Genomic DNA, 143,493 nt, shown 5'->3' with positions numbered 1-143,493 from the left:
ATTAATTGAAATTGAAAAGAAAAGAAAAGAAACATAAAGGGGAAAAAAATAAAACTTATATTAGTACAGCGGTGCACTACAAGAAATGTTACCTTCTATGACGGATTTCTCGTGACGTTTCCAGAGAACGTCATGAACACCACGATATTTATGACGTTTTTTTGTTTTCCGTCATGAATGTACATTGTGGATATTTAAGGCAAGAACTTAGTGACGTTTTATCAAAATTGTCATAGTTCGGCCCATATCTTAGTGACGTTTTTGCAAATTTGACACAATCAACAAATTCAAGTTTGTCAAAGTTTTTTATGGACCCACTTGTCATGTAGGAAACAATTGGGTTATTAAAATATAGAAAGGAAATGCTAGAGGGGGATCGAACCTTGTGCTCCAACAGATTTGTTGGATTAAATAAAAAGATTGGAGCAAGCATCACTGCGTTTACATGGAAGAGGGGTGGAAATGAGGCAAAGCACGATCGCCCCGAGTCGCCTAGGAAATCCTAGGCGCCGAGGAAAAAAAAAGACTAAGATCGTCTAGGAAACCCTAGGCTTCGATTTAACCTAATGCTCGGGGGCTAATCTATGTGGAGTGCGATTTTCATCGTACCTCATATAAATGAAGACTACTCAGGGCATGAGCACCTCATAGCCTCGAAGCAGCCAAGGGAAGACACATTCAAGATGAAGTTCGCAAGAACTCAAAGATGCCCTTAGAACGAGGTACTCAGAGTCTGCAGTACTTGATTACAAAGAGCTCGGGGGCCTTTCAGACAGAGGGCAGTAGAACTGCTCATAAGACATTGAGTGTTCTAGAATAAGCTAAGAGATAGGACATGTCTCATACTTTATGTTGTTGTAAGTACTCGGATACGAGTAGAACTAGTCGGAACAGAAGGAAGCTATATCCGAGTAGCACTCGGATAGGACTTCTAAGCCTAAACTATATAACAAGGACGGGCAAGGCCCTCATTTAAAATATATAAAGGAAATACAAACCACCACACACAACGTAGGGTCAGATTTAGGCGACACTCCACCTAAAACCTAGCACCTGGGGGGTATCCCTCGATGCTATGAAAGAGTTTCTTTTGTCAACATGAGAAGTTGGCACCGTAAATTCGTTGTACAATTGCACACCGACAAACTTGAAGACCTTATCAAAGCTAATATGTATATAGGTATGAACATGTACATTAACTGATTAAAATAAAATGCATGGTTCTAATCCATACGAAAAGAAAAACAATTAATACAATAAATTTTATCGACTGTTTGATGATGCATAGCATGATGTGTGCATTTTTTTTCTTTTGAGAGGAACATCACAGCATGCATGTAGTATGTATTATTACATATATGTACAGTCTGCTTATTAGATCCGCTGGAATCAACACCAAGTAGAGCTACAGGATCAAAGCTCTGCAGATTAATTCTTTGCTACAGGGGCTACAGCCGCGACCATGGTGACATGATGACAGTTCCTGGCCGGAAACAATGCAAGTAGTCGATCTCCTATCTATTAGCTAGTAGAACAGGAAGCCATCCCACTCAACGACATCCTGTTGTGCTCCGGCATCCATGTCGGCGATAGTAACCCCCATCGGAGCCAAGAACTCCGGTTGGGTCATCATCGGCTGATACGGGTTCTCGAGCTCTGCCATGCCGGCGGTTTCCTGGACCGTCGGCAGGGGCGGCACGAACTCCGGTTGATCCATCGGCGTCGTCATGCACTCCTGTAGCTTTGCAATGCCGGCGGTTCCCTGGACAATCGGCAGGGGCGCCATCAGCATGACGTGCTCGGGCACTTGTTGCTCTGTTGTTGGCGCCGCCGCCTGGGCGAACTCCCGGAAGAAGTAGTTTTGATCGACCGACGATGGGAAAGAGCTTTGCAGCAAGTCGTCGTTGGAAAGTACCCTACAAATCCACTCCAGAGAATGTTGCTTGGGTTCTTGGTGTTCTTCAGAACAGCGCTCGACGCTGGGGTAGTCTTGATCGACCGTCGTCGTCGTCGATCCAGAACCCGAACTACTCGCAGAACCGCCGGTGCCGGCGGCGGCGGCGACGCGCGCCCGCTTAGACGCGGGTTCCTCAGTCGTCTGGTCGTCGACATCGCCGCCGCCCGGCAGGCGCTTGCGGTTCTTGCCGTGTCCAGTGAAAGCCACGTGGCAGATCTTGAGGGGCGGGCACGACGGGTCGGTGAGGGCGTACTCGTGCATCACCCACCCCACGTTGCCGCCGCTCTCCCCACGGCCCATGTGCAGGTTGAGGTTGTGCCGGCTCCAGCACACCTTCTCGCCGGCGTCGTCGACGCGTGAGCCGCTGTCACAGCCCAGAAAAAAAAGGAAAGGAAAATAAAAATCCCACGCCGGGCCCGCTTGTCAGCCTCTCCCTCTCCCCCTCTCTCTGTTTTCCTCCGCGCGCCACGCGCACGCGTCGCCGCCGCCGGTCAACCCCGGCTTCCGTGCCACGTGCCGGCCATCCTCGCGAGCCGTGCCGCCCCTTCACTCTTCCCCTCGCCCTCTCCTTATCCGCGCTCGGCCGGCCTCGCTCCCCCTCAAACCCTAGCTCTTTCCTCCCTCCATTGACGCCGCCGGCTCGAGCTCCTGTCGCCGCCGCGATTCGCCGTCTCCGGTGAGCGCCGCCTCGATTCCTCGCGTTGGAAGCTTCCTCTCGTCGTCCTCCTTCGATTCCACCCCTAACCCAGCCTCTTCCCTCACTGCACAGGGCCACCGCCGCTCTCCTCCGCCGGCGGCCGTCCAACGCCGTCGTGCCGCCCCCTCGCTGCCGCTCCTCGCATGCGCCACCACCGGTGAGGCTCGCCGCCACCTCCTCGTCCCCATACGCGCCTTCCCCGGCCCGCTCTGGCCCTGCATCACCGCGCCGCTTCGCGCCGTGCTGCGCGCATGCCGTGGCCGCGCTCCCGGGCGGGTCAAGGCCTCTGCCTGGGTGGGGCGCCTGCCCGTGGGACCCACCTATCGGTCTCTGGCTGGCGGGTGTGGCCGGATCCGGGTGCACCTAGCGTTTTAGGGTTTTGTATTTGAGCAGCAATCTTGCAAAATTTGTAGAAATTTGTGTATAGCTCTAAAAATTATGAAACTTGTTTTGTTGAATTTCTCTAGCTGAGATCTATTTAGGAAAAATATTTTTTTGCATGTTACCTTGCTTAGTTATTTGTATACTGCTCGTTAAATGCCAAACCAAATTTTATTAGACTCCTTGTGAGGTGTAGTTTTCAGTGGTGCAACTTGTTCACATGATTCCTTGCTATTTATAAAAATTTTAGCTTGTTTTCTTATGCTTTATCTGAAAGTTGTTTAATATAGAACTTTTTACTGGAAAGTGAGAAAATAGTAAAACCAGTTTTTTTAGCTTTGTTTTCATGCCTAGTACCTAAGATAATTTTCTTGGATTTGTTTAGTTTAGTTTGCATCCCTTTTCTGATTTACCTTGTTTAGAGTGGCTGAAAACTATTTTATTTATGATTAATTATAGGAAAATGATTTTTCTACTAAACCAATTTTCTTGAGTTCCTTGTATTTTTCTCTGCATGCTCAAATTATTTCATGATTTATGCTTGTTGTTAAGTTCATTTCTTAATTCTTGCATCGCATTCATGCATTTTAGTGACCGAACCGTCGGAGGTCGAATCTGTGGAGCCCGCCGAGTCCGTTGAGCCTGAACCCGGAATCCCGTTCGTGGTCGAACCCGAAGTTAACCAAGGCAAGCAGCTAAGCATAATTCCTTGTACCTATCTAATTTGACTAGCTTAGTTATCTCATCCGGGTAAGGTTGGGTTATATATAGTATGTATGTATTGCATTCTTGTACCTACTTTGATGCACTAGCCTTCCTTGAATTGTTTAACCATGTCCTTGCCACATGTTAGTCAGTTAATAACTTAATTTGACTAGATGCTTAGTTTTGCTTAGAATATTCAACTGGCCTACTAGAAAGAACAGCTGGAGTATCACATTTACCGGTTACCCTTGATCGCACTGGTTCGGTTTAGTGGTAAGGGTTTGGTAGTATCGAGATTCGAGCGGAAAGGTAGGGCCTAGAGAATGAATTCACATGGGCATAATCCACTTGGATCGATTAAGGACCGAGTGGATGCCATCGGCCTTGAGCACCTTTCCGTGTTACCACATATCCAATATAATGGAACGGATGAGCCAATTACCTTCTTTGACTTGATCATTGATGTGCAGTCCTAGATACGTGGCTACGGGCTACGCAGAGAGGATTAGTGTGTCCCCAGGTGGACCTATGTGTAGGAATGTTTAGAGATGTCCCTGGTGGAACTAAGTCTCTACTCATAATCTAGGTGTGAGGTTCAATGATCGAGCCTTGTTGGGAACGGTTGACGTGAGTACCCCCTTGCCCGGTGTGATCGGTTGGGTGAGTCGCATGGTCCTCGCGTCGTGTGGATAAAGTAGTACACCATTACAAGGTTTTAATCAATTCGAGTTGCCGCGCTCTCGGATATGAGCAAGCTCTTGGTTCGCCGAATTCCTCTTAGAGAGTTCCGGTTTTGTTGGTTTTGGAATCATGTCTTGTCAATGATCTATTGATTATTATTACCCTCTTAATCAACTAAAAGTGTTTGGGGTGGGCAAGATTAATTAATTCTGATAGGTGATAGTATAGAGAGCTAATGCTTATGCAATAATTACTTAACCTTAAAGTTTTTACTTGAGCCAATGCATGATCCTTGCTTATTTAATCGCGTAAGTCTTGCGGAGTACCTTTGTACTCAGGGTGCTTTCTAAATCTAGTTGCAGGTGAGCCGGAAGTGGTGTTCGGCCACTTCTACCCCGCTGATCCGAACGCGGGGGAAGAGTAGGACGTGGTGGCTGTAATGATGTTCTTGAGCAAGGCGTCATTACTTTAGTAAGTCTTTATCGTAATCGAGTTTCGTGAGAGCATGTAAATGTAATAAACTTTATGTTTCTGTTTTTTATGACTTTCGTGAGCCCAAGGCTTGTAAGCGAAGTTTGAAACCTACCTATAGTGAACTTGTAATATTAAGTGTGTAAAATTGATCTTTGTGGATTTTGGCGATATATTTGATTGTAAACGGTATGTGTATATGCTGATTCTGGGCGTATGTTGGAGCACATACCGAGACTACCGGATTTGATATTATTTTAGATGAATGACGTGTCGGTCATTCGTGTCTCTAGATGTGGGATAACACGTGGCACGCTCTCCGGCAAGCATGTGTTAACTCTGATCTGGATGATAATGACCGGCGGTTCGGTTAAAATAGTATCAAATTGGGCGGTTCTCACAGCCGCCGTGGGCGAGGCGCTTCTGGGACTTCCACGTCCCGCCGCCGCCGCAGCCGCGCTCCTGGGTCCTGGCGGGCGCCGGGCTTTTCCTGCTGGCGGTCGCCGTCCCCGCTGCTACGCACCAAGAAGTAGGCCTCGTCGTCGGCGCCGCGGCCGTGGCGGTCGAGCAGCTCCCACGGCAGCGTGCTGCCCGCCGCGTCGTCATCGACGACGACCACACCAGCAGGGAACGGGGCTGGCTCGCCGCGGGCGCGCGGGAGGAGGTAGAACTCAACGAGCTCGTCGTCGTCGGGCCGGAAGTGGACGCCGGTCGGGAGCCCTAGCATCCCCGCCACCGACGACATGGTGCGCAGTACTTTCTGCTTGTTGTTCGTGGAGCCAAAGATCGAAAGGGGAGAGGAATCAGGGAGAGTGGATTGCTGGTTTGCACGGACGGTACGAAGGGAAGAAGAAAGCATCGATCGTGTGTGTTTTATTTATAGTGCCGACCATGCGATCATCGGATCATGCCCTGCCTTCCCACTCGGCCCCGGCCGGTTTCCGAACTCCTGAAACGATTTTATTCTCTCGGAGTCCGACAGTCTCTCTCTCTCTCTGTAACGACTTGTGCGCAGAAAACGGAGGGGATCGGAGCCGCGCCGATCACCAAGATGCGTGCATCCCAAGCTGTGCAAATATCATCTATGGAGTAGACGCAAATTAAACAGTAAGGTGGAAAACATCAGCTGAAAAAAGAATAATTTCGATAAACAAGTGAAATCTTTAAGACCAATTTCACATACTCACAACTGTCCTTAGACCTACGAGACAAACCACGCATGCATGACCACATGTGAGTCCACACATAAAAGAGGCGGCACAAGTAATTTAAAAAACTGATCCTAAGAATTGCTGTTCTTTGATAGTCATGCAAAATTAGTGTGGTTTTACAAATTTGTTAAAAATATACAATATGAATAGCGGCAGATCTAGCATGGGGAGGCGATGCAATCACGGATTGTCACCTAAAGGCACCAGTCCACGAGCGAGGGGCCCACGAATCGCAGCCACTACTACAAAAACGGTCGATTTGTAGGAACGCTCTGATTTTTTTCCAGAGATGGGTCAAAATATAACCCGGTCATACAAAAGGAGCGAGGTACAGTAGCCAAACACTGCTGGGTGTCGAGAGCTCGATGTGTGACTCCCCCACCCCCATTCATGGGCCACCAATTGTTCTCCACGTCCTGTGGCCCGCGGCATCCCGCCACCGGTACCTCACCATCTCCGCCTGGTACCCTAGCTACCACTGGCGACCTTCCTCTAGGGACGGCCACACCGGAGGCTATCCCACCCCGACAAACCTAGGTTCCCAAAACCCTAGCCTATGCAAACCGGCGGTGGCGGCCGCCACTAGGAGGAAGAAGCTAGGCCAATTGTTTAATTGGGCTGAAATCGTCTCAAATCTCCTTCAGGTGAAGCTCGTGCTATTATAGTGCGAGTGATATATAGCTCCCACCATCCAGCGCTCGAACAAAGCCTAAGAGAAACTTTCGAAGAGAACTTCCTTCTCTAAAAGAGGATTGTGGCCCCATTAGGTCATTGTTTGTAATTTTGGTGATTGTGTGATAACATGATCACGGGACCAACCAGTTGCGAATCTAGCCCATATATATAGAGGGGGCTCATATCCCCTTTCTTCTTCCTCCTCCCCTTCTCTTCGTCTTGCCCCCTGCCTCGTCATTCTTTCATCCCAAAAATTTAGGGGGGGGGGGGGGTTAGGGGGTATATATTGATGACCATTATTTCACATTCTGACCGTCAAGTTCACGGGAATAAATTGAACTTTACACTATGTTATATTCATATTTTATTTAATTCTAATAAATTTCATAAGTTTTGGATGAGTTTTGATTTCAGGTGAACACATGCCAAAAATGGGCGAAATTGGGCAAAATTCCAGGCCGACCGGCCTCTCCTAGGCCGGCCGGCCTAGCACCTCTACAAACCATGCCACGACTTCGATCCAGGGGCAATGTCATGCACTCAAGTGCCTTTGAGTCGTGGATTGGGTGTTGGTCAATTGAATGGACCGAAAGGCTACACAAGGATCAAATGTCCCACAATTCAGTGCAAAGACATGTCCAAGTCAGCAATCCACCTCCCAGGAAGATCACTAGTGTACACTTGCAACATCGGTGCAATGGAGGGCAGAGATGTACCATTGCTCTCTCTCTATCTTTTGATTGTTGCAGAGCAGTGTATGACCGGTTTCGATCTACCAAATAACTTCAACCCGAATCCAGAAAGAATTGGGAGAATTGTGAGACGCCGCGTCGTCCCACCTCAGAAAAGACTGACTTGGCCTATCAGTTCTCCATCCACTTTAGCCTCATCACCCATGGCCCAGAAGACTCTTCGTCACTTCTCGGCCCCGTCCAGTAGCCACATTCCTACTGGATTGAACCAAGACCAAGCCGGCAATGACGGCTTTGAGCTGAAAACTGGATTGGTGAACATGGTTCAAGCAAGTCCATTCTGTGGAAAGACATCTGAAGATGCCAATGCCCCATCTCCAAAACTTTATGGAGGTGAGTAACACTATCAATCCCAAAGGAACTACGATGGATATCGTCCGCCTTCGGCTATTCCCATTCTCACTGCTCGGAAAGGCCAAGATGTGGTTTTACTCCAACAAGGAGGCTTTCACGACATGGGAAGCCTGTTCAAATGCATTCCTGGCCAAATACTTCCCGGTGGGCAAGACTAATGCCCTCCGGAATAGAATATCTTGTATCCAGTAACTACCGAATGAGACAATCCCAATGGCCTGGGAGCGTCTGCAGGAGTACATACAAGCATGCCCACATCACGGCATGGAAGAATGGCTGATTATTCAGAACTTCTTCCATAGCCTGAATCAGCAAGCCAAGGACCATGTAGATGCAGCAGCGGGTGGTTCCTTTCTCTCTCTCTCGATGTTGCGGGAGTGAAGACGCTGATAGACAAGATAGCCTCCAATCAGAGTTGGAGAGGTGACAAGCAGCCGGCCTGTCCAAGGGGCGTGCACCAGATCGACAGTGTCGACATGCTGGCTGCCAAGATGGACCTTCTGATGAAGAAACTGGAATCTCCACACAAGGAGGTAAACCAGGTTTCAGAGTCTCGAATGACATGTGAAACATGTGGCGAGACTAGGCACTCAGGCACGTCGTGCCCCCTAACTCAAGAGGACGCGAACTTCGTTGGCACCAACAACAACAATCCCAACTCGGGATTCTGTCCTCAGCAAGGTTGGAACTCAAAGCCCAACCTCCCTTTCGGAAATCAGCAAGGTATGAATTTTAATAACAATTTTCAGCCAACCTTAAAGGACCTAGTGTACGGCCAGAAACAGATAAATGACAACAATAGTAAGAAGTTTCTTGCTAATGACAAGATTTTGGAGTCTTTTGTTGCACAGCTAGAGGGTTTTAATTCTATTATTAAAAACCAGTTGAGCTTTAACAAGATGATAGAAACTCAAGTAGCTCAGCTAGCCTCATCCTGTCCCAAGGCTAACACGAAGAAACTGCCCGGGCAACTGGAAGTTCCCTCGAAGGAGAACGTCAGTGCGGTGACTACGCGTGGTGGTAAGTCCACACGGGAGCCACCTTTCCCACAGGATGCAGGAACTCGGCGGAAAGCCGCATCCGCCAGCCATATCGACACTGAAGACGAAGAGCAGGAGGATACCATCGACTCCAACACAATTGTAGCCCAGGAAGACCCCATGGAACCCCCTAAAACTTCACGGGACTACCACGACACAACTGTCTTACCGTTTTCGGAGCGGATAAGGAAGCTGGTGGCCGACGAGCAATTTGGCAAGTTCGTTGAGGTAATAAAGAAGCTATATGTCAACATATCTCTTATTGATACTATGCAGGTGCCTACGTATGCCAAGTATATCAAAGATATTCTTGGAAACAAGAGAGCGCTGCCCACCACCGAGGTCGTACAGTTAACAGAAGAGTGTAGCGCTGCTATACGCAATCCTCTCCTGGTGAAGAAGAAGGACCTAGGCTGCCCAACCATCACATGCTCAATCGGAACTCAACATTTCTCAAACGCTCTATGCGACTTGGGAGCAAGTGTCAGCATCATGCCCGAGGTAGTTTATGACCGCCTTAACCATCATGCGCTTTCCCCTACTTCCACGTGTTTGTAGCTAGCGGACCAATCGGTTCGTTACCCCACGGGAGCAGCGGAGAACATTCCGGTGAAAATCCGGAATTTCCTGATTCCCGTCGACTTCGTCGTCCTCGACATGGAAGTTGACACCAAGACACCTCTCATCCTTGGGAGGCTGTTCTTGAGCACCGCAAACGCAAGTAGTCATGTGGGAGCCGGAGAAATCTAGCTCAACATCAATGGTCAGAAGGAGACGTTTGCCTTCAAACCAAAGATTGAACAATGTTCTCAAGTCAAGGCAATCAACCGAAAGAAGAAATCCGAGAAAGAGCCGGAGAAGCCGTCCATCCCACCTATTGAAGCCCTTATCGAGTACATAGAAAGTCTACGGATTCAAGAGGAGGCGAAGCAAATCAAGCTTCACAACTACAGAAATGCGAGACGATGGATCCAACGTAAGAAATTTCTGGAATCGGAAAAGAAAGAGGTCGAATCAACACCCACAACCAAGAAAGTGTGGCAGAAGAAAGGGTCGTCGTCAAGAACTCCATCCAGCGACGACTAACGAACCAAAGGTAAGGACAGTCCCGCTCCGGACTCAAAACCCGAGCCTGCGCCATGAGGTTCATGGTATGTATCCATCATCGCATTGCATATAGGATAGTTTAATTTCCCTTGCATAAACTTTATTTCATCTCTGCATAAGCATATTTGTTTTTGAACCAAAGCATGTTTGATTTCCGAAACTCTGCATTCAAAAGAACTTCATAAAAATTTGAAAAAAAATTCGGCCAAATGTTAGGCCGGCCGGCCCCACTTTGTCTTGTGTTGGCCATGAGCAGCAGGGGATAGGATGCTTGAGTGCGCATGGAGCAAGGTGCAAAAGACAAAAGGCAGAACGTGTAGGTGCAGGCCGACCGGCCCCATAGAGGCTGCTCGGCTCTTCTCCTCTGTTCCAGTCCCGTCACCACCGAAAGGGAGCACCACCACTTGCAGGGCTAAGGCCTAGACCTTCGTCGTGGCACGTTCGCCACCGTTGGAGGCCGGCCGGCCTGGCCACTGCGCGCGGCTATAAAATCCGACGACGGCGACGTTCCTCGACGCACCACATGCTCAGGTTTGCATGTCCCACCCTGATCACGAGCATCCCCTCTCCCTTTCTTGAACCTCTTTGCTTAATTAACCTCTTTTGAGCTAATCAAGTGGAGGACTCAAGTGCTCGATCAACCAAAAACAAATAAAATTCTATAGCACTTAGTGAAGTTCATAAATCTAAAAACACCAAAAATATTCCCCTTGAATAAAATCATGGAGCACTGAACGATGAACGTTTGTGTTGGTGGAGAGAGCCTCCGGGTCGGACGAACACTACAACAGTAAGGAAAACACGCGCCTAGCGAAGAAGATGACTCAAGATCAAGTACGAAGGCTTCGCACAACCGTGCGGGATTCTCTCTCAATTCAATGTGTCCCATCAATGTACAATGGTCCGGGTATTTATAGGTGACGGTTCACCTACCAATCCCCGTAATTTACACTGTAATGCCCTCCAACAACTATATTCCTAGAATATTCCAAGGACTAGACCATATTTTTACATCACACAGTGGATTATAGCTGGGCTCCTATTGCCCCGGGCCCACTTTGGGCGTCATCATTGACCTGCTTTGATCTTCGCTGCCTGCGATACAGCCGCCCGAGAAGCTTTGCTTCGCAATTCTTCGCATGGCTTCGCCATTGCCGCTTCCGTTCCGGAAGCGCCATTTTCGTGGGTCTTCGCGCGTCTTCATTGACGGGCTCAGGTCTTCGCATGAAGACCTCGCCTGCATGCTTCGGCTCTTCGCTCGACCCAGACCTTCACTCTAGCTCCGACAGTCCACGGGCCTTTGGTCGATTCCTGAAGGTGGCGTCCCCAACAGTTTGTGGTGGTGTAACGCCCCGCAAGAATGACTAACTTTTTTTCCTAACTACCATATCCTTCGGGTATTGTGTGCACTAACATTTTGCAGGAACCATGATCGGGAGAGCTAAAACGAGGATCAAGATGGCGCTCTCGAAGAGCTCGGGGAGCTCACGAAGTTCATCTTCCTCGCGGGATACTATGTCGGTCGACTCCGGTCGCCGTACAAATGTATCCCGGGATGAAGAAGAACCTCCAGTAGTCCTGAGACCCTCTCCGCATCAGGATCCTGATGATGGTCGAGCATATCACCATCAAGAACGACTATGAATGGGAGGCCCTTGAGCTACTAAAGAAGCAAAACTTCGGCCATGCCAAGAGGTTCGAAACTCGCTTCCTCATAAAAACAGGACTCAAGCAGGACATGAACAATGCCCTCACCGCCGTCGAATGGGAGGATTTCGCTGACATTGTTGAGCCAGGTTCGCAACTCTTAACCATGGAGTTTCTCATTTCTCTTGCCATTGAAGAAACCGGTGCCGAAACTAAAGTTTATTTCCGTCTCTTCAATGAACAATTTGTGATGAAACTAAAAGACTTTAGCATCGCGTTGGGTTTTCATAAAAGATGCATTCTTGACCCCAGCGAGCTTGCTAATAAACACTGTTATGACCGAAATTCCTGATGGAGTGCAATTTCAAATGAACTTGTGAGTCGCAAAAATAGCATAGTCTCCATCCATAATCCTACCCTGAGGTTCCTAGCCAAGTGGCTCGCCATGGTCGTGCACCCTCGTGCAGACCTCCGCCTCTGTAGCTTGCCCGAGCTGCAGTACCTGTACGCCATGGCAAAACAAATCCGCTGCTCTCCAGTCAGAACCATGCTCGCTCACTGGCAGAAGATGATTTTCGACAAAAGCCCCACCTATATGACCTCTCTTGTCACTCGCATTGCGAGGTACCTCGGTGTGTTGGAAAATGCGAGGTCACCTTTATGCCAGAGACTGAGGCATTTAGGTACTAGGTCGGCCTTGAGCACTTCATGCAAGGGCACATGATGCGCGAAGGGCCCAGCAACTCTATCTTTATGTGTTACCCCGGGTACGACAGGGAGATAAAGATAGAGCTTCCATGCCCAAGACTCTCTCTCTCTCTCTCTCTCTACTCGGTGAAAAGCCTAACCATGCAGATGGAGAAAAAGGAGCCCGCACGACAAAGTGTTGAAGGTCCACAGATGAGAAGCAGAACCCGGCAGGACCAACAAGCCGGAGCAGGACCATCACGACAAGTACCCCCGGCCCCCACTAATGCGCAATCCGGACCTTCTACTCAGAACATGAGCTTCGAGCAAGCATATGGTTACTACGCCTATGGCGACCCGAGCTCATTCCGGGCCGGCAGTAGTGGGTATGCCGGTGATCATGGTCCTTACTACCCCTCAGGTATGCATTCGTCTTATGGTCCACAGGTGGGCCCTTCGGCATCAGTACACTTCAATTATGAGGACCCAATCATGCGAAGCATCTCCGACCTCTCGAGCCAGATCACCACCCTTGGCACACAGCAACAGCAGATGCAGGACACCATAGCACATAACACCCAGTTGGCTCAGCAAAGCTGGGGGTTACCATCGGCCATGCATTACGACGTCTCCAACATTTTCCTCCACTTGGGGCTGGACCATCAACCGTCCCAACTGTACTATCAGCCCCAGCAGTACCAGCAGCCCGAACAAGAAGACAATGACGAGGAGGAGGAGGAAGAGGAGGACCCCGACGAGGAAGAGCAGGACTCCGATGAGGAGGACTGAGCTTCTTCGAAGCTTGGGGGGTCGTATCGCCAGGTAAGTCACCACATCCCGACCATTTTTTCAGCAGCCATGCCATAATTAAGTATCTAAAAAAACATCTCATGTTTGAATAAAAATATGAGGGGAAATCTGTGTAAGCTCTTGCTTTGGAAATGATGAATAGTTGCTCTGTTCATGCCCCGTATGTGCCTCTTTTATAGCTTTTTACTCTCCCAGTACATGAGCTAGTTGGCACATTTTAGTTCCACTGAATGGTTGTGTGGAGGCATGAGTTTAGTTTCCAAAGTCTAAGTTGTTGCGGGATTCGCGATAGCCCAAACTGGATTTAAAACTGTTTGCTCTAGTAGGGAACCTCTCGGAATCTTTAAAAAAATTAAAATTTTGATGAAGGTTTCCCACATGGTTATAATGACCCATCCAGAGCCTTTCATGTTACATAAACCAAAAGAGCTATCTTGTGTTATCATGAGCTTTGCCGAACGGTGTGTCCGTTGAGGAAATGGAACTTGCCATCTACTGATCTATCTCTTTCACGTACCCATCGTTTGCTAGCCTTAAATGTCTAGTCTGTCAATCATCCACTCCGGGTATTGACATCCACCGCCAGACACCATTCCCCCCGCAATCATACACCCAAGGTCTCCACATGAACCCAGTCATCCCATATAAGGTCTTCTCATCATGAAACTCCAAGGATGTTAGAATCCTATCAGCAAAAGAGAGTGGGGATTATTCTCTAAAAATGAGAGAAAAAAATCCCACTCTCCCAAAGAGTTACTAGCATGGAGTTCAAATGAAAAGACCAAATTTCCTTTTCAAGTGTTAGTCCATCTCCTTCCATCCCTCTGACATTCCACAAGATCAGAATTTGGTTGGGAGCTGAAGTACTTGCTTCACTGTAATTTTCTTTCTCAGATTGTAATTCATAACCCTCGGTCATGTAATCAGGTGGCTCACTCTCTAGTGGATTATGGAGCTAGACTTGGTTCGGGTATAGTCTCAGTTCGAGACAGTATTCCAGTTTGTACTCAGACTCTGTTGGCCAGGGATTTGGCCTCAGTTGCGTAATGGAAAGCTATTTCTATTTCCAAAAAAAGAATTTGGTTGAGTTCCAATCCTTCATGGATCACCATTCGGCTCGGCAATATAGGTAACCAATGTATGCAACACTCTCCCTACCCATAAACTCCACATATCAGCCTTAGAAGAGGGTCGAAACTCCGACCCCATGTGAGGATCATACACCTTGAGTGACTCGAGAGTACCATTGGGAAACCTGAATTTTTTTTGGAAAATCTTGCAAAACTCCGAGCTAGGAACCTGAACAGGAAGCAGAAAACATTCCGGAGAAGGTTGTTCAGTCCTTCAACTGCTTAAGACCGAGGGATGAAAACGAATACGCCCCATCTTCCAGAACCTTAGGTATGAGCCAACTTACTCATAGTACATACGGGACGAGTAATATGCTGTGCACAAGGCACCTGCAGGGTATGAACATTGATGCAACTCCTGATCCACCGAGCCTCAGTTTGAGCTTTGCTCGAGGACGAGCAAAAGTTTAAGCTTGGGGGGTGTTGACAGCCATTATTTCACATTCTGACCATCAACTTTTCGGGAATAAATTGAGCTTTATACTATGTTCTATTTATATTTTATTTAATTCTAATAAGTTCCACAAGTTTTGGATGAGTTTTGATTTCAGGTGAAGACATGCCAAAATGGGCGAAATTGGGCAAAATCCCAGGCCGGCCGGCCTGGCACCTATACAAACCATGCCACAACTTCGATCTAGGGGCAATGTCATGCACTCAAGTGCCTCTGAGTCGTGAATTGGGTGTCGGTTCAATCGAATGGACCGAAAGGCTGCACAAGGATCAAAGGTCCCACAATTCAGTGCAAAGACATGTCCAAGTCAGCAATCCTCCTCCCAGGAAGATCACAAGCGTACACTTGGAACGTCAGTGCAACGGAGGGCTGAGGAGAGCCAGAGGAAGGTCGGCTGGACTCCGGCCGGCCTAGCACGTGCAAGCTTTGCAACTACGCAACCGTTACCGACTCCAGGAGAAGATCACAGGCGTCCACGCAAAGGCGGTGGCCAGATGGCCACACCCCCAGGCCGGCCGGCCTAGGGGAGGCCGGCCGGCCCCACTTTGCAGCCCCTCAGGTCCCGGCTTCGCGTGGAAGTTAAGCTCAACTGCCATAACTGCCTTCAACCGACGCCACATGCTTCACCTGCTTAGAACCGACCCTGGAAGGCTATAAATAGAACACTCATCCCTCACTTGTAACACACACCATTGGATCTCATTCTCTCTTTCAGTTTCTAGAGTAGGTTAGTAGTTTGGGAGTTCGAGTCGAGTCGAGCTTGCTCGGGATTCCGGAGTCATCAGAAGTCTGGTATAGCTCTTGTATCTTTCTTTCAACTTTATTAATATAAGTTATCTTCTCTACTTTTTTGAGTCAGCTTCACTTTCCGCATTCTTTTATCTTCTCGAGTCTGAGTGTTTAGCTCGAGCACGGAAGTTGTATCCTTTAGTTTAGGCTAATTTATCTCTCTAATAGTCGGGATTCTATCTTATGGGTTTTCTCGCCTGGACTAGAGTATCTCAAGTTAGTGCTCTAGGTTGAGGGGGATTTCTCTCGAAGGCCTTGAGAGAAATCCTAACACCAAATGCAGACATGGTGTCTGAGTTTAGGGTTAGCTAGAAAGTGTGTTCCACCCCACGGAATCATTGTGGTAGGCGGCAAGTGGTGACAGCCCTGTCCGTCCCTCGTAGTCCACCATGTTCGGGTGCTTTCATAGCAGTAGTGCTGACTGCCGTTGGACTCCCTTCTCATCCCAGTCTGAGTCCTTCCCTGAGGCCGCCAAAGTAAGCTCTGCCTTCCCGAAGATTAGAGAGGCTAGCTCGGTAGTTCAGAAGTGTATCAGGTGTCTTATCTCGCTCGTTGTCCTCCCAGCTACTACCTATCTAAGGAGTTGAGTCTCCGTGTGTCACTCGGTCATAGACTGGCCATTTATCCTATCCTTATATCTGGCTTACCCCCATCTAGTTAGTCGGTTGATTAAGCTAGTACAGTTATCATTCGATTTACGACACTTTTTATCATAGTGCTTTCCTGAGGAAAAATATGATACCATAGAGTACTCCATGGTGAAGAGCTACAGCGGTGATTCTGTGCGCTTGCGGAATTAATATTCTATTGGGGCATAAGAAAGGCCAACAGTATCCATTGATCTAAAGGGGGGGCTTGATCCCTCTTGCCCCTTTTTAGATCCGCCCTTTGGACTAACAAATTTATCAACTGAATTATCTGATGTCTATACCCATTAGGAGTCGAAACTCTTATATATATTCCGTGTAAACAATACAACTCCTAACTTGAGTTAGGCTATTCTGACTGGTCTGACCAGTCCTCCAACCGGTCTCACCGCCCCTGGACCGATCTGAATGGTCTGCCTGAGGTGCAGGTCTTTCTGGAGCCATAATTTTCCCATATGAACTCCAAATTGGATGTTCCATATATGCATTTTGATCAAATCGATGAGATCTACGCAATGGTGAAGTCCAATTGACAATTTGACAATACTGTCCTGGCTGGTATGACTGGTTTACATGACTAGTCTGACTGGTTTGCCAAAATTATCAAGCAAACCTGAATTGTGACAATTTTGAGTGTCAACATATGTCCCCTATTTTTTGATAAAGCTTGCATATGATGAAACATTTCTCAAAGCCAAAATTGCAATAAAATAATGAGAAGCACCCATGCACCAGTCACATATTGTCTCAGACGATGAAGAAATCCAATTAACCACATATCTTGATTTGGCTCAACACAATGGATTCACCTTGCTGCCCAAGTTTCTGCATCTTCAATGAGATATGAGCCTGAGTACACACCACCTCGTCTGTGAGTATTTTATGCAATGGCTAGAACCACCTTCACACTCTTCCAATAATCATAGATGCCCAAAGCGACCAAATTATTATAAAAACAATTGGTCATTGCAAGGCTCCCCAAGCAACAATAATATAATTGGCCTTATAAATGAATATATCATAATCACGGTGCAAATGGTCAAGATTTAATTATTGTCAAGAATGAACCTTCGGTATCTTTATGGCATAACTCATCATCTAAATATAACTGAATGTGAAATGCCAAACCTTTATACAGCTTTCTATTGATAATTAATAAAATATTTTTCCCCACTAACCTCGGTTGCATTATGATTTTGGGCCACCATAGCCAACTTTGTGTTTTATATAGAAAAAGCGGTTAGATCTGTTTGACATGCGATCAGACCCATCCTGGAATCTGGTCAAAACGGTCATAAACCGGTTGGACAAGTTTGTCCATAGAGCACATTGTGGCATCAACAAACATCGGCCTTTTGATATGAAACTGACCTTTTTTAATCATATAGCCAGATGTTTGGTGTGTCAAAATATTGGCCCCGTTACTGATATGTCTATGTATATAACAAATGCACCAAAGCAAGATATCACATCTAAACATTCTCTTTAATAAGCATTTAGTGATCCAAGTAAGCATTAGTTTAGCATGGGTACTTGCTGCACCTATCAATATTGAACCACCAAATACTTTTGGACATTTCGCACCTATGGATCACAATATTTCTAGCTCAAATACAAAATTTCATTTTGTTGACACGGATTTTGGCCGTCCCCTGCATATGTGAAATGGTATATAAATAATACCAAAGATTGAATATTTAAATATAAAAATGAATGTTTGTGTACACTGATTCAAATGTGTATACACGGACGTAATGTTCTTCACGTTTAGCGTGATAGAGAAAATTATAGCCTTGGCTTGGCAAGGAAATTAAATAACGGGAAAGCACAATGAATCATGTTTGCGTATGCGTAAACATTGAAATATTTATTTGGTGTTTATACAAAGCAATCAAAATAGGAGTCATGTCCATGCAAATAAAATAACTGAAATATACATGGCTACTCGGTGCCTATGGGCTGATCAAAACTGACACGTATATTTGCCTCCGCGTGTGGTGGGAAAAGGAAATGCACAACCAGTTAAAGGTATGTGAACTCGATACATGCGCCGCACATCGCGTACGTTAATGAATTAACTAACCAAGTTGTTTACTTGGCGCACTTGTGAGCTAATGAATGCCACGGACCTCACAACCTTGCATCTAGCCTGGTAAATAGATACGTGCCCATGGAAATGCTGCCCCAGTAATTACACGTTAACCAAACTTGAGGCGTGTGGACCGGAATGCTGAGTTTAAGGTTGACTGTGAGTTTCCAACCTCACGGTGACCCCAGTCCGCCCGCCCGCACCCTGTCACCCTAAACTATCCGCGCGCCCCAGATCCCCTCCCCTTCCCCCTTCACTCCCCCTCCCCCACGCCCCCGGTCCGTCCGCCCCCAGATCCCCCTCCCCTTCCCCCTTCAACCCCCTCCCCCACGGTAACTCCATGGCGAGTCGGCGGCGGGGCGGGAGGCGCGGCGGGGACTGCGGGGCCGGCGGCGCGAGCGGCGGGTCCGGCGGCGCGAGACGGTCCGGCGGCGGGGAGCGGCGGATCCGGCGGCGGCGGGGCGCGGCGGGGAGCGGCGGGTCCGGCGGCGGCCCGGATCCAGTTTTTTTTGGTTCTTTGCATACAAATTTTTTTTGATGTACTTTTTTTTGTTTCTTCCATTTGATAAATTTCTTTCTGTCAAAATTTTTCTCGTAAATTTTTTTTATCTCACCAATTTGTTTCTTGAAATTTTTTCTACCCACTAAATTTTCACTTGAAATTTTTTTTGACTCATAAAAAAAATGTCTGAATTTATTTTTCTCAGAAAACGACAAAAAAATTTCTAAAAACGGGAAAAAAAGTGTGGTCGGAAAATCGACCGTACGGACGACTCCCGTACGGTTGACCGTAAATTAGCGGTACCCCGTGTGGACCTGTTGCATGCGGCTGGTCCCAATAATTAGATATTACCCACGTGAATGGATAAGTACATTAACCAATCAAGTTTATTTGTTTGGTCCACAAATCAGTCAGTAAAAGTGACCGGACCAAGTCTACGAGAATATCCAGGAGCTGCACGTCCCCGGCCTGTGCGCGCACGTCCGCAGCTCTGGCGCAGCTGCCGCTCGCAACCGCCTGTACTCTCTCAGCTCCATAAATACAAGGCCATCCCGAACAGGAGAAAGCCCGGCCATTCACCATCAAAGCACCCAGATCATTCATCAGTTCAATCGCCGAGAAGTACCGTCAGGCTGCTGAAAAAGCACCGGCGCACTTCCGCTGATCCACCATTCGCCGTTCCAAGCATCGTCAAGCTGCCCGGCGTGAAGGCCCTGCAATCAAGTTTCGTCAGCAAGCGGTGATCAAGAAGAGGGAAGGCCGGAAGGTTGCTGTGTGCTCCTCGCCGGCGGATCACTTCGCTCTTCATCGACGTCAAGAAACCACTGCTGCGCCAAACTTTGCTGCGTGAAGGTGAGAAGCTCCATCGGCTTCTTCTTGCCATTGGTTTGGTCATCGTGAGACAAGCCATGTAGTGCAATTCCCCTCCATCTATCTTTTGTTCATCAAGTTTTGCATGAGCTCTGCGGTTTGGTCTAGTTAGTGGATACAAGCCATTAATGTTGGCTTGGTCCCTACGATGGATACAAACTGAGGCTATGTGCACAATAATTTTACCATCTAGATTCGATCCTCTATGTTGGATACAAGTCTAGATAAATTAAACTTATTGTCATCACATTTGGCATGAGTATTGCGGTTTGGTCTAGTTGGTGGATACAGGCCATGGATGTTGGCTTGGTCCCTACTTTGATACAAACTGGGGCTCATGCATTAAATTCATCATCAACCATTCGTTGTTATATATTTTGCACAAGTTCTGCAGTTTGGTCTAGTTAGTGGATACAAGCCATTAATGTTGGCTTGGTCCCTACGACGGATACAAACTGAGACTATGCATAATGATTTTACTATCTAGGTTCGATCCTCGATGTTGGATACAAGCCTAGACAAATTAAATTCTTTTTCATTGCGTTTGTAATATTGATATCGTTATGCCCCTCAATTCGGTCTAGTTAGTGGATACAAGTCATAAATATTGTCTCGGTCCCTACGATGGATACAAATTGAGGTCGTGTATAACAGACATTGCATAAATCCTGAACTGTTCGCTCATGAATCGGACCAAATAGAATATATAAAATAAAATGAATCGGACCAAATAGAATATATAAACAAATTCTTGCAAAGCGCCGTCAAGTTATTTCCACAGGACGCCATACGTATCCTGTGGTAGTAATTTCAATTCCTTTCATATGCATAAGTCAAAATGCCATCCATGCATGTAATTAATGGGAGCACGGATATATGCTTCAAATAAAAATCACGCCAGCATGCACACATGTTGCTCAGTGTTGGCTCTAAAATTAAATATTAAAAAAAGAACATCCTATCTAGGAGCATGCTGCATTATCGCTCAATAGATATGTTCAATTTTAATCATATATATACCAATAAATATCTGAAATTCTATGGATTAAATAGGCTCCATGCATGATTGGAGTAATAATCTTGTTAGCAAAATAAATAAAGAAGTGATCAGATTTGATGTTCGCTATGATCAAAATAAATGTGGGTAACTAGATATTATTTATCCAAGGCATACTGTGCGCACACATGCTGTGGTGCTAGTGGCAAAATCATCACTGTGTTAGCATAACATTCGAATCGCTAATACATCTAAACATATATTCAATGGTCATGCCCAATGCACAGATGGTCATCATATCATATTATTTCATCATTCGGCAAGCGTTCATCACTACGGCGAGAAGATTGAAGACTTTTCTTTTTGTAGTCATGTAATAGGCAGCCATATGATGTAATCTTTCTTTTATGTACTCATGTCGGAATTCTTAATCAGGGGTGTTCTCCACGGAGATGTAATTAACATAATTTTTATGCAAATATAAGAATTATGGAAGTATGGACTCGCAATACCTGAATTTAATTATATTGTTCTATTTAAATTAACTAAAATTTAACTTGTCTCTGCTGATGTGGAGACGGGCCGTTTCGGCCGCCCGTTTTCCCGGCATCACATATTCGGCATAATTATTGGTGTAGGAGTATTTAAATCAGCTGTACGTCTCAAAATAGTATCACTTGATGAAATAAATAGCACCAATGCCTTGAGAACTCTTTCCAACTGATTCAATTAACTATAAAATCCATAGGACAAAATTACATATTTTATTAACATCCTGCTCCCCGAGCATCAAAGCAATTAAGTGATCTATTATTGGGAAGATTATCGCTTCTGGACAATGACCAAAGACATTCATTGGTCGTATATGTTGCCAAAGACAACATAAATTATCATCCATAAGAACATTTATAGCCGAAATAAACAACATGTATTTCCAAAGACGATGGTTGCAACTGGGGCCCGTCGCCTCAGGAAGCAGACCCAGTTTCTTTTTTCTTCTTCGAAGCAATGAGACTCGCCTTGGCAGCGCGCTAAGGGGCCTTCAATACTGAAAAAGCTGAAGACCCGGTTTGTTCGGGTCCCCCTGAGCTTCGCTAGCAGGAGATCATACTCATTGCCCGACATGAGGCACTCATGTTCTTTCCGGAGCTGAAAAGCTTAGGCGCACGGGAATGCCGTCGATCCACTTCTTCTCCGACAACCACGAAGGAATGGACCATCCTTCCCTCATGGGAAAACACCCGCATGCCACAAACTCATCGGTAACATCGCGCACTGCAAAGACCTTCGATACCTCTTGAAGAACGGAGAGGTACGCCTGGTGCTCGGGCTCGCGCTGCACCATGATGCTAGGAGTGTCGCCCCTAATCTCCGATGCTCTTAACAACAAGGGGGTGGCATTTCATCTCTGGTTCGTGGGGGACCTTGTGATAAAACTAGCATGAGGCCTAGTCGCCTGACCATTCGTTCTTTGATGCAGCGACGGGACTAGACGCAGTCGCCTAAAAGGCGAAGGTGTAGCATCTGTATTGGGGCTCCACCTCGGTCAACTCATCGTCGGAGCAGCAGATCATGATGGTTTTCGGCTGGCAGTGAACGCAGCTCACCCGACCGAAGTTCTCTATGGTGGCAGGAACATGGCATGTCTTTGCCAGCCACATGAAGAGATTCAGTCGGACGAAGGAGTTGGGGTCATGTGATAGAGATAAACCCCGTACATTTGGAATATGTCCACCACGGCAGGATCCAAAGGGAAACGAAGGTCGGCGGCGAAGAAGTCCTTGAAGACAACAACTTCGTCATCCTCGGGGTTGGCATAAACTTCCGCTGCAAGTGGAACCCGCACAGCACCACAGGGGTGTGCAGTGGGGCACAATGGTCTTTTCTACTTGATTCGCCTCGAGAGGAGACGCACCATTCTGTTTCCCAATTCCCTTACAATTTTCACTCTTTATTTCCCAATAAAAGCAATAATGAATAACGAAAATATCTTGAGTGTCCTCCACGCAGGCTTGATGTCGCATGAAGGCACGATCCTCGCCCGAAGATGTAGCAACGAGCCAAGGACCATAGGATGGCACTTCGGGCGCCGTCACACCAGTACGAGTCGAGGCTGAGGTCTTCCAAGGATGGACCACAGCCTCGAGGGGCTACTGTAGGGGACGCCACCTTCCGTCGAAGGGCAGCTGCTGAAGATGTATTGACTAAAGACCGCAGTAATCAGGGGCAGCGAGGACTGAGCGCTTTGCCAGGAGACAAAGACTTCAAAGGAAGAGGCCTTCAGCGTGGCAGGAAGGTCCCGGCGCCAAACCTGAGGACTGCGAGAAGTGGGCTGGAGGTCCAGGGCTTCGGCGAGATGCTTCGCGCCTCGCAGATGACGGATGAAGATGTTTACCGGACCCACAATGGGCCTAGGACTGTTGCTTAGCTGTAAAGCACTACCATAATGTAATATTACTTGTACACCCATGGAATATTCCACGAATCTAGTCATTAAGGGGCAGGACAGTGTAAATTGGCTGGTGGGTAGGTGGACCGTTGCCTATAAATACCGTGTAACTGTCATTGATGGGACAATGAATACATAGTTATTGCACCTCCGCATTAGTTGTGTGGTACTTGTTTGGGTACTTTTGGGTTTTCGTTCCCAGTTCTCATACTGTAGTGGTGCCTCTTCGCCCCGAAGAGTACTATCCACCAACACTTCACCTGAAGGAGATTTGAGACAATTTCGGCCCAATTAAACAATTGGTCTAGCTTCTTCCTCCTAGTCGCAGCAGCCGCCGCCGGTGTGCATAGGCTAGGGTTTTGGTAACCTAGGTTTGTCGGGGTGGGATAGCCTCTTGTGTGGCCGTCCCTAGAGGAAGGTCGCCAGTGGTAGCTAGGGTACCAGGCGGAGATGGTGAGGTACCGGTGGCGGGATGCCGCGGGCCACAGGACGTGGAGAACAATTGGTGGCCCATGAATGGGGGTGGGGGAGTCACACATCGAGCTCTCGACGCCCAGTGGTGTTTGGCTACTGTACCTCGCTCCTTTTGTATGACCGGGTTATATTTTGACCCATCTCTAGAAAAAAATCAGAGCGTTCCTACAAATCGACCGTTTTTGTAGTAGTGGCTGCGATTCGTGGGCCCCTCGCTCGTGGACTGGTGCCTTTAGGTGACAATCCGTGATTGCATCGCCTCCCCATGCTAGATCTGCCGCTATTCATATTGTATATTTTTAACAAATTTGTAAAACCACACTAATTTTGCATGACTATCAAAGAACAGCAATTCTTAGGATCAGTTTTTTAAATTACTTGTGCCGCCTCTTTTATGTGTGGACTCACATGTGGTCATGCATGCGTGGTTTGTCTCGTAGGTCTAAGGACAGTTGTGAGTATGTGAAATTGGTCTTAAAGATTTCACTTGTTTATCGAAATTATTCTTTTTTCAGCTGATGTTTTCCACCTTACTGTTTAATTTGCGTCTACTCCATAGATGATATTTGCACAGCTTGGGATGCACGCATCTTGGTGATCGGCGCGGCTCCGATCCCCTCCGTTTTCTGCGCACAAGTCGTTACAGAGAGAGAGAGAGACTGTCGGACTCCGAGAGAATAAAATCGTTTCAGGAGTTCGGAAACCGGCCGGGGCCGAGTGGGAAGGCAGGGCATGATCCGATGATCGCATGGTCGGCACTATAAATAAAACACACACGATCGATGCTTTCTTCTTCCCTTCGTACCGTCCGTGCAAACCAGCAATCCACTCTCCCTGATTCCTCTCCCCTTTCGATCTTTGGCTCCACGAACAACAAGCAGAAAGTACTGCGCACCATGTCGTCGGTGGCGGGGATGCTAGGGCTCCCGACCGGCGTCCACTTCCGGCCCGACGACGACGAGCTCGTTCGAGTTCTACCTCCTCCCGCGCGCCCGCGGCGAGCCAGCCCCGTTCCCTGCTGGTGTGGTCGTCGTCGATGACGACGCGGCGGGCAGCACGCTGCCGTGGGAGCTGCTCGACCGCCACGGCCGCGGCGCCGACGACGAGGCCTACTTCTTGGTGCGTAGCAGCGGGGACGGCGACCGCCAGCAGGAAAAGCCCGGCGCCCGCCAGGACCCAGGAGCGCGGCTGCGGCGGCGGCGGGACGTGGAAGTCCCAGAAGCGCCTCGCCCACGGCGGCTCACGCGTCGACGACGCCGGCGAGAAGGTGTGCTGGAGCCGGCACAACCTCAACCTGCACATGGGCCGTGGGGAGAGCGGCGGCAGCGTGGGGTGGGTGATGCACGAGTACGCCCTCACCGACCCGTCGTGCCCGCCCCTCAAGATCTGCCACGGCCCACGTGGCTTTCACTGGACACGGCAAGAACCGCAAGCGCCTGCCGGGCGGCGGCGATGTCGACGACCAGACGACTGAGGAACCCGCGTCTAAGCGGGCGCGCGTCGCCGCCGCCGCCGGCACGGGCTGTTCTGCGAGTAGTTCGGGTTCTGGATCGACGACGACGACGGTCGATCGAGACTACCCCAGCGTCGAGCGCTGTTCTGAAGAACACCAAGAACCCAAGCAACATTCTCTGGAGTGGATTAGTAGGGTACTTTCCAACGACGACTTGCTGCAAAGCTCTTTCCCATCGTCGGTCGATCAAAACTACTTCTTCCGGGAGTTCGCCCAGGCGGCGGCGCCAACAACAGAGCAACAAGTGCCCGAGTACGTCATGCTGATGGCGCCCCTGCCGATTATCCAGGAAACCGCCGGCATTGCAGAGCTACAGGAGTGCATGACGACGCCGATGGATCAACCGGAGTTCGTGCCGCCCCTGCCGACGGTCCAGGAAACCGCCGGCATGGCAGAGCTCGAGAACCCGTATCGGCCGATGATGACCCAACCGGAGTTCTTGGCTCCGATGGGGGTTACTATCGCCGACATGGAGGCCGGAGCACAACAGGATGTCGTTGAGTGGGATGGCTTCCTGTTCTACTAGCTAATAGATAGGAGATCGACTACTTGCATTAATGTTTCCGGCGAGGAACTGTCATCATGTGTCACCATGGTCGCGGCTGTAGCCTCTAGCAAAGAATTAATCTGCAGAGCTTCGACCCTCTAGCTCTGCTAGGTGTTCATTCCAGCGGATCTATGCTGAGTGTACATATATATAATAATTCATACTACATGCTGTGATGTTCCTCTCAAAAGAAAAAAAATGCACACATGATGCTATGCATCATCATACAGTCGATAAAATTTATTGTATTGTTTTCTTTTCGTATGGATTTGAAAGTGATCGGGTGCTCTAGTCTAAGAGGGGGAGGGGGTGAATTAGGCACTCTAAAAACTTAGACCTATGGCTCCAACTAGTTTACACAAAACTTAAACTAAAACATGCTATCTAGATGTGCAACTAGATTGTTCTAGTGTGAAACCCATATCCCAAAAGAGTTTAGCAACCTATAGCCTTTCCTATCAAGAAATTATTCTATGAAAGTAAAGGCACACAAATTGCTAGTATGAAATGCGGAAGCTTAAAGAGCGGGATAGGAGATAGCAAACTCTAGACGCGGGTGTTTATCCCGTGGTTCGGTTAGCCACAAAGACACACCTACATCCACGTTGTTGTAGCACTCATTAAGAGTATTGCTACTCGGCCACCAAGTCTCTTCCGTGAACACAATCACGGTCACCTTGGCCTCGGGTTCCACTAAGGAGCTTCTCCACAAAGGATTGGGGTCTCCACGTCCCCCGCACAAAGATATCGTCGCCGCTCCACACCAAGTCGGAGGGTCGATGACGTTGCCGGCGAGCTTCACGCTCCAAGGTGCCGGCGCACCAAGCTCTCGTTTTGGTTCGCTAATGAACCACAGCACAAAGGCTCGAAGTCTTGCAATCTCACTCACTAAGAGTTAATCCTTTACACAACACTCTCAAAGTGTGCTAAGGGCTAAGGATATGATCTTGATGCTTTTGTATGGCTTGGAGATGTTCTTGGGTGTGTGTGGGATGTCCAGCAACTCCAGCAAGCTTCAAATGGCCGGGGTGAAGTGTATATAGGCCACCAAGTCTTGTAGCCGTTGCTCCAACGGTCAGCAGAAAATCTGCGTATCATCGGATGAACCGATGCCTCTGGCTGGGGTAGTATCGGTTCATCCGGTCACTCATAACCCGAAGTAGTCGTTGAACTCCTGACAGCTGACGCAGTGATCACCGGTTGAACCGATGCTTTGTACCGATGCATCACCGGTTCATCTGGTGCTTAAAGATCTTCTCCTGGGCGCTGACGTCATTACACCGATGGTATGCACCGATGCTTCACCAGTTCAACCAGTGCTGAAGACTTGGCTCTTGCGCGACTTACATCGTCTCTGGAACACAGTACACCCAATGCACCGATGCCTCTTTTTGACCCATCGGTTCATCCGGTGCCTATAAGCTGACTTGGCTTCAATTCCCTTCTGCACTAAAGTACCATGGCGTCGGTTCTTCCGACAACCATCGGATGCACTGATGCTCATGCGTCGGTTCTTCCGGTGCTACCGACCGAATAGCTTTCAGGGCGCTGCCCTGAGACCCGCGAATAGCGGAACTCCCGTAGGGGCGGCCCTTCGGGCCTTGCTACGCATATCTTCTCTTTCTCATTGTCATCACTTGAACCTAAAAGCCTGAGAATGGTCATCTTAATAATCATATTAGTCCAAGTGTTGTGTTGTCATTTGATCACCAAAATCACTCGAAATGGCATAAATGGTGTCATATTCGTTTCAGGATTAGAACCATGCATTTTATTTTAACCAGTTAATGTACATCAGTACACGTTCATACCTATATACATAAAAGAATTGATAAGGTCTTCAAGTTTGTCGGTGTGCAATTGTACAACAAATTTCATGTTGACAAAAGAAACTATTTCATAGCATCAAGGGATACCCCGAGGTGCTAGGTTTTAGGTGGGGTGTCGCCGAAATCTGGAACTCTGGTGCAAGCAACACGAAATTTTAGAAAGATTCGGACCGTAGTATGCGTAATACCATACGTTATGTGTGGTGATTTGTATTACCTTTATATATTTTAAAGGGGGGCCTGCCCATCCTTATTATATAGTTTAGGGGGATAAGGTTACCACATAATCCTAGCCGAATACTAGCTTTTTTTATCAAACCGTACCTGTATGGAAGTTAAGGAGTGCGTACAAATATAGATACAGTAAGGTTGGATACAGAAAACAGCTGTACCACCGTACTTGCACAGAGGACCCTGATAAACAAAGAAATTACAAACAGAACCCTAGGACCTCCGCACACTAAAGCTTCTGGAATCCACCGCCAGCCGCCACTGCCGGTGCCCACCCGAAGCCATTGCCACCATCCCCAGGTCGGAAGGAGCTCCATTGCCGCGTGGCTTTGATAGGAACCGCAGAAGACACTAGCCATGAACGAGATGAAGGAAACACTGAAGATCCATCAGTCGGGGACACACCCCAAGCTCCGACGACCTTGGAACCAGACTCGCCGGCGATGAATGAAGCCGCCACGGGAAGGCCAAATCTGCTCCACTCTCCAATCTTGCACCAGATCCCAAGCTGGCTCTGCATCTACAGAACAAAAGCCCGGCGAACATACATCCCTCACAAGCCGATGAGCCGCCGTTGAGCACCTACACACCTCCTTCTCGGATCTCGCACTGGCACCAGAACAAGTGCCTCTGTAGCAGGGACGAGGCCGAAGGGATTTATTCCATAGCGCTGATGCCGCCGCCGCCACGCCATCACCACCTGGACAGACCAACCTCGGCTTCTCCGCGAAAGAGCCAGGCACCATCACAGCCCACACCGGCGCTGACTCCACCAGCAGGTAGGCAAAAGCTATATACACTGGCCGCCTCTCCCTCCGCTCGCCATCCTCTCCGACGGCACAAAAGCCATCGGAAGGGAGGGGGGACGGAGAAGATCAACGCTGCAAGCGAATTGCCTTCCTTTCACCCTCTCTCAACCGTAGCAGGAGAAGGCTCGAGAGGAAGCGAGAGACACTAGCTGAATACTAGCTTAGAAGTGCTACTCGATTGCTACTCGGATAGCTTCCTTCTGTTCCGACTAGATCTACTCGTATCCGAGTACTTACAACAACATAAAGTATGAGACATGTCCTGTCTCTTAGCTTATTCTAGAACACTCTATGTCATATGAGCAGTCCTACTGCCCTGTGTCTGACAGGCCCCCGAGCTCTTTTGTAATCAAGTACTGCAGGCTTTGAGTACTTCGTTCTGAGGGCATCTTTGAGTTCTTGCGAACTTCATCTTGTAGGTGTCTTCCTTGGCTGCTTCGAGACTATAAGGTGCTCATGCCCTGAGTAGTCTTCATTTATATGGGGTGCCATATCGCACTCCACATAGATTAGCCCCCAAGCATTAGATTGAATCAAAGAATCAGGTTAAAGGTCAAGTTAGTCTTGAATCTTCTAGTCTTCAGCTTCCAAAAATTTGAAAAATAAACCATCAATGACATGTGTCTTGGCAGAACCCCGAGCCTTTAATCCAAATCCTAAGTTTTGAAAAAACAAGGTCGAGAAAATCACGGCGTTCATTGTGGAAAAACAAAGAATTTGAATTGATGGTGTAAATAGGTAGATTGGTTAAGAAATTGGAAAACCTCTATTTTCGGGAGGAAGCCCTGAAAAAATGATTAAACGAATAACTTCCCCAAAATGATCCTAAATTACTGCTCAAATAAATCAGAGAAAAACTTTTTGTCTTCCGTATAGTGATTCTGAGCCCACCACTGGTTTTTTATCCGTGATGTGACTTAGCTTTATTTACCTATTCACTTGCCTTTTCACTACTCTAGTCCTTTCGTCTTCCTCTATCTTGCAGCCGCAGCCTAGATCTAGATATGCTCCTCATCTTCAGCTCCTTGTTCCCTTTGAGAAGTAGTCACTATGATCTCTGCCTTCTCCAGTTTTCTCCTCTACCACCTCACTCCTCATCCCCCCAAGCGCCTGTGAGTGAAGCATCTCGTGACTGCAAAGATGGCTAGCAAGAAGGGCGTCACCAAATCGAAACGCAAAGAAACCAAGGGTGCTGAGGCGTTCGAAGAATCATGGAGAAAAGTAAGGTCATGAAGCCAATATTCAGTCTTTGGTAGATGAGTGCCTTCTTCAGAATCAGGAAATTGCTCAATGTTATTCTATTGAAGAGGATGTGAGGAAGTATGAAGGTATTGGAGAAATCGTATTGTTTCAACATTTTGTTGAATGCGGCCTAGCAATTCCAATCTACAACTTCTTTCGCAGCTTGCTCTTCCATTATGGCATCCAGCTCCATCACCTTAACCCTAACTCTATTTTGCACATAGCCATCTTCATCCATTTCTTGTGTAGCTTTTCTAGGAATATAATAGAACCCCACTTCGACCTAGTTTGCTATTTTTTCCATTTGAAGCCATAGCCTAGTGAAGCAAATATTGCTAAAGTTGGTGGAGTAGGTCTCCAGCTGAGGCAGGGCATGTACCTTATCCTCTTGTAACTACCCAATTAGGCGTAAGACTAGTCGACTTATGAGGAAACTACTTCACCATGTTGGAGTAGGACTCTGCTAGTATTCGGCTAGGATTTCCATGTAACCCTGTCTCACCCTCTCCCCCCAAACTATATAAGGGCGAGCATGGACCCCTCCAAAACATACAATCCCTCATCAATCATCGAATGCAATATAAACCACCACACAGGACGTAGGGTATTACGCTCTCGGTGGCTCGAACCTGTGTAAAGCTTTGTGTTCCTTGCACTATTCTGGTATCAGTGAGTCCCTACCTACAATCAATCACCTCGGGGTACCCTCGGTGCGCTTGGAAGTTAAACACCGACACTACCCGCTCTCTTATATAGTTTGGGGAGACAGGGTTACATAAAAATCCTAGCCAAATACTACTACAGGAGTCCTACCCAAGCCCAATCGAGTAGTTTCCGTGTATGGTATGGTCTACATGCCATCCCTTATTCTAGAATGTTCTACGCTTGTGAGCAGTCCCGCTGCCTCGGGTCTAACAGATTAGCCACTTCTTCACTATTAAACGAGCCAGCACTGCCAAAATCAAGCAATATAAGCAGCTGTTGTTTCCCAACTAGGCCCTTGAACTAATAAACCTCATGGTCTTTCTTCAAGATAGAGCAGGGTCGACAACAGAAGACTAAACTGATAGAATCATTGTAGAATCCAGTTCCACCTCACTATCATTAGAATCAGAAGACATGTCCAGCTGAAACATTTCCATCAGTTCTTGAAGCACATGGATTGGAACTTGTGTAGGGCATTTGTGAGAGCATCCCAACCACTTCTCTCCACAGGAATAGCACAACCCATTTGTTTTGCGATATGCTAACAGAGCAGACCATTTCTCATTAAGAGAAGACTTCTCACTTATTTTAGGCTCCTCGTGCTTTGAGACTTGCTCTGGGCTTATCAGGGACAGAAATCGCATGGCCATTAGATCAGCCGTGCCCCTAACAAACTGCTAAAAACCCATCGGCTGGATTTGAGCTCCTCTTCATACAATAACACAAGAGCATTCGTAGTTGTTTACGTTTTGTAGCATCACGAATACAACTTCAAGCACGCGGATGCCATCATAGCTTTCACCCATGAGTATTCCAGAGTATCGTATCCACTGAGGTACGTGAGTATATTATATAAGGCTCGAATTCGTCTTAGGACACCACGCTACCGAAGAGGTAAAGGGTAGCGAGGATTTCTAAGGTTAAGAATCTAAGGTAAGATATCACTAACTAGTTGTTTACATCGGGCTATCAGCTTCCCCTGGATAAGACCATCTAGTTCTGGTAATACAGCTAGTGCGATATATACCCGGACGTGGAGGGTTTTGCTGACCAAAACTGGGCAGTCACCATCTGCAGGCTAACTCTACAAACCTTGGGGTTATACAACAACCAAAGATAGAATCTAATCTAGACACCACGTCTACACCGTCTTCTACTAACTCTAGAGTTGATCAGAGCATCCATCTCTAATAGGATACCTACTATAGAGGCATCCACTAAACTAGTGAACGATGGTCCCGTAAACATACTAAGATTGATAAGCATCCGTCGAGGAACAAGCTGGAGGAGCGTGCTGATAGCGCAAACCCGGCACCTCCTGGACTTCCCCTCACCCTCTCCATATTTCTCTAGCACTAGCTGGCCAGCACTAAACCTCTAAGGCAAACCCCTAACTCCAAAAGTGAGAGAGGAGTGAATGGTGAAGTGTGAGATGTGACTTCATTTGGAGCCCCCCTCTACTATATATAGCAGGGGTACATGGGTGTGCACTGCTAGGACTTGAAGCCCAAACACATCATGTGCAAGGGGAAAGGCAGTGGTGCCAGAACCTAGTCGGTCGAGCAGGGTGCTCAGCCGACCGGTTTTGGTGGTCGACCGACCTTAATTTTGGTCAGGCGGCTGGCATGTGGGCCCTCTTGATAGTTATTGGTGCCCAAGCCTGTCCTAAGTTGGTTTGCTTGCTCTAATCGGCCTATGGATCCTCGTGCTTGTGCCTGATTGGTCAAGAGGGTGTAACCTTGGATTGATGATGTGTTTCTCTTGCTCTCAAGATGTGTTTTCTTCTTATTTCCAAGGATAAGCAACCTGCACACAAATATTCACCAACACTTTGTGGATTTCATCACCACTAATGGTGATGCTCGTCATTTATGGGCTCATGCAGGAGCTGATGGCTTGGATTCGGCACATAGGAGCTATCAACAGTGGCTAGTGTGCTCTGATTGGTCAAGTTTTGTAGCTTAGAACCGGATCGTATTTTACCTCCATTTCTGGCTAAATTCCCCAATATATCAATATTTTCAACAAGAAACACGAAATTGGCCTTTTTTTGATAAAATATGCAGGTATGATATTTTTAATTCTCATGATTTTTAGCTCAAATTGATGCTTAAAATGAGTCATTATCAAGCGTCAACAAGCTCCACTACACTTAGTCCTTTGCTCATCCTTGAGTAAAGGCTAGGACTAAGGCGGACCCGTCTTCCTTTCGATATGACACCTGCATATTGATTTTTCTAATCTTCATAATGGTTTGGAGAAGTTGAAGAGTAGAATAGTGCTGACTTCAGTCTCCTCCGCTTTCCTACTATATGACTGGGGGGTTTCAAAAGATTTTTGAAAATACTAACCATAGTTTTACTTCTCCCAAGGATCTCTCATGTCACTTATTGTGTATGTGTCCTCACCAAAGCATTGCTTCTTTTCATCCTACTTCTAATGATAGCTTATGTGGAGCTCGTTGTAGGTGAAATGGAAGCATGCGCTTGTGTCACATATATTGCAAAATCAAACATTGGATCAATGGAGATGACAAGTCATACAAGTTCATCAAGATTGTGCAAATGTGTGGATAGCTAATGATGAAAATGAAATACTCCTTTTATGAAACTCTCTCTCTCCTTTATTTGGAAGACATGAGGACAAACATTTTTTTTCACACTTGGACCTTCATAGGGTCCTCTCTCTTTTTTCTTTTCTCTTTTTTTAGATATCACATGCCTCTTTTGATGGATACTAGAGAGAGAGTGCATCATCAATCATGGAGTTTTATTTTATGGATGGAATAGAATAGCTAACTTCTAGGGTAGAAGTTTATCTTCTAGTGTGTACATGATCTTGATCAAGCAAGTATGAAAGACATCTCACTAGGGTCACAAAATTTGATGAAGCCCAATGCAACAACACTGCACACATGTGTAAATTTCTATCATAAAGATTGACATATGACATTGGTAGGACAAACACAAGGAGTTGTAAAGCTACGTAGGGTTTCCTTTTTGAAATGAAAATTCCTAGACATAAAGAAAGATAAAGGCAGGATTCTCCCATCAAACCATATCTCACTTTTCAACAAATTAACAATTATGAGGTCCCTAACATATGATTCACAAGCTCAGGCTTAGCAAAGAATAAAATGAATGCAAGTAAATCATAAGAAGCACACGACGATATCCTTGAGTTTAATTTTAGTGATTAACAACGAGTTTCATTTAAACTCATATATTAGGGAGACTGAGGGGAACAAAGAGTGCACAAACAGTCGTGATGGAGAACGAGTTGGGCTAGTGCTGGCTGACCAAACCTAGGGTCCCCCCGACCAATGCTAGTGCAGAAGAGGACCTTGCGGTGGTTGTAGTCCTCGTGTGTGCATGGGGCACTAAGCGTGCCTGACTCTGGAGAAGCATTGAATGAGCATGGTTCTTGTGGTATTTCAAGACTAAAGCTCCCATGCTCATCTGTGTAATCCTTTTCCTCAGACTCCAGAGTTGGTGCCACATATAATTCCATGGCCCATTGATTCTTCGTCTCAAGAGATTCATCATGAAAGATCAATGTTGATTCTCGATCGTGGTCAAGAAAAACGTACTCTAGGCCAGCGGGAAGAGGCTCAAACTCGATCCTGGGTGATGATGATCATTCATCTTAAGAAAGATGACAGATTTCTTTCGAGTCGTACTCTTCGAAAGAGGCAGATTTTGCAGCCTCAAAGAAAATGGGTTCGGATGATACAAATAGAGATATATGCATCATCTGCTCGAGTAGGTTTTGCTCGGGATGAAACTTTGCCATTGTATTTTCTAAAAAAAGAGATAGCAGTGACTGAAGCGATTTCCCTAAGCTTTTCATCTGGGCTCCCATGAGATGCAAGGAGTTTGGGTTGGGGTGGGTAGCCTAAGAGAAGATCAAAATTGATGACGTCATAGATGTGGAAATCTAAACGCACATCTATTTTGTCTATGGTGATAGGTACATCCCTTGTGATCCCCCGACATTCAAAGAAAGGTCCTGAGGGACTTCTAAAATATTTGTCGGTTGGGTTTAGAGGCTTGTTACCCACAAGAGTATCCATGAGGTACTTGGATATGATGCAAGCCTCAATAGTAGGTTCACGAAGAGCTTCTATGATTTTTCCCTTCATCGAACAATGGATGGTTGTGAAAGTTGAGCTAATCCGAATTGCTTTGGAAGTAGACTTTGCCTCCTTTGACCAATCCATTGTGTGTGCATGGTGAAAATGTTCATCGAGGGTCTCATAAAGACATAACGATGTTGTAGGCTTCTCGCGCCTAAGATGATTTGAGTTACTTCTGATGTTTCCTGAAGGATCATCCTCGAATCAGGAAAAGAACTCTGATGGTTGAATTTCTTCTTCCTTTGATGTTCGTGGTTCGGGAGAGCGCTCAACGGACGAATATAGGGATGTGAAAGATGAAAGCTCAAATTCGGGTGCTAACGGACTCTCATGGATCGACGCGGATTCCTCACGGTGGGGTTCGTTGTGGTCCGTAGGGAAGAAAAAGTTTTCTAAGAGGCTATCCAAGATCTCTCTTCCTTCCACTGAATTTGTCTATTCAAACCATCATCTGGCTTTGACATCGAGGTCTAGGGCAGATTTCATGTCTAAATTTGATTAGAAGATAATGATACATCATTGGGTATAGACTGTCGGCGTAAGAATCTAGCCCATGTTGTACCTATGGACTCTTTCTCTAATTACTCAAAATTGAGGATGTCAATCGGCGGGAAGTCTATGCGTTCGATGAGAGAGAACGAGTAACAAAAGTCAGCTCAAAGTTCTTCCCAATCACCGCTCATACTCCCTATCGTGTAGGTATACCATTGCTCCTCTCTCCCTGTGAGAGAGAAAGGAAACAACTTCCACCACAAGGCTTCCTATATCATGCCTAGGACTACCAAGCTCAAACATAGTTCCTCAAATTCTTGCAAATGGTCAAGGGGATCTTCATTAGCGCTCTAGAGAATGGTCAATTCCGAACCATGGCTATAAAGATAGGGCCAAGTTCATAGCTAGATGAGGAAGAAGGTGATGGCTCATAGAACTCGCCCCTTGGGGTAGAGAGCTGTGGAAAGAATAGCTTCTCCATCATATCGGGGTAGAGGTAGAATCAAGGAAAATGAAAGAGATATCAGTACGAACTATGTCCTAAGATAATGTAGTTATCATTCCCCAGCAATGGTGCCAGAAAGCTTGTTGATATTTTGTAGCGTCAAGAATAAATCCATAAGCACACGGGTACCATCATAGCATTCACCTAGGAGTATTCCAGGGTATCGTATCCACCGAGGAATGTGAGTAATTTCATCTAAGGCTCAAATTTGTACAAGGATACCACAGTACCGAAGAGGTAGAGAGAATTTCTAAGGCTAAGAATCTAAGATAAGATAGAACTGACTAGTTGTTTACTTCGGGCTACCAGCTTCCCCTGGATAAGACCAATGAGTTCTGGTATTGCAGCTACTATGATAATACCCGAATGTGGAGGGTTTCGCTGACAAAAATAGGGCAGTCACCACCTGCTGTCTAATTCTACAAACCATGGGGTTGTACCACAACTAAAGGTAGAGTCTAGTATAAACACCACGTCTAGTTGATCAGAGCATTCATCTCTATCATGAGTCCTACTCTAGAGGCATCCACTAAACTAGTGAACGATGATTTCGTAAACAACTAGGGAACTAGCACTAACTTAACTAAGACACTAAAGTAGAAAGGGAATCACGAACACTTATTGCGATTGATAAGAATCCGTCGAGGTACAAGCTGGAGGAGTGTGCCGGTAGTGCAAACCTGGCACCTCCCCGACTTCCCCTCGCTCTCTCCCTATTTCACTAGCACTAGCTAGCCAGCACTAAACCTCTAAGGCAAGCCCCTAACTCCAAAAGTGAGAGAGAGGAGTGAATGGTTAAGTGTGAGATGTGTCTTCATTTGGAGCCCCCCTCTACTATTTATAGGAGGGATACATGGGTGTCCACAGCCGGGAGTTGAAGTCCAATCATCTGGAACCGACATCGTCATCCAATGAGGAGCTACTACATGCAAGGAGAAAAGGTGGTGGCACCAAAACCCGGTAGGCCTAGCAGGGTGGTCGGCTGACTGGTTTTGATGGCTGATCGACCTCAATTTTGGTCAGGAGGCTGGCATGTGGGCCCTCTTGAAAGCTATGGGTGAGCCGGTCTGTCCTAAGGCAGTTTGCATGCTCTCGTGGGCTCATGCATTCTTGTGCTTGTGCCTGATATTTTTTGGGTGGTGCTTGTGCCTGATTGGTCGAGAAGGTGTGACGTTGGATTGATGATGTGTTTCTCTTGCTCTCAAGGTGTGTTTCCTTCTTATTTCCAGGGATAATCGACCTGCGCATAAATATTCACCAACACTTTATGGAATTCATTAGTAATAAATCCCACCGTTAATGTTGATGCTTGTCTTTTATGCGCTCATGCAGGAGCACGTAGGAGCTGTCAATAGTGGCCACCAGTGTGCTCTGACTGGTTGGGTTTATAACTTGGATCCTAGAGCGTGTTTTACCTGCATTTCTGCCTAAACTCCAATATAGCAATATTTTCAAGAGGAAATGCGAAATTGACCTTTTTTGGATAAAATATGCATGCATGAAATTTAAATTCTCATATTTTTAGCTCAAATTGATGCTTAAAATGGGTCAATATCGACTATCAACAACACTATCGATAGATTTGGGATGATGTAATGCAACTGGTGCTCGAATTTTCTTCCTTTAGCACCCCCAGAAAACGGGTAACAAGATAGACATCATCGTAATTATCATTGTACATAAGGATGGTGGTGTGTTAACTACTGAAATTGAGCAAGGTATTCGGCGATAAACCCGGTTTGCCTGATACTGTTCTTTGTCGAACCGACCACAAATAAGGATGTGCAAAGCCTCCCAACTACTAACACGGCCGCAAAGCTCAAGGGTCTGCAGCCAGGCAGCAGTAGTGCCATCAAAATTAAAAGTAGCAAAGCGGGGTTTCAAGGCTTCACTAACTCCGTACACCTCAAAGTACAACTCGCACTTATCCTTCCATAGCATAGGGTTTTGGCCATCAAAACTGGGGAAATCCATCTTGGGTTTATGGGTAGAACAAGGGGCACTCAGGCTCGGATTAGGAAGAAACTCGTGTGTGCGAGGTGGAGGAGGGGGTGCGGCAAATGTACCCGTGAATGGGTGTGGCGGATAAGATCCAAGGATCCCACCACCAACATCCCGGTTGCTCGAATCGACACGGTGCCCGCTGGGCTGCTCGACTTAGATGTGCGCGCCACTTCTCCTAGAGCAAGGTTGAGGTTGAGCGAGGGGAGCCATGCCGGTGGGGGCGGAGAAGGCCCCGAACATGGTGGCGGGGGTAGGGCGGCGGCGGTGGCGGTGGTGGCGGCGGCGTTTCAAGCGTCGAAGACGAACAGTGGTGTCGGACGCCGTGGTCAATAGGGTGTCCATCGATGCCTCGGCGAACACCCGCCAGGATTCCGGGCCGGTTAGCTTGTCGAGGATCTTCGTGAGTGCTTAATCGACGCCCTCGAACTTCTGCGCGAGCTTATACATCAATGTCGTCATCTGCGGTCTACCACTTGGGGGGCTTCTTCGATGGTGCCAGAATGCAGCACACGCTCCAACTGGTGGTAAAAATTTGGAGAAAAGTGGGGGCGCAAACTCTAGATACCAATTGTTATGAACTCGCTCAAAATTTCAGAACAATCGCTAGAAGGAATGGGGAATTGGTAGAAAGGAGGAAGAACAGAGGTAGAAGAAGCAGAGGAGCGAGGCATACGGTCCAGTGCTTATTTCATTGCCAGAACAGAGTTCCTCCCTGGCGGCTTTAGGGTGTGTTTGGTTTGGGAGCCGAGTGGGATGGAGCGGTTCCCTCCTGTGTTTGGTTCACGAGCGTGGGAGCGGAGTCATCCCAAAGAGCGAATATTCGCTTCAGATGCGGGATGGCTGCGTCCGGCAAAATTGGGCGGACCAAGCGGCTCCAGTTGGATGACGTCTCTCGCCGTGAGCTCGTGATGCTCTAACATGACGAGGCACAACACGGGGGCGGAGCATGGCAGTCGACGCTCGACGCAGAGTAGGGGCGGCGCTCGAGCGGAGCCCAGGCGGTGCTCGCGCATGGAGCAGGGGTGGAGCTCCGGCGGTGCTCGGGCGGAAGCGGAGGGGGCGGAGCTCGGCGGGGCAGAGGTGGAGCTCAGGCAGATCTCGAAGCGGAGCTCGACCGGAGCTCGGAGGGGAGGGAGGGGTGGAGCTCGGGCGGGAGTGGTTGGAGCAGAGCTCCACCGGAGCTCAGGGCGGAGCGCGGGCGGATCGAGGGTGAACGACCTCCGCGGCGGCGGCGCGGCGGACTCAGGGCGCAAGATCTCGACGGCGGCGGTGCAGCGGACCGATGACGGCGACGCGCTTCTTCTCCCCGCGAACCTCTGCACCCCGCGAGCTCGGGCAGCACGGCCGGAGCTCGGGCCGGGCGAAACGAGGCCACCGGCGGAGCTCGGGCCTGGCGGAGCAAGGCCACCGGTGTCGGTGAAGCGTGGGCCAGGGCGCGGGGTCCGGCGGCGCTGGGTCTGGAGGCCGGTGGCGCGAGGGAGCAAGCACGGCGGCGCAGGGAATCGGCGAGAGAGGGAGTGAGGAAGAAGAGGGAATCAGGGGGAGAGAGGAAGAAGAGTATAGTGCGGCTGAGATGCGGGCCCCACATAACGGTAGTTAATGGGCCCCACAAGAAATGGAACCATTCCATCCCTCTAACCAAACATGTTGTATAGAGCCATCTCATCCCTGAAATCTGGAATAGAACCGTTCCATTCTACCTCGCTCTCCAACCAAACACACCCTTATACAGCAGAGCGTCAACAATACACGAGCCTAGCCCAGATACTGGCCCACGAAGGTTGAGCCCAACAAGACTGCATCTGGCCGCACACAGCTGGTCGCAGCTAGCCACGGCTGGCCATGAGCCCATGGCACAGCCCCTCGTACTGTCCCACATCCGCCGCCACCGTTGGTGTAGCCTTTCCCTGCAACTGCAATCTGCATTCATCTAAGCCCACCGCGTTTTAGCCTTTTAGGAACATGTAAACGGGATACATTTCAATTTCTCTCGTATAACGGAATTCTGCAAATGTTACATTCATATATTTCCCTTGATTGACCAAAACGGAGTTGCAGAGAGCGAATAATGATAGGGCATGTCATATTCCTGGATGACTCATGACTGTATGCGGTTATCGACTTGAAAACGGATACCTTTGAAATGGAACAATGATTTGAGAGTACACGGTCAAAACTGAACATTGGAAAGAAATGTACAAGAACTTAATTAAGTCAACTGTAAAAGAACTGAATATCAGAAAACAGACAAGACAGTTTTGGCTGATCTAGATAACGACAGGTTCCGTATTATTTAGGTGACGATCGTAACGATCCATACACTACCAACTTTAATTCATTCCTATCATGTTTATCCACTATATACAAGAACAGCTCCGTTGCTTCTGCTACCACTGGTTTGGAAATGCTTCCCTGTAGCTCATATCTTCATTATGAGAAGCCTCTCTTATTGTCACATCCGTGGCTCGCGTGTTCAGAAGCCTCTCTGCAATTCTATCCTTGGTGGTAATTTTCTTCTTCAGCATTGATGCCAGCGTTGGTGCCTTTGTTTTACCTCGGCGGCCTCGTCGACCCCGTGCTTCTGGAGGCTGCTCATAGGCTGCTGCAGAGTGGGAAGTTGAAGCAATAGCTGCCTCCCGCAGAATGTCTTCATTGTGCTGACGGATTCTTTGACGTTGTGCTCTTTCCATATCTCTTTTCCGGGCATTTCTAATTGCCTGTTTCGCCAACTGCTCTACAGTAATTTTACCAAGATCATGAGTTCTAACAGTACTGCCATAGTCATCATCATTACTTATATTTGTCATTCTTGAAGAAGACGCCTCCTCCATATAATCACCATCACTGTTCCCATTCAGCTCATTTGAATTTCCTGTTGTGTCACGGTGCTCAACAGGATCTACGTCGGCACCAGAACTACCAACATGCTGCTCAATTGGATTTCCTTCAGCATCACGTGGGACAATCGGCCCATGAAAAGGGCATACCTTAAGATCCCTTCTCTGGCAAAGTCCTCCTTTCTTTAGAGGGGCATGACATGGTAGGATCTCAACTGGAGCTTCTCTATAAACTGAGCTATGAAGATTCAACTCTGCAATCTTTGCTGCAGGTATAACAGCATCATTATCCACCCTTCCCCAATGACTCTCGAGCTCAAGCCCCCTCTGGTTTACATGTGCATCCCTGCTGGAGCCCCAACGGTCCAAGACAGAGCTCCATGGCACTACAGGGGCTTCAGCGAAGAGCTTTGATTTCTCCAGGTCAAGATTTCTTCTAGTTCCATTAGCAGCAACTGGTGACTTGCCAGTATCAGAATTCTCTCCACCCACCACCCTCTCTCCCTTTCCGGTGTCCCTACTGGTGCTTGCAACATCTACGCTGCTCTGGACTCTGGCAGGACTAGGGGCCTCTATGTTTCCCTCCACCCAAAACTCATCATCCTCTTCCTCTTGGTCACCCTTGCGCCTACGGACATTATCAAGGTTAAGGCCAAGCTCAGTGCACCGATCTCTCACTGCTCGTATCTCATTCTTAACATCAATGAACTCCTTCAATGCAGAATCTCTGAACCTGTTATCTGGAAGATCGACCCTTATAAGCACAGATATCCACTCCTTAACAGTGACCAGATGCTTTGACACAAGCAGTCGGTAAGCTTCCCTCAGTGCATCAAAAACTGCCTCGTTCTCCTGAGTCTCAGGCACCCACTCTCCGGCCATCAATGAAGCCATCCTAATACTCCGCATCGACAGGGATGCAATCTCCTCCTCTGCATCATCATCATTCACATAGCCCTCAAATTTTTCATATTCAGCACGGATGATCTCCAACCCGTTGCGAATCTCATCCATAGTCGACCGGATTTCATCCTTGACTGACGCGAGGTTTTCGCGCAGTTGCCCAACCTTGGCGGCCAGGATCTCCTGCGTGCGCGCCTCGCGGGCTGCTCGAGCCTCCACGGTGGCCCGTAGGCCAGGGAACTGGACGCGGGCGGACACCTTGAGGTACTCGACGGCCAGGCGGAGCTGGCGGTAGTGTGCCCCGAAGAGGTGGTGCCAGCGCTCGAGCGCCTGGACGGCGGCCTTCCGGAGCAGCGCCGCGGAGGCTGTCGGCGGCGGGAGCGGTTGCGCCCGGCGGAACCCGACGGCGAGCGGGAGGAAGCCGTCCAGCGCGTCGGCGAGGAGGGAGCGGAACAGCTTGGAGCGCATGAAGAGCTCGTCGGCGATGCTGAAGGCAAGGAGCCGCACCTGCGCGGGCCGAGGGGATCAGCGCGTTAGGGTTGGGGAGGAATTGGGGGCAGATTGGTGCGGCGGGGGAAGAGTCAGAGAGATGGGGAGAAGGCTTACGCACGTGGGAGTGGGGCTTGGACATGAGGGAGAGCAGGAGGTGGAAGGCGTCGCGGAGGGCGCCGTCGGAGGCGCGGGCCGATGACTTCATGGCGCGGAGGAGGGCGGGGTCGACGGCGGGCGCGGTGGTGGAGGTGGCGCGCTCGATGAGGGACGCCATAGAGGAATTCGCCGCCGCTGCGGAGGAAGAGGAGGGGTTCGAGCCCCGCTCTGCTTCGGCGGACGCCGCCGCCGGCGCGCGGCGGCCGGCGAAGGAGGAGGAGACCGTCGGGCGCGGCATGGCGGCGATTCGGGGGGACAGAAGGAAAGAAGACCCGTTCGTGCGGCGGTGAACGGGTGAGTGGAGTAGTTTAAAGAAAGGGTTAGTCCATGCCACTACAATTTCTTAAAATTGGATTTCATGTTGAAATCCATGCCACTTAATGGCATGGCATGGATTTCAACATGAAATCCAAATTCACGAAGTTGTGGTGGCATGAATCGAATTTTCCCTTAAAAAAAAACAGAAAGTGTTTTTAGAGATCATAGAATGTCTATTTTATTAGAAGGGTTAATTAGATCTGTGCCATTATAATTTCCACGTTTCTGAATGATGTCATTATTATTTGACTTACTATGCTAGTGATATTACAATTTTGCACTTGTTTGAAGCATGCCATTTTGCACGCCGACGCCGTCCGTGGCCCACCTGCAGGCGTACTGGAGGCCCTCGTATATTCGTATGGACGCTTATGCCCTCCCCTCCAAAGGATAAGACCGCCGACACCTTCCTGTCGTCGTCTTGCTCAGTCCTCTTGTTCCTCACTTCTCTCCCCAACCGTCGACGACCGCCGCCGGCTCTTCTCCCTTGCCCATCGCCGGCGCCCACTGGAGATGAAGAGCACCGCATCCTCAAGGTCGACCCAGATTGGTGACCTCCCAAGGATCGAGTGCCCTAGGTGCCACATCAAGGTGATTAGAACTAAGAGCAGGAAGGATGATGTGTACTACAAGTGCCCTAATCATTTCACGACGGTATGTTGCTTGTTGTGGTTTAGATTTATGTTGTGTTCATTATTGGGTTAATTTGTGGGTTACCCTTAATTTGTTGTTGGTTTGAAGCAGAACAAAAGCACTTGCCCATACTACTGGTATGAGCAACCCTATCTAGAGTACTTGCGCTCCAATCACCCTGAGTTGCTGAATCCGGCTAGTGCAGCAGAAGTGGAATCAGCTGCAGAAATCGTTGCAGAAGAGGTCAATGGCAACCTGAACCTCCAGATATATCAGTTGAAGCTTGAGTTGAATGAGATGAAGGGCAAGCTTGGTGAAGTGATGCTGGAGATCCAAGAAACAAAGAAGGAGATGAAGGAAACAAAGAACGAGATCAAGGAAGAGATTGCTAAAGGAAACAAGGCTGCACCAGTGTTTAGTTGTCAGATTAGTTAGGTCTAGGGAAGTGTCTGTTATCAGCATGTACTGAACCTATGTTAGCAGAATGGAAGTGAATGGAACCAGTGTTATAACAAGATGTGTTATTTAAGTAGCATTTCAGTTCATTTCAGTTCATTTCAGTACAATTTCAGTTCATTTCAGTACAATTCAGTGCAGAGAAACATTTGAACTTGAACCAACCATTTTCAGGACATTTCTGGATGCATAGTTTGATGCAACATCAGGTCACTTAAAGTACATCCCACACCAGAACTTTAGAGTACATAACAAACCAGCACTTAAGAGTAGGGTACATCATTCCTAACAAATTCACACACCAGGACTTAAGAGTAGCAAAAGCACATTGCACAGACAACCCATCAGGACACTGAGACCATCAAAAGTGGAGGGGGTACATCACATCATCTACTCCGCGCCGAGCCAGGTCTTGAGGCTTCTCACCACCCTTGCTTCAGGAGCACTTGCGGCCTTCTTTAACTTCTTCTTCAAATGAGTCTTTTTCTTCTTCTTTGACGCCTGTTTCTTTGCACTTGGAGCTTTCTTCTGCTTCTTCTTTGGTGTCTCACTTGGCTCTTCATCTTCTTCTCTCACCCTGCAACAGATGGTTGTTAGTTCATGTTACTTGACCAAGTGATGCAAATATAGAGGCAAATATAGAGTAAGAAATGTACCTTTTCAGTGATGCTTCTGTAGATGCCTCATCAACACCATCATCATCTTCAGTTGGTTCAGCTAGGTTACAGGTCTTGGCAAAGTTCCCAAAGCCTTTGCACCTTCTGCATCTAACTTTTTTCTGTTTGCCCTTTGTTCTACACTCCCTCTGATCCTGACCACTCTAGGTCTGCCTGCTGCCCTCTTCTGCTTAGGTGGCAAAAGTTTGTATTTAAGTTCCACTTGAGGCCAATCGGTCCTGTCAGGCATTGGAGGAACTATGTCTGCATATGCAGCTCTGAACCTCTTAACAGAGTAGTATTCATGCACAAAACCTTTGATTTGCAAGCCTCTATTGGATAAGATCCAAGCTAGTGCATGCCTACAAGGTTTTCGTGTAACCTGCCATGCCCTACAGCTGCATTTGTGGTTGATAAGGTCCACAGTGTGCCTCTTGGTGTTGTTCCAGTCATCAAGCAGGGTTACCTCAGCAAAATCATCATCACTAGCTGCAACTTTGACTACCTTCAAATGGGTGCTAATTAGGTTGAGCTCCTTGATGACACTTGGCAGGATGCCTTCAGGCATTTCCCTTCCTACTTTTCTCCTAAGAAACCTCTTCTCCATAATCAGCTCCCTGAGCCCATCAACTAACTCATGAACTAACTGTCCTTTCAAGTGTTTCACCTGACTGTTGAAGCTCTCTAATACATTGTTTGTCAGATAGTCACATTTGCTTTCCTCTGAGAAACCACACCTATACCAAATGCGGTTGTGGTTTTCCTGCAACCACTGAATTGCATCAGGAGCAAAATCATATATCTTCTGCATATGCCACTTAAATAGCCCTTCAGTGTAGCTCCTAGCAGCTGGGTACAGATGAGTTGTGAAGACATCTCCTGTGTAGTGCTTCATGAAGTTGCTATATAGATGTCTCATACACTCTCTGTACTCAGCCTCAGGAAACACAGTGCCTACAGCAGTCTCCAAGCCCTTACATGCATCTGTACATATCACTAGTCCTTGAGGGTTGCCAACAACCCTTTTCAACTGCTTCAGGAACCATGTCCAGTTGTCCTTATCTTCACTATCAAAAATTGCATATGCAATGTGATACAACCAGTTATGTCCATCAACTCCAGTAGCAGATGCCAGCTGTCTTGTGTATTTACCTGTTAGACTAGAGGCATCTACACCAATGAATGGTCTACAACCAGCAAGAAACTCATCCACACATGGTTTAAGAGCTACAAATATCCTCTTAAACCTTCTTTTCTTGCCACCTTTGCCAACATCTATCTCTATAATGCTACCAAGACAAGTAATGTCTATCTGAGCTTTCCAATTGAACAACAATTTGAATGACTCTTCATATTTACCATAAATATGCTGCAGTGCCAGCTGCATACCTGAGAATGCCTTGCTGTACTTGAGCTTTATTCCATAATCTCCCTCAACCTTCTCCTTTGCTGCCTTTGGCCCCTTGTTTGGATTCTTCTTCAACCAGTCTGTCAATCTATCTGCCACCCAGCTTTGAGAAGCCATTTTTCCTTCAACAAGCTTTATGGTTGGACAATTGTGAGCTGCTGATAGAACCTTAATCTGCACAAGACAGGCATGAATAAGTACTATGCACATCCAAACAGATCTAATCTGAGCAAGGCAAGCATGAAAAAGTATGTACCTGTATAGTTTTCTGATCATGAAGCCTTGAAGCATGAATCCTCCAAGGACAACTAGAGTGCTTACACTTTGCAATAAATCTGCTAGGGTCACTCTTGATGCCAGGAGCAAACTCAAAACCTATCTTCACAGCATAGTGCCTTATAGCTTTTCTGAATGTTGTTATGTCACGAAACAAAGCACCCTTCTCTATTATTGGGTTCTCAGGATCATGGAGGACCCTTATCTCCTCAGGATCTGCATCAGTAATCTGTGCCTCAGGAGAAATAGCTCCTTCAGCAGCAACATTTTCATTTGCATCATTAGTAGGTACAGATGAGTCAGTTTGTGCATTCACAGATGGTTGTGCAGGTGGAACTGGATTGTACATGTGCTCATCATCGACACCAACATACTCTTCTTCATTATCAAAGATGTCAACTGGATCAGGCTGCACTGGTGGATCAGGCTGCATAGGTGGATCAGGCTGCTTTGCTGGTTCAGGCTCAATTGGTGCTACGTCCATGTCGGGTGGAACGATACACAAGGGTTCTAGGTTATCAAACTCATACTCTTCCCACACAGATTCATTCACCACAACTAAGAGGAGTTCGCAATGCATCTCTGACTTATACATTTCAAACAAATTTTGGAACTGCACTTCATCTACAAGCATAACATCCTCACCCAGAGTCTTGTCAAAGAACCAAATTGTGGCATTCTGGTTAGAGCTCCAACTGACCACACTGGACAGGCTAGAATGCAACAAATCATATGTAATGGTGCCTACCTCCCAAGAAAAATTAACAACCTTGCCCTTACAGTAAGTTTTTTTCCCATCACTGTCCTTTGTCATAAAAGCCTGAACTTTGACCTCTAAGGAAAACATAGAAATCCTAGCACAAAACAAATGAGAATGAAAACAGTGAAAGCTGAATTGAAACACCATCCCAACAATGCAGAGACCTAACTAGGCAGGGTGCTCATATGGGTATACAACGAGCAAGGCCACAATGAGCAAGTCAACCACGTCTTAGCGTTCATCTACCAGTGAACATACCTGGAGTCGTTGGTGTCTTCAGGCACCGCGGCCGCTGCCGCAGCCGGGATGTCGTCGCCCTTCATGGCCGCTGCAACCCTCATCCACTACCGCCGCAGCGGTGCAGACCTTCATATTTCGCAGATCCCGACAAGCCGGACAACAAGAGCACCGCCAGCGACCACCTCGATGTCGTTGGTGAAGAAGAGAGGCGCCACCGGCAACGGGGATTAGTGTTCCGACGAGTCGGTGAGAGCGGGTGAGAGTGGGGAACGGGGAGGGCGAATGGACGGGAGGATAAGGTGTCGGCGGTCTTATCCTTTGGAGGGGAGGGCATAAGCGTCCATACGAATATACGAGGGCCTCCAGTATGCCTGCAGGTGGGCCACGGACGGCGTCGGGCGTACAAAATGGCATGCTTCAAACAAGTGCAAAATTGTAATGGCACTAGCATAGTAAGTCAAATAGTAATGGCATCCTTCAGAAACGTGGAAATTATAATGGCACATATCTAATTAACCCTTATTAGAAAGGGTCAGTTGGATCCATGCCACTATAATTTCACGAAGTTGGATTTCATGTTGAAATCCATGCAATTGAGTGGCATGATTTTCAACGTGAAACCCAATTTCACGGAGTTGTGGTGGCATGAATCGAATTTTCCCTATTAGAAATAGGTGAATCACTTCTAGAGATATTTTCTGGCAAGAGATTCGCATTAGAAATTCCGTTTGACACCATAGGAGGGAGAATCAAGCAAAATGCGTGTTTTTCTATTGAATGCAATTCACTTCCTTCACATTTCAATTACTTTAAAATAAGGTAATGAGTGTGTTACAGCCGGCCGTATTTTTCAAGCCCGTAAGACTGTCCACAGTGGAGGGAGCAAATGAAGGAGCAAATACACTGTTTGACACTGTAGATGCACTGTTTGGCACTGTATACAGAAAGGGCGTGGAAAACGAGGAGGGAGCAAATTTGATCTTGCTCCCTCCAGTATCAAACTAACGGCCGCCTTTGTCACCACGCAGTATCTACTCCGACCGAAATATCTGGTGCCCACTTGCCCACAGGCCACAAGGCAGGCCATTGACCACCGTTTCATTTCTCCTAGATCCCCTTTCTCTCTCTACGTTCTCTCTCCCCCGCGAGGATCCTCTGCAGCCTCCCTCTCGTTCTCCTCCTGCTCGATCAGCAGCCGCCCCAGCCTCCTCGTGCGTGCACCCGGAGCCCCCCTGTTCCTCTTGCTATGGCCGTCGGGGAGACCCGGTGAGGCAACCCTAGCGCAAGGGACCACGGGATGTGCGAGCAGTCCTTGCGAGGCTAGCGACGCCGATTCTCCAGCAGCTGGCGGCTCAGGCTCCGTCCGATGATGCGCGCTACCGCGAGCACGCCGGTGCAGGCAAACTACTTCGGATCGATGCAGATTGAGATGATGGGGATTTTTGCCCTTTTTTTTTGCTCCTGTCGTGCGATTCATTGATTTGGGGGGGGGGGGGGGGGGTCATTTTTCTATGGATTTGTGGGGGATACTGAAGCGCAAATCAGGAGGTGGGGTACCAATAGGGCATTTTTCTGTGGATTATTTTTTTTGGGATAATGCGCTAGCGCATTCTTCGCATGTTCTTATGAAAGTGTGCCGCTTAAGACATCAAACCTAATCAAATCATTAAATCGCCCACTACCATTGTAATTTGTGAATGCAGAATTCTGGCCAAATTGCCCCCTTAGATGAGATTGTCAGGTTGACGGAGAAATACAGGTTCCGTGTTATTCTAGAGGAGAGTCATTCTTTTGGGGGTGCTTGGTAAGTCTGGGCGCGTGGCCTTGCTGAACATTATGGAGTTCCTGTGAGTGTTCTGCTTTGGCTTTTTTTAACATGTTTCACTCTGACAATAAAATGGTGTAAAAGAAGAAACAAGTATTATAATCCAAAGCTTCCCTGGTAGCCACCAATTGATTCATTAACTGGATACTTATGCACATTCTCCCCTTTGTGTGAAACATGCTTGCACAGATTGAAAAAATTGATATCATCACTGCTGGATTGGGAAATGCATTAGCCACTTATTGTGGCTTCTGTACAGGAAGTATCAGAGTTGTTGATCATCAGGTAGGTGCAATACCAGACTGATGGAACATCGATTGTGCAGCGTCTAAGAAGCTCTGGATATGTTTTCTCTGCCTCGCTGCCACCTTATCTTGCCAGTGCTGCTATTTCTGCTGTCAACTACCTGGAGGAGAACCCATCAGTTCTTGCAAACTCAAGGAACAATAATTGCGTATAAAGGTAAAGTTGATTTTATTGCATAAACAATGGCCCGCCAGCAATGGAGGGGAAAATGGACCGCCGGCAATCGCTGAAGCAAGAGCCGCGACACGCAATCCATGGTACCCAAGGCTGGCCCCTCCATCGAGCACCACCGCATGTCCGGCGCCGTGACTTTTTCCAACGGCAAAGGCCGATGGGGGGCCACGACTCTTCATTTTCGAGTTAGGTGAAACCCTGTTTTATATGTAGACAATTTTATTTTCTCAGCTATAACATCATGTTTAACTATGGAAGATGATGGTAATTTACAATTATATCAAGCTGGATACTACAGATATGACACATTTACAAAACTCGAGTATGTTACTCCCTGTGTTTTCTTTCAAAAGCATGATGCATTGTTCTTTATTTTATTTCCTAGCAGCAGTTTATTATGATCATAATTGCTTAGTGAATGACCAAAACGGTTATTAACAAAGTTCTGTAAGTATTTGTTCTCTTTTCATTTAAAATTGAACTTGTTGCGAAGAATAGCTGATTCTAAGGGAGAATTTGGGCGAGAGTGAAGGATGTGAATCCCATCTTAGTAATAATATAGCTCTAAATTATGGTAATAACTTGAGAACGGCTGGCCGCGCGGAAGTGCTCACATAAGACACCCATGTGGACCATGGCGCGAGTTTCCCTGGTGGCTGCGGAGGCAGCTCCCTCCCCTGTGCGGGCTTCTTCCCCGCCGAGGGAGCCGAAAAGGGTGGGAGGGGATGGAGGCGGGGCGAGAGCTTCTACCTCCGATTCGACGATCGATGTGTCAAGAACAGGGGCAACTCAGTGCATTTATCCAGTCAATTCTTCAGAATTCATATGCGCAACTCAATACATTTTATCTAGGCAATAATGCGGAAGAATAAGGCAACTCAGTGCCTATATATGGGTATTTCTTCTGATTTTCATATAGTAACTCAATACATATATTCAGGCAATAATATGTTAATAACAAGGCAAAAATGTGTTATTAACAAGGTAGAATAATTCAAGTCCTTAGGTAATTATTTGTCATGCCTCACTGTTTTTCCACTGAACTGCAGGTATCCAGCAGGGAAAGGAAGGACTGAGGGGAGGGAAAAACTACCTGTGAACAGAGCTACGTCGTGGGGTCAATTTACTAAAAGTGGAAAGCTAGTGTATTTGCTTTGCCAAAATGGTGCAGCCACGGCAGCGTGCAGGCGGCGGCGGTAGGCGGCTTGCGCATCCAAACACAGTATGTCCTGAAAACCAAATCTGTTCCCTGTCATTCCCAATATGTTCATGCATTTTCATGTTGGTCTTTAGCAGAAGGCAAATTTATGTATTTTGTTAGGCAATAATACTTGTTAGCAGAGGCAAATTCATGCATCTGATTAGACAACTTTTATTGAACATTTTTTTTACATTTAAAGCATTTTACCATATCATGCTATTATGTGGTATCTGAATTAGGCAATAATTATTTCAGAAGGAAAATTCATGTATTACATTAGGCATCTTCATTGAATAATCCATTATTTTTGCCTGCTTATTTGTTTTATATTGCTGAGTTTATTATGATATGCCTACAAGCAAGAATGGTTTCATCAAAACATATAGTTGAGCAAAATGTTCTGTTCATTCATCATGAGAGTTTATCTATGCTAATACACCACTTTTGACTGTTCTCTACCCTGATACTATGAAATAATATGGATCATAGGCAAAATAGTGTACTTCATTAGGTAATCTTTTATCGAGCATTTCATAATTTTTTTTCTTTTATTGGCTACCTTAAGTTATGTAACATACAACTACTAGTATCTCTGCAGTTGACAAAGTGAGGAGAAGATGCAGCTTCATCGGTGAACAAGAACTGAAATAACGCTATACTTAGCTGCCGGTGTGTTTTGTAGGGGTAGCATCATCCTCCAGATTGATGCCAATTGGTCCAAAATTCCATAATGTTTCACTACAAAGATTCAAAAACCTGTATGGTTTTTGGGCTCTACAGGCCCTTCCTCATCACCTAGTAATGTAGCATCAGCGTGACACTATACATTCCTAAGAGAAATGCAACAGTTTTGAGGTTTGGCAAATAAATGTATTATCCGTGCAATTTTTGTTGCTTCCTTTAGTGTTCAGTATGTGTGCCATCATTTTCTTCCAGTAAGCAGCGGTATCCAGGAACGGGCACTTTTACTTCTTTTTTTATGCGAAGAAGAGGTTTCATTTCAGATTAGTAGAACTTGCATACTGTTTGATCAGAAAATTGTGTAGGCCATCTGCGAGCACGTGCACCGTCTAGTGCAACGTCATGCGTGGGCAAAAATATAGCGGCAACAGTTTTTTGCTAAAAGAGGAAAGTTAGCTTACGGCAGCAATTCCAAAAATAGGATGGCGGTACCGCTGGTCTATTTTATAGTTTTTTGCTAAAAGAGGAAAGTTAGCTTACGGCAGCAATTCCAAAAAGGAAAAAGTCTACATAACCCCCTCACCTTTGGAGGGTTGTCTACTTCACCCCCTCAACTTCAAAACCGGTTATTTAACCCCCTCAACTTTGCAAAACCGGACAAATAACCCCCCAAGCGGTTTTGGACGGTGGTTTGCTATAGTAATACGGTTTTATCTTTTTCTTTTATTATTTATTTTCGCTGAATCTTTGAAAAATCATAGTAAATCGTAGAAAAATCGAAAAATGGAAAATCCAATTTTGTTGGACTCCACATGATTAGATCTACATAATGAACATATAATATGGTATTCTTTAGTATAAAATTTTTATCATAGATTTAGATCTATGCTTTTTTATAATTAAATGAAATAATTCATATCTGCAGCTTCTATGGTCCAATTGTAGTGAAATTTTTACGGTTGGTAAATTATTGTATGCTTGAACTACAGTAAAAATTTCATACTCATTGGATCATGTATAACTTAGTTATAGATAAAGCATAAATTTAACAAGCATAAACTGCAATAAATCTATAACTAAGTTATACGTTATCAAATGAGTATGAAATTTTTACTATAGTTCAAACATACAACAGTTTGCCAACCGTAAAAATTTCACTACAATTGGACCATAGAAGCTGCAGATATGAATTATTTCATTTAATTATAGAAAAGTATAGATCTAAATCTATAATAAAAATTGTATACTAAAGAATACCATATTATATGTTCATTATGTAGATCTAATCATGTGGAGTTCAACAAAATTGGATTTTCCATTTTTTCGATTTTTCTACGATTTACTATGATTTTTCAAAGATTCATCGAAAATAAATAATAAAAGAAAAAGATAAAACCGCATTACTGTAGCAAAACCACCATCCAAAACCGCTTGGGGGGGTTATTTGTCCGATTTTGCAAAGTTGAGGGGGTTAAATAACCGGTTTTGAAGTTGAGGGGGTGAAGTAGACAACCCTCCAAAGGTGAGGGGGTTAGGTAGACTTTTTCCTTCCAAAAATAGGATGGCGGTACCGCTGGTCTATTTTATGGCGGGCCGTAAATTAGCCAAGTCTTTAAAATAAAAAGCTAGGCAAAAAAATTTCGCAAAAAATGATTCTGCTCCATTTATATAGAAACATGTCTAGGTACCAAGCAAATCTATCGACACATGTCTAAAAATAAAATTATGTGGTTGATTCTGCTAAAAAAATGTAGAAAATCTTCATATAGTTTTTTCAAGTATATTAAACTACCAAAAAAATCCATAAATATTTGTTTTCATGGGCTAACAGGCTCTAACTATATAAGAGGGCTTGTTCCTTATCAGTTCATACCTGACGTATAGCATATGCCTTTAATTAATTTATTAAGGGAAAATTGGTCTCATAGCACTGAAAGATCGCGACTTCCGTAAAATACCATTGAAAGCGTGAGCCCCCGGAAAATACCACTCAATATTGCAAACGTTACCGAAAATCGCACTCCGTCACATTTTCCGCTGCTTCTCCGTCACGAGCGTCTTCTTCCTCCGTTCCTTTCCCTTCCGCTCCTCCCTCCCGCACCGAGATCCCGTGCAGTGTCCCTCCCTCCCCTTGCCATCGCCACCACCATGTCCCTCCGCTCCCTCGCCGTGGCCAAGGCCGACGTCGCGCTCCCGCCAGCGCACAAGCTCCACCCCACCGTCTCCCTTCCTCTGCTCTCCTCCTCCACCCGCGTCGCGCCACGCCACCTCCGCGCCAACCGCCGCCTGCCGCTCGCACCGCTCGTCGCCCCCTCCGCCCGTCCCGCCGACGACCGAGCGCCCGCGCGCCTCGGTGGGCTCCAACTCCTCCGGCGCCGCCGCGGCCACTCTGCGGCCGCTCCCGCGCTCCACCAGCGGGCCGGCCGCGCCCACAACCTTCGCCGCCAGCTGCCCACGCTCCATGGGCCGAGCGCGGGCACCACGACGTCGGCGTCCACCACGCCGTCGTGCCCCTTCATCGCGACGCCGGCGGCGCAGCCGTCCCGCACCACCACGCGCTCCCCCCTAGCCGATGACGACCTTGGCGCCGGACGCAGCGCGCGGTGGCGCCCAGCACGCGCCCCTACTTGGCGCGGAGGTGGCGCTCCCACAGCGCGTCGGCGGAGCACCGGTCCCTGAGCGCGGCGCACACGCACGCCATCGCGGCGAGCGAGGCCAGCGAGAGCTCCTCCAACACACGGTCCAGCGTGAGCTCCGCAAGGTCGAGCAGCCCTCCGCCTCCCCCGGCGCTCCCGGCCCCGCAGCCTCCTCCCCGCGGCGGTGGCGTGGCGCAGCAGCTCCGTGGCGAGGAGCAGCGCCAGGAGGCCGAGCTCCCGCGCGAGCTTGCAACAGGGCTTGGTGGCGGGCGCGACGAGGAGCAGCGTGAAGGCCGGGACCATGGATATAAGCATCAGACATGGCTCCCTCGTAGCAACCCGAGCTCCCTCAAACATGGCTCTGCCACCGCGCGCCCGAGCTCCACCGGCGGCCGTGCTCCACCCGCGCCGCCGAGCGCGCGCCGGTTGGCTCAGCCCGCACCACCGAGCTCCGCGTGTGCCGGAGCTCCAGCCCGCCCGTGCCACTCAGAGCTCCGCCTGGCTTGATGCCCCGCTCCGCCGAGCTCCAATCCGTCCGCATCCCCCGGGCCGCGCCACGCGCGAAGGCGTCGGCGCTGCCGAGGTCGACGGTGAGGCGGCGATGGAGCGCGTAGGAGGCCCGTGGTGGTGGTGCTGTGGAGAAAGAAGACACTCGTGACGGAGAAGCAACGGAAAATGTGACGGAGTGCGATTTTCGGTAACGTTTGCAACATTGAGTGGTATTTTCCGGGGGCTCACGCTTTCGGTGGTATTTTACGGAAGTCGCGATCTTTCAGTGCTATGAGACCAATTTTCCCATTTATTAATGTACCTAAATATTCATCCCCATCTCCCCAGACAACATCATCATCCATTATTATCTCCTCGCTCTATTATATTCTAATAATCTTAGTTTAGTTAATACTCGCTCTATTCTGCTGGCAACCAGCCGCATCACTTTTCTCTCATAGCAAATCAATATTACTCATTAGCCACAAGCCAGCCAGCAGTATTTTTTTCTCACAGCAAACTAGCACCAACCACTAGCCACAACTAATTGAATATAGGGGCTGTTTGGTTGGGTGGACAACCCCCAACCAGGCTCCCCGTAACCACCTAAGACTGACTCCAACAAGGAGAGCCATTTTCCAGATGCAAATCCACCTTTGCCTCGCATACACAGTGCTTTGCGTTTCCCCCTCATTGCGATGTCTCCAACAGCAAGCGCATTTCCCCGTCCCAGCCGCTCCTCAACCTCCTCGCCTCCCCGTCCCAGCCGACCCGCTCCACACCGCGCCGCCACCGCCACCGCCACCGCGCCCTCCCCTCCCCTCCCCGCCCGCTCGAGCTCCGGCGCAGCTGGCCACCTCCTCTGCGGATCCACGTGCCGACGTGGAGGCGCCGTCCACGGCTCCGTCCCTCTGCGGATCCACGCGCCGCCGCGGGCGGGCGAGCTCCGCGCCACCGCGGGCTGGTCGGGCTCCGCGCCTCCGCGAGGGGCCGGCGGTCCATGGTGCCGGCGGCGGCCGAATCTCGGCGGCCCTCCTCCCTCCCCTTCCCCCACCGTGCCGACCCTCCTCCTTCTAGCTCCGGCGCTCGCTGCCGCTGCTTGGCTCCGCCTCCGCCCAGCCACACGCTGCTGCAGCTCCTCTGCGCGCCGCCGCTCGGATTTGCCTGCGAGGAGAGAGGGAATCCATTTTTAGCTCACCTCTCTCCTCGCGATGGAAAATACCTTCTCATTTGCCTCATCCGTTGGAGACGGATTTCGTCATGCACAGTGTAAATGGAGGTGCAAATATAGCTTTGCCTTTTGTTGTTGGAGTCAGTCTAACTCGTGTTTGGATACCTGTACAAGCCCTTGCCTGTCCCCAGCTGTGCAGCGGGAGGTCGCTCGCCTAGCTCTGTGGAAACGCGAGAATCGGCCGTTTCCATGGAGCCAGGCTTAGGCCGTGTTTGGTTGCAAGCTGTAAATTTTTTGAAAAGGCATCTTTCTACATTTGAAGTACTAAACATAGATTAATCACAAAAATAATTACAGAACTCGTCTGTAAATCGTGAGACGAATCTAATGAGCCTAATTAATCTGTCATTAGAGGTTATTCACTGTAGCATTACTGTAGCAATTTAGCATCTAATTACAGCATAATTAGGTTCATTATATTCGTCTCGCCATTTACAGACAGCAGTCGGAATGCGTTTTTTATTTCGTCTAGATTTAAGTCTCCATGCAGGTGTCGGAAATTTTTTTTGGAATTTGGAATTTTGCATCCAAACACGGCTTTAGCCAAGCCGTAGGTTTTCAACTTTGCGTATCAAATCACCTCCCGTGCTTCCACCACCTCCTTCTCCCGCTTGCTGCAGCGGAGCAGCGTCCTCTAGCTTGCACGGTGGCGAGGCGTGTTGGCACAACATTTTGGCGCAGTCGGGCAGCATCCACGCGGCCGCCGGAGCAGCCACGTGCGACGGCGGAGCGGCTGGGCCGGGCGGCTTCCCTGCGAGGCGGCGGCACACCCCCGCGGCCGGGGCACCTCCCCAGCGGGCCGGCGGAGCAGAGCAGCCACGCACGGCTAGGGCAGCTGCAGCACCCCCAGGTCGTGCACTCCGCATATTCTCAAACCGCCATTGCAGGTCGAGGTGATTGGTGGTGGATTTTGTTGTGGTGTGCTGCTCTGCTCGTGCTCGTGCTCAAGCAAGGAGCCAATGAAGGGCCAGATAGAAGATTTTGAAGCTCTCATGCTTGGATTGGTGGGGGAGTAGCACAGGTTTGAGAAAGAGAGGGGGGAGGAGCGCAAGCTGCTTGGATTGGGGGAAATTCAGAGCAGGGAAAAAGCTGTTTTTGACGATTGGAGGTTGAGCAAAGGGAAAGAGAGAAGCAGAGACGAGATGCAGGCGCTGGGGGCTGCTCTAATTGCTATCTTGCTCGGTAAGTGCTGCTGCACGGCGAGAGCTGCTGCCTGTCCCCAAGCTCCCGGAGCTCAATTTGCCATGTATAGGGAGGTTCGAGATCTAGACAAGAAAGGGCTTCGATGGTGGCGGAGCTCGATTCGGCCGCACCGTGCCCCAATTAGCGGAGGCGGAGTTGTGTTTTGCGTTTCGCTGCTCCTCTGCTTCTTGCCCAACTCCGATGGACTCTCGGACGACGACGACCCCCGCTTGGCGGGAGGCCAATTGGAGCTCCTCCAGTCCATGCCGAATGTGGCCTTCGTGATGTGTTCGCCGCCGTACCTCTCCACACCATATCCCCTGCGCCACCGGCAGTCACCTTGGATGGGAGGAAGAGAGACGGTAACTTCACCAATATCCAATACATGGTCATCCTATCAATTTCTACAGGCAATCAAACACATGCTAGACTATGCAGGCTATCGGTAGCCACTCAAACCAAACACGGATGAATGTACTAGTTAAGCCTGGTGAAGTCTAGTTTGATTTAGTTTTTTAGCCATACTAGAACTAGCCAACTAATCAAACAGACCCATAATAATGACTAATATTAGTACACTACTACTTGTCAATCGTCATGCTTGTCAAAGTCAAACGGCTGCATTGCCCATTGCCCATTGCCCAAGCCGCCCCCGGAAAGGGATAGGAACCACCTGCCCCACGAGAAAGAAACACCGGCGCCCCACTACACTCAAGCACTCCTCGAACGTGGGCTTCGCGACCCAAAAATCCACTATTTCCCCTTCCGTTTCCTTCCATTCCGTTCCATTCCACCCCTCCGCCCGCACCCCATGTCAGCCGCCGTCCGCTCCCGCACCGCGGCGGTGGCGCTCTCCGCCGCGCGCCGAATCCATGCGGGCCGCGCCGCGGGGCAGAAGCAGCAGGGCGGCGGCGGCGACGGCCCCGGCGCGCTCCGCCGCCCGTGGACCCTCTTCCGGCGCCAGCAGCAGCAGGAGCACGGCCGCCTCGCCCGCGCTGCCGCCGCCGCCGACCGCGGGGCCGGCGGCCAGGACGACGGGGAGCCGCCGGAGATCTGGCGCCAGCCAGGGGAGGCCCCCGGGGAGCGCGCGGCCGCGGGCGCCGTGGGGAGGATCGACGTGGTTAGGGTTGCGGTTCCCGGGGCCGGGGACGGGTCTGGCGGGAAGGACGGGGCCGGGGAGACCGCGGGGTGGGGTGGGTCTAACCTCGGCCGGCGGTTCCCCACGCCCAAGGAGATTTGCCGTGGCCTCGATAAGTTTGTCATCGGCCAGCAGCGGGCCAAGAAGGTGAAGCTTTGTCATGATAAAAAAAACCTTCAGGAAACTTTGCACATGATTTTATCTGATTGATTGGAGCTACCTACTACACTCCATCAGTTTTTATTTATTGCTTTGGGAAAATAGACACAGGTCCAATCAGTGGCGGAGGACGACTGAAAATTTAGGTGTGGCGATGTATTTATAGACTATAGTCATATATTGTACGGAAATAAAAGTTCACAACAAGAACATCGTTCAGAAGTACCTTAAATGAAGAGTAACATGTAGAGTACTTGTCAAATCAACAATTGGACCAAAACAAGCTGTGAAACAACGAGAAAACATCAATTAGTAGTGAAACATTAGAGTAAAAATATTAAATGTAATACGAGATATACAATTAGAGTATAGAGAGTTATACCGATAAATTTATTAGTTGCGTCTAGGATACTTCAGCAATTTCATATTCCTATCTTTCTTCTTTTGAAATGCCTTTTTGATGTAGTGCACACAAGTATTTAAACGAAAAGAATTGCAGTGCAAGAAATATTCATATTCATGTAACAGCAAATTACGACTAAGCCAATCGCGAGTTCCACATCCACGGAAAATTAGAAAGATTTGGCAATAATAATAGTGGCAGTTTGCTTGACTTGCAATTACAACAAAGTTTAATGCATGCCCTTCTCATCTAGTAACCGCACCCGTATGACAATTGGGGGTATTGCAAATGTGTAAATACGGGCCAGCTAAGATGGGAAACCCTCATCATAAAAGCTGCTGCTTCAGCTGAATTAGAAGTTCATTACACCGAACACTAAGAATTCATGATTTAAAGCATACCCCAACTTCAGGATCTGTGATGTTCAAATCGTCACATAGCGTCCTCACAAATTCCTCAGGGTCACTATCAAGGTTGCCAATATCCTGACCACCAAAAATGCAGGTGAATTATAGCAAATCTTCTGGACATGAGGGCTCCTAGAATCTACAAATACACACATACATACCCAAAAGAACTGGTCTCTGATTACAGTGTTGTTCACTCGGAGGTCAATCTGCAGATTCAACATTCATAAGCTGTCACTTGAATATTTAAACTCCATTCATGTGAGTATAAAAATACAAGAGGCCCAGAAACAGTCTGCTGATGTGCAGCAATTGGACAGAGAAAAGCTAACCAAACCTTGAGAGGCACAATCTTCTCCTTGATCCGCATCTCCTGCCCCTCGTAGAAGCGGAACTCCGCAAGTTGCCCCTGCGCGGCCCGTGCGCCTGTCGGCGGTCGGCCTGTGGCCCTGTGCCTGCGCCTGTCGCTGTCGGCCCTGTGGCCTGCGCGGATGTGCGCCTGGGGGCGCAAGGCGGGCTGCTCCTGTCGGCGGCCGGTCGGCCTGTACCTACGCCGCTGCGCTGCGCGGCTGTGCGCTTGGGGAAGCAAGGCGGCTGCGGCATGCGGCTGTGCCTGCTCGCGCCCTGCGCGGCTGTGCCCTGCGCGGCCGAGCACTGGGGGCGCAAGCGGCTGCCGGCGGGACGCGGGAGTCGGGAGCACGGCCGGCGGGCGGCAGCTAGGGTTCGGTTTCGGGGGCGGCGGCCACGGGCGAATCTAGGAGCGACGGCTTTGGGGGCGACGGCCACGGGTGCCTGCTTCCTTCCTCTAATCCTCTTGCCTCTTGCCTTGTTGGGCTGTTGGGCTGGGCTGAAATACAGGGTATAAAAAAATTTCTTGGACTTTAGGTATGGCGGGCGCCATAGTGGGCCATAACAGGCCCTCCGCCCCTGGGTCCAATGCATGTGTTTGACCATTACTATCTCTGAAAGATGTTGTTATAATTTGCTAAATATGTAGTCATTAAAGTATTTGTCATGATTAATCTACCAACACCATTTCTACATAACAAATGTTAGTACTTCTGTGCATATTAATCGCACAGTTTTACTGCATCTATCCCTAAGCGTTATCAATTTGAGAACGGAGAGAGTATTATGCAATATGGATCACCAAATAGGTAGCGGGTGTTAATCAATATTTTCTCTAACCTTGTTTGTTCTTTTACCATTTTACTGGCCCTCGGGTAGTTTTTAAAACAGTTCTGTAAGCCTGTTTTTCCCCCTCTCTAAATGCAGGTGTTGTCTGTAGCAGTTTATAATCACTATAAAAGGATATATTGTGAATCAATCTCCAGCAGGTATGCATTGTGTAAGCATTAGTTTTTCAAGAGTTGTTGTTGTGTACCATCAGGTGGTAAGTTGGACAGAACATGTGGGCTGCAGGTCTGCTGGAGATTGTAGCGAGAGTGATTCTTGCACAAGCGACACTGACATGGTAGAGCTTGAGAAAAGCAACATCCTTGTCATGGGTCCTACGGGCTCGGGTACATGCTCTGACCCTTGAGTAACTTAATGTTGTATTTTGCAATCGTCTAAAACTGTCCATAAATAGCATATGCATTGAAATTAGTCATCTTGAGTAACTTGACCATTTTTTCTCTCTCTGTTTCTGCCAAGTGTTAATGTTGCAAAGCTAACACTGTTTTACTGAAAAATGTTGTAGGCTTGTAGCTTTGTAGAAACATGCATTGTTATGTCTAAACTGAGCAACTACTGGGTGGTTATTATAACACTGCCTATTAGCCATGCAATCACCTTATGTAAAGTGATATGCTATGTCTGATAGGATTTCTGAGCATATCAATCAGGAGTTGTATATTTGAGATTTTTTCTGAACACAGTATATTATGAATCATTTATTTGAATTTGAAACTGAGTTTTCATCTTTATCTTTTCTGTTACAATTGGTACGTTCTGGTTGGCTGAAACTATATATGCAGTAGTATCCCTGTTGAGCTTATCTTTACCTTTCGTGTTATTTATTTTATGCAATCATAGTTTTTTGGTCCTTATGAATGCTGTACTTATTATTCTAAAATCTTTCCCAAAGTCAGGGAAAACATTGCTGGCAAAAACACTAGCAAGATTTGTGAACGTGCCCTTTGTTATAGCTGATGCAACAACCCTCACTCAGGTATGCATAGTTTTTTTTGTTTATTAATTCATTTGCTTTGATCTTGCCCTTACTTTTGGACACATTTCGATCCTGCTAAAAATTAAAGAGCACATTATTAGAGTTTTACTATTTTTCAAGTTTGTTATCCCATTTTAGCTGACAGTGAGTCTAATATCCTGATATTCCAAACCATTTTGTATGCTCCTTTGAAGGATTCTTCCATTCAATCCATATTTTTATGATTTTCTGTCTACTTCTTTTTCCATGGCATCAATTGCTTGTTGTGTTGTTGATACAATTTGCTTGATGTACTCCTACAGTTGCCCTTTTTTTTTTACTTTGACAGCTGCTATTTTCATGGAGTGGATATTATGACACTAACATAGATTTCTTTTACTTCCTTTTCTTGCATAAAGTTCTTGATCATGATCTGTAATGAAGCTAACAGTTGTAGTGCTTTTCACTAAGAGAGTTGGTGTTGCAGAAGCTTGATAGAACTGCTTGAGTTGGTGCTCAGAAGTTCACCCTAGTTTGACTGTATCTTTTCATTTTTGTAGGCTGGATATGTTGGTGAGGATGTTGAATCTATTTTGTATAAGCTCCTAGCGGTACCATTCAACTCTCTGTTTATATGGTTCTTTCATTATATTTCCTTGCATTGTGATTGCTAACCTGGAGAACAATATATTCTTCTTATTTTTCTCCTGAAATCATTTTTATATGATTATAATAATTGAATTATAGAGGATTTAAGTATCTACCAGAAGTTCAGAACTACAAGATGTGTTCTCATGGCATCTTATTTAGGTTACTTATAGCCACCACAGGTCATTGCAAAGCTGAGCTCATATGCTGTTATGGGCTTTTGGACTAGCCCTAGATGTGGGGGGTTAATATGGCCAATTCCCTTCCTCATGTGAACACAGGATTGAGAAAGTTAGGGATTGTTATCTTCTACGTATGCTATGCAAACCACCTTCATATGCAAACTATGGAAACTCCAATCTGAACCACCGGATCAAGATCTGGGTGGGGGGGGGGGGGCACAGGGGGAGTGGGAGGGGGGATTTGCAAAAGTGTGATTACCTAATCTAAGGGCGGGCGGTTAATTGTAAAATTACACCCCCTCCTCATGCCCCTTGGATCTTGATCCGGTGGTCCAGATTGGAGTTTCCATAGTTTGCATATGAAGGTGGTTTGCATAGCATACGCTGCCTTGTTAGATAGATTAGATCCCTTACTTAGGAGTTAAGTAAACCTATAGATTAGATCCCTTACTTACGAGTTAAGTAAACCTTTCTATATAAAGAGAGGTGATGTAATCAGTAAAAGGCATGCACAAGAATCAATGATCCTGTTCTGCTTCTATTGTCATCCCTCTCAGCTATAATCTAGTTTTTCAGCCGCACTAGCACCAACCGCATGACCATCTTGATGTTGTTTATCCCATCATGGAATTAGAACAACATATATGCAGTATGTGAAGATCTTTAAAATATATGAACTTCAGATTTGTCTCCAAGCCAGGACTTGAGGATACAAACAAAAATAAAACAGAAGTGAAGCATGCCTCATTTTTGCTAACCTAAGCTCGCTCTAATAGCTTGATTAACTTTAGCGACATTGGCTCAATGAAGTTTATAACAAGTTGCCTAGACGTATTGGGAATGGACTAAATAGTTTACTAATTACTCCCTCCATCCACCTTTGATCAACGTATTTGGGATGGGCACCAAGAGCAAGGAGAGCTAGAACTCTCCCATTATCCCTCCGTAATAGATATCTACCAGCTGCCAGACCTTGCATGCGAATGGAGTCGAGCACCAGGTCTTGTATGTGAACCAATCAGGAGCTTGTTAGCTGGGATATGATAAATGTGCATGAAAATTGAAGAGGGGTTTTCATACTACTCGAGGATAGGTGGCAGCAGGTTTACACGCTGATCAGAATTGGATTTCGTTTTTTTGCTTATGCACTGAGCAATGATCAAAGATGGACAGAGGGAGTATGTTAGGCACAGTAGGACAAAAGTTCATATTTTGGTTTCCAGCACTGCTGCTAGCTGTTTTACCTTTTTCTTTTGCACCTTAGGCTGCTGATTTTGACGTAGCTGCTGCTCAGCAAGGGATCGTCTACATTGATGAAGTTGATAAAATAACGAAGAAGGTTTGTTCTTAGAATTACTATTTCACTAATGCATTCATCATATATCATTGTATAGATATACACTTTTTTCTTCTAGGCTTTTACATTTCTGATTGCAATTGTTTGCAGGCTGAAAGCATCAATCTTAGCAGAGATGTTTCAGGTGAAGGTGTTCAACAAGCACTGTTAAAAATGCTTGAAGGAACGGTAAGTTTGTCGTCCTTTGAAGCTATACATCTGTAGTTATACTCGAGCCGGGGGGGGGGGGGTGAGGGTGAGGGCAAGTTCAGTGATTATTTATTATTTTGCACGTCACTAGCCATATTAACATCATTCTATGCACAAACTGTGATATCGGTCTAGGCTGTGCTGTTCCATTGCAAAAATAATTGACCACTTTTGACCCTATGTTGAGCATCAAGCTATCGATAACTCATTGACTTCAGCATGTATGTAAGGTTTCTGGTTATGACTTTGTAATTTGGACAAAACACCGTGTTTCCAGCAAGCAACTATATTTGTTTCTGAGCAGTGCAAAATGAACTGCAAAGGTTGGAGTGTTATTAATATTAGCTGATTAAAAGAATAACAGACCTTTTTAGTAGATGACGGCTCCATTCAGTTCCATGTTTCAGTGCTGAAATAAGCTGCTCAAAACTTCAAACCTTTTTATTCCTTTCCAATAATTATTAAGTTTATAAGATTTCATGCTTGGGTCCACTGTGTGAGATATTGTCTTCTATTTTTCAACAGAACATATAAGATACATGACAAAATAATTTCTTAGTTACCTTCTTATAAGTTATGTTTGTACTGTCAAGATAGGTTGTTAGTGTTCCTGAGAAAGGGGCCAGAAGGCATCCAAGGGGTGACAATATCCAGGTATCCTTTTATACAATTTCATTGTTTTGCTACTGTTTGGAATATTGGAAATCAGAGCAATTCTAGTATAATCTTTATGTTTCCTTCATCTACTAGGAGGATGAGTACTGGATCAAAATAGGTGTTATCATTATTGTGATGCAATAATATTTTGGATGTTCTGAATCTTATCACATGTTTCGCCTTGTGATCCAAACCAGGGCATGACTGATTTTTATGATTACTTTTCGTGTTAGAATTTGAATTGGTATTTAGTGTGATCATAAAAATGTGATGGGGAAGAGGATGAAACATTTGAAAACAAGTAAGCACGGGAAATTGTCAATTAGTAGTATTGCCGTTATGTCTTTTGATATTGATAATACCTATCTGTCGAAATTTTTGTTTAGTCATCTACAACAATAATTATGATCACTCATCAACTTCAGAAAAGAACAGAAGATTTTGAAGACTGGTTTTTTTTTCCAATGTCCATTCTACTTGTAACATTAAACACAACCTTTTTTATCCTAACTTACATTACATACCTGTCATGGTCGGACTTAGTACAAGAGGCGCAACAAATCAGGACTCAAGGTGGCGTGATCTATTTGGATTAGTTGTTAGTTTGTTTCCCGGTTTGTTACCAGGCTTGGCATTATATAAGTCAAGACCTGCGGTAGTTTAGGTTTTATGCTAATTGTATCTTAGATTGGTTTGTGTTCCTGCCTTCCTGCCGCGCCGTGGAGCTTCAGCCATTGCTCCGGCGTGCCGGCGAGGTCCAGGGCCACGGCCTGCTACTTCCTTCGAATACAATTTGCGTCACGCTCCTCCCACCAACTCCAATCCTTCCACTGCCCATAACACCTTGGTATCAGATAGCCTTGGTTCCGTGTCCATGGCGGCAAACGACGAGAAAACCGCCTTGGAAACGACCGTCGACGACATGCTCACCACTCTCACCGACCTCGCCGCCAAGGTTTCCGAGCTCGCTACGCAAACCGCCGCCCTCAAACTCTTGCTCCCGCTCGCCAAACAACTTGACGGCCTGCCGGACAAGGTCACCACCCTCCAGGCAGCGGCGTTCGAGGGCACAAATCAAATCGCCGCCCTCAGCCTCGCCGTGACGCGCTTGGAGAAGGCGCAGCGTGGTGACTGCGATCACCCCACGGACGACGTCACGGGGGGAAGACGCGTCAGCGTCGGGCCCCCTCCCGTTCCGTGAGACGCAGCACCTCCCTCACTGGGACGCCGAGGACGACGACGGCGACCCACGCTTCCACCCGCACGCACGCATCGAGTTCCCGACCTTCGATGGAAAGGAGGACCCCCTGCCGTGGCTGAATCGCTGTGAGACCTTCTTCCGGTGCTAGAACACACCGGAACGCCGGCGCGTTCCATACGCGTCCCTCCATCTCACGGGGTCAGCCCAACTCTGGTTTTCTCGGCTAGGGTTGACGTCGGGTACCCCGTCGTGGCGCCGGTTCGCACAACTCGTGCAACAACGCTTCGGGCCGCCCATGACGGATAGCCCCATTGGCGAGATCATGATACTTCGCCGGGACGGGACCGTGAACGACTACACCGACAAGTTCCTCGCCCTCGCCTGCCGTGACGCCGATCTGACGGAGTCCCAGTTGATCCAGATGTACACGGCCGGCCTCGTCAACCCGCTCAAGACCGACGTCGCTTTACGCCGCCTGACGTCCCTTGATGATGCCATCATGCTCGCTAGAGCCTACGAGCAGCGCATGTCCCTGTCCTCTACCGACCCGGTGCCTGCGCGGGGCGCGCGCTCCTCGTTCCGAGCTCCGGCCGCCTCCACAACAACAGCACCACTGGCCGCCTCGTCTGCAACACCCCACGACGCGGCGTCCTCGGCTCCAGCAGGGTCGGGCCGAACCACCTCGCTCGCGTCCACCCTGCCACGCCGTCGTCTCTCTCCAGCCGAGATGACCCAACGCCGGGCGGACGGCTTATGCTACAACTGTGATGAGAAGTTCGCCGTCGGTCATCGGTGCAAGAAGCTCTTCGTCATCGAGGTTGTGGGGTTCGACGACACGGAGGAACCCGCGGCGGCGGCCGCCATCTCGGCCACTGATGATGCGCCAGGCATCTCTCTGCACGCGATCTCAGGTGTGCGCGTGCGGGGCTGCCAAACCATGAAGGTGCGCATCTCCGTCGCCGGCGTCACCGGGGTCGCCCTCCTCGACTCTGGCTCGTCCCACAACTTCATCGACGTCAACATGGCGCAGCGGGTGGGCGTTTGTCTCCTTCCATGCCTCAACCTCTCGGTGACCGTCGCCAATGGTGACCGGGTGGCGTCCCCGGGCAAGGCACTTGCACAGAGCGTCCACATCGGCAACGAGGCGTTCAACATCGACTTTTATGCGCTTCCTCTCGGTGCATACGACATGGTGCTGGGCGCGCAGTGGTTGAGCTCGTTGGGCCCGATCCTGTGGGACTTCGCCAAACATACAATGTGTTTCACGTGGCGCTTCTGCATCGACTACTGGGCGCTCAACGACGCCACCGTTAAGGACAAGTTCCCTATTCCCGTGGTGGAGCTGCTGGACGAACTGCGCGGAGCCAAGTTCTTCACCATGTTGGACATGCGCTCGGGGTACCATCAGGTACTCATGCACCCGGACGACATCGAGAAGACGGCGTTCAGGACACATCAGGGCCTGTTCGAGTTTCTCGTGATGCCGTTCGGGCTCACTAATGCTCCGGCGACGTTTCAAGCCATGATGAACGACATCCTCCTACTGTACCTTCGCCGGTTCGTGCTTGTCTTCTTCGATGATATATTAATTTACAGCTCATCGTGGTCGGAACATCTCCGCCACGTTCGCACGGTGCTTCGCACGTTGCAGGACCACCAGTTTTTTCTCAAGAAGTCCAAGTGCGAATTCGGCCGCTCGTCCGTGGCATATCTGGGCCATGTGATATCGGAGCGTGGTGTCGAGGTTGACAAGCAGAAGGTGGAGGCCGTCCTCTCGTGGCCTCTTCCTGCATCGGCACGCGCTGTCTGTGGCTTCCTCGGCTTGGCGGGCTACTATCGCCGATTCATCCGCGATTATGGCGCCATCGCTGCGCCTCTCACCGCGCTGCTCAAGAAGGGTTCTTCTGGAATCCGGATGCGGAACAGGCGTTCCGGACGCTACAACACGCCCTGACGGAGGCGCCTGTCCTACAGCTTCCCGCGTTCGACCGCGACTTCGTCGTCGAGAGTGATGCGTCGGGCTCTGGCTTCGGCGCTGTTCTCCATCAAGGCGGCGGGCCAGTCGCGTTTTTCAGCAAGCAAATCGCTCCTTGCCACACCAAGCTAGCGGCGTATGAGCGAGAACTGATTGGCTTGGTCCAAGCCGTTCGGCACTGGCGACCGTATCTTTGGGGTCACCGTTTCATCATGCGTACTGACCATCACAGTCTGCGTTTCCTCTTGGATCAACGCTTGACAACTATTCCGCAACACCAGTGGGCAAGCAAGCTTCTTGGGTTCGACTTTGTTGTGGAGTACAAGCCGGGCTCTTTGAGCGTCGTCGCTGACGCTCTATCTCGCAGGGGCGAGCACTCTGGTGAGCTAGCCGCCTTGTCGTTGCCCACGTTCAGCTTGTTTGAGGAAGTTCATCAGGAGATCAATGGAGATTCAGACCTGTCCCAGATGCGTGATGCCATTAGAGGTGGTGCCAAGCCAGAACAATGGTTGGTGAAGGACGGCTTGATATTGTTCAGGGGTCGGATTTTCATTGCACCGTCCTCGGGGCTCTTGCCTACAATTTTGGAGTCTGTCCATGGTGCCGGACATGAAGGGGTTCATAAGTCGTTACATCGCCTGCGTGCTGACTTCCATGTGCCAAATGATCGCAGGGTTGTCCAGGATTTCGTCCGTGCATGCTCAGTTTGTCAGCGCAACAAGACTGAACACTTGCAACCATGGGGCTTGCTGCAACCGTTGGAGGTTCCTTCATCGATCTGGTCTGATCTTGCTATGGATTTCATTGAGGCTTTGCCCAAAGTGAATGGGAAATCAGTCATCATGACAGTGGTGGATCGTTTCTCCAAGGCAGCTCACTTCATCGCCTTAGCTCATCCATACACGGCAGTTTCGGTGGCTCGTGCTTCCTTTGCTGAGGTTGTGCAGCTGCACGGCATACCGGCGACCATAGTCAGTGACAGAGATCCGGTATTTACAAGCTCTTTTTGGCGTGAGTTGTTTCATCTGGCCGGTGTCAAACTTCAGTTTACATCAGCGTTCCATCCTCAATCGGACGGCCAGTCGGAAGCAACAAACAAGATCATCACCATGTACTTGCGGTGCCTCACAGGAGATCGCCCACGCAATTGGTTAGAATGGCTTCCTTGGGCAGAATTTTGTTATAATTCTTCCTATCAACAATCGCTGAAGACTTCTCCGTTTGAGGTGGTTTATGGTCGCCCACCTCCTTCTATTCGGTCTTATGACCATGGCGACGCTCGACTGCCAGCAGTGGTAAAGGCGATGTTGGACCGTGATGAGTTTTTAGCAGAAGTTAGAGATCGGTTGGAGCAAGCACAGCAACACTACAAAGCTGTGTATGATCGCCGTCATCGACCAGTGCACTATGCTCCAGGACAGTGGGTGTGGCTTCGTTTGTTGCACAGACCAGCGGCGTCACTTGATGTTCGTGGCCGCGGGAAGTTGGGTCCTCGGTTCTTTGGTCCTTTCCAAGTCCTGGAGAAGATCGGTGATGTGGCTTACAAGCTGCGCCTGCCTGCCGGGCGCGTATTCATGATGTGTTTCATGTGGGTCTTCTCAAGCCTTTCCATGGTGAGCCTCCAACACAGGTGCAACCATTGCCTGCTGTGCGTCATGGCCGTGTGTTAGTAGAACCTGAAGAAGTTCTTCGGAGCCGACTTGCTCGAGGTCATCGTGAACTTCTGGTGCGGTGGAAGGGCGCGCCAGCAACTGAGACGTCTTGGGTTTCTTTGGTGGAATTTCAGCAGCTGTTTCCCAAGTTTCAGCTCGAGGACGAGCTGCTTGTCCAGGGGGGGAGAGATGTCATGGTCGGACTTCAGTACAAGAGGCGCAACAAATCAGGACTCAAGGAGGCGTGATATATTTGGATTAGTTGTTAGTTTGTTTCCCGGTTTGTTACCAGGCTTGGCATTACATAAGTCAAGACCTGCGGTAGTTTAGGTTTTATGCTAATTGTATCTTAGATTGGTTTGTGTTCCTGCCTTCCTGCCGCACCGTGGAGCTTCAGCCATTGCTCCGGCGCGCCGGCGAGGTCCAGGGCCACGGCCTGCTACTTCCTTCGAATACAATTTGCGTCACGCTCCTCCCACCAACTCCAATCCTTCCACTGCCCATAACAATACCAGTGAGCCAAGGAAACAGTTCAGATTGTGATGTTAATTTGTCTTTCCTTGCAGATTGATACAAAAAACATTCTATTCATTTGCGGTGGTGCTTTTGTAGACTTGGAGAAAACTATTTCGGAAAGGTTGTAGACATGGTCTTTTGGTTTGCACAAGTGATTTTGCAAGCTTTGAATACTCAAGGTTCCTCTGAAACTTTTTCTAGGAGACACGATTCTTCGATTGGTTTCCGAGCGCAGGTTCGTTCAAATATGCGAACTGGTGGTGTCATCAATGCTGAGATCACATCTTCTCTACTGGAATCAGTGAGTAAAAATATGAAAATGATTCCATTTAGTATGCTCCCCTGGCCATTAGCCCCTATCCAAATAGTATAACTATAATTTTCTTTATTTTTCTTTCATGCTAGAGTCTTTGTAGTTTTTAACATTTTTTGGACGCCATTTCTGCAGGTTGAAAGTGGTGATCTCATTGCATATGGATTAATTCCAGAGTTTGTTGGTAGATTTCCAATTCTTGTTAGTCTGTCCTCTCTCAGCGAGGACCAACTCGTTGAGGTAATTTTGCCATGCCTTTATCACTTGCCTGTAACAGTCTCAGCTCCGTTTTGAGTATGGTTCTTAAGATATAGGCCCTATGTTTTGTTTGTTGCCCCAATTAGAGTGCATCTGCATTCCATTTTGCCTTTAGCCCTTTATCCCCGAGCATTTTTAATGAAGTTATTTGTGCAAAGTTGGTCTGTTGCACACTTGCACTGCTGAATTTTCTTAGATTTGTGTCATATGTACCATAATCTGGAACGGAAACCAGGTACTATGCTGACTTGCTGAGGCATGCAGTGCTTACAGGGTAGTGTTAGCAATTATACATTGATTACTGTACTTACGGTACATCTGTACAGGATGTCCAAATGAGTACTTTATACTTCGTTAGTTAGAGCCTGGAAACATATGGAGATCCTTTTTGCTAAAATAAAAATTTTGTACAACCATAATCCATTACAAAAAAAAAAACTCAAGACCCCTAGGGGAATGACCTCCCCCGAGGTTTGACTGGAAAGAAAGAAGTTTTCTCTTCCACAGGGTCGAGAAAAGGCCACGAACCCCCGCTATCTAGGACATGCCACTGACGGCGAGGGCGCGCCTGCGGACGCGTATTACGCTGCAACTGTCAGTGGACCATGCATTTCCTGTTAGTAGCACAACGAGTGGCCTTTTTTCACCCCAGTGCGATACCAGCGGAACCTGGGGTTCGAACGCTGATGGATGGCCTCCCAACCGGAGGACTAACCATCGAGCTAATAGCTCATTTGCAACCATAATCCATTATTACGCACTATCATCTTCAAGGCTCGCTTCTGCATATCCTGAAGTTTGCAAAATGCAAATGTTATCTTCATATATTTGCCGAACACTCTTCTGTTCCTAGGTAGAAGACATTAAATTGTTAATTCCATAGCTAATACACCTGAGCTCCTCTCTGCAGGTTCTCACAGAGCCCAAGAATGCCCTTGGAAGGCAGTATACAAAGTTGTTTGAAATGAATGATGTGAGAATTTGTTTGAAACTCTGTTGCCTTGTATTCTGTAAGCTTACCCCTTAATGTTTACATATTTATCTTGTGTTGTTACTTCAGGTCAAATTGCATTTCACGGAGAAGGCTTTACGGCTTATTGCCAAAAGAGCAATAGCAAAGAATACTGGGGCTCGAGGTTTAAGGTCCATATTAGAAAGTATATTGACTGAAGCAATGTATGAGGTATATATACTCCTCTTCCGGTGGGGGCGGTCATTCCCCTGCCAGTAGAGAATTTTTTTTTTTAACTCTCTTCCCGCCACCACAATACTGAATCTGAAGTCCATTAATTGGATTGGTACGGCCTTTTAATAGTAGATTTGTCTCTAGCAGGCATGCAAAACTGGTGTTCTGAGTAGATATAATTTTGTTTAATCTTTAGTGAAACTTTTGGTCTCTTGAGATTGCACATTAAGGAAAGGGAAAAAAACCAAGAGCCAGAAACAATGCTTTGTGGATCATACAGAGCCATAAATATTGCTGTGACAACTAAAATCAATTAGTGTCATGTCTGTACATGTTTCTTGTGGCAATTGCAAAATATTATTTCATCTAGGTTATCCTAGGATGAAGTCAAATATGAAACCTGGTTTGGATGTAAATTGCTGCCTTCCAACAGTATTTCTCTCTCACACAAAACCAGCACCAGCCACCAGCACCAGCCAGCCAACATTACTTTTCTCTCACAAAAAATCAGCACCAGCCACCAGCACCAGCCAGCCGAACACAGTGCAATTAGGCTTGTAGGCCTTAGTGGTAGACCATCAAATTAGACACAACATTTTCACTGTATAGGAAAATTGATGTTAGTATCCATTGCATTGAATTATATTTGTGCTGGTTGATTTGTATCATTGTGATGTTCAATTAGCTGAGAATGTGTTGACTCATTGTGCTCCAAAAAATAATTTTCTAACAGATTCCAGAGACACGAACTGGAAAAGACAAAATAGATGCTGTGATTGTTGAGGAGTCTGTTGGATCAGCAAATCAACATGGGATTGGAGCTAAGATTCTTTGTGGCGAAGGAGCATTGGATCTCTATCTGGCCAAGCATGATAATAAAGAATTAATGGTACATATCATTTTCATTTTAATTTCATGGCAATTGACTGCATCGTATAGTTAAATGAAACTGAAAGCCTGGCCATTTTACTAATTGGTTGTTAGACATATAGTGTTTTACCGCTGAGTTCAGAGATTTGGCATAAGTTTGTGTCTTACTATTCTGAAGGATAGTCTGGAGGCCTGGTGAACATTGTTTTGCAGACAGAGCATATCCACAATCAGTTCAAATATTAAGAAATACCTATATCCATGTTTCGTTAGTCATGAAATTCCTTATGCATAGGTGTAGGAATGCGCATCAATACATGTCAAGAACAAAGCGATTAATTTGCACAACCAATTAGCGAGTGACATGGTATTGAATGGATGGTTAGCATGAATTCATTTCTATTAGGAAATGTATAGAACCTGACATATATAGCTGATTGTAGTTGCTATGTATAGCTGATTGATTTGTACCAGGATAGTTTCCTTGTAACACAAGCCACATTGGCTATATATATGAAAGCTCACCCCCCTGATTGGGTGTGGTGTTCCTCCCATTCTACCTCTCTACATGGTATCAAGAGTCCGGGCCCTTCCTGGCTCCTCTCCCTTCCGCTAAACCCCCGTCGCCGCCACCAGGCCGCGACCCAACCACCATCGCGCCGAGCCCTTGCCTCGGCGCCTACCCACGCCGCCGCCTCCTCTGGCCGCCGCGTCTCCTTCCTCTGCTGCCGTCTTCTCTTCCAGGCTGCAGCACCTTCTCTTTTCTCTGATCCGATCTGCTATTGACGGCCGCCGCCATGACGTCCGCCAATTCCGGATCAACCATCCTCTCGTCTGGTTCATCTCCAGGGACACAGGGCGACTCCGTCGGCCCTCTGTTCGTCCACCCCTTCGCCTCTGTCAACGTGAAGCATCACGTGCCGATGACGCTGGAACTCCAGGGCGGCAATTTCGCCCGCTGGTCGGCGAGCTTCCTTGCCATGTGCGGCAAGTTCGGCGTCATCTCCCACATCGACGGCACTGCTCCACCCTCCCCCGCTGACTCCTCTTGGCAGCAGGCGGATTGCTGTGTCCGGAGTTGGATCTTCGGCTCCGTTGCCGAGGCCGTCCTCGACATGGCCACCACCGGCACCACCCAGACCGCTCGTCAGCTCTGGGTCGCCATCGACGGTCTCTTCCAGGCGAACAAGGCGCAGAGGGCCATCTTCCTGAGCCATGAGTTCCACTCGATGACTCAAGGGGATTCCTCCATCGACGACTACTGCCTCCGCGTCAAGACCACCGCCAACAAGCTCCGCGACGTCGGTCATCCCGTCGACGAGCCGCAACTCGTCCTCAATCTCCTCCGCGGGTTGAACGAAGAGTTTGCCGGCACCGCCGACCACATCGCCGCCACCAGCCTCACCCTCACCTACGCGCGCGACCAACTCTCCCTCAAGGAGCTGCGCCTCGCGAATGGGAAGAAGGTCGCCGCCGCCACGGCGCTCATCGCCGGCTCTGCTTCCTCCTGCGGCGGCGCTGGCTGCCGTGGTCAGCAGCAGGCGCCGCAGCAGCAGCCCCGAGGCGACGGCCAGAGGCGCAACTCCGGCAAGAAGGGCGGGCGCAAGAACGGCGGCGGATCTGGCGGAGGGAACGGCGCGCACGGCGGTGGGTACGGCGCGCACGGCGGCGGCTTTGGCGCTTCGCAACGCCCATCGCCCGCTGGGCCCTGGTTCTGTATGAACCCGGGCGGCCAGTACTGGGCCGGCGTTGGTGGGCCGCCTGCTGGGCAGCCGTGGCGCCCTTCGCCAGGCCTGCTGGGTTCTGGGCCGCAGCAGGCCCACACGGCGTTTGCTCCTCTCCAGTACTCGCCAGGCCCGTTCGCTGCTCCTCCGGCCCAAGCTGCGACGTGGGATCAAGCTGGGCTGATTGCAGCCCTCCAGCAGATGTCTGTCCAGGGGTCCTCCCCCTGGGTGATGGATTCCGGCGCTTCATCCCACATGACGTCCTCGGATGGTATACTCCTCAAACGTTTGCCCACTTCCATCTCTTCAATTTTAGTAGGCAATGGTACTAGTATCCCAGTCACGTCTCACGGTCATTCCGTTCTCGCCACCACAGCGTCCACCTTTGCACTCAATAACGTTCTTGTCGTTCCCTCGATTGTTCAGAATTTACTTTCTGTTCGTCAGTTTACCCGCGACAACCACTGTTCCATTGAGTTTGACGCTTTCGGGTTTTCTGTTAAGGACATCCCGACGGCGCGCGTGATTCTTCGCTGCAATAGCGACGGGGATCTATACACCTTGAAGCCCTCCACCACGTCTGCACTTGTCGCCGCCTCCAGCACCTTGTGGCACCAGCGCCTCGGCCACCCCGCTCCAGCAGCAGTAGCTAGATTGAATAAAAACAATTTATTATCTTGTAATAATTCAGGCCGTTCGCTTTGCCACTCTTGTCAGCTTGGCAAACACGCTCGCCTACCATTTACTTCATCCACTTCGCATACTGCTGCACCCTTTGAGCTTGTTCATTGTGATGTTTGGACGTCACCAGTATCTAGCATTTCTGGCTATTCTTATTACTTGGTGATTTTGGACGATTTTTCTCATTTCTGCTGGACATTCCCCCTCAGACGCAAGTCTGACGTCCACCAGACCATAGTTGATTTCGTTGCTTATGTTCGCACTCAGTTTGGTCTGCCCGTTAAGTGTTTTCAGGCCGACAATGGCACAGAGTTTGTCAACACTGCCACGTCCACCTTCCTGGCGGCCCATGGCATCCTGCTACGTCTCTCGTGTCCGTACACCTCCGCACAGAACGGCAAGGCTGAGCGTGTTCTTCGCACGCTCAATAACTCCGTGCGCACTCTCCTACTTCATGCGTCCATGCCAGCATCCTACTGGGCTGAGGCACTTGCAGTCGCCTGCTATTTGCTTAATAGGCGCCCCTCGTCCTCTATTCACAGCGAGATCCCCTACACACGGCTCTACAGCGCGCCGCCTAGCTATGATCACCTGCGAGTTTTTGGGTGCCTGTGCTATCCCAATCTCCAGGCGACTTCTGCACACAAGCTAGCCCCGCGCTCCGCAGCCTGTGTGTTCCTCGGGTACCCTACAGCTCATAAGGGGTACCGCTGTCTCGACTTGTCCACCAGGCGCATCATCATCTCGCGTCATGTTGTCTTCGACGAGTCACACTTCCCTTTTGCAGACGTCTCCCCTGTTACACCCCCATCGTCCCTTGATTTTTTGGCCGACGATACTGTGGATACTATGCCTTGCTATACTAACCGTGCAGCTCGTCCTCCGCGTTCGGCGCCCGCGGTCGCTCCGTTCTCCTCGAACGTTGAGCAGCCGCCTCCCTCCTCCGAGCATGCCGGTCCCGGCGGGCGTGGTCCAGTGCCCCCGTCAGGACCTGCACTTCCGGGCGGGTCTGGCCCTGTGCTTCCGACCAGACCCCCCCCAGCGCCCCCAGCACCGCCGCTGCTGGTCTACACTCGCCGACCGCGCGCACCGGCACCTCCGCCTATGCCTGCCCCTGTGCCTGCTGCCCCGGAATCCTCTGGACCTGTGACTCGTACACAGTCTGGTGTTATTCCGCGCGTACAGTACAAGGGGTTGGCCGCCATCGTCCCGTCCCCGCTCCCGGCGAACTACCGTAGCGGGCTCGCCGATCCGAATTGGCGAGCTGCCATGGCTGACGAGTTCCAGGCCCTGATTGACAACGGCACCTGGCGTCTCGTTCCCCGACCGCCTGGTGCCAACGTCGTCTCCGGGAAGTGGATCTTCAAGCATAAGTACCATTCCGACGGTACTCTTGCTCGGCACAAGGCGCGCTGGGTCGTCCGCGGCTTCTCCCAGCAGCACGGCATAGACTACGACGAGACATTCAGCCCGGTGGTCAAACCGGCAACCATCCGGGCTGTTCTCAGCATCGCCGCTTCTCGTGCCTGGCCCATCCACCAGCTCTGTGAAGAACGCCTTTCTTCACGGCCACCTCGACGAGACGGTCTACTGCCAGCAGCCGCCTGGATTCGTCGACCCCGCCGCTCCTGATCACGTCTGCCACCTGCAGAAGTCCTTGTACGGGCTCAAGCAGGCGCCGCGAGCGTGGTACCAGCGGTTCGCCTCCTTCATTCGACAGCTCGGCTTCGTCGCCTCGGCCTCCGACACTTCCCTCTTTGTGCTCAAAGAGGGCGCGAGCATCGCCTACTTGCTGCTCTACGTCGATGACATCATCCTCACCGCTTCGTCCTCAACACTTCTTCAGCAGATCATGGCCAAACTCACCTCTGAGTTCGCCATGACTGACCTCGGCGACCTGCACCACTTCCTCGGCATCTCCGTCACGCGCTCGTCTGACGGCTTGTTCCTGTCCCAGCGACAGTACGCCATGGATCTTCTCCAGCGTGCCGGCATGACTGAGTGTCACTCTACGGCAACCCCTGTTGACACTCAGGCCAAGCTCTCAGCCTCGGATGGTGCCCCGCTGTCTGCCTCTGACAGCTCCGACTACAGGAGTCTCGTGGGTGCTCTTCAGTACCTCACCTTGACTCGTCCTGACTTGGCGTACGCTGTCCAGCAAGTGTGCCTCTTCATGCACGACCCTCGCGAGCCTCATCTCGCTTTGGTCAAGCGCATTCTGCGCTACGTGAAGGGCACGCTCTCCTACGGCCTCCACATCGGCACCGGCCCCGTCGACAGTCTGACTGCCTACTCCGACGCTGATTGGGCTGGCTGTCCAGACTCCCGGCGCTCGACTTCAGGCTTCTGCGTGTTCCTCGGCGACAACCTGATTTCGTGGTCTTCGAAGCGTCAGACCACGGTGTCCAGGTCCAGCGCCGAGGCCGAGTACCGTGCGGTCGCCCATGCCGTCGCTGAGTGCTGCTGGATCCGCCAGTTGCTTCAGGAGCTCCATGTTCCCCTCGCTTCCGCCACCGTTGTCTATTGTGACAACGTGAGTGCCGTCTACATGACAGCCAACCCTGTCCACCACCGGCGCACGAAGCACATCGAGATCGACATTCACTTCGTCCGCGAGAAGGTGGCGCTTGGACAGGTCCGGGTTCTTCATGTTCCCTCCGCTCATCAGTTCGCTGACATCATGACCAAGGGCCTCCCTGTGCAGCTCTTCACAGAGTTTCGGTCCAGTCTTTGCGTCCGTACTCCTCCCGTTGCGACTGCGGGCGGGTATTAGGAAATGTATAGAACCTGACATATATAGCTGATTGTAGTTGCTATGTATAGCTGATTGATTTGTACCAGGATAGTTTCCTTGTAACACAAGCCACATTGGCTATATATATGAAAGCTCACCCCCCTGATTGGGTGTGGTGTTCCTCCCATTCTACCTCTCTACAATTTCTATCGATAAATCTTGCACAGGTTTTAGCACTACATGACCAATTGTTGCTTGATTGGTTTGCTATGCTTATGCTGCTTTTTTTCCCCCAGTTCCAACAGCCGGAGAAAGCAAACGGGGAATCTGAGATTGATACAGAAGCCCCCTCTAGAGTGGCCAGCATGTAGGGTTCTTTGCAACAGTAATTATGTATATAAATAACTTGGCGGCCTTGTAACTGTAGCCAATTCAAATGTAAAGCCATGCCCTTGAATTCATCATGTATAAAGTCGGCTCTGGGGTTGTAATTTATTATGTCGAAATGGTAATTGGAGCTTGACCCTTCAGACTTCACGTTCAAGAAAAGTAAAGGGCTGGTCGGTGGTCCTGCGTATCCACTAAGTATGAAGGTCTTCTAGACTGGACAAGCCAGGCTGCCCCTGCCCAGTGTCCACTGAGTTTTACAGTTCATTTTACACGCAAAAGACAACAACACAGCCTGCTCTGATTTTTAAGTTGGTGTTTTATGGCGTCCGTACCTCTATGGTTCGCGTGCCGCCTGCTCTTCGACAGTGGCGGAGCTTAAAAACTTCTTGAAATTGGATTTCATGTTGAAATTCATGCCATGGAGTGGCATGATTTTGAACATGAAACCCAATTTCACGGAGTTGTGGTGGCATGAATCGAATTTTCCCTAAAATTCAATGAACAGTAGCTGATTTACTGTTCATTTAGTGGTAATTTTTCCCTGAACTCCACTAAGCTCCGCCAGTGAGTGGCCTGCGGCCTATTTTGCTTGCCTTTCAATCACAATTCCTTATATTTTGCTTCGGCCTAATCCGCAAACCAAACAGCCTGGATCTGAGTTGACCCAATGATCTGATAATATGTTGACTGGCTACTAGTTGGTCACATCCCGAGGTTAACCCAGTCACAGTGGCGGAGCCAGACCAAAGATTCAGGGGTCAGTCTTTTGTAATTGAGGTGCTAAACCAATAAACAGTGTCAAAATTATTTTTCATCTAATGAAATTTTTACATGGCAAGGAGGGGCCATGGCCCATTTTAGCCGATACATAGCTCCGCCAGTACTCTTCAAGTATTGTATATACTATACACCCAGGAGGAGGGGCGCTGAGAGTTACCGGTTGCCCACGGAGCGCCGCGTGTCCTTGCTGGGTGAGAGGCGCCTGACGCGGGCCGTGCGTTCGGTGTGCCCACCCGCCGCGGCTGCACCGCCTTGGACCCGGTGGTCCCTAGCGGAAAAAATGGGAGGGCGCCTGCGCCGGCGTGCCGCACCGCCTTGCCGCTCCCCCCTTGGGTCCCAGCGGGCTCGCCTTGACCCCGCTGCTTCCACGGGTCGCCGCAGCCCAGTTCGGCTTCTTGCTGCTCTTGTGGAGGTGGCGTAGGGTTTGGGGAGCGAGGGTAGCTTCGTTGGAGGAGAGGAAGCCACTGCAGGAGCCGCCTCCGCCCTCCGCAAGCCACGCCTCCGCCGCGCACTGCCGCTCCTGTGCGCCACCGCCCTCCTCGCCATGGCCCGCCTCGCCTCGCGACGCCGCTCCGCGGCCCGGCTCGCCGCACGCCACTGCCGCGCGCCGGTCTGCTACCGCCGCGGGAGCGCCATGCCACTCCCTGCCGCTCCAGACCACGCGGACCCGCGCCCGCCCACCCGCCATGGCCGTCGCGCCTGCTCTGCTCTGCTTCCAAGCCGCCGGCTCCCGCTGGCCAAATTTGTCCACTAATCCTCCATGGATTTCAAATCGCCCGCAATGGAAGCTCTCCTGCCATCCTAGCTTCCTCCACCACCGCTCAGACCCAAGCCCCGATCCCCACCTCGCCGGGAATCCGAGATTTTCTGGCCGCCGGCCATCGGTGAGGCCCACGATCCACCTCCACGTCGCCGGCTAACTTCAGCTTCCCTCCGCTCGAGGTAGGTACAAAATCCGAAGCCCCATAGCTCCCTGATGCTCATGCTCGCTTTGCATCCGCACGTTCGCCAGTGTACTCGCCGGAACGCCGCCATGCCGCCGCTCCGATCCGCCTGTGCCGCCGCGGGAGCGCTGTGCGCCGCCCTGCGCAGCGCCGTTGGGTGCACTGCCCTCCTCCAAGGCCGTTGGCCGTGGGCCCGCCCAGTCGAACCACCAACCGGCCGAGTGCTGGAGAAAATGGCGGCGCCGCCATAGTGCCGGCGATGGCCAATGACCTGGGCACCGCATGTAGATGGGCCACTTCCAGATGGGCGTGGCGTAGCGCGCTGCTGACCTAGTTCTTTCTAGTTGCACGGTCCTAACGAGATCCTGAGCAAGTGTCCAAATTTTAAGTTGTGCTGAACCAGAGTTTGTTCTAGAGTGATTAAGAATGTGTTAGCACAGGCAGGAAAGATTGAACAGACCCATCATTAAATTAATTATCTATTGTTCTAGAGTAATTAAGAATGTGTTAGCACAGGCAGGAAAGATTGAACCAGAGTTTCTCTACTGACATTTTTTGTCGGAGCAAGTCCTTGATGCTCGTGCTTTGCTGGTCTCATGTGCATACGAGATGGATTAAGATCCATAATCACCCTGTTCTGCTCCAGCACCGGCCAACAGTATTTTCCTCTCACACAACTCCAGCAGCAGCCTCCAGCCACCAGCCAGCCAGCAATGTTTTTCTCTCATACCACTCCAGCAGCAGCCTCCAGCACCAGCACAACGAACATGGTGAATAGGGATCTTGCGCACATCCCGCGCGTCACAGAATCACGAGGCCCACGAGGGATGCACTCCTTCGGTCCTAAAAAATAAGTCATTCTAGGATTCAAAATTTGTCCCAAAAAAATAAGTCATTCTATCCTATTGAGAAAGTACATATGCATGCAAGGATTAATTAGTGTCAAATATGAATAGTAAATAGAGACAAAAATAGTCATTTTACCTTCTTATTAATTTGTCTTAGAATTTCTAAGATGATTTGCTTTTTTTTTGGACTGAGAGAGTAGCATCATCGGATGTTTCTTTCTTCTTTTATTTTTCTTCACTGGATTTGATGGATAGCTGTGGCAGTTTTGCAGCCTGCCGTACGTCCTGTCCATGTCCATGTCACGTAGATTCCGTACTACATATTCAAGGAAAGAATTTATAGATTGCAAATTTATTATTCAAATCAAATTCTATTTACACCATTACATTCTATTTCTTCCTCCTGTTTTATTTTCTATTTCTTCATAGTGCTCGTCCTTTTGTATTTTCCATGCTCTCTTTTTATCTCTTCCACTTCTAATCTTCATGTATTCTACACCCTCCATTTCAAATTATAGGTTATTTGATTTTTTTATCTCAAATTTGACCACTCGTCTTATTTAAAAATTTATACAAAATATCACTTTTGTTGTGAGTTGCTTTATTAGTACAAATTCTTCCAGAATGACTTAAACTTATCTATATTTGCATAAATTGTTTGAATAAGATGAGTGGTCAAATTTGGAGTTAAAAAAGTCAAAAAACATGTACTTTAAAATGGAGGGAGTATTTTTCCCTCTTAGTTAGTGTCCTATATATTTTTTTCATACTTTTCATCTCTTTTTTCTTTCATATGTTTATCCTTACCCTATCTAATGTTTTAAATTCTTATTCTCTTATTTTTTTATTCCATTATAACAGAGGCGGGCTTTTTATAAACAACTGCCTCAAAAAATGGAGACATCTATGCTGAAGGACCTCTTATAAAGCCTGTCTCCAAAAATAGATTTTGCGAGATGATTTTTTTAACCGCCTCAGTTAATGAAAAGTGACCGTCTCAGTTAATCGCAGGCATTAACCGTATGACCAAGGCCCAAGCAAAGATAGAGTTCAAAGCCCAATCCACATTGAAGTCCGATTTATTCGCGAGTCCGGTTCGGACTGCAGGAGCAGGCCTCACGAAAACGGACGCCCAGGCCACATACGGGTTCCGTTTTGGGCGTTCTATATATCGCTGGAAAGCTAAGGAGATACGCTTTCCAACCCAACTGATCCCATATCAAAATACACTCGGAGTCAATGGGAATTGTCGAAATAACGTGACGACCAGAATCTGCCGGATGCAGCGACGCCAGTTTTTGGGCCCGAAGGCCTTGTACTCCCTAGGGTTGCCCGGCCACCCCCTTGGCCCCCCTAGCCTCTCTCTTCTATATACACAGCAGCCGCCATTAGGTTACTGGGGTTTTGCTTAGATTATTCTGTCGAGAACAGTTTCGCCGCCGTGTCGGTTTGTGAGACCCCAACTTTGAGATTAATCTTTCATCTGCAGAGTCACTTCAATTGAGCTGCGTTCTTTCGAGTTCTTGCTTGTGTTCTTCGTTGCGCTTGCAGGGATTAGCCTTCTTGGCGAGGTCAACCGGATTGTGACACGGTTGATAACCAGAGGAGTTGTGGTGCTAAGATTGCTGGATTCGGGTCTTAGGATCTGTAGAATGCAGTTGACCTCTGGTTATCAACTGCATTCTACAGATCCTAAGACCCGAATCCAGCAATCTTAGCACCACAACTCCTCTGGTTATCAACCGTGTCACAACCTGGTTGACCTCGCCAAGAAGGCTAATCCCTGCAAGCGCAACGAAGAACACAAGCAAGAACTCGAAAGAACACAGCTCAATTGAAGTGACTCTGCAGATGAAAGATTAATCTCAAAGTTGGGGTCTCACAAACCGACACGGCGGCGAAACTGTTCTCGACAAAATAATCTAAGCAAAACCCCAGTAACCTAATGGCGGCTGCTGTGTATATAGAAGAGAGAGGCTAGGGGGGCGGCCAAGGGGGTGGCCGGGCAACCCTAGGGAGTACAAGGCCTTCGGGCCCAAAAACTGGCGTCGCTGCATCCAGGCAGATTCTGGTCGTCATGTTGTTTCGACGATTCCCATCGACTCTGAGCATATTTTGATATGGGATCAGTTGGGTTGGAAAGTTTATCTCCTTAGCTTTCCAGCGATATATAGAACGCCCAAACGGAGCCCGTATGTGGCCTGGGCGTCCGTTTTCGTGAGGCCTGCTCCTGCAGTCCGAACCGGACTTGCGAATAAATCGGATTTCAATGTGGATTGGGCTTTGAACTCTATCTTCGCTTGGGCCTTGGTCATATGCGTATTGGCCATGTCCTCATCAACCCGCCTCTGAGGGTTTTTTTTAAAAGTCACAGTTAATGTTTTTTTAATATTGTGAACCCGTTATTTTAAGATGACTTAATAGACAATCTCTATAATAAATTATCTTTTTTAACACTTAGTATTATAATATTTCTTAGTTTGTGAAATAAAAAAGTGTATAGCAATAACATTCCGTACAATGGTGAGAAAGCGGTATCATAGTACTCAATTTTAATTTATGAGATGTTTGTTTCACGAAGCAATCACCTCGTTCTCTCTCCTCCCTCACTCTCATCCACGTCATCAAAAATTCTACATGGAACTTCAGGAGACAACTTATGACTATGAGACCATTGAGGTACAACAATATACTACTTGCTCTTATATAATAAACACAAAGATACTCTCTCTCCCCCAAAATAAGTGTCCATCTAAAAAATTTCAGACATATTTACCAGTAGTGACAAATGACTATTACCTCTAATAAATTATTGTTGTTGTGGTTGAAAACTGTATTGTTTATTTAATTATTTATATTCTCAATAAATGCAAATATATTGAAACTAGAAAAATAGCATCTACCAGGTGGACCCAAGGTTCGGTGACCCTAAACGCTGGCTCGGGCTCTTATGCAGTGGCACAATGGTTGCAAGAGACTCTCACCGTGTTCGGCAGGCTGGAGCTGGAGGCTGGAGCTGGAGTGATGTGAGAGAAAAATACTATTATATGGCTGGTGGTTGGAGTTGTAGTGATGTGAGAGAGAAATACTATAGGGGTTGGAGGTTGGAGACCAGCCGAACGTAGTGTGTATGGTCAATGGCTTTTCAAACAGAAGATATAGAGAGAGTGTTGTTTTGAGTTTTGCCCATGCTCTCGTCAAGCATCAGGTCCCCGAGCCCAAGCCGCATGTGCCCCGCCGGTTTGTCCCCGGCGGCGGCGGGCGGCGCCCAGCCCAGCCCCGCTGTCCTCCTCCGTCCGCCGGCCGACAGGTTCAAATTTGAACGTGCGCCGCACCCACCTGCTCCTCCTCTGTCAGCCATAAATGATACTCCGATAAAACCAATCCCCCACGAAAAAAAAGGGCCGGCGTGTACTGCCCCACCCGCAGCCAGTGCCATCAGCCCATCACGCCACCCGCGCCGACCCCACCACACACATCCCCCTCTCCTCTCTTCTCCTCGCCCCTCACCATTCTCCCCCAATTCCCTTCGCCGCCCGCCCGCTCCCTTCCCCTCCCCCTCGCAGCCCGCGCCCGCTGAGTTCCAAGCCCTAGGCGGGCGGAGCGGCCTGTTCGGGGACCCGCCGAGCCCGCGGGGGGGAGAGGCGGGAGAGCGAGATTCGGCCCGATCTGCGGCGGGCCGCCATGGAGCTGGACAGCATCGAGTGCGTGTCCTACTCCGACGGCATGGAGGACGACGACGACGCCGCGGCCGTCTCCTCCGCGCAGCTCCTGCGCCCCTTCCTCAAGTCCGCCTCCTCCGCCGGCAGCGCCGCCGCCGCCGCGGCCGTCAACGTGGTCGTCGTCTCCGACCGCGCCGGGGCCGCGGGGCCGCCCGGGGCCGGCCCGCTGGTCATATCGCCGGCCACGGGCGTGCACGAGCTGCTCGAGTGCCCCGTCTGCACCAACTCCATGTACCCGCCCATCCACCAGGTCCCGCCTTTTGCCCTTCGTTTTCGGGATCTTGGCTTGCTAGTCTTCCGGGTCTGCAGTTGCGTGATCCGGCGGTGCTGGTCTCGAGGTAGGGCCCTAGTTGCTTGCGCGCTGGGTTCTTCGTCGGCCGGGTACTTGCCCGCTTTGTCCGGAAAAATCTTTCTTCCATAACGCGCGGCGTGATTGATACATTTGAACCTAGGGAATAACTTTTGCTTCGTCAACTAGTACACATGCTTGGCCATGCGCCCTGCTGATGCTCCGCTTCCTGCAGATTGTCTGATTGTGCAGATTACTCTGCAAATGCAGTTTAGATGCTGGGAATCATGTGCTGTGTCTGTAATTGCAGTTGTCATAATACACAAGTGTACTTTTCTTCCCTATTTGTCAATGGACTGTTTTTAGCTGTTGCTCCATAGTATAGTCTTTGAATAAAATCAGGTACCACATCGAGCAGCAATGTTCAAAAAGGCGCTAGGCGGTTTCTAGGGGGTGACCCACCGCCTAGAGCCTAGGTGAGCCTAAGCGAGCCTAGGTGTTTCAAGGCGGTTTGCTAGGCAGTGCCATATACATACGTATACCTTGTCATATACATCATATACCTCTAAAAAAAAAGAAAAAACAGAGGACAATTAAGCCTTGAGTTAAAAAACAAGCCAATCAAAGCAGCCCAACAACCCAGCAGCCCAACAGCCCACCTTATCCCCTCCCCTCTCCTCCGGCCCATCCGGCCCAGCAGCCCAACAGCCCACCTTATCCCCTCCCCTCTCCTCCTCTCGTTCCCCTTCTGGTCTTCCCGACGCCCCTGCCTCCGCTCGTTCCCGCCGCCGCCGCTGCCTCCTCCGCGCCTACGCGCCTGCCCCCCTCCTCTTCCTCCGCGCCTGCCCCTACCTCCTCCTCCTCCGCTGCCGCCGCCCGTCCCCTGCTTTCTCCTCCTCCGCCGGCGCTCGTCCCTGCCTCCTTCTCCTCCCTCTGCCTCCTCCCTCGCCGGCGCCGACGAGCTGGCGCCGCCTAGGGGTCCGCCTACCCCCATAGGCTAGGCGGGAACCCCTCGCCTAGAGCCTAGTCGCGCCTAGGCGCCCGCCTAATTCCGCCTTTTTGAACCGTGTTGAGCAGTATCTCGTTAGAGTGAATTTTTCCTCGAGTCTGTAATCAGAATGTGTGGCAGAGCATTAACAGATGAGGATTGATTTAGCCTTGGTCTTGCTCCATGCCTTTCTTAATATCATGATTTTTAGGACCTGATTCATGGCATTAGATGCTTGGTAATGGACTCTCGAGGCTGATTCATGGCATGATTTTGGCAGTCTATTTTTATGACTTCCATTCCAAAGTAGTGAAAGCAAAAATCTTTATGTACTTGCTGAAAATAGTCTCCCTACTGGCCTATATCAAGTATTAGACTGCTGCAGTATTATGCCTTTTCCTTTTGTCTAGCTACCTTCTTGATTTCCTTTTCCTCCTTTTCATTTTCTGTACTCATTTTTTGGGTGCAGTTTCTTATTAGTTTATCTTACTCTCATAGGTCATTTTGTTTTCTTTTTTGGCTCAAAATGACCATGGTAAGATATTCTGCTAATTTTCCAATTGGGTGATAACATGCCAGATGACACACAGGGTTTCTTATATCAGGATATCAGGACAAAAAGGGTTTCCATTCCTAGTATAGTATTGTAATTTATTGTATGAAACTTTGATTTGTCTAGGTGTAGCATTTGGAAGTCGTGATTCAATAATCAACGACAACATAAGAGTAGCTTGTATTAGACTGATATTTTCCCTATGTTACAGTGCCAAAATGGTCATACTCTATGTTCCACCTGCAAAACTCGGGTGCACAACCGCTGTCCAACCTGTCGACAGGAGCTTGGTGACATCAGGTGTCTGGCATTAGAAAAAGTGGCTGAATCACTTGAGCTGCCCTGCAAATACTACTCTCTTGGTTGTCCAGAGGTCTTCCCATACTACAGCAAACTCAAGCATGAATCACAATGCAATTTTAGGCCATACAACTGCCCATATGCAGGTTCTGAATGCTCAGTTGTAGGGGATATTCCCTTTCTTGTCACTCATCTACGGGATGATCATAAAGTGGATATGCACTCTGGATGTACATTTAATCACCGCTATGTCAAGTCCAACCCAAGAGAGGTTGAAAATGCAACCTGGATGCTAACTGTAAGTATCCACATGTTTTATCAACACTACGGCACTCTGCAAAGTGGACATTGCCTTGTTTTATCAGTTCCATTCCATAGATTTCATGTTAGAGATGTTTACTTATCACACCATCAGTGATCTCCGACATCCCTTATTTCTTAAGTCAAAAACAGATGTTCTATGCATGAAGCTAATAAATCAAAAAATTTAAATCACATTCCACTAACATGGTATAAGAAAATTTTGCTTTATTTTATTGACACATTCGACTAACATGGTATAAGAAAGTTGTGCTTTATTTTATGTATGTTTGAATCAAGTGACAGTCTGATACAATCTTCTATGTTTCTAGGTTTTTCATTGTTTCGGGCAGTACTTTTGCTTGCACTTCGAGGCCTTCCAGCTTGGAATGGCACCAGTATACATGGCTTTCCTCCGGTTTATGGGCGATGAAAATGATGCTAGGAACTACAGCTATAGCCTTGAGGTTGGGGCAAATGGAAGGAAGATGATATGGGAGGGCACTCCCCGCAGCATTCGAGACAGTCACAGGAAGGTCAGGGACAGCCATGATGGTCTGATAATTCAGCGAAACATGTCTCTCTTCTTCTCAGGTGGAGACAGGAAAGAGTTGAAACTGCGAGTCACAGGTCGTATCTGGAAGGAACAGCAGAATCCTGACTCAGGAGCCTGCATTCCCAATCTATTCAGCTGAATCCAGTAACAAGAATGGATCCAGGTGTATATTGATAACGGCGGATGTGCTTGTGTGTCTCTATGATTTGTGTTTTGTTATTTTCGTTGTCCTGCCAAGCTGCCATTGCGGCCTGCCCTAAATTAGTTAGGGCATATTGTTACGATCATGAAAATACTGAGTGCCTTCTGTAAGGTCTCATGAATCACATGTTTAGCATTTTTCTCGATGCATTGGTGTATCCCGTGTCATTTTGAGATGAAGGATACAGCTTCTGCTGCTATGTTTGTTTTGCTGTATTCTGTCTGGAAATAAACTGTTGAACATTAACTGGTAGTATCTCATAATCTTTTTGTTACCTTTTCCCCTGCCTATTAAGATCTGCATGTTAGTTGGTGCCGGGACATATCAGGTCAAGAAACCATGTGCCCCAAGAAACCATTGCTATTGCAGTAGAGGATGAGGGAGGGGCAGCGACTGACAAGTAAGAGAAAGAAGGGTGTAGAAGGAGAAGTGCTTGATTTGAGGGCCCAATTTTGGTGTTAAAAGGAGAAATGTTTGATTCGAGAGGAAATTCTGTCTGCAGGGTTAATGCAGGGCGACACATGATCCTTCAGTTTCCTAATACTTCTACGACCTTAGTAGCAATGTCAACTTTTGGGAAGGTCTGATTCTATTTCCCTTGCCTTCCCTATTATGATCAGGTTATTTCTTTATTTTGGTCTGGCACGGTGGATTAGAGAAGATGTTCTCCACCCTGATGTAATGTATCAGGGTTGTTGGGGGGGGGGGTCTCCCCTACAGTTTAATTTTAAAAAAAGTATCGGGGTTATAATAGTAGCAATTGGAGTAGCTTTCCTAAGGGCTGGGTGATTTTAGATGTCACATATTTCATTGTTCACTTTGCACAGGATGTTGCTCATGTGAGAACAGTCATAGTAATTTGGATCTATGTGTGGGATGATTCTTATCCCCATTGTTTTAGAAAGGGTGAAATTTTGTTACGAAGATGGAAGTGTACGCTGTTCATTTTTAATATGAATTTGGCATATCTCTATTATTGCACTATCGATCTATAAACTATAATGCTTATCATGTGTTCAGGACCTGGATTTTTCAATGATTAATCTGTGGTTGTTTGGAAGATGTTAAGTACCTGTTTACTATAATTCCTCAGGTTCATTGTATGTACAACTGTTATGCACCCTTAATTCTATTATCCAGCTTATTTGATTGATCAATCATTCAGTTGAATGAGAATAACATTATTGAACATAGTAATTTTCTTGTTGCATCGTGTAAAGCTGAACATTGGTCCTGCATAACCTGGTGATGAACATTCAATCAGAGACTACTTAGCAATGGTCATTCATGTATTGTATACTAAATACATGTTGAATGTACTTAACTTTGAACCATTGCTTACTGGTGAACTGTATAATCCTCTGTAATAACCATGGTGATTCAATGCTACATCTGTTGCTTGTTTTATGCATAATGTAATTCTGTTAACCTCTTGCTTTAAATGATTAGTTGTGTTTTCTGAAATCTGCTTCAAATGTTGGGATGTTTGATAGGGAAGTGTTACAAATAGCATTGTATGGTTATGTGTGGACACTAAAGTAAATTAGTTTTGCATGTCTTTGCCTGAATTTGGATCATTATCATTCATTCAAGCTAGTTGAGGACAGACTGAATTTCAAGCAAGCAATTTTTATAGTGGGAGTAAGGTAGTAAACCCTGATTTAATAATACGACCCTTAATAATATAACAATTTAAAAGGCTTTGTGGGAGTTCACTATTCCCGGTGGGGAAACTTGGCAAGCTAGGCTGCACTAGTTGTATTATGTATTGCTGAACAGTTTGGTGGATGTGCACACTGGATTGATTGTGTTCAGCACGGTAAGGAAAGAATCTCACATTTCCCCAGTTCTAACTCAGCGTTTAGTAGACACTCATATTGCTTGATGTGTAAACCTGTATTATTACATGCCTTTCTAAAGTTATTACATATTTGTCAGTTTTGAAGCTGCCTAGTCCTAGTAGAAGATATGTATTGTTGCATCTTGCACAACTTTTTCTCATACTATCTGAAAGAACTTTCTAAAGTGAATAATACTGAACGAACCTTAATGTTCTGCACCAAGGATATCTTGCTTCATATATAAGCTGATGTAGTGCATACATGATAACTAAGTTGTGTTATCCCTGTTAAACTATCCTTTCGAAAAGGATCCACTGTTCTAAAGTTGCTATGTTTCTTGAAATATGTAGCAATGTCTGATTTGTTACATGGGAACTCTTGCGAAGGGTCAGATCATTTGCATTTATGGCTGCTTCTGTATAGCTTTGAAATGTTTTTCATATTGCTCCTAAAATAGTCCCTGATTTGGTTTTGCTAGGATCTTGTATGTTGTTAATAGGTTGATGTTTTCAAGTGCCAATTTCATGTAAGTTACCAACTTACCATGACATCCATACAATGGCCTTGCAAGCAATACTGATTTTAATTTCTGATTAGATAACTGGTCATGTACTCTATATGTGAAATCTTATCATAAGTAGGTCGATGAATCACATATTGATGGTCTCCTGGACAGAAACAACCTGACCTGAATTTCTCAGTACTTGTCAATTGAATTCAATAGTCCAGAAATGCTTATTTAAAGAATACTTAAAATTATCGGAAGTGTAAGGTAGATTAGGTGTGATGCTAAGATGACCAACTTGGATTTGTTATTAAATAAACAGATATAATTTCTTTTTATAGGATGTAATAAACAGTCCCCTCAGTGGTTCGAAAACTATTTTGAACGGTTCTTGCTTGGCTTGTCATATATAAAGTTTTTGATTGGAAACAGTTTGGTATAAGCTTCTGGTGCTCATCTTCTGTATTGACGAAGTGGCTTAATGTTTCTATTTTCATTCGCTTAAAGTTTCTATTTTCTAGTTGGTTAACTTTAATTAAATCTATAGCAACAACTATACTACCTAAGATATGCACTATCAACATATATTTCATGGTGGATTCAATGAAATAAATTTGGTATTGTGAATGTTATTATTTACTTCTATAAATTTGGTAAAAGTTGCCCAAATTTGACTTAGAACAAATCTAATACGACATGTAAATAGAAATGGAAGGAGTAGTAGGCTGCTAGGACGATGGTCAATAGGGATGAAAGCGGGAACGTGAAAATCCCGTACCGACCGACACCGTATTTCGTTTTTACCGATCGAATACCGCATTTTCGGGAAAAAACGGAAACAGGGAAAAATTCGGTAAAATTTGGCGAAATCGGGATCGAAATCGGTTGGGGCTTTTCCTGACCGAATTCGCGGATCCCGTTTTTAATCCGGTTTTTCCTCGTATGTTTTCCCGAATTAGCAGTAGCCCATCCAGCACCCATGCCCCAAGCGCCATTGCACCCCACGGCCCAAGGCCCAGAGGCCACTCGCGTAGCGCTCCAAAGTCCAAACCCTAGAAAACTCCCCAGTCCGCTCCCACCTCCCAGGCAGGCAGGCAGCCGCCGCACCCCATCGAGGCATCAGGCAAAGGCATCGATCCTTCCCCTCCCTGGCCCTGGCCGCACTGCATCGATCCCGTTCGCCGTCCGGCCGTGCCGCAGCCGTGCTGCAGCGCCGGCGAGCTGCAGCCCGCCCCGGCGCCCCTCCCTCCTGTTAGGCCGCCCCACGGGGCCGGCGCGCCTCCCTCACGCGCGGCCGCGCCGGCGCACTGCTGCCCGCCCCGGAGCACCTCCCTCCCGCCGCAGTAGCCGCACCAGCACGACAGGTCGGCAGCACCCCTCCTCCAGGGTCCAGGCTCACTCCTCTGCCAAGAGACAGATCATCCGTCGTCGCGCCCTGGATCTGTGAGTGGTGACCAGCAACTCAGCTCCTCGCCAAGCGAGTCGCCGCCGAGGAGGCCCTGACCGTTTGCTTCCCTGCAGCCTGCCCCTAGCGCTTGGGATGTTCAAGTTAAATGGTGTGTCCAGTGTGTCTCGGTGTGTGATTGTCTGTGGATAGTGGACTTGATATTTGTATGAGTGTGCACGTCTTGTTACTTGTATGATAGTATGAGAGTGTGGACTTCTATTGTCGGTTATGGTGACATGTTATTGGTTATTATGACAGTGTGAGACTATGGCATGCTATTGTTATGTTAATGACTTAATGTTATGTCGTGGTGCTATTTACTTATCTATGGACTATAGTTTTATTTTCTTATGTATTATGTATGCATGGTTGAATCTATTGTGTTGAGTTGAACGTTTGAAGTGGTTACATGTGTTGATGTTCCCACTTTTAAATACCGTTTCCCGACAGTTATCGACATGATTCCGATCGAATTGTTTCGATTTCGATTTCCCGTGTATCTGATTTCGTTTTCCCGATCGAGCTCTCCCGTTTCCGTACCCGTTCCCGCATAAAAATATGAAAACGAAAATGATTAGGGTATTTTCCCGACCGTTCCCGACCGCTTTCACCCCTAATGGTCAACACACTGTTGGCTGCTAGGCTGCAACAAGATAGTGTATGAAGAACGCTTATTTGAGTGTGTCTAATTTTCAAATATCTCAGCTTGTCTATTGGACAGTTCATGTATAGAACGAATACTGAAATGATAGTGCTCGGCTTTAGTTAATTTCTTATGAGTGAACTTTGTTTTCACTGGTTGCTTGAAATTTTTCTTGAGAAATATGGCCCCATTAAGGCAATAATTGTGATTTTACTGATTGAACGACAACATAGTCATTGGGTCTAATAAAGTTTATGAGATCATATTTATAGAATTTCTAGTTCCCATTGATGAAGTCCAATCCATAGTCAAGCTATCCAAATCAGAGCCAAGGTGTCCAAATGACAACTTAGGTGAGTTGGACAAGTGTATGGAAAAATCACTTGACCATATGATTTGAAGGTACAAAAAATGAACGGGTCGGACCAATGCAGAATTTATATGAAGAGAGAAGTTAAGTAGTACTGAATGATCTGACACCCTGGAAAAAGACGTCGGTGCAATTCAAAATTGCTAACTATTTCCATGGAACATCTAGAAGGTTTTAGGCAATGGTGCCATCAACACCGGATGATCCACCAGATGACCCGATACTGTTGAAGAGGAAGTCGGTGCAATCCAGACAGCAATTTGGGCTCTAGAAGGTTTACTCATCAAAGTCTTCAGCACGGATAAACCGACACATGTCGGTGCAGTGCGTCAGAGCAATGATGCCAACGAAAGGGATATGATTCAACAGCTAGCATGCGGGCATAGTGCGATCGGATGAACCAACGGTGGCGATTGATCATCCAACGGTTTAAACTTTTTGGCAGAATGGCAGGTAACGGCTATGAGTGCATCTCTAGCCTATATAAGGAGTTCCCCCAAGTTGTTTAAGGTTGCTGGAGTTCAGGAAGCATATAGACACCAAATACACACCAAGGAAGACCACCAAGTCATCCTTAATGCTAATTGATCACAATCCAAAGGGTAAAGAACCTCCTTTCCAACCACCAAGTCTTTTAAGCATTTTTTCATCCAATGGGAGCCGGTCCATAACATGCAACTTTGCTTCAAAGACTAGGACCCCTAGATTTTTTTAGATAACACAAAAGATTATCCGGCTTCAACCTCCTCATCGAGGGCCAATATTATTACATACAGTAGCGACCACAACACGTTCTCACAAAGCGTTTAAAGTATAAAGCATGCTTATTGATCCTCACTGCATTGCAACTGCACCTAATGACCTACCCAATACGTTCCCCTGAATAAAACCTGCATAAAAGTTTTGGTTGACATTTGTTAAAAATAACATCATTTCTAGAGACCCAAATAACCCAACACAAATCTGATGTCTATCAATAAGTGTAGTTTTGGTTTATGCCCCCCGTGTTTTAATCAATGATTAAATAAATCATCTACCTCCTTTAGTGGTGCTAAAACAAAAACTAAGTGAATTGTACGCCAAAGAAATTTAGCGTAAGCGCAATTGAAAAAAAGGATTTGGATACTTCCCAATCAGAAGCTGCAAATTTTGCTTCCCAGCCAATTTTGCCTACCTAAATTATCTTTTGTAAGTAACACACCGTACCCCTTTTCACTACCAAATAAAAATCATAATCTTTAAAGTTATCTTCACATGCTAAATCTCTTGTGTAACCTTTATACAACTATTGACAATTTCTTATGTATCTTTAAAGGTACCGTAAAGAAGCAAGCTTGTAAGGACTATGTGAAGGTGTGCCTCCTCTCATGTATATTAACATTTAACAACTTATTCACCAAACAGAGCCAGCCATGTATTTTGTCCCCCACTAAAGCTCTCCTAAAGGAGATATTTAGTGGTGTGGTGCTAAATACTTCTGCTACAGTAGCCCAAACATATGTCCTCTCAAAATCTTATTTGTGAACCATATTTAAGCAAAAAACTCCTAAGCTAAGAAACTTGACCTTCACCAAGGCTAGTCCAAAAATATGAATCTCGTGGCTTCTCGTTGACTTGCCCTAGAGTTTATTCTTTAGATATTTATTCCTCAGAAACTCTTGCTAAATATCTTCTTCATTGCATATAAACAACCATTTAGTAAGCAAGCATTTATTTTGGATATCCAGATTTGTATTCCCAAATTAAACCACCTTGTGCTTTTGGTTGGCACATCAAAGGCCACTTCTGTACTTTTTCTCAAAGACTCCTCTTGGGACTAAAAAAATAGCATAAACATAATTAATACCGATCTGCCATCTACAGATAAAAGCTTTTCTTTCCAACCACTCAGCGTCTCGATCCTATCTTTAGTTACTTTCCAGTCCTTGTTGCTAAGCTATCTAAAATGCATCGGAATCCCTATGTGGGGAATGGGACCATATATATGTATGTATGTATGTATATATGTATGTATGTATGTATATATATATATACATATATATACATATATATACATATATATATATATATATATATATATATATACATATATATATATATATATATATATATATATATATATATATATATATATGCTCGTGCTGCATCTGAAGGATCAGCCAAGAAGAAGCATCGTACCAATACGGCGGCTGTAAGCTCACACTGCTCGTGATGAGCGGATAGAAATTAGTAGGGGTGCAAATTGGTATCCCTAGGTGCATCTCCAATCCTCTTTAGTTTAAAATTTTGTACTATTTTTTCAAAGTGATATTTTATTTTGAAAAAAACAGTATAAAATTTTGAACTAAAGAGGGTTGGAGGTGCACCTAAGGGTCACCTCCTTACACCCTTAGAAATTAGACCAAAATGAAGAATACATGTAGCAGGATAGCTAGAGCGATAAATCTTATGAAACTGATTTCTGAATCCCTGGTCAAGACGAGAAAGATGAACTTAGGGCAGCTCCAGTGCTGCAGTCGAATTGAACTAGCAGAGGTTGATGATCTGGCTACGGTTCGGAGGCTGTAGTGCAAAATCGTTTTCAAAGGGCCCACAACAATAATAAAGTACATAAGAAAATGCAGCGCTTTATTCCCCTCCCCCTCCGTCCCCTCTATCTTTTAACTTTGTGGGACCCGCTTTCATGCCTCACGGTTCGAACCACAAACTCGACTCGATTTGCTTTTAGTTTCTGACACCACGAGTCGAATCTCACTATGTGCTCTGTTCGGTTCATGTGACCGACGATTCGATTTTCAACCACACTGGAGGTGGCCTTAGGTTATTATTCTTCTCAGTCAATTACTAGCCATTCTGCTTGCTCGATCAATTCAGAGGAGAAAGCAACAAATTAAAGCACTAAGTATATATAGCACACAGACAGGAAGGCCATTCAACTTATATACTACCGGACATGGATGGCATGAGGAAAGCAAAACGGGTGTCATTTTCTCTGGACCAACTTCTTAAAGTTGATGGGGACGGTGAACCGTGCCGGGCCATCGTAGAATGCAGCAGCGGCTAGCTTGGCGGCCTTCTCCGTCGGGTACGAGTAGTCCCAGAACCAGTACTGCGAACGGTTCTCACATGGCCCTCCGAAACCATCAGGCATGCAGGGGTTTGGGCAGCATTGGGTGTTGGTGTTCACAAATCCTACAAATCACAACAAAATATTTTATCTGGGCTGCTCCCAATTTTTGCTAATAATACTAGTGCATGGAGTAGTACATGGATATGATCTACTCTCCATTTCAAATTATGGATTGTTTGACTTTTTTAACGCAAAGTTTGACCAGTCGTCTTATTCAAAAAATTTGTGCGATAAATATAGTTAAGTTTACATTATTCGTGGAGAACTTGTATTGATAAGCAAGTCATAACAAACTAAGTGATATTTTGTATAAATTGTTGAATAAGATGAGTAGCCAACTTTGGGATAAAAAAGCCAAACAATCTATAATTTGAAACGGAGGGAACGGAGAGAGTACTTACCAGCAGCTAATGGGTTCGCAAAGGTAGCGTTTGCCAAGCCGTAGTGGTCGGCAACCGAGTACCGGAACCCATGGAGCTTAGAGCTGAAGGTTGCCAGGAGGTGCTTGAGCCCGTTGTTGAACTCCATGGCGAGCTTGTTCTTGCTCTCGTCACACCTTCCACGGACATACCCACGGCGACGCCATGGCATCTGACCTACCGGCGCGCAACCGATGGGTGGGACGTTGATGACTGCAAACTTCCTCGCGCCCGCCTCGAAGAGGGCCTTGATGCCGACGCCGTAGGAGGAGAGGAGGTACTGGACATTGGTCTGGTTGTTCTTGAACATTAGGTTCTGCAAGTACCACACGTGGAAGAGGTCCGTTGTGCCGAAGCTGAGCAGGAAGATGGAGTTGGATAGCAACTTCTTCAGCTCACTGCGGCCAAGCTTGGGCTCCATCTGAGCTTTCGTGGCCACAAATTTGTCCACTTGCTCCAGCAGTGGTATGGTCACCTGTGTGCTGTCATCCTGAAAAGAACCATATGGGAGTGAACATACATGCTTGATGGCTCAGTAAACGTGCATGCATCTTTTTCACATACGGCATAAAAATTGTCCCAAATTCTGGCCCCTTCTGAAGCATAGTTCACTCCAGTAAAATCCACCATGCTGATTGGCACCGGCAGTGAAAGGTAAGCCGCAGGACTGATCCGGAGTCCAAGAGTCTTTGCTGCAAAAGATAATTAACCATGTATATATACTTCATCCCATGCCTTAAAAAAATTCAATCTCAACCAACTTCGAAGGACTAATTGGCCCATATCAACTTCATGTGTGATTGGTAATTTGGTACTAACAGAACACACTGTAGTGTGGATGGCATTGCATTTATAAGAGCTCTACATGTAAGAAACTGCATCAATGAGTGTCTATAACACGGTCTGTTACCGATGAAGTCAGCGATATTGTATCCATTGCTGAACCTTCCGGTGGCCTCAGAGTTGGGGAAGTCAATGCCATAGTAAGAGTGGTTGGCCCGAAGAGGGTCCCCAAACTCCTCTGTAGAATTCAAGTAGTTATTGTTGCCGACATCCAGCATGCCGTCGCCGAACACGAAGATGGCCGGCGGCTTCTGCAGCTGTACCTTGCAGTTGGCAGCTGCACCAAGCACCTGAAAAGAAACTACTATCCAAGCTAGCCATAGAGCACCACAAGTACTACTGCCCTTCATGACTAAGTGGTCGAGCATCACGAGGATAAGAGTTGATGGGTAAAGGGTGACGCACCAAGCTACTTATAAGCATGTGGGAGCTAATTTCTATCCTGAAGTATCAAGAAGCAGGAAAAAAAAGGGACCATATGGTCTATTACACTAATGCAACTTAACGCTACAAGTAATCCTAGATTACTTCCTCCCTAACATGGCTTTTGCTTGAATTTTGAATCACGCTAGTCAACGCCAATTGTTATTCATGATATGCACATCGAGAATAGCCGATCGATCTAGCAAGTTCCTACCGAAAGAGCTGGTAGCCCACAGTTTAATCTGGGGAACTTCGAAACCTTATACTCTCTCTATTTTCTAAAAGGTGTATTTGTTTCATTAGGACAAAGCTTTGACCGATAATTACTCCTTTTGTATAATGTGATATATATTGTATTTTTAAATATGAATCTAACAATAGTAATGTATTTTTAAATATCAATCTAACAATATCAATTATGTATAAAAAAAATATATACTCATAGAGTAAATAGTCAAATACTTGTTCTAGTAAAATGAAATGGGCACTATCATTTCAAACATAAGGAGTTTGCTGCTTGGTAAATTGAGCCACCGTTTTGCTCCTCAGTGAATCTAGCCACAGTATGATTGGGTTTAATTAGTTCGTGGCACACCACCACGCTATAAATGGATGGCCGGATGGGCCGGCCCATTGAGCACCACACGCTCTCAATTTATCTCATTCTTGTCGCTCAACTAGGAGCGAGCTAGCATCATTTCTTAAAAAAAAAGAGCGAGCTAGCATCAATATAGCACACACATCTATAAAACCTATATAGTTGGTCCCCATTACAAACCATTAATTTTTATTTCTCTCAACTCATATTGTGCCACATCATCAACAAAATTATGTCCATTCGATCTTAAGCTCAAGTTTAATGATGACCGTCGATTCATCATTCTAGTTTATATTTTTCATCTTCTGTTCTCTGCTCAAAATAAATGCTTACTTTGCTTTAATTCTCATGTCTATTCCTTCCCCTACAGCAAGTGCTCTACTCAAAATAAATGATCACAAAATTCATGTACTTTATTTTTTCCACCCGGCAATCAATATATATAATCAAGCTTGAAAGTTGCACGTCGATTATTCACAGTTACACATGTATCGTCATGCATGCATGTAGGAAGCAAAGCAACCGAAACAAAACCTTAATTAGCTTACACATGAACATCGTGTCACACTATCCTTTATACTAATTTTGTTTGTGCACATAGTACACACATCTTTCTATGCTCCACTCAAAATAAATAATCACTTTAATTTAATTTTCTATGTCTTTCTTATCTCCTTCTCCTACAACAAATGCTCCACTCAAAATAAATTGATTCTTATGTCTTTCTTTTTCCTTACCCAACATCAAGTGCTCCACTCAAAATAAATGATCACAAAGGCAACAAAGTGGGCCGTCGGGATCAAGAACCATCTGCCTTTCCAGCTTTTATAAAACGTCTGCATTGCTAGAGGAGGATCGGAAACCATCCGCCCCCGAACCATTCTACTCTGTCTCCAATTTTCTCGCGTTGTGCCTCGCCAGGCAGCACTGATCTACGAGATGCTGTTAGTGGCTTTTGCGGCCTTCCTCACCTTCCCCATTGTTGTGCTCTTCTTTGACACAGCTATGCATGCGGAGGCAGAGATAGGGAGCGGAGACATGGGGCGGGGAGGGGCCTGGCCCCCTAATCAAGGTGATTTTACACTACAAATTTCCAAATTGAAAAAAACTATACCAGCTTTTCTTTATTAGAAAAGTCTGTCATTTTTTTACTTTTTAGCAAACTCGATCTAATCGTTTATTTGTCTTAATGCATACTCTCCATAGCATTTTATTTAAAGAATTATTTATTTTTTATCATAGTTTATCAAAAAGCTCTCTTAAATCTCGCAGCAATGTGCGGGGAATCACCTAGTATATACAGTACCAGCAGTCACAAGGGCCTCAAATAATGCAAACCAGGCATCACAAGATGAAACTGAAATGTAAATAATTTTCTCTGCACCAACTTTCTTGATGATCGAGGCACACATAGGTATACACAGTGGCGGAAGCAGATTTTCAACTTAGGGGGGGCTGGGTTCTTCTTCCTCTCTATCTCCACTCATTTCTTCATCTTTTTTTCTTTTTTCTCTCATATTTTTCCTTTGATTTCAATGGAAGTTTGGGCAGTAGGGGGCCTAGAGCCCCCCTAGCCCCCCCTGTAAATCCGCCCCTGGGTATACATGGTGAATGGATGCGGTTATGTTAAAAGGCCCGCCTCAGTTAAATGATTAATCGAGATGGTTGGACGACAGCTGCGGTAAATGCCTCGATTAATTGTGACCTCATGTCCGAGACGGTTGGTCTGCCGGCCTTGGTACAACTATTTTGCCCTGCCTCCATTAAATTTACTGGAGTAGTGTGTGTTGGGCCGTTGTAAAATGGAGCACCGGCCAGCTAGCTTGGCGGCCTTTCTCTGCTGGGTAAGAGTCCAATACTGCCCGTGGTTTTTGTAATTCTTGAGCTAATGGTATATTAATTTCGTGGTCATACAAAAAATGTACCATAGTTGTGCTGTCCTATTTATGAATTATGACTAGATGCCACATTATTAAGGATTGACCCCAAATCTACTAGACTATTCTAGCTAGTATATATCATTCAAATGTGAAGCAAGCTTAACTTATAATAATCACTAGGACAGTTTCACAGCTGCCCAAATAATTGAATTTGGGCATCGATCATATCCTAATGTAGCAATGATAGTCAAATGGTAAGATGTCGCCTCCTCACATATCTTTATAAGCACGCACGTAGGAGAATACAGTTTCAGCTATCCTAGAATATTAAGTCCATGGTCCTATTCTGACGATGTAAAATCAAATTTAAGTTTTATCATGCCACCTTGCCACATGGCTCTTCCTTGAATGTCAGTGGTAGGTAATCTCAATGTCAAGTCTTAGAACTTACTTAGAAGCAAGTGTGTCAACTCAAGCTTTCCATTGTTCTACGTTTATTAGTTCATGTAAAGCATACGGGAAAGACAATGTGCATTGACTAGGAGTTGGACCCAATTATGTCAACTCAAGATTTCCATTGTTCTCCTACGTTTTGTTGCACTTGGTCGTGTGGTCCCCTTCATGCACTGGATAGAGGATAGATCTCCCTGTATTGCTTAGAGCAAATTTATTTAAACATTATGTTTACAAATGTAAGCCTAACTATATGCAATTTCTCTTTTCATAAACTTGCAAATTCTTGTAAGCTAGTCAAGTATTTATAACTGAAGTCCTAGCAGTATTTTCTCGAATAAAAAGGTGATGTTGAATCTATAATGATGCCCAATTGTGTATGGATGTGACCTTCTCGGCGATCATCAAAATAACTGTTAATTCTATTCAACAAAAAACTTTGGAAGTTTGGGATAGTGGTGATTGTATATAATAGAGCGGAGATAGTCTGTCAATCGTATTTGTTGAGAACTTTCTGATGGTTTCTCATTACTAATACGTGATTTCTTACTTTCTATTTTCATAACTTATGCAGTACATTATAATTGTAAAATTAGCTAATGCTGTACATTATAAAGGTTTGTGAGAAAACCATTATTTATTTTTATTCAAAAGATCGAGATGAATCTGATTCAAGATTGTCGTAAATAATTACATCCTTAATGCTACCAAATTTATTTTCTTGTCTACCTGTTAATTAATAAGATTGGACAATGTGCCAATTTCTCATTCATTTTGTCGCACCTTAATTATGCACCAACGGTGACTGCCAATGCTACCGCATGAACTCCACCGATCCCCTAACTCAAAACCTTTCCAGTAGATTGCCCACCTCCCTTTGTGGCAGGTAGTTGGCTTTGCTATAATTGAGCATGCCATTGTGTTCTTTTAGAAGAGCCATTGCGGGGGAGAATCTAAGACAATGGCGGGAGCTGGTTGGAAAAGTGTTGTTGGTCCAGCTAATGGATGGGAAAGTGTTGACACAGAATCTAGCCAAACACACTTGAATGTGCTAGAACGCACAGTGGATTGTCAAAGCGATAGTCACAAACGGCTCCCTACACCGACCGGTCAGACCGGTTATGGCAACCGATCAGACCAGTTCTTCAGAGAGATCCACGAAGACCTAAAACCTCGAGCTCGGACCGGAAGGACCCTGTCAGAGCTCGTGGATCTATGGTTGCTCTTAGATCGGCAGGCCACTCAAAACGCCCTCGAACGCCGTAGAGAAGTAAGAAAAACAGTAGATGGGGTTGGAAAAGTTAGGGTTGGAGGATAAAAAGTAGAGGTACTAGTTGTTGAATTAATTGGAATTAACCTCAATCGGCCTTAACCTTTATAAATATAGCTGGAGAAGACGTACCCCTTCACGAGTCGGTTTACAAAAGGAATCTTAAACACAAATCTAAATCTACTCGGATTACAACAGACCCGGCTGGGTCAGACCGGCCGGCCTTGGTATTTGCCAAATTTGGCTATCAAGATATGCCCCCTGCCGTTTTGGTGTGCTTTGCAAGCCAAAAATCAAGTACATAAACGTGGCCTAATATATATGTATTACACAGAATGTATTGACGTAAAAATAGTGCTAAAGGTGATATTAATATATCAGTTATCTCCGTCTTCATGCATCTTGCCATATGCTGGGGCAGTATTTATTCAAGTATCTTCCATTGATAGCCCTGGGTAGACGTTCACCTTGCAACGTCTCCACCATATTTGAGTTCCCAAAGATAACCTTAATGATTTTGTATGGTCCCTCCTAACTTGGTGACCATTTGCCAAATATATTACTTTTTATCATCCCAAGAGTCAAAATTATCTTCCACTACGTAAGAAACGACCTATAGTGACACGCATAAAGGTGACCTGCAGTTATCGCCCGTCACCCCTCAAGTAAAGGTGACAGGCTTCATCTCCGCTCGTCACCTTGAACCAGTTTGGGGCCTCGTTAGAAACGTGAAGTTTGTCACCTTTTACGTACATAGGTGACGGGCGGACGACCGTCACCTTTCTGTTCTAAATAGTGACGCCAAAGGAGTGACTGGCGCGATGGCCGTCACCTTAGGGAGATGATGCCCATCACTGTAGGCCTTTTCTTACGTAGTGTTCCGATCCAAACCAGTTCACCAACCTGAAAAGATTTACCTTTTACCTTCTCGTTGTATGCTCTAGCCACCCGAAGTTTATCTTTCTCAATCTCCTTTCAAGCCTTTAATCACTTGTCGGTCACCTCATCAATATTATCCATCATCAAATCATGCTAACCAACAACAGAAAGGTCATTTTACTTAGCCAATCTATAACGTCCAGATTTACCTCAAAGGGCAAAACGACCTCTTGACCATACGCAAGCTCAAAAGAAGTAACCTTAGTAGCACTATATACGATGAGCCCACAATGCTTCGAATAAAGACTCATGACACCTTCTAGGATTTTTTTTCCTATTCTCTTCTTGATAAGCTTGATCAAAATCTTACTACTTGACTAGGCCGGACTATTGGCTTGAGCATAGTATGGAGATAAATATCTTATTAGTTGACTTAGCTTGACTATTGTCCTGAGCATCATATGAAGATGAATTGAGCAATTTAATCTTTTAAGATTTGGTAAATTCATGCACCTCTTTCAATATAAACCAAGAACCTTAATCCGTTGTCAAAGTCTTGGAATACAAAATCTATGAATAATATATATGCTCTGTAATGATCTCAATCACCTCTCTATTTTTCATGTTCTTTAAAGGAACCACTTCGGTCCATTTAGTAAAGAATCTGTAGCAACCAACATGAAGCGATGCCCCTTTAAAGATAGAGGATTAATTTGATCAATGAGATCCAACCCCTAATCTCGGAACGACCATGGCTTGATAATAGAATGCGTCAATGCAGCGGGTACTAAGGGCAAGGCCAATGTTGCTGGCAAAAATGGCAGTAAATGTAGGACCAAGTGTAGAGGGCAATAACTAAAGCAAATTCTACAATGGCTATGTCTATAGAAGACATTAGTGTGGGTCCCATTGGATCTTAAAAAAATTTCAGTCACAGCCATCCGTGAGACCAGGTAGGACAGCACAACAGTGAAAAAGGCAAAAAGTATTTGTAGTTTATTTGCTTGTGGTGCACTCTAAGCTTAAGGTGAATTTTTGGTGCATAGAACTTAAGGTTCAAGTCCACAATGGTAAAGGTGCATTCTGCAATAGCATTGAATGTTGATGGTCACCTTTTTCTCACCATTGTGGCTGCCCTAACTGTATATCACCAAACCACTGACATTCCTTACACCTTTTATAATATTTGAAATACATGGTAGGCCAATAAAAATTGGCTCTTCTAAGCAACCACTTTATCTTGGGAGCTAATTGATGTATACCACAGATGCCTTCATGAACTTCTCCCATGGCAACTCTAGCCTAATTCGAGTTCAATCACTTGAGAAGCAAATTTTTGACAGTTCCACGATAGAGTTCATCATCAATCAAAATATATTTGAATGATAAATGCTGAATATTTCTCTCTGCACCACGACCAGGATCTTTCAAAATAAGATACAATAGGTGCTCTCCAATCCTCAAGTTTAGCTTTGATGTTTTCATCACATTTTGTAGCTAAATCGTCACTTTCAGCAGATGTGCCGGTTAGAACGGTCTGGACAGTCAGATAGGTTTCTCCGATCGGTTGGACGAGTGTGTCCAGAACCTGCAATTCGGTATTCACTCACATCGGTTTTTGAATGTGAAAATACTTCTTCATGACTGCATAACTAGCTAGATGCTTGTCGTGCCATAACAAACTCATCAAAGGAAGAAATAATATCAATGCATTTATCAAGATATGCATTTAGAAATCCATCATAACATTGGCATACCTTCGATACTTGCTGTACCACCAGAAGCGAATCACCAAAGACTTCAACATGTTTCATGTCAATCGATTGCAAATTTCCAAGTCAAATAGAAGTGCTTTATATTCAACTTGATTATTAGTGCAACTCTCCATCAATTGTTTCGTGAACTCTATTGGGTATTTTAGCGTCATGAATAAATCTGTAAGCGCACGAATACCGTTGTATCTTTCACCTCAGAGTATTCTAAGGGTTATCGAATCCACAGGGAATGTGTGTGCACTATCTTCTAATCTAATCGGTCCAAGGACACACCAAGATAGGTAGAAGGGTAGAGAGGATTCCTAAGATAGTGCTATTACTGAGTTAAATGTTGATCTCTCGGGCACAATACTCGCTTCAGGCACCGGCTTACAACTGGTCTGCCAGTCGACTCTGGCCAACAACTCTATGCTATATCCGAACGTGGAGGATTACGAAGGACCAATAGGGCTGTCACCACCTACGACCTACCTCAAACAAACCGTGGGATATAAGGCAAACGAAGGATAACCCTTAGCCTATACACCATGCCTACGCTACTGATTACTAGTGTAGTCTAACTACGTATGATGTCCCGTAGCAAACTACAGCACTCTGTATGAATACAGAGCGACGAACCCGCGAGTAAGAGAACTGATCTCACTCAACTACCAGCACTACTAGCATCTACTATACCAATTAAAATACTGGAGATAGAAACCACGAATACTTACTAAACATTGAAGAATGTAGCAGCATCCGTAGAGGTACAAGCTGGGAGCAGAGTGCCGACACCCCGGCACTTCTCCCAAACTACTCTCTCACTCTCGTAGAGGTACAAAATGGAGAAGAGTGCCGAAGACCGGCGCGCCCTCCTGAGTACCTCTACCCTCTCCCTACTCTAAGACAACTCTAAACTAAGAGAAGGCTTGAAGTGAGCACTTGATGGATGTCTTCATTTGTCCCCCCTCCTCTACTATTTATAATAGGGAGCCAAGGGGTGTTCAGCCGAGAACCAGCAGCTCTATCCCCTGGAACCGACCTTGGGAGCCAGTGAAGTGCTGCCACGCATCAAAGATGAGGCAGTGGGGCCCAGTCTTGATCTGTGGTATGTGTTTCCTTGCTCTTGTGGTGTGTTTTCTCCCATAATTCATCTGCATACAATTATTTACCAACACTCATGGAAATGGTAAGTATTAAACCCCTACCACTAGGTTGATGTTCATATTTTATATATTTATGCAGGAGTTGACAGCCTAATATTGATACTTAAGAGCCGTCAACAACACCCCCACACTTAGCCTTTGCTCATCCTCGAGTAAAGTTTAAAGGACTAAGGTAGAACATGAATTCCTAAAGTATGAAACGAGCATAAGAGATATTCCAACTCATACCTTTTACTTGTGAACTCTGAAGTGTCTATCATGCCATCTTGGGTAGTTGAGGCATGGAACGGTGTTGAGTCAAATCACTCCTACTCCTCATGTCAAGTATCTTGGGATTTTTCAATAAGTTAAAATAAACATTGCTTAGCTCCTCATTTGACTCTCTCAGATCGCTCAATGTGTATACGTCCTCACAAGGCATTTGACTTGCCTTTTCTTCATCCTACTTATAGTGATGGCTATATGTGGAGCTCAAGGTAGGGTAAGGAAGATAAGGCATACTTGTCTCACATATATTGCAATGTCAAAAACCAGATCCAAAGAGAAAATCAAGTCATACAATCAGATCAAGATGTGCACGTGTATGGATTATGGTGGATAAAATGGAAACTCTTTTTGTATGATCTCTCTCTCTATACATAAATTATTTAGAGAGCATGGCTATCTCTTTTTTTCATGGACCTTCATGTGTCCATATTTTTTCTTCTTCTCTTTATACTTGGACCTTCATGTGTCCTTATTTTTTTGATAGCCCATGCCTCTTTTTTTTTACAAAAACTGGAGAGAGAGAGACCAACACATACTGTGGAGCATTTATTTTGTGGAATGAGTGGATGGTACAACACTAACTTCTCAAAGAGGCATAGCAAGGGGTATAAGGCGTGCACGTGAATCTTGATCATGAAACCATGATAAAAATTTCTCTCAAGGGTCACAACAAATTGACAAAGCTCAATGCAAGACAAGCAGCATATGTGTATAAGGTTTTCAAGATATAACATCATATGGCTTTGGTAGGACTTTGGCAAATCAAAGAGGAGCTCTGCAAGGATTTTCCAAATTTTCAAATAAAGTTCCCAAGCACTTAAACAGCAAAGAGTGAAGATCATATCATTCAAACCATATCTCAAACGTCAACTACTTAGATGATCATGCTTTCCTAAATATTTTTATTCTCAATCATCAAGGCGATAAGAATGGAATAAAACATATGCAAGCTAACCATAGGAAACATGTAGAGCAGGTGGAACATACTGATTCATTTTGAGTTTGATTGTAGTGAGTCGGATTTAAAATTCATTCAAACTCATGAATCAAGAGAGTTGAGAGATAGAGGGTGCACATACAATCATTGTTGGTGAAGATGGGGGTCAAGGCAATGGTGATCCAGCCAAACCACCAGGTGGCTGGCTGATTCTGGTGTCATTGCCTTATCCCTTGTTATGTTGGCGCAGTCGATGTTGCATTATAACTTTGTGGGAGATCTCGAATGTGTAGGGCATTGATGAACTTGTGAGATCTTCCCCACACTTGTGCTTGTACCTGGTGCTGTATTCAATGAGATGGTGGAAATGAAATAATGGCTCTGCCGGTTTTAAGAACCAGGGAGCCCGACAATTTATTGAAACTAAACTTTACTCTCACCATGAGACTTACTCTGGCGATCCTCGGGCGACCTCCCGGCAGGGCTTTGTTTAATGTCAAAAGCAGGACATTGAGAGTACTTACCTTAGTGTTTTGTTGATGAGAACTCAGTATTGTCACCATGGCAACTCGTCTCATTTTTTTGAATTATATATATATATTTTTAAGAAGCAATATACAAAAACTAACACCATTCCCAAACCGAGATAAGAATTAGCAAGAGAGATCTTACTTGGGGTCCTCACATACCTCCCGTACACTTGGAGTTTGCATTGCTGGGCAACAAAACTTCAAGTGTGTGGAGTTCAAGCTCCCTTTCGTAGTTGTTCCCTTGCCAAGACGTATCAAGATGTTGAAGTTGATGTTGCTCCCATGCTTGTAGGTATCACCTGTCCATCGTCCATTTCGATCTCTACCTGAAATGGTTAGCGGCCCAAATACCCGAAGGAAAGCTTTATCCTAGAGCATGCTCTTGCTTTTATTGAAGGGAAATAAATAAATGATAATCTGGGCTATCTCCCGGCAGTGCTTTGTTTTTGTGGTCATAAGCTCGACCATAAGAACTCTTGTAGCTATCATTGGTGATGGGTCATTGTTTCACCACCAATTGTTGCAGCTAGCTACAAGATTAGTGCCACCGTGCACTTACGAAATCTGCAATGTTTACAATAAACATATACATCTACAACCAACCTCCTTAAAGTTTTACAGAACAGGACCATAAGGTGGTTGTAGTCCTCGTGTGTGCACGGTGCACTAAGAATGCCTGACTCTGGAGTTGCATTGAATGAGCATGGTATTTCAAAGATGATGGTCTCATACTCATCTATGGAATCCTTTTCATCAAACTCCAGAGTCGGAGCCTCACAAAATTCCATGGCACATTGATTCTCCATATCAAGAGATTCATTTTGGGAAATCATAGTTGAATCTCGATCGTGGTCGAGAACAACTTTCTCAGGGCCAGAGGAAAGATGCTCAAACTCGCTCGAGAGGGATGATGATCGTTCATCTTCACAAAAGTGAAGGATTTCTTCCGAGTTGTTCTCTTCAGAAGTGGCAAATTTTGCAACCTCGAAGAGAATGGGTTCAAATGATATGAACGAAGATTCATGCATCATCCCCTTGAGCGGGTTTCGCTCGGGAAAATGCTTTGCCATAGAATTTTCTAAGCAAGAGGTAGTGGCAGAAGCAGTTTTCCTAAGCTTCCCCTCTAGGCTTCCTTGAGATGTGAGAAGTTTTTCAAGCGAGAAGCCTAGGAGAAGATCAAAATCGAGGATATCAAAGATATGGTAATTTAAGTTGGCCTCGATTTTGTCTACTATGAGTGGCACGACACTTACAACCCCCCAACATTCAAGGATGTGTCCCAAGGGACAACTTTTTAAGAGCGTGTTGGATGGTCTTAGCGTAACATTGCCCAAAAGAGTGTGGGCTTCTACAGTGGTTCCCCTTATAGAACAAGGAGTGATCATGGAGGGTAAACTAATCCAAATTGCTTCAGAAAAGCATTTCTCTCCATCTGACCATTCCTCCTTCATGGCTTCCTCGAGAGGTGCTTCATTATGGGGATCAGGAGGAGAAGGAGGTACCGTAGGCCTAAGGGAAGGTTTTGTCGAGGAATTTTGAAATTGATCGGCATGGATAGAAGAAAGTTCCTCCCCAACTTGGGCATTTATGAGATTTGAGGTGTATTTATGGGTTCTAGATGGATCATCCTCGAATCGGGAATGGAATTTCGGGGATTGAATTTCTTCTTCCTCCGATGTTCCCGGTTTGGGTGAGGGTTCTACAGCTGAATCTGAGAATATGGGAAATGAAGGATTGGGTTCAGCCTCTAGAAAGTCCTCATGGGTCGACTCACACTCCTCTTAGAGTGGATCAGACTCGGCTGACAAGGAGGTATACTCGGCAATATAATCTAGGATTTTATTAACCTCAGCCGGGAACTTATGGAGGGGTACTCCTCCGGTGATTGAGTTGAGGTAATTGGCGGAATCCTTATCGAGACTCTTCTTAAATTTCCAAAGGACTAAAGAATTGAGTGTCGACATGGTAGGGTCGGACTTCACTAGGAGTGAAAATCTGGCCCTTTGCGGTATATTTATAAGATGTGTACCATTGCTCCACCTTCCCTTTAAGAGAGAAGGGAAACAATTTCCACCTAAGGACATCTTGTTTCATGTTTGCAGAGGCAAAGCATGAACAAAGCTGCTCGAACTCCCGCAGATGGTGGTTCGGGTTCTCACTACTTAACCCAGAGAAGGGAAACTCCCGAACCATAGAGATAAGGTCGGGACAAGGTTCATAGCCAGATGTGGAAGAGGATGGTGGTTCATAGAACTCGCCCCTTGAGGCAAAGAGGCTGTGAAAGGATGGCTTCTCCATGGGTAGCGGGGGTAAAGATTGCAGAAAGAAAACTAAAGATGATACGGGATAAATCCCATAGGGTAGAGAAGCTTTTAAAGGATAGCTCCTCTATGGGTAGCGGGGGTCAAGATAGAAGAAAAGAAAAAGAAAGGATACGAGGACGTCTAGGATCGAAGAAAGATACAGCAACCGTTCCCCGGCAACGGCGCCAGAAAGCTTGTTGGGCATTTTAGTGTCACGAATAAATCCGCAAGCGCACGGATACCGTTGTAGCTATCACCTCAGAGTATTGTAAGAGTTATCGAATCCACAGGGAACGTGTGTGCACTATCTTCTAATCTAATCGGTCCAAGGACACACCAAGATAGGTAGAAGGGTAGAAAGGATTCCTAAGATAGTTCTACTACTAAGTTAAAGGTCGATCTCTCGGGCACAATATTCGCTTCGGGCACCGGCTTACAACTGGTCTGCCAGTCGACTCCGGCCAACAACTCTATGCTATATCCAAATGTGGAGGATTACGAAGGATCAATAGGGCTATCACCACCTATGACCTACCTCTAACAAACCGTGGGATATAAGGCAAACGAAGGATAACCCTTAGCCTATACACCATGCCTACGCTACTGATTACTACTGCAGTCTAACTACGTATGATGTCCCATATCAAACTACATCACTCTGTATGAATACAGAGCGACGAACTCGCGAGTAAGAGAACTAATCTCATTCAACTACAAGCACTACTAGCATCTACTATACCAATTAAAATACTAGAGATAGGAACCACGAATACTTACTAAACACTGAAGAATGTAGCAGCATCTATAGAGGTACAAGCTGGGAGCAGAGTGCCGACACCTCGGCACTTCTCCCGAACTACTCCCTCACTCTCGTAGAGGTACAAAATGGAGAAGAGCGCCGAAGACCGGTGCCCCTCCTGAGTACCTCTATAGTCTCCCTACTCTAAGACAACTCTAAACCAAGAGAAGGCTTGAAGTGAGCACTTGATGGATGTCTTCATTTGTCCCCCCTCCTCTTCTATTTATAATAGGGAGCCAAGGGGTGTTCAGCCGAGAATCAGCAGCTGTATCCCCTGGAACCATCCTTAGGAGCTAGTGAGGAGCTGCCACGCGTCAAAGATGAGGCGGTGGGGCCCACGGGCTTGGTAGGCCGACCATGGTGGTCGGCCGACCGTCGGCTTGCCCCGTATCGGCCCATCTTTGGTATTTGGGCTGTCCTAGTGTCCCTTGTCCTAATCCCATGGGTCATGGCCTGTCCTAAGCTGGTTTGCTTGAGTGCACGGGCCTCTTTTGATCCATTTGAGCCTGATTCTCATGCTCTGATTGGTTGCGCCTTTTTGTCTTGATTTGTGGTGTGTGTTTCCTTGTTCTTGTGGTGTGTTTTATCCCATAATTCATCTGCATACAAATATTTACCAACACTCATAGAAATGGTAAGTATTAAACCCCTACCACTAGGTTGATGTTCATATTTTATATATTTATGTAGAAGTTGACGGCCTAATATTGGTACTTAAGAGCCATCAGCAAACTCAAAAACAACACCATTTGGAGAAATAAGAATAATACAAATTCATTGACAGTTATTGCAAAACAATCCATTGAAATATAAATCCCATGGTGTGCAAGTTACATAGTTGATTTCTAAATCATGCTCATCATTAATCTGATGCTCAACAACAAAATCTGCTACAATTTAGCCTTTCATAAATTTTAAAGGTTCACAAGCCAAATTATATTCTACAAGTGTATAAGCCCACTTGCCGATTCTCTCGCTTAAAATCGACTTGTGTAACATATGCTTGATCACATCGGTTTGACGCACCACTATGCAAGTAGTAGATAATATAAAATGCCTCAACTTAGTACAAGCATAGTATAGAGACAAACATAATTTCTCAATAAAGGCATACCTTGTTTCTTCATCAATAATTCGTCGGCTTATATAAGTGATAATATGCTCCTTACTTTTTGTTTCTTGAGTCAAAACAACACCAATATCTTTGTCTTCTACGGCCACATAAAGCTGGATGGGGACCCCTCTCTTAGGCGTCTTGAATATCGGTGGTGAAGACAAATAATGCTTGATCTTCTCAAATGCCTTTTGCTGTTCCGCCACCAAGTAGATTCAGCTTCATTCTTTAACCGAAGGATAGGAGTAAAAGCATCAATCTTTCAATGCAAGTTATATATAAACCTTCTCAAGAAATTCACCATGCCTAAAAACTTCTGCAAATCCTTTTTGCAGGTAGGAGCCTCAACATTTCTCATGGCTTCAATTCTTTTCGGGTCAATTTCTATGCCTTCTCGTAAATAATAAAACCCCAAAACTTTTCAACCGATACCCCAAAAGCACATTTAAGTGGATTCATCTTCAAACCATACCGGTGCATCATCTCAAGAGCAAGTCTCAAATAAGCCAAATGATGATATAACCCGACCGGTTTAATTACAATATCATCAATATAAACTTTTAAGATGACACCAAGCAAATCATGTAAAATTCAATTCATAGCTCTTTGATAAGTTGCTCCAGCATTATTCAAACCAAAATTTATGACAACCCACTCAACAAGCCGACAAAACCTGGACATCTAAAAGCCATTTTGGATGTATCCACTTTGGCCATGAATATTTGATTGTAACCAGGGTCACCATAAGGAAAACTAATAACTTTATGTCCCAAAGTTTTATTAATCATCATATCAGCTACAGGCATACGATATTCATCTTCAGGAGTAGCTTTATTAAGATCTCTAAAATCAATGCACACTCTAATCTTGCCCAAATCTTTCTTCTCAATGGACATAATGTTAGAGATCCAATTAGCATATCGACAAGACCGAAAAAAACTAGCGCTTAATAAGCAATTAATTTCTTCTTTAATTCGGTCATACATAATAGGATTGAAACACCTAGCTGGTTGCTTATAAGGTCTAAAACTGGCTTTAATCGGTAGCCGATGTTCAACTAAATCATGACTCAACCCAGGCATCTCATGATACTCCCAAGCAAAGAAATTAATATATTATTTTAATAACTTAATCAAATTGGATTTATATCCAACCAATAAAATTTTCTTTACAAAATCCGTTCTTGGAATAGAATCATTTCCAAGATCTACCTTTTCTAAAGGATCAACCAACGTGAACCCGTTACCTAACTTACCTATATCATGAAAGTCTTCAATGGCCTCGCACATTGTTGGCACCTTGTTATCGCCATAAATTAACATGGTTAATTTATGGGCCGAAATCAAGATGGACTTAAGGCAGAAGACTGAAGAAGACTTGTAAATCGGCTCCTGCGTGAGCATCTGGGCCACATGGGCCATGTATCTTTAGATTTAGTTCAAGATTAGAGATAGAGTCCGATCGGGACAAGATTAGTTTAGATTTTTTCCCAAGTCTCCGGACTATAAATATGTATCCTTTGTTATTCGTAAAGAGAGCGTCATCACGACTCGCAAACAACAACTCTCGGCGCATCGCCACCCCTAATCCTAGGGTTTCATCCAAGTAAGCGCCATGCTGCCCTGATCGCTTCTTGCGATCAGGGCAGTATTGTTCTTGCTTTTACCTTGGTATTACTCATACTGAAGCATTTTTGATGGCGAGTAGTACTAGTTATTATGATGTTCGTAGCATGGCTTTTAGTAGATCTGTTGTGCTTCGTTGCTTATCATCTGCGAATATCATGTTGTCTCTGTGCAGTCACGTTTCAATCTCATGCTAGTTCTTGTCGCATAGAATTAGTTGCACAGAGGCAACACCCTGCTTCTTTTATGTTTAGTAGATCTGATCTGTTCTGGTTTGCTCTTATCTTAAGAGTTGGCGTAATATCTGCTAGGTTAGGCCTTGCAAACGGATTGGATGATCCGGTGGTGTAATAGATGCTTTATCTTAGCCTTGATAGGGATTGTTCCGGGAATCGGCTCTTGCTAGTTCTTAGGCCTCTGTTTTGGGTTGTGGTTTAGTTATCTGTTATGTTCATTAGGCCTAGTCACGTGTAGGATGTTCCGATCTAGCAGTGAAGCTGTTACCATCGTGGAATAGATCAATTAGATTTAATTGAAGCAGTTTTATAGTTATTTGCTTTATTTATCATATCTGATACAATCAGATCCCATCTAACACCGGGACTCGATCGGCTCTTTAAAGCCGATGCAAGAGTCGTCCCGGGGAGCCGACCATGGCTCGGACTTACGTTTACACGTGTCTTTGTATGCAGGAAACTATTCGGAGCACGCCTGCACCCTCCTGATCGGGTATAGGTCAGGTGGCACGCCCGGTTTTCACACATCCTCTGGGCGCGTGACGGAATTGCGGGCCGTCGATGAGGGAGCAGTGCCTGCCAGCGCCCCGGCAACCTCCCGGCTCTTCGTGTTGCCCATCGCTGCTCGCCGGTGGGTTTTGACTGACAACACATTCTGGCACGCCTGGTGGGACCCTTCTCGGCAACAACATCCACTGCAACAATGACTGGAGCTCAAGATCAAGAACCCGCTCCCAAGCCCGTCACGTATGAAGAGCTTCCTCCTGAACACAAGAAGAAGTATGATGAGATCAAAGCTCTGCTGGAAGCCGATCTCATCGGCTCTTTTGAGAAGACTTGCAACCATGGCATCAGGTGGAAGGGGTTCTCATCAGAAGGCGCTCTTGACAATGTAGATCTGTCTGTACCATCTGAAGAGCGCACCAGAGCCTTGCGTCAGGAGATGAACTACATGGTGGCCCATGCGCTTCATCGGCACTCTCAGAGCCTGATGAACGAACTCGAGCGCATGGCGCATCGCGTCATCCAGGAGATAATCAAGAACCAGTACTCTCCATCGGGGCCAATCCTGGGGAGTCACACAGAGGAAGCTGCACTGCATTCTAGGCCGCAACTACCATTCTCATTTGCAGCTCCCAGACCACAGAGCTCGCCGATCTACGTCGTCCACAAGGTCGGCTGTGATCCTGGAGAAGGCCAGTTCCTCACCGAGCCACCCAAGGAGATTCCGCACGGCTACACGTGCGCCTACATCCCTGACAGCATCAATCCAGCACGCTCGGTGCAGATGGTGAACCCATGAGCTTCTGGAGCAGACGCAGAAAAACAAGCGTGGCTGGCAAAGTACGCTACTGGGCCGAGTGCTGAGCCATCGGCCCCAGGAGTTCTTAGTGTGGAGCAGGTCAGTGCGATACTGAGAGACCAGTTCGGCATCCTGCCCAAGAGGAAATCAATCGGCTATGCCAAGCCATATCCAAGCGACTATGACTTGATCCCACTGCCACCCAAGTATCGGCTCCCTGAGTTCACCAAGTTCAACGGGTCAGAGGGAGCCAGCTCCATCGAGCATGTGGGCCGATACTTAATGCAGCTTGGGATGATCTCAGTGTCGGATCCATTGAGGGTCCGGTTCTTTGGCCAATCCCTTACAGGCCCAGCTTTTGGATGGTATGCATCACTGGTTTCGGATTCGATTCGGACTTGGAGGCAGCTTGAAGATCAATTCCATACCCAGTACCATTCGGAGGCTGCTGAAGCTGGAATTTCCGACCTCGCCCAAGTCAGGCAGAAGCGAGGAGAGACTGTGTCAGAATACATACAACGCTTCAGGGAGGTCAAGACCGATGCTACTCGTCGCGCATCACAGAGAAGGAGGCAGTCGATCTGTCTGTCCTAGGACTCGCTAAGCCGATCAAGGATGCGGCTTTTCAGTTGGAGTTCACATCTCTGGCGCACCTGGTGCAGAAGCTTACAGCGTACGAGCATTATCATCCTGAGCTGTACCGGGACAAGTTCAAGCGCCATGTAAACATGGCCCAGGCGGATGAATCTGATGACTCTGGTGAAGAGCAAGAAGTGGCCGTGGCAGAGTGGACCCGGGGGGCAAACCCTGTCCCGTTCAAGTGGGTCAAACAGCAGGGACTTGTGATGGGCTTCGACTTTGACGTGACCAAGGCGGAGCAGATATTTGATCTGCTTCTCAAAGAAAAACACCTGAAGCTCCTAGAGAATCACAAGTTGCCGACAACCCAAGAGCTGCAAGGAAGACTGTACTGCAAATGGCACCACTCGTTCACTCATTCCACGGGTGAGTGCAAGGAGCTACGTCGTCAGATACAATCGGCTATCGAGCAAGGCCGATTAATCCTGGCTCAACACACGATGAAGGTTGACACCAAGCCCTTCCCGCAAGCTAATGTGGTGGAGCTGTCAGCTTTCGGATCCGAGGGCCAGGACTTGGCATTCCAGATCAACATGGTGGGACCCATGCGCCGCCATGATAAGCAGAGGAGAGAGGACGCTTCTGGCAAATGGCCGCAAGATGAACGTGAGCTGGAACAGCGGCATGTGACTGAAGAGCAGGTGCGCCACATCCGCAATCAGCTTCCAGCTTCTAATCGGCTTCTGGAAAAATACCAGTACCAGTACCAGCTATGCCGCCGATATGAATCGGAAGAAGACGAGTACGAGCACCAGGCTATACGCGACCACTGGCATTGCCCGTTCTTTAGGTACTGTTGGAATTCCGGCATGAGCCGATTACCTACTATAGATGATTGCTTAGAGTGCAGGCCTCGAGGACACCAGCAGGACGAGACATCAGTGTTCTGGCGCTTGGGGCCCGGAACACGTCATGATGACCGTATGAAGAGGCCAACCAGGGGCGATTCCGAGCAAGAAGAAGAAGAAGACAGGTACCATCGCCCACGGTGGTGTCCTGACGGGCTTAATCGGTCGCAGAAGTGCAGAGTACAGCGCTTGCGTAATCTGGAAGAGGCAGAAGCAAAGTACCTCGACGTGCTAAGGAAGGCGCGTTCGGATCTCGCGGAGCAAGTCAGGCGACCGCAAAGGGAGGAAAAGCGCCCTCCAAGAAAAGAGTGGCGCCCCAAGCAGACAAAAGCTGATGAAAAGCCATCGGCTGATGTGAACATGGTGTTCGTTCTCCCGTCAGAGTTTCGAGCACCCCAACCGGAAGAATCGGCGATTGGGCAGCTGGATCTCGGCCCACGGCCAATTATCTTCGAGAAGCCCAAGGAGAAAAGCTACAAGCACTTGAAGGGATTGTATCTCAAGGTCTTCATCAATGGCAAGCCTGTGAACAGGATGTTGGTCGACACTGGCGCCGCAGTCAACCTGATGCCATACTCTGTGCTGCGCCGATTGGGTCGTTCTTCTGCCGATCTGATCAAGACCAATGTGATGCTTAATGACTTCAATGGACAGCCATCAGAGGCGATGGGGGTCCTAAACGTGGAGCTGAAAGTGGGCCACAAGACCGTACCAACATCGTTCTTCATCGTTAACAGCAAGAGTACATACACAGTGCTGCTTGGAAGGGACTGGATTCATGCCAACTGTTGTATCCCCTCCACAATGCATCAGTACCTCGTCCAATGGGATGACGATGAAGTAGAAGTGGTCCCTGTAGACGATTCCAGCGAAGTCTCGGTCGCAGATATGAACGCCTGGGATGCGGAAGGACAAGAGCCGATCTCAGGGATCGCCCTGGAAGACTGTGATCGGATCGAGGCGACAAAAAACGGACTGAGGCTGGTCTTATCCACTGGCCTCACAGAATAGATGCATCCTGGCTAGCCATGGGGTGTAATAGAAATAGAGAGGCCGATCCCAGCGATCGGCCCCAAAAAATAAAAAAAATTCTGTTTGTGGTCGGAATTGTTACACCATGTACACATGATGGCCTGCTCTGGCAGTTGGCCACTCATTGACTATTGGGTTTCGAATGATACTGAAAGTGTAGAAGCGTCCAGCCCACGCGGTTGGCCAAATAATTTTTTTGTCATCTCCCTGTGTTTGCCGCTGATCTTGTGGATAATGAAGACTCGCTTGCGTTCGCAGCTGATTTTTTAGACGACGGCAAACTCAGATACGGGTTCACATCAGCTGATGATTTGGAAGAGATTGACATCGGTCCTGGGGATAAGCCACGGCCGACATTTATCAGCAAGAAGTTGGATCCGGCTTTGCGAGAGGAGATGATTGCACTGCTAAAAGAATACCGGGATTGCTTCGCATGGGACTACACCGAGATGCCCAGACTGGATAGGAGCATAGTCAAGCATCGGCTCCCGCTCAAGAAAGGGTTTCGGCCGTTTCAGCAACGAGCACGTCAGATGAAGGCCGAAGTCCTAGAAGAAGTTAAGAAAGAGGTGGAGAAGATGCTGGATGCCGGGTTCATCAGGCCATGCCGATATGCAGAATGGATCTCTAGTGTGGTACCGGTATAAAAGAAGGATGGCCGATGGCGTGTTTGCGTCGATTTTAGAGATCTCAACAGAGCAACACCAAAGGACGAATACCCGATGCCTGTTGCAGAAACATTGATCAACGCAGCTGCTGGCCACAAAATGATGAGTTTTATGGATGGCAATGCCGGTTACAACTAGATCTTCATGGCCCCAGAGGACATGAACAAGACTGCGTTCAGAGTACCAGGTGCAGTTGGTTTGTTCGAGTACTTGGTTATGACCTTCGGGCTGAAAAATGTCGGTGCAACGTACCAACGTGCTATGAATTACATTTTCCATGATCTCATCGGCAAGCTGGTAGAGATTTATATTGATGATGTCGTGGTCAAGTCCAAATCAGCTGTTGGGCATTTAGAAGATCTGCGTCAAGTTTTGGAGCGGACTCGGAGGTTTGGGCTCAAAATGAACCCAAAGAAGTGCGCTTTCGGTGTGTCGGCCGGTCAGTTTTTGGGATTCCTGGTGCATGAACGGGGAATCGAGATCGGCCTAAAGAGTCAAGAAGCTGTAAAGACGATGAAGCCACCTACTACAAAGAAGGAGTTGCAGAAACTCATCGGTAAAATTAATTTTGTCAGGCGATTTATTTCTAATCTGTCCGGACGCATTGAGCCGTTTATGGGGTTAGTAAAGATCAAATCCGATGATGAGTTTCGCTGGGGGGCAGAACAGCAACAAGCTTTCGATGAAATCAAGGAATATTTGTCAAAGCCTCCAGTATTGGTTCCTCCTCAGCAAGATAGGCCGTTCTATGTGTACCTATCAGTGGGTGACACTTCCATTGCTTCGGTGCTAGTACAGAAGCATGACGGCCAAGAGAGGGTGGTTTTCTACCTCAGCAGACGCATGTTAGACGCCGAGACCAGGTATCCTGAAATCGAGAAGCTTTGTCTTTGCTTATACTTTACATGTACTAAGCTTCACCATATTTTGCTCTCGGCGGAAACAATTGTCATATGCAAATCGGATGTCATAAAGCATATGTTGTCGGCCCCTGTCCTTAAAGGCCGACTTGGAAAATGGATGTTTGCATTGTCAGAATTTGATATCCGGTACCAGCCTGCAAAAGCAGTCAAAGGACAAGCACTGGCGGATCTTGTTGCGGACAGGATCAGCACTGATATTGCTGCATTATTTATTCGTGCTTGGGCTATGTTCTTTGACGGATCGGCTTGTGATGACGGATGCGGTGTGGGAATTCTGTTGGTGTCGCCTCGTGGGGCGACTTACTCCTTCTCCATCAGAATGACTGCCCCGTGCACCAATAATCTGGTGGAATATGAAGTGTTCGCAAAGGGATGGAATTGCTTTTCAAAGCCGGTGCAGAAGCGGTGGAAATGTTTGGAGATTAGAAGCTGGTGATTTCTCAGCTCACGGAGGAATATAGGTGTGAGAGCGAGGCTCTTTTCCCGATATGGATGCAGTGCCGTGAGTTGATGTCACAATTCAGGTACATCAATTTCCACTGGATACGCAGGACTCTGAACAATGAAGCCAATGATTTGGCACAGATGGCTTCTGGCTACAAGGAGACAGCCAATGGAGTCGAAGTGGAGGTTCAGTTTCTAGAACCCGGAGACTAGAGAGCCGATATCTTCAATTACCTGAAGGATTCGGCTCGGGGGGCACCCAGAAGGATAAGACTCAAGGCCATGAAGTATGTTCTGATAGGGGATGACATGTTCTACAGGACCTTGGAAGGACTGCTACTTAAATGTCTGGGACCTTCAGAGTCAAATCGGCTCTTGCATGAGGTTCGTGAAGGAGCCTGCGGTACTCACTAATCGGCTCATAAGATGAAATGGCTGATTAGGCGATCGGGTTATTACTGGCCCAGTATGCTGGAAGATTGTTTTAAATATTACAAGGGATGTCAAGCATGTCAGAGGTTTGGTAAAGTTCAGATAGTTCCAGCATCAGTGATGAATCCTATCATCAAACCTCGTCTAGCAAGGGTCACCAATGGGTCTTAGCTGCCACAGATTATTTCACAAAGTGGGTAGAGGCAGTGCCCATGAGGTCGGTAGCATCGAGAGATGTGATCAGCTTTGTCAAAGAGCACATCATTCACAGATTTGGGATCCCTCAAACCATTACGACCGATGGAGGATCGGTCTTTATATCAGAGGAATTCAGAAAGTTTGCCGATGACATGGGGATTAAGCTGATAAGATCATCTCCATATTATGCCCAAGCTAATGGACAGGCTGAAGCATCCAACCAGAGCCTCATCAAGCTCATAAAAAGAAAGATCGATGAATATCCTAGGCGCTGGCATGAGGTGTTGTCAGAAGCTTTGTGGGCATATCGTATTTCGTGTCATGGGTCCACCAAGACGTCGCCGTACCATCTAGTCTACGGCCAGGATGCTGTGCTACCGTGGGAGATCACGGCCGGATCAAGGCGTGTTGAGTTTCAGAATGGTCTATCCGCTGAGGAGTATGCAGCCTTGATGAATGACAATGTGGAGGACCTAACGGAACTAAGACTTTGGTCGTTGGAAAGGATAAAAGAAAATAAGGCTAAAGTCGCCCGTGCATACAACAAGAAGGTCAAGCCTAAGAATTTCCAGGTGGGAGACTTGGTTTGGGAGGCAGTATTGCTGTTGGGAACTAAGGATAAAAAGTTCGGTAAATGGTCTCCAACTTGGCATGGGCCGTACAAGGTTGATCAGGTTTTGCCTGGGAATGCATACATGCTCGAGGAATTGGACGGCGTCAAGTTTCCTGTTGCTGTCAATGGACAGCATCTGAAGAAGTATTTCCCGAGCATGTGGAAAGGCGAGTAAAGAAAAGCCGATGAGATCCATCTTGCTGCAGTGTAATAGGCCAACACGTTGAGTTGGCCGGTAAAAAAAAATGATGATGACAGGCCAACACGTTGAGTTGGCCGGTAAAAAAAATAATATGATGATGACAGGCCAACACGTTGAGTTGGCCGGTAAAAAAAAATAAATATGATGATGATAGGCCAACACGTTGAGTTGGCCGGTAAAGAAAAAATGCATTTGAGAAGTAAGATAGCCGATGTGTAATCATCGACTTAAGATGTTTTTAAACAAGCACAACTTTCAGGTTAACAGGCAGTACTAATTGTATCTTGAGCCTATCTACTGGTTCAGGAATTCTTCTATGACATGGATGGCTTCTATACGGACGACGTCTGCTCGTGCTATGATTGCTTCATCATCCTTGTCATCGCCTGTTACTATCTGCCGACTCAAGGTGCTTATCTCTGCAAACTCTGCTTGTGTCTGCTCGATTATTTCCTGGGTCTCTTGTTTGGAGTTTGCAATGGAAGTTTCTTCGGCCTGGATGAGCTTCTTGGTGGTACGAACCTTTTCTTCGAGTTCTGCCAGTTCTTTCTTCAGGAGGTCGAGTCACTTCTTGTTGATAGACACGTCAGCTTTGGTATCTAGAGCTGCCTTCTTCTGGTTGAGGGCCTTGCACTTTTGGGTAATGTCAGCTTTCAGAGAAGCTTGAGAGCGACGTGCTTCCATCCGTTGTTGTGCTTTATTCACTTCTATCCGAAAGAATGGAAGGTTGCTGGCTGGCCAGAGCTTGATTTGCAACGGCTCCGAAAGTTGGGTTTCTATTTGCTCGCAGATGTTCTTTATCTTGCTGGAATCATCAACCAGAGCAGTGATCGGAGCAGATAGTAGATCCTTGATGAGTTGAAGCTGATGTGCCAAGCTAGCCGATTGCTGTAAAGATGATGTTTCTGCTACAGGGAGAGTCAGACCCATTGATGCCGGGTCAAAGGAAAGTAAACCTGAAATGTCAAAATCCTATGGACATATCTGGAGTTAGAGCAAGATGCATTTATGGGGCTATCGGCTGATTCAGAATTGGTTTTGTAATGTTACCTGTTCTGGAGAAGTGTTGGGCGATTCAGGAGCAATCGTCCTGTTAGAGCTGGTGTTGACATCGCGAACATTGACTGTATCGGCTTGTTCCTCGTTTACCTCCATCAGTGCATCAGGAGTTGTAGCTAGCCCATGTTGATCCAGGTTTTCTGCATTGGGGATTTCTTCAGCTGCGTACTGAAAATAGAATTACAGTCAACCAGAGTACACATGTATGAGATAAAGAAGAAGTTTCAGAGAAATAAGTTACCTGGTTGGTATTAGACTCTGATGGACTCGAAGAAGCCGGTGCAGGCTTCTTGATCACTCGCCTCGTTAATATCTTCCTTTTCTTGGTCAAGACTCGGGGGGCAACGCTTGCAGAAGTTTGTCTTCGCTTGGAAGCCGACTGAAGTAAGTCTGGCTGAACAGACATTATCACTTTCTTCATTGGTGGTGATCCTTTGCAGAAGAGTTGTAACACCCTAATTTAAATTCCAGCATTTATTAATAAATTTAATTGGCTTTATTTAATTTCCTAAGGCTTATTGTGCTTAGATGACATTAAATCTAATTTTGGTTCTCAAGTAACTAAAATTTTGTCATAGGTCTACTTTTAATGTTGCATTCATGCTGAAGCATTTATTTCTGCTTGTGTGTCTAAGGTTGTTGAATTCGAAATTTGTTTGAATTCAAATAGATTTTGTTTAAGTTTTGGAAAAGGAAAAGGAAATAGAAAACAAACCCCCTCCAAAACCCAGCCCAGCTTGGAACCCGGCCCGACCCAGCGCTTCACCTTTTCCCACGCGGGCCCAGCCCGCGATCCGCCCAGCTCTCCCTCTCTTTCCCTCAGCCCGGCCCAGACTCTCCCTTGCGCGGCCCGCTCACCCACTCCGCTCCCCGCGTCCGGTCCAGCTCGCCTCAGCCCGCGCGAACGCGCTCGCCTGGCCCAGCACGCTCGCTCAGCCGCGTCGCCCGCACGCACCCCTCACTCCCGCTGCGCTCCCGGGCCCACGCGTCAGCTTCGCCCCCTTCCTCGCGCAACGGCCGCGCTCGTCACGCCACTTTTCCCGGCGAGATTTTCCCACGCCAGGCGCGCACGCCAATGCCGCCGCCGCCCTATAAGAAGGGTCCCCGGCCCTCCTCCGAACCCCACCTCTCCACCGCCGCCACCAGAGCCTCCAAACCCTAGCCGCCGCCCTCTCTCTACTCCGCCGCGCCAGGGGACCCCTGCGCCACCGAGGGTCCGCTGTTCCGCCGCCTCTCCGCCTCCGCAAGCCGCGGGAGGAGTTCCGCCCGGAGGCCAGGAACACCTCCGAGCCCCCGTCGCCGACCTCGACCCCTGCATCACCTTCTCCGCGAACTCCACCCCGTCGCAGCCGCCGGACCCCGACGTTGCCGGCCCTGCACGTCGGCACAGCTCAAATTTGAGCCCCGGTGAGAATCTCCCCAGCCTCCTCGACCTTGCGCACTTGTTTCCTAGGCACATGGGCCACTTCTTTGGCCAGGCACCTCACGCCGGCGAGCGCCGCAGCGTAGAACTGCCACCAGTGTCGCACACGCCGCTCTGGCCTTTCCCGTGCCCAGCCGAAGCCCTAGATGGATCACGCGTGTTGCGGTGATCATTCCAGGGCCAAATCCGAGACAAAAGGCCATTGGAACACCGGTTTCGGGCCTCTCCGGCGAGGCGCCGCCGCGGGAAAGGTTCCCCGGCGACCAGCGCCGCCGCCGTCGCCCCCTTTCAACCCTGGCCATCCGATCCGTTTTGAACGCCCCTGATTAGATCGCACCCATAGCAGATCTGAGCCACCGGAATGCTGATCCAGCGGTTGAGATCCAACCGTACCGGTTCGGCCGGTATCTTTTGCTAAAGAGCCCCTGCACTTTAGTAGATTCAACCCGCAGTCCACCGCTTTTGAAAAATATTTGCAGTCGAGCCCAAAACTTTGCACAGACCCCCCCCTGAGCTTTCCAGAAATCAAACCCGCCATCCAGGACCGTTGGTTTTGCACGTTAGCCCTTAGATTTAATGGTTATTTATGTTTTAGCCCTTAGTTTTTGCAGAAAACCACCTGGAACTTCAGTTTTCTTACAAATAAGCCCCTAGAACTTGTTTTTAGCCTAGATTATGTGTTTTAGCTCCGTTTTTAGCGTTCTTTATATCCACGCGATCGTTGTAACGCGTAGAATAGTTTTAGACTAGTTTAGTGTGCTGTTTTTATGTATTGATGTACTGTTTCTTAGTTTTTGTTAGTGTTTGCTTGTATGCTTATTATTGTGCTTTGTTTTGGCTATGTGTTCGTGAGTAGACGTTGATCCATCTGAGGAGCCCCAGTACCAGTACCCGGAGCAGCCGTCTTCCGAGCACTTTGAGCAGCAGCAGGAGCAGTACGAGGAAGGCAAGTGTAACATGAACAACCCATCACTTTTAAATACAATTTCATACTGCATTTTAATACTGTATGCCTATAAGGACTTTCCTAGCCACTTTATATCCTTTATATATCCTTTGGGTTGCATTTTGGTTAGTTGTGCTAGGTTGCAGCGCTATAACACTCTCTGGTCCTTTTTAATTAATTTGATTAATGGTTTACTTGAACTTAATTCTGAGAGTGGCCCTCTGTGCTTCGTGCTTGGGTGGCTCATGTCTCGTTAAAATATGGTTTTGTAGAAACATGGTTTAGGGGGCCAGCACGGTGCTTAGTGCTTGGTTGGCCACTCTCCATAAGGACCGGTTCATAGAGCGACAACCTGGGACAACAGCGCTACCACAAGGCTAGAATGGGATAGACTTGGCGTAATAATTAGATCTTTTTGGTTTGGAGTAACTTACCTGCGGGGCAGGGGCGGTAAGCTTCTATGGCCCTCGTGCTGAGTGGCCTCGTCTGTGCTTCGTGTCTTGACGCCCACTAGACCTGCTCCATAGTCGCCGATCCACCCTCGCGGTTACTCCCTACCAACGAGATTCTTTGTAAAGGCCTCGTAGTGAGTCGCTAGTCATCTCACCTAAGGAAGTGTGATGAACCCCTAGCGTAGCTCACGACTTGTGGGTAAAGATGTGCAACCTCTGCAGAGTGTAAAACTGGTATACTAGCCGTGCTCACGGTTATGAGCGGCCCAGATCCTCCTTTTGATTAGTGGGGTTGTCTCCTTCCGACGAGGGAGGTGCCTCTCGGGGTTACCTTGGTGGCTCGGTTTCAGTCTGGTTCTCAGTAGTATCATGTTTAATCTTGATTAATTACTATGTAACTGGGTTAATGGTAATTCATCAACTCGTAGTAAATAGCTTTAATAAAATTTTGCCAACACTTAAAAGCTAATGCAGTTGAGTCAGCCAACCTTAGAGCCTCATAGTTTGTGTTATACTTGTTGAGTACAAGTTGTGTACTCACTCTTGCCTCTTCTCTACTTTTTCCTTCTGGCTACGCTACTGCTGCTCAGTTCCTGCCGACACGAGGGAGTTCGTCCAGCGCTACCAGGACTACGAGGACTTCTAGGCGTTCGTCTCCCAGTCGACGTCCCTGTGGCGCCCTGCTTCAGCTTCAGAGAGCTTTATTCGTATTTGTACTTCGCTTCCGCTGTATCAGACATTCTCGTCATTATTGTAATAAATAACTTTTGTATTCGCTTTATTATATCTTTTTACGTGATATGTGCTATGATATACTGTTCATTCTGTTGTATATACGTGTGACTTGATCCTGGCACGTATATGATTGCTCGGTTTATGTTCTTTTATAAACCGGGTGTTACAGAGTGGTATCAGAGCCGTATCGACTGTAGGACGAAGCCTAGATAGAACTGGTCGAGTTTTAGGACTTCTTCTCTCCAATCTTTGCCTGCTGAAACTATTTTACTATTATACCCTTGAAATTCTATGACTTTTACCCGTCTTGCCTTGATTTCTCTCTCTGAAGAATAATTTTCGTAGATTTTGGCCTGAATCAGTCATCTGACCACCATGAGTAAACTAGGTGACCTTTTTATAATAATACGATAGCACGTTCTGCGACGCGTTGTGTTAGTCGAGTCGTATGTTAAACTCGGCTAAGTTGTGAAAATTGTCTGCTTGTTATTATGCAAATGTTTGATTTGGATTTTTGAATGATTGCATAGCTTAGTGGTTTAAATTTGTTTAAAGAAAATCACTCTTATATTAAAGTTAACTAATTAATAAAATGAGTTAGATCGTTGGGGGTAAAACAGTCCATTCTATCCTGTCTACTTTATCATGGCTGAGTCTTTTTCCGCAAAGAGTTATCATATCCATCTGAATTTATTCCTGCAATATCCTTACTCGTGAAATCTTTTGTCCAAAATCAGATGGTGAACACCAGGCGTGGTTCTGACCAGCAGGGGCAGAACAACCAGGGTCAGAACACCCAGGGGACCGGGATCCCGATGCCGCCGCCTTTGACTCTGGAGCAGTACTTTCAGCTCCAAATGCAGATGATGGCCACCCTGAACAACACTGTTCAGGCTCTTCAGCAGGCTCACACTCAGCCTCCGCCTCCTCCACCAGCCGCAGCCTCGCGACAGGCGTGCTGAGTTCCTGAGGGGTCACCCGCCGACTGTTTTCTCACACGTCCGACCCTCTTCAGGCTGACGACTGGCTCCGTGCAGTGGAGCGTCAGCTGGACATCGCCCAGTGCGATGATCGGGAGAGAGTTCTGTACGTAGCAGGACAGCTGCGAGGGGCAGCTTTGGACTGGTGGGAGTCCCACCCAGTCCAGGACCGCGAGACTCTCACTTGGCTCCAGTTCAGGGAGCGTTTCCGCAGCCACAACGTCCCCGCGGGCGTTATGAAGATGAAGCAGAAGGAGTTCCTTGCACTGAAGCAGGTAATCTTAAATATAATCATTCAGCGGTTTCTTTTGAGCTAATGCCCCTTGTCCTATCCTTATGAATCTGGAGTTAATCTTTTGATATCTATCTGTCTTTGTCAAATCAGGGGACTATGTCGGTCACGGAGTATCGTGATCGCTTTCTTCAGCTGGCTCGCTACGCCCCTGCCGATATTGCGGATGACCGCAAGAAGCAGGAGCACTTCATGGAGGGCCTTGAGGACTACCTCCAGTACGCGCTGCTCAACCTCCGCTTCGACGACTTCAACCATCTGGTTGACAGCGCGCTCAACACTGAGCGCAAGCACCTGGAGATGGAGGACAAGAAGAGGAAGGTTGTCCCCGTTGCCTCCGGCAGCAACACTCGCCCTCGACTCCAGCCGCCCCAGCAGTACCAGCAGCAGTACCGGCCTCCCCAGCAGTACTAGCAGAGGCCGCAGCAGTACCCGCCTCGACAGCAGCAGCAGGCAGGTCAGGGCCTGAGGTTACCGGCACCTCCGGCTCGTAATGCTCTACCAGCTCCGCCAGCACCTCAGGCTCCACGTCCGGCAGCTCCTACCGGACAGTAGGCTTCGACACTTGCACGCGTCTGCTATCACTGCGGCCAGCCGGGGCACTACGCCAACACTTGCCCCCGGAAGGCGCAGGCGGGACAGCAGGGGCGCCCAGCTCAGCCCAGGGCGCCAGCACAGGGTCGGGTGAACCACGTGACGGCCGAGTCAGCGGCCGAGGCTCCTAACGTGGTTATTGGTACGTTCATGGTCAACTCTCACCCCGCTACAGTGCTTTTCGATACCGGTGCTACCCATTCTTTCATTTCCAAGTCATTTGCCGAGCAGCATGGTATACCGGTTTCTTGTATGAGGACAGCTATGGTAGTTACCTCACCTGGGGGTTAGATTCGTACATGTTCTATATGCTCCAGAGTTAGTATTGTCATAAAGGGGGTAGAATTCCGCACTGGCTTGATAGTTATTGACTCCTCGGGGATAGATGTGATTTTGGGCATGGAGACCCTTACCAGATGGGGAGTCCGTATTGATTGTGCTCAGCGGACAGTTCACTTATCGGCATCTGATGGCCAAGAGGTGACAGTCAGTGCTTCAGAGCCTTCTGGATTTCTTCATCAGATGGAGGCTAGACCCACGGATGGTATTCGCGTGGTGTCTGAATTCCCGGATGTCTTTCCGGATGATCTGCCAGGTATGCCGCCTGAACGCGCCATTGAGTTTTGTATTGATCTCTTGCCTGGCACAGCTCCTATTGCAAAGCGGCCCTACTGTATGGCACCTATAGAGCACGAAGAAGTTAAGAAGACTATTGATGAGTTGCTAGCCAAGGGCTATATCCGTCGCAGCTTCTCTCCTTGGGCTTTTCCATTGTTGCTGGTAGATAAGAAGGATGGCTCGAAGAGGATGTGTGTGGATTATCGGGAGCTGAATGCAGTCACTATCAAGAACAAGCATCTACTGCCCCGCATTGAGGATCTCTTCGATTTGCTTCGAGGTGCTCGTATATTCTCGAAGATTGATCTTCGTTCGGGTTATTTTCAGCTGAGGATCCGTCCTGGGGATATTCCGAAGACGGCATTCACCGGCAAATACGGGCTATATGAGTATACGGTCATGTCCTTCGGCTTGACTAATGCCCCGGCTTTCTTCATGCATCTGATGAACATGGTTTTCATGGACTATCTGGATGTCTTCGTGGTGATTTTCATTGATGATATTCTGATCTTTTCCAAGACAGAAGAAGAGCATGAGGAGCATCTGAGACTCGTATTGCAGAGATTGAGAGAGCATCAGCTGTATGCCAAGTTCAGCAAGTGCGAGTTCTGGATTGATGAGGTTCCATTCCTCGGTCATGTTATCTCTCAGGGAGGCATTGCTGTTGATCCAAGCAAGGTGAAGGATGTGCTAGAGTGGGAGACACCACAGACAGTAAAGGAAGTCAGGTCTTTCTTGGGCTTAGCTGGATATTATCGGAGGTTCATTGAGAATTTCTCCAAGATCGCGAAGCCTTTGACTTCTTTGCTGGAGAAGAATGTGGCTTTTGTATGGACTGATGAGCGCCAGATGGCCTTTGATGAGCTGAAGAAGAGGTTGACTACGGTGCCAGTCCTGACTCTGCCGGACCAGACGAAGAGGTTCACGGTGTATTGTGATGCTTCGAAGGATGGTCTTGGGTGTGTTCTGATGCAGGAGGGCAGAGTGATAGCTTATGCGTCACTGCAGTTACGTCGGCATGAGCTGAATTGTCCCACTCATGATCTTGAGTTAGCCGCAGTTGTACATGCTCTGAAGATTTGGAGGCATTACTTGTATGGACAGCGGTGTGATATCTACACTGATCACAAGAGCCTCAAGTACATTTTCACGCAGAATGAGCTGAACATGCGGCAGAGAAGATGGCTAGAGTTAGTCAAGGATTATGACCTGGAGATTCACTATCATCCGGGCAAGGCCAATGTTGTAGCAGATGCTCTGAGCAGAAGAAGTTATGTCAACATGGCCGTGGCTTTCCAGATGCCTCCAGAGTTATGTGAGGAGTTCGAGCAGTTGAGTCTGGGCTTCTTGCATCATACTTCCAGTGCAGCATTTGAGGCGGTACCGACTCTAGAGTCAGAGATCCGGCAGCATCAGAAAGATGATGAGAAGCTGCAGGAGATCCGTGAGTTGCTCAAGAAGGGCAAAGCTCCTCATTTCAGAGAGGATGATCAGGGTACTTTGTGGTACAAGAACCGGATCTGCGTGCCTGATGTGCATGATCTTCGAAAGTTGATTCTGAGTGAGGCCCATGATACAGCTTATTCTATTCATCCGGGCAGCACGAAGATGTATTATGATCTGAAGGAACGCTTCTGGTGGTATGGGATGAAGCGTTCAGTGGCAGAGTACGTGGCTATTTGTGACACCTGTCAGCGTGTCAAGGCTGAGCATCAGAGGCCAGCGATCTGTTACAGCCTTTGAAGATTTCAGAGTGGAAATGGGAAGAAATCACTATGGACTTCATTGTTGGATTGCCTCGTACTCAGAAAGGGTACAACTCCATTTGGGTAGTAGTGGATCGACTGACGAAAGTTGCTCACTTCATTCCAGTGAACACTACTTACTCCGGTGCTAGACTTGCAGAGTTGTACATCTCTCGGATTGTCTGTTTGCATGGTGTGCCCAAGAAGATCATATCTGACAGAGGGTCTCAGTTCACTTCTCGGTTCTGGGAGCAGCTCCATGATTCGTTGGATACGAAGCTGCGTTTCAGTATGGCTTATCACCCTCAGACAGATGGGCAGACAGAGAGAACCAACCAAGTGTTGGAGGATATGCTGAGAGCCTGTGCCATTCAGTACGGCACTAGTTGGGATAAGTGCCTTTCATATGCTGAGTTCTCATATAACAACAGCTATCAGGCCAGTCTGAAAAAGTCCCCCTTTGAGGCATTGTATGGCAGAAAGTGCAGGACTCCTCTTTATTGGGATCAGATTGGTGAGAAGCAGCTCTTTGGCCCTGAGATCATAGATGATGCAGAGCAGATGGTTCAGGCTGTGCGAGAAAATCTGAGGATTGCATAGAGCAGACAAAAGAGCTATGCAGATGGCTAACGGAGAGACCTGACTTTCAGTGTTGGTGATTATGTGTATCTGAAGGTGTCTCCGATGAGAGGAATCCGCAGGTTTAATGTCAAGGGGAAATTAGCACCTCGGTACGTTGGTCCATTCAAGGTGCTAGAGCAGAAAGGCGAAGTTGCTTATCACCTGGAGTTACCTCTTAGCCTCTCAGGAGTTCATGATGTCTTCCATATATCTCAGCTGAAGAGGTGTCTGCGAGTACCCGAGGAGCAGGCACCACTGGATGGAGTGGATGTGCAGGAAGATCTGACTTATACTGAGCATCCGGTGAAGATTCTGGAGACATCAGAGAGGGTTACTCGGAACAAGCGCAGCAAGATGTGCAGAGTTCAGTGGAGTCATCACAGTGAAGCTGAGGCTACATGGGAGCGAGAAGATGAGTTGAAGAAGACATATCCAGATCTCTTTGCTAACCAGCCCAGCTAAATCTCGGGGATGAGATTTCTTTAAGGGGGTAGGGTCTGTAACACCCTAATTTAAATTCCAGCATTTATTAATAAATTTAATTGGCTTTATTTAATTTCCTAAGGCTTATTGTGCTTAGATGACATTAAATCTAATTTTGGTTCTCAAGTAACTAAAATTTTGTCATAGGTCTACTTTTAATGTTGCATTCATGCTGAAGCATTTATTTCTGCTTGTGTGTCTAAGGTTGTTGAATTCGAAATTTGTTTGAATTCAAATAGATTTTGTTTAAGTTTTGGAAAAGGAAAAGGAAATAGAAAACAAACCCCCTCCAAAACCCAGCCCAGCTTGGAACCCGGCCCGACCCAGCGCTTCACCTTTTTCCCACGCGGGCCCAGCCCGCGATCCGCCCAGCTCTCCCTCTCTTTCCCTCAGCCCGGCCCAGACTCTCCCTTGCGCGGCCCGCTCACCCACTCCGCTCCCCGCGTCCGGTCCAGCTCGCCTCAGCCCGCGCGAACGCGCTCGCCCGGCCCAGCACGCTCGCTCAGCCGCGTCGCCCGCACGCACCCCTCACTCCCGCTGCACTCCCGGGCCCACGCGTCAGCTTCGCCCCCTTCCTCGCGCAATGGCCGCGCTCGTCATGCCACTTTTCCCGGCGAGATTTTCCCACGCCAGGCGCGCACGCCAATGCCGCCGCCGCCCTATAAGAAGGGTCCCCGGCCCTCCTCCGAACCCCACCTCTCCACCGCCGCCACCAGAGCCTCCAAACCCTAGCCGCCGCCCTCTCTCTGCTCCGCCGCGCCAGGGGACCCCTGCGCCACCGAGGGTCCGCTGTTCCGCCGCCTCTCCGCCTCCGCAAGCCGCGGGAGGAGTTCCGCCCGGAGGCCAGGAACACCTATGAGCCCCCGTCGCCGACCTCGACCCCTGCATCACCTTCTCCGCGAAGTCCACCCCGTCGCAGCCGCCGGACCCCGACGTTGCCGGCCCTGCACGTCGGCACAGCTCAAATTCGAGCCCCGGTGAGAATCTCCCAAGCCCCCTCGACCGTGCGCACTTGTTTCCTAGGCACACGAGCCACTTCTGTGGCCAGGCACCTCACGCCGGCGAGCGCCGCCGCGTAGAACCGCCACTAGTGTCGCACACGCCGCTCTGGCCTTTCCCGAGCCCAGCCGAAGCCCTAGATGGATCACGCGTGTTGCGGTGATCATTCCAGGGCCAAATCCGAGACAAAAGGCCACTGGAACACCAGTTTCGGGCCTCTCCAGCGAGGCACCGCCGCGGGAAAGGTTCCCCGGCGACCAGCGCCGCCGCCGTCGCCCCCTTTCAACCCTAGCCATCCGATCCGTTTTGAACGCCCCTGATTAGATCGCACCCATAGCAGATCTGAGCCACCGGATGCTGATCCAGCGGTTGAGATCCAACCGTACCGGTTCGGCCGGTATCTTTTGCTAAAGAGCCCCTGCACTTTAGTAGATTCAACCCGCAGTCCACCGCTTTTGAAAAATATTTGTAGTCGAGCCCAAAACTTTGCACAGACCCCCCTGAGCTTTCCAGAAATCAAACCCGCCGTCCAGGGCCGATGGTTTTGCATGTTAGCCCTTAGATTTAATGGTTATTTACGTTTTAGCCCTTAGTTTTTGCAGAAACCCCCCTGGAACTTCAGTTTTCTTACAAATAAGCCCCTAGAACTTGTTTTTAGCCTAGATTATGCGTTTTAGCTCCGTTTTTAGCGTTCTTTATATCCACGCGATCGTTGTAATGCATAGAATAGTTTTAGACTAGTTTAGTGTGCTGTTTTTATGTATTGATGTACTGTTTCCTAGTTTTTGTTAGTGTTTGCTTGTATGCTTATTATTGTGCTTTGTTTTGGCTATGTGTTCGTGAGTAGACGTTGATCCATCTGAGGAGCCCCAGTACCAGTACCCGGAGCAGCCGTCTTTCGAGCACTTTGAGCAGCAGCAGGAGCAGTACGAGGAAGGCAAGTGTAACATGAACAACCCATCACTTTTAAATACAATTTCATACTGCATTTTAATACTGTATGCCTATAAGGACTTTCCTAGCCACTTTATATCCTTTATATATCCTTTGGGTTGCATTTTGGTTAGTTGTGCTAGGTTGCAGCAGCTATAACACTCTCTGGTCCTTTTTAATTAATTTGATTAATGGTTTACTTGAACTTAATTCTGAGAGTGGCCCTCTGTGCTTCGTGCTTGGGTGGCTCATGTCTCGTTAAAATATGGTTTTGTAGAAACATGGTTTAGGGGGCCAGCACGGTGCTTAGTGCTTGGTTGGCCACTCTCCATAAGGACCGGTTCATAGAGCGACAACCTGGGACAACAGCGCTACCACATGGCTAGAATGGGATAGACTTGGCGTAATAATTAGATCTTTTTGGTTTGGAGTAACTTACCTGCGGGGCAGGGGCGGTAAGCTTCTATGGCCCTCGTGCTGAGTGGCCTCGTCTGTGCTTCGTGTCTTGACGCCCACTAGACCTGCTCCATAGTCGCCGATCCACCCTCGCGGTTACTCCCTACCAACGAGATTCTTTGTAAAGGCCTTGTAGTGAGTCGCTAGACATCTCACCTAAGGAAGTGTGATGAACCCCTAGCGTAGCTCACGACTTGTGGGTAAAGATGTGCAACCTCTGCAGAGTGTAAAACTGGTATACTAGCCGTGCTCACGGTTATGAGCGGCCCAGATCCTCCTTTTGATTAGTGGGGTTGTCTCCTTCCGACGAGGGAGGTCCTCTCGGGGTTACCTTGGTGGCTCGGTTTCAGTCTGGTTCTCAGTAGTATCATGTTTAATCTTGATTAATTACTATGTAACTGGGTTAATGGTAATTCATCAACTCGTAGTAAATAGCTTTAATAAAATTTTGCTAACACTTAAAAGCTAATGCAGTTGAGTCAGCCAACCTTAGAGCCTCATAGTTTGTGTTATACTTGTTGAGTACAAGTTGTGTACTCACTCTTGCCTCTTCTCTACTTTTTCCTTCTGGCTACGCTACTGCTGTTTAGTTCGTGCCGACACGAGGGTGTTCGTCCAGCGCTACCAGGACTACGAGGACTTCTAGGCGTTCGTCTCCCAGTCGACGTCCCTGTGGCGCCCTGCTTCAGCTTCGGAGTGCTTTATTCGTATTTGTACTTCGCTTCCGCTGTATCAGACATTCTCGTCATTATTGTAATAAATAACTTTCGTATTCGCTTTATTATATCTTTTTACGTGATATGTGCTATGATATACTATTCATTCTGTTGTATATATGTGTGACTTGATCCTGGCACGTATATGATTGCTCGGTTTATGTTCTTTTATAAACCGGGTGTTACAAGAGTACATCAGGAGCAGTTGGAAGAAAGTGGAATGGCTTCCCAGTGCTGGTCGTAGGTTCTGGACCATCTTGTTGCTGCTAACAGGATGAGCAGGATTAGCCAAGAGAAAGGGATAGATGACTCAGTAGGAATAAAGTGCATAAATTCAGTACCTCTTCCTCGGGGATTACATATTCAGGATCGATTTGCTGCAGTCGAGGACCTAGAACTTTTCTGAAGACATGAGTTTTCCACATGTTCCACCCAGTATCAAAGCCGATTGATGAAGAGGTAAAGGACAGATCGGCTGGTATTGGAATGTGGAGGTCATCAAACATGTTGTAGCATCTCAAGCTGGTGAGACCATCAGGCAGATCGGCTCTGCTCTCCACCAAGTGGTGAATATGGAAGTGGGGAGGGACCTGTCCTAGGCCAAATTGCCGAGCTGCTATGGCTGGTTGGTAAGATTCATAACCTGGCTTGATAATTCTATTAGAGGTGCTGATGCCAACGGGGAGGAAGCCAGGTCGAATCATCAGAGAATACAGATGCCGAGTGCTGTCGTCATCGGCAAAGTTATCTAATCTAAAGGCAGTTGGGTTCTCAAAGGATTCAGATTCAGTAAACGGGAAGTAGAGAGGATTGTCTAGTCCTTTGCAGAAGACTCTAAACTAGTTTGCTGCATCTGTTGAATTCAGTTTACTGCCAGGGAGACTGAACAAAGCTTGGCCGTAACTAGTACATCTGATTGGTTTGCCACTTTCATCGGGGAAAGAGTTCTTGGTCAGGCCTTGGAAGTTGGGAATATGATGTTGAAAGTACAGTTGTGCACACAACTGAATAAACCACTAAGGGCCTCCAGTTCTCAATTTCTTTTGGTTAAGCAAGTTAGATGTCATCAAATGGAGATATCTATAGGTTTCTCCAAGGAAGAGTTTACCTAGGCTGGTGCGATTGCCATGGGCCAGGTGATAGGCCAAGGGAAGATAATTCTTGGTTGGAGCTAAAGAAGGACCACAGAAGATGAAGTGCTCTAGCCAAAGATTTAAGAAGGCTGTGTGTTCCTTCTCAGTCACTGGACCTTTTGTTTTCATGTGCTGATTCATATAAGTGCCCCAGTTTGTGCAGTTAACTTTGGAAGAAAGCTTGAAGGGGACTTCTGCCATTTTGTGAGCAGCAGGATTAGGAGAACTAATATCTAGGCCAGTGATCATGACAACATCTAGCAGAGTGGGAGTCATGGGTCCATGACCAAAGAGGAAACAATTCAGAGTATCAGACCAGAAATAGCCGATGGTTTTCATAAGATTTTCATCTTTGTTAAGTGGAGACAGTGATAAACTAAGTGCATCGGCTATGTTCAAATCCTGCCATAGGGGCATGTGAGCTTTTGCTACTCTGTTGTACAATGTAATCCAACTTTCAAGGGGATTAGGCCAGGCTCTTAAGCAGTCGGCCCAGAGGTTCAGATCGATGTTTTGACTCACAAAAGGGATCCTATTTGCTTCACAAGAGATCAAATCTATGGGGTTTTCATGGGTTTGTGGGCCAAGACAGAAAGATTTTGGATTGGAGGGATGCGGCAGAAGGATATTTGACACCTGAAGTTCGGAGGTTCAGAAGCATACGTATGATATTATGTTTCAGAATTTTAGTTTCAGAAGCTTAATAAGCTGAAGAAAACTAAAAGATTAGGCCGAATATTACTTTCAGGCCGTGGATTGCCGCATCGTGGATTACAGAGCTTGTCGTTTGAGCTGCAGAATCTGCCATGGTCAGATCTGTTGACTTAGGGTTTGATTGCTGGAGATTCTGATTCGAATTCCGGCTGCTTGGGGAGTTATTGCTCGGATTTGTAAAGCTTGGTTTTCGAATTGTGCTTGGATTCAAGAGTTCGTTTCAAGTTGGAGGTGTTACTCTATTCCTGTGCGGGTTGTTTCTGGTTTGAATTTCGTCGGCTCTTGGATATTTATGGAAGCCTGATGCGTTGCCATCGGCTTTTTGGAAAATAGATATCAGACATATGGAATTGAAAGGAAACTGATTTCATTAATGGAAAGTTCATTACAAAGAAAGCCGATTGCTACAAAGGAATTAATCCTTCGGCTTTATGATTCTACCCATACGACGCTACCTACGTCTACCAGTCGTAGGTGTCTGAGTTCCTACGGCGCTTCGGGCTTCGCGACGGTGCGTCTCCACCATCGTCGTCGTCATCATTGCCATCGTCGCCGCCGCTGCTGCCATCGTCCTCGGTGCTGCTGCTGCTTCGCCCACCACTGCTGCTGCTTCTCTCTTCGCTTCCCTCCATGGGGGCTTTGAGGAACTGATGGGGGTTTACCCCTGCCGCCGTATCGTCGCTGGAAAAAGAGCCGATCTCTTCGGAGGAGTCGACTCCTTCCCAGGAGAAGGCGTCGTCTTCACTGCTCTCCAGTTCCTCTTGGAAGAGGGACTGGAGCTCTTCCTCTCCTTCAGTCATGGGATCGTCCTCCTCGGAGGCGACGCCGAAGTCGAACTCCTCCGCATCCCAGTGCAGAAGAGCCAGCGCCTCATAGGCTGCTGTCGGGTCCCACTCGGGGGTCGGCTCTCGGCTCTCTGGGATAGAGTCAATGGAGGAGGCCGAGAGGGAAGAAGAAGAAGGAGGAGAGGAGGAGGAAGAAGAGGAATCTCCAAAAGAGTTGGAGCCAGAGGAAGAAGAGATGGCCATGGCTGGTGGAGGATTGGGATTTCTGTGTTACTGGCTCTAGGAGGAAGAAGGAGTTTGCTGTGGAAAAGAGCCGATTCGGGTGAGATTAAATAGTGAAAAGATGGAAGACGGATCGGCAGTTTTCACGTTCTACGAGGAGCCAGTTGCAGAGATGTTGCGTCTTCCTTGGTGGTTACAGTGTGTTTAATGAGCATTAATGGGAAGATGAAGCGACAGATTGGTTTTGGAACTATCATTGCCAAAACCAGGGGGGCATGTGTTATCGCCATAAATTAACAGATGGACTTAAGGCAGAAGACTGAAGAAGACTTGTAAATCGGCTCCTGCATGAGCATCTGGGCCACATGGGCCATGTATCTTTAGATTTAGTTCAAGATTAGAGATAGAGTCCGATCGGGACAAGATTAGTTCAGATTGTTTCCCAAGTCTCCGGACTATAAATATGTATCCTTTGTTATTCGTAAAGAGAGCGTCATCACGACTCGCAAACAACAACTCTCGGCGCATTGCCACCCCTAATCCTAGGGTTTCATCCAAGTAAGCGCCATGCTGCCCTGATCGCTTCTTGCGATCAGGGCAGTATTGTTCTTGCTTTTACCTTGGTATTACTCATACTGAAGCGTTTTTTATGGCGAGTAGTACTAGTTATCATGATGTTCGTAGCATGGCTTTTAGTAGATCTATTGTGCTTCGTTGCTTATCATCTATGAATATCATGTTGTCTCTGTGCAGTCACGTTTCAATCTCATGCTAGTTCTTGTCGCATAGAATTAGTTGCACAGAGGCAAGCACCCTGCTTCTTTTATGTTTAGTAGATCTGATCTGTTCTGGTTTGCTCTTATCTTAAGAGTTGGCGTAATATCTGCTAGGTTAGGCCTTGCAAATGGATTGGATGATCCGGTGGTGTAATAGATGCTTTATCTTAGCCTTGATAGGGATTGTTCCGGGAATCGGCTCTTGCTAGTTCTTAGGCCTCTGTTTTGGGTTGTGGTTTAGTTATCTGTTATGTTCATTAGGCCTAGTCACGTGTAGGATGTTCCGATCTAGCAGTGAAGCTGTTACCATCGTGGATTAGATCAATTAGATTTAATTGAAGCAGTTTTATAGTTATTTGCTTTATTTATCATATCTGGATACAATCAGATCCCATCTGACACCGGGACTCGATCAGCTCTTTAAAGCCGATGCAAGAGTTGTCCCTGGGAGCCGACCACGGCTCGGACTTACGTTTACACGTGTCTTTGTATGCAGGAAACTATTCGGAGCACGTCTGCACCCTCCTGATCGGGTATAGGTCAGGTGGCACGCCCGGTTTTCACACATCCTCCGGGCGCGTGACGGAATTGCGGGCCGTCGACGAGGGAGCAGTGCCTGCCAGCGCCCCAGCAACCTCCCGGCTCTTCGTGTTGCCCGTCGCTGCTCGCCGGTGGGTTTCAACTGACAACACATTCTGGCACGCCTGGTGGGACCCTTCTCGGCAACAACATCCACTGCAACAATGACTGGAGCTCAAGATCAAGAACCCGCTCCCAAGCCCGTCACGTATGAAGAGCTTCCTCCTGAACACAAGAAGAAGTATGATGAGATCAAAGCTCTACTGGAAGCCGATCTCATCGGCTCTTTTGAGAAGACTTGCAACCATGGCATCAGGTGGAAGGGGTTCTCACCAGAAGGCGCTCTTGACAATGTAGATCTGTCTGTACCATCTGAAGAGCGCACCAGAGCCCTGTGTCAGGAGATGAACTACATGGTGGCCCATGCGCTTCATCGGAACTCTCAGAGCCTGATGAACGAACTCGAGCGCATGGCGCATCGCATCATCCAGTAGATAATCAAGAACCAGTACTCTCCATCGGGGCCAATCCTGGGGAGTCACACAGAGGAAGCTGCACTGCATTCTAGGCCGCAACTGCCATTCTCTTTTGCAGCTCCGAGACCACAGAGCACGCCGATCTCTGTCGTCCACAAGGTCGGCGGTGATCCTGGAGAAGGCCAGTTCCTCACCGAGCCACCCAAGGAGATTCCGCACGGCTACACGTGCGCCTACATCCCTGACAGCATCAGTCCAGCACGCTCGGTGCAGATGGTGAACCCATGAGCTTCTGGAGCAGACGCAGAAAAACAAGCGTGTCTGGCAAAGTACACTACTGGGCCGAGTGCTGAGCCATCGGCCCCAGGAGTTCTTAGTGTGGAGCAGGTTAGTGCGATACTGAGAGACCAGTTTGGCATCCTGCCCAAGAGGAAAGCAATCGGCTATTCCAAGCCATATCCAAGCGACTATGACTTGATCCCACTGCCACTCAAGTATCGGCTCCCTGAGTTCACCAAGTTCAACGGGTCAGAGGGAGCCAGCTCCATCGAGCATGTGAGCTGATACTTAACGCAGCTTGGGATGATCTCAGTGTCGGATCCATTGAGGGTCCGGTTCTTCGGCCGATCCCTTACAGGCCCAGCTTTTGGATGGTATGCATCACTGGCTCCGGATTCGATTCGGACTTGGAGGCAGCTTGAAGATCAATTCTATACCCAGTACCATTCGGAGGCTGCTGAAGCTGGAATTGCCGACCTCGCCCAAGTCAGGCAGAAGAGAGGAGAGACTGTGTCAGAATACATACAGCGCTTCAGGGAGGTCAAGAACCGATGCTACTCATCGCGCATCACAGAGAAGGAGGCAGTCGATCTGGTTGTCCTGGGACTCGCTAAGCCGATCAAGGATGCGGCTTTTCAGTTGGAGTTCACATCTCTGGCGCACCTGGTGCAGAAGCTTACAGCGTACGAGCATTATCATCCTGAGCTGTACCGGGACAAGTTCAAGCGCCATGTAAACATGGCCCAGGCGGATGAATCTGATGACTCTGGTGAAGAGCACGTCTGCACCCTCCTGATCGGGTATAGGTCAGGTGGCACACCCAGTTTTCACACATCCTCCGGGCGCGTGACGGAATTGCGGGACGTCGACGAGGGAGCAGTGCTTGCCAGCACCCCAGCAACCTCCCGGCTCTTCGTGTTGCCCGTCGCTGCTCGCCGGTGGGTTTCGACTGACAACACACCTACCAACGCCACCGCTGACCGCTTGCGATAACGCCCGCAGATGCCAAGAAGGGTGGCAGGTATTTCATGAACCACGAATAAATCCAAGCGCACAGAATACCGCTGTAGTGTTTTACCCAAGAGTATACCGGGGTGTCATTTATATTTCCACAGGGAATGCGGTTGAAAATGCTAAGGCTAGTTAATAAACTGATCTAGGTTGGATATTCAATTGCATAAAACAGGGTAAGATAAATAGCAGGATAGGAGGTAGTGTGACACACAAGTTTACACTCAACTCTAAATATAATCTATAGGTAGGGAGAAAGGAAGAAGTTAGCAACTCGAGTCAAAGGTACTAGGCTAGCTATATCTACGATATCTTATGGTTAGATCAATATAAGATTAAACTAGTACAACATGGAGACCGCTACTAGCTTGACAGGAGGAGCCCAACTAAACCATATGGCTCTTTATAGACCTCCTAGCCCCCAATCCGAATGAGAAGGATCATTAGGCATGGACAGGGTTGTCACCACCTGCCGGCTACCTCTACGAACCGTGAAAAAGGGCGACATCCAGCAACACTTGACTAATCTAGACACCAAGTCTATACTAGTAAGCGATACTCTAGTATCCCACGCGGAGTCCCCACCCTCCAGATGGATAGACATCATATTAGAGCAAACATATGAATACTGGAGCAGTTGCCAGAGTTCTCAAGATAATATGTTAACCATCGCAAGCACAGGGCGATAACACAATCAGATCATAAAACATATATCTGATAACTCAGAATATAATTAATGTAGATATCCTATGACACCCTAGGTGTCTGCACAGTAGAACTGCAATTATTTTATGCATCATGTGCTTACTTTGCTTGAACAAGTGTCTTATTTTAAAAATATAAGGCTAAATGTGTAAATATGAATTAATGCAAGGACCTTCCTATAGTTTAATTTGAATAGGATGGACAAATATTGCTTTTGGGGAGGGTTTATTTATAAAATTTAGTATAATCATTATTTGGCAGGGAATTTTACTTTTCAGTCTGAAATTGAGGTGAAATTGCTTTGGAAAAGACAAAAGTCCATTAAATTCAAAATCCTTTCTATGTTTTTAAAATAACTCTTTAACCTTTGATCAAATCAATTTTTGCACCACACCAAAGTTGTAGATCTTGAAGAGTTGAACAACTTTCATGTTGGGCACTTTTTCGTTTGAGCCCAAGTTTAGGAGTTATTTTGGTTTTACAGTTGGACCCCTGAACTTTTCAGAAATTGCAAATAGGTCCAGCAGTCATCTCCCTCCTTTCTCCCTCTCTGCTTCCTCTGCCACCGGCGCAGAGCGGCGCTGCCGCCGCGCAGGGAGGCCGGGAGGCCACCTCTTGCTGCTCCACCGCCACACGCGGCACCCCCGCAACCCCTGGTTCCTCTCCCCTCCGCGCTGAAGCACTCCTCCCCTTGCCACGCCGCCCAGTCGAGCTCCGCGGCTACCACCTCGCCACCGCTGTGGCTAGCTCAGGGAAAATCCCGGCTTCCCCATCTCTCGTGCGCCTCAGCACCAGGAGAGTCCCCGCAACGCATTCCCCTCACTCGTTCGCCACATCCCCGCCCCAAACCCCCAGAACACCGCCGCCGTCCGCCCGCACGCCGGCGAGCTCGAGCTGACCGTCGACCCGCCACTCCATACCTCCTCCGCCCACACAGACCCCGCTAATAGCTCTGCCTCGCTCTCGCTCAGCTCCCTGGCCATTCCCCTTCCACCCTCGACCCCGGGAGCAACCTCGCCGCCGATCCCGTAGGGCGACCGTCGCTGCTCGCCGTCGACGAGCCTCCTCCAGCCGCCTCCCCCTCGACCCAGACCCTCTAGCAGGTAGCGCTTGACGCCCTGAAGCTTCCTAGCCCCTCCACCCTCTGCTCTGACTCCGGCCAAGGGCATATCTGCTAGAATTCAAAAACTTCTAGGGACCTATCTGCAAGTTTTAAATCCTTTTCCTTTTGTTTCTAGGCTGTATTTTGAAAATGACTAGAAATTCGTAGAAAAATCATAAAAATACAAAACTAAATGTTTTGGAATCCTTGTTACAAGACCTACAAGTTTTATTACATACAGATCTTCAGTTTTGGTTTGCATATTAATCCAAGAAAAAGAATAGAATAAATAGTCTTTAATTGTTCTAGGAGTTGTACTCAGTAACTTCATGTGGTTTTTGGCTAGCATGTGTCTTGCAGTGTTACTAAAACTGGGTAAAAATTTGAACCCTTTTTGACACTATTAACTAGGTCAAAGTTTCAAGATTCCTAGATCTACAAGTTTTACTAATGTATTTATGCTGGTAGAAATATCAAAGTTCTGAGTATGAAACATTTTCCGTGCATGTATGCCACTAAAACATTACTATTGCACAATTTTGGGAAATTTTAGATCTGTTTAACTATATATTTGATTTAATGATAGTTAAGTAGGCTTTAATTATGGTAAATAGTTTCCTTGCTTATAAAAATCTGAGAAAATTTGTGCAACTCTATTTTGGTCATATGTTCGTGTCTGTAAAATTTAAGATCCAGAAATATTATAGAACTTTCTGTACTAATTAGTTTTGGCATATGTGTTTTAATTTTGTCAAAATTATTACTTCTGTTTTATGCCAAAATAAATTCAGAAAAAATTATAGGATGTTCATATGAGCTTCATAAGTGTTGTTGTTTGTTCTGTAGAATTTAATCTTGTTCTAGGTGCTGTCTGAGTAAATATTTTATTCTGAATAATTGGCTGCATGAAATGACATGAAATTTAAAGGATAGATTGCTCTTTGTACTTACTATTTGAAGTATTTTTTATGAATTTAAATGCTATTTGTGTGTTGAGTTACTTATTTCTTAGCAAACCATGATTTATTTGCTATATGAACTAACTAAAACTTACTTTGTGAAGATAATCATGTTGATTTGTGTAGTAAGACATGTTAAATAACTACTCTATAAACGATTGCCCATATGCTAAGTTGTGTTTACCATTTTGTTAGACTGCAACTTTATCAAAGTGTGTATGTTTGTAATCCCGTTTCTTGCATCACATATAGATACGACTGTTCTAGCAGACGGAACGTACGAGCTGATCCCAGAGTCCGAATGAGGTGATCAAGAAGCCCAGGTGAACGCCACTACACTGACTGAAGACCCGGACCAAAGTCCGGAAGAGCCCAAGGCTGATTTAGTTAGTGCCTACCGTGAAGGCAAGCCCCGGACATAAACCCAGTATTTCAAATTATGCATTTTATATACTACTTACTTGTGCATTTATAGTTCTTAGGATTTGAATTGAAACCCTAGATGCATGATCCTAGGAACCTATGTATTGAACACTAGATTTGAGTTCGAGTAATTGCTATGCTTATAGGACCGGTAAAAGTCGAGTGATTGCCTGTCACTCGCGAGCTTATAGGAGTTGATTGTTTACTTTCTAAAATCACAATAAGGACGTCAGACGGGATCATGTTCGATATCATGACCTTGGGTGAGACCCCGTCTATGTTGATGAATTCTGCTAAGGTCGCGGTGTGTGGTAGCGGTGGTTAAGTGTTTGAACGTACTAGCCACATGCCGTAAATATGGTACGCGGTAAGCCTAGTAGCTGATCGGACCGGTGAGTGGATATACCTTTCACTCTCTCTTAGATATAGGTTTTTATGTTTATGTTGCGCAACACCACGGGTGCAGGGAGGAAGTTGGTGCCCTGTAGTCGGGGAGAGTGACCCTATCCACAAGCCGGAATGAAAGGTCAACGGTTGTTTGGGAACGACCCGATGGTGTTCCAAACGTATGTGTTAGGTTTACCTTGCAAGGTTGGAAATCCGATTCGAATTGTCCGTCTCTCACGGATATTGAGACTACTTGATCCCTTTGCCACACAGAGTAATAAGAGTAATATTATTATGATCAATCTTGATGTTTGACTAAAGTTCTACCATGGTTGATTAGAAGTAGTTGCTTACATAGAATTGTTAATCAACTAGAATATTGAAAGCTAAAATATGAAATTAAGGACCTACTCTTTATTGCTTTTCAGCAAAAGGAAAACTAGAGCCTTACAGAACCCTGCATAGTCTAGCTAAGTGGACTAAGTATATCCGTTGACGGTTAAGTCTTGCTGAGTATTAGTTTACTCAGCCTTGTTGTTGAATCCTATTTCAGGTATGAGTTTTGAGGACCAGACCGCTAGTCTGACTTGGCCCTGCTCTTTACCCTCTGGCTGGTCCGTAGAGTGGGATCCGTCTCCGGCCGGCAATGACCCCGACGAGTGATACCTTGCTTGGGTTTGCTTGGTATACTTTTGCGACGTGTTGTAGCCGTCGTGTTTTCTTTCCGCTGCTTTAACTCTGAACTTTAAACTTATGTTTTGTATAACGTTTTAATGAGTTTGGACCTGTAATAATACTTTGAAGTTGTTGTAATAACTGTTATGCCTGTATTGTAAAATATATGGTTGTAATATATCTGAACTCGCTTTCGTGCGGGGTATGCTTGTTCGATCCGAGAACCGGTGGTTGTATCGGGACGTTACCCGACAGACCAAGAATTATTCTGTTTGAAGTGTGTTTGAGTCGGTGTTGCCTTTATGGTGATGGCCAGCGTACTTGAGCTGGGATAATTCAGGTGGTTCTGCCACAGCTGGTATCAGAGCTGCAAGTGTACACCAGAGGTGTTGGAACCTTAAAAATTGATTTCCGTATAAAATTGGACCAACAAAGTATTTATAAAACTACGTTGGTTTCATCAAGGATTGTGCATAGAATGTAAAGCCCTAGGGAAATTTATGGGAGTTACTAGGTGGCTATCTACTTATGGTTTATTTATATCTGACTTCCAGCACTTTACATTTCTGTCAAACCTTACTTTTGTGTACAATCAATTTTTTAAATTTTGTAACGATGCACCTACGCTAAGGTAAGAAGGTAAGGATCCTCAGTCAGCTGAGGGAGTCTGACCTTCCCGTCGGTGATGCGAGCCGAACGCTGCCCTCAAGCAGTGGCTTACTCTAGGTGCTACCAATATATCAACTATTAGTTGGCTAT

General features: G+C 47.1%; 5 protein-coding genes and 2 long non-coding RNA genes across 11 annotated transcripts; 4 read left to right on the top strand and 3 right to left on the bottom strand.

The window, feature by feature from the left end:
• Window positions 1-39,721: 39,721 nt before the first annotated feature.
• On the bottom strand, window positions 39,722-42,268 carry LOC120698871 (UV-stimulated scaffold protein A homolog). Its single transcript, XM_039982639.1, has 2 exons — window positions 41,939-42,268; window positions 39,722-41,835 (listed from the first exon to the last, which is right to left on the bottom strand). Exons 1-2 carry the CDS (start codon window positions 42,212-42,214, stop codon window positions 39,976-39,978), a joined length of 2,136 nt encoding a protein of 711 aa, XP_039838573.1. The 5' UTR covers window positions 42,215-42,268; the 3' UTR covers window positions 39,722-39,975.
• Window positions 42,269-42,613: 345 nt separating this feature from the next.
• Window positions 42,614-43,362, top strand: LOC120653709. Its single transcript, XM_039931393.1, has 2 exons — window positions 42,614-42,948; window positions 43,039-43,362. Exons 1-2 carry the CDS (start codon window positions 42,808-42,810, stop codon window positions 43,360-43,362), a joined length of 465 nt encoding a protein of 154 aa, XP_039787327.1. The 5' UTR covers window positions 42,614-42,807.
• A 4,848-nt stretch (window positions 43,363-48,210) lies between these two features.
• Window positions 48,211-51,127, top strand: LOC120698861. Of its 4 annotated transcripts, none has more exons than XR_005685054.1 (3): window positions 48,211-49,218; window positions 50,078-50,250; window positions 50,828-51,127. It is a non-coding gene; the product is annotated as an uncharacterized LOC120698861 (long non-coding RNA). The 4 variants fall into 4 exon arrangements; XR_005685055.1 differs by having other exon boundaries at window positions 48,212-49,213; XR_005685052.1 differs by having other exon boundaries at window positions 50,078-51,127.
• A 6,063-nt stretch (window positions 51,128-57,190) lies between these two features.
• Window positions 57,191-77,523, top strand: LOC120698844 (CLP protease regulatory subunit CLPX1, mitochondrial-like). Of its 2 annotated transcripts, XM_039982596.1 has the most exons (15): window positions 57,192-57,733; window positions 59,831-59,892; window positions 59,978-60,078; window positions 60,649-60,728; window positions 61,268-61,318; window positions 62,802-62,876; window positions 62,985-63,062; window positions 63,681-63,737; window positions 69,135-69,205; window positions 69,286-69,385; window positions 69,533-69,637; window positions 70,566-70,628; window positions 70,716-70,838; window positions 71,575-71,730; window positions 77,147-77,523. In XM_039982596.1, exons 1-15 carry the CDS (start codon window positions 57,260-57,262, stop codon window positions 77,219-77,221), a joined length of 1,671 nt encoding a protein of 556 aa, XP_039838530.1. In that variant the 5' UTR covers window positions 57,192-57,259; the 3' UTR covers window positions 77,222-77,523. The 2 variants fall into 2 exon arrangements, with proteins under 2 accessions (XP_039838536.1, XP_039838530.1); XM_039982602.1 differs by lacking the exon at window positions 59,831-59,892 and having other exon boundaries at window positions 57,191-57,733; window positions 59,946-60,078.
• Window positions 58,141-59,389, bottom strand: LOC120698854. The gene is made up of 3 exons (XR_005685049.1): window positions 58,893-59,389; window positions 58,717-58,764; window positions 58,141-58,633 (listed from the first exon to the last, which is right to left on the bottom strand). It is a non-coding gene; the product is annotated as an uncharacterized LOC120698854 (long non-coding RNA).
• A 5,687-nt stretch (window positions 77,524-83,210) lies between the features above and the next one.
• Window positions 83,211-86,977, top strand: LOC120698834 (E3 ubiquitin-protein ligase SINAT5-like). Its single transcript, XM_039982590.1, has 3 exons — window positions 83,211-83,784; window positions 85,576-85,962; window positions 86,297-86,977. Exons 1-3 carry the CDS (start codon window positions 83,497-83,499, stop codon window positions 86,657-86,659), a joined length of 1,038 nt encoding a protein of 345 aa, XP_039838524.1. The 5' UTR covers window positions 83,211-83,496; the 3' UTR covers window positions 86,660-86,977.
• A 7,343-nt stretch (window positions 86,978-94,320) lies between these two features.
• On the bottom strand, window positions 94,321-95,555 carry LOC120651708 (GDSL esterase/lipase At1g74460-like). Its single transcript, XM_039929310.1, has 2 exons — window positions 95,060-95,555; window positions 94,321-94,720 (listed from the first exon to the last, which is right to left on the bottom strand). Exons 1-2 carry the CDS (start codon window positions 95,496-95,498, stop codon window positions 94,512-94,514), a joined length of 648 nt encoding a protein of 215 aa, XP_039785244.1. The 5' UTR covers window positions 95,499-95,555; the 3' UTR covers window positions 94,321-94,511.
• Between the last annotated feature and the right edge of the window lie 47,938 nt (window positions 95,556-143,493).

The sequence above is a fragment of the Panicum virgatum genome, chromosome 1K, assembly GCF_016808335.1.
Source record: "Panicum virgatum strain AP13 chromosome 1K, P.virgatum_v5, whole genome shotgun sequence".
NCBI classification, from domain to species: Eukaryota; Viridiplantae; Streptophyta; class Magnoliopsida; order Poales; family Poaceae; genus Panicum; species Panicum virgatum.
This window is presented reverse-complemented; position numbering and strand designations above follow the sequence as displayed.

Excerpts from the sequence above, each read along its gene's own strand:
- LOC120698871 (XM_039982639.1), bottom strand. The coding sequence starts at position 42,214 with ATGCCGCGCCCGACGGTCTCCTCCTCCTTCGCCGGCCGCCGCGCGCCG. Across the intron at positions 41,836-41,938 it reads TGTCCAAGCCCCACTCCCAC|GTGCGGCTCCTTGCCTTCAG; the intron begins GTGCGTAAGCCT and ends CGGCCCGCGCAG.
- LOC120653709 (XM_039931393.1), top strand. The coding sequence starts at position 42,808 with ATGAAGAGCACCGCATCCTCAAGGTCGACCCAGATTGGTGACCTCCCA. Across the intron at positions 42,949-43,038 it reads GCCCTAATCATTTCACGACG|AACAAAAGCACTTGCCCATA; the intron begins GTATGTTGCTTG and ends GGTTTGAAGCAG.
- LOC120698844 (XM_039982596.1), top strand. The coding sequence starts at position 57,260 with ATGTCAGCCGCCGTCCGCTCCCGCACCGCGGCGGTGGCGCTCTCCGCC. Across the intron at positions 57,734-59,830 it reads GCCAGCAGCGGGCCAAGAAG|GTGTTGTCTGTAGCAGTTTA; the intron begins GTGAAGCTTTGT and ends CTCTAAATGCAG. Across the intron at positions 70,629-70,715 it reads AGTTGTTTGAAATGAATGAT|GTCAAATTGCATTTCACGGA; the intron begins GTGAGAATTTGT and ends TTGTTACTTCAG.
- LOC120698834 (XM_039982590.1), top strand. The coding sequence starts at position 83,497 with ATGGAGCTGGACAGCATCGAGTGCGTGTCCTACTCCGACGGCATGGAG. Across the intron at positions 83,785-85,575 it reads TGTACCCGCCCATCCACCAG|TGCCAAAATGGTCATACTCT; the intron begins GTCCCGCCTTTT and ends CCTATGTTACAG. Across the intron at positions 85,963-86,296 it reads ATGCAACCTGGATGCTAACT|GTTTTTCATTGTTTCGGGCA; the intron begins GTAAGTATCCAC and ends CTATGTTTCTAG.
- LOC120651708 (XM_039929310.1), bottom strand. The coding sequence starts at position 95,498 with ATGGAGCCCAAGCTTGGCCGCAGTGAGCTGAAGAAGTTGCTATCCAAC. Across the intron at positions 94,721-95,059 it reads TGCGAACCCATTAGCTGCTG|GATTTGTGAACACCAACACC; the intron begins GTAAGTACTCTC and ends TGTGATTTGTAG.